The sequence below is a fragment of the Synchytrium microbalum genome, assembly GCF_006535985.1.
Source record: "Synchytrium microbalum strain JEL517 chromosome Unknown SmJEL517_scf0001, whole genome shotgun sequence".
In the NCBI taxonomy this organism is placed as follows: domain Eukaryota; kingdom Fungi; phylum Chytridiomycota; class Chytridiomycetes; order Synchytriales; family Synchytriaceae; genus Synchytrium; species Synchytrium microbalum.
The window spans coordinates 1-115,047 of NW_022158350.1; the positions used below are offsets into that span (position 1 = coordinate 1).

Sequence of the window (115,047 nt, forward strand, 5' to 3'; positions counted from 1 at the left end):
GATCAGCACGGCTATGCAAATGTTTAAAGATTGCCGAAATCAAGACATCACAGCTGAACAACTCTGGAGCCTTTTTTCATCTCGCCTCTTCACGCGCATGTTATCAGCAAAACACCTCATCATCAACTCTGTAGCACACTGGCAAGGACTGTTTCGGCTGACGGACGGATCTTTGCAGTGGTCCATCGACCTAACAAGCATCACATAGTCGCGCTTTATCACGTCGAAGGACGTGTATTACTACGTTTAAATGCAACATCATAGCTGTAATTCGTATACTTTAAATCTGTCCCACGGTTTCTCCTGATGGAGTTATCCAGCGGTTATAATAAAACTGTTAAAAAAAAAAAGTAAACAACCTAGAAAAGTTTAAAGTGAATTTAGAGTGTATTATGTGTACCGGTCGCCGTATCGAAATCCAGTGAATTATATGTGGAAAACTATGAGCATTGGTGGTACTCATCCATGGACCAGCTCGCCAGGATGAGGGTACTTTAAACCACTGATTGACAGTTTCCACTTTTGTTGAGCGACAATTTTTGACGGGAAGCGACGAAATACTAGGCGAGGCAAAAATGCGTCCACCAGAGTTTGAGTATGGTGGTGGCATCTCGCCAGATTCAGAAGAGGATTCCATGTCCGAATTACTGCAAAATGTCATCAATGAACGGAATTCACTTCGAGCTCAGAACGATCAACTGTGGAAAATCATTGAAAAGCAGAGACTCATGATTCAACAATTACAGCAGCAGCAGCAAAATGAGTCGGGAGAGCCGAAATCTTCGTTCGAGTTGAAGGATTCTGGTTTGTTTTTGAAAACAATTTCTGTAATTTTGTGAACTTTAACAAAAGGATATAACAATTGCTTTTTGGTAGGAGCATTACGGACAATACGTGAACGTAAATCAAATTCAGATACAAGGGAATCCCAACGTGCTGCTTCGGAACGTGGGCCAGTGCCACCTATAGCATCCAGTCAGGCCCGAAAGTCATCGATTGACAATGTTGCAAATAGTCTGTCAGTGCGGCCGGGCTCAACACGACGAACGAGGGCATCATCTGTGTCGTCGTCGCAGGAAAGACCTGTAGTGCTGCCACCGTTAACGGGATCCACCAGCAATGTCAGAAAGAGGTCGTCGTCTGATTTAGGTACAACATCACGACCCACGTCTGCACCAGGTGTTGGAAGGTTACGGGGCAGCAGTAATGAACTCGATGAGTTAGAATCTAGGGGCCCTTCACGACCTGCCACGAGCCGAAACTCACGAATAGCACCGCTATTACCGCAACCACAACCACCATCCAAACGACGTAGCTCTATAGAGTCGCCAAGACATAAAGACAGGCCGCAGAGCTCAGAAGGTCTGAAACTGTCGACGTCCGAAGTGTCTCAGCATCGAAGGGTGCTTTCGTCGGATAGTAGAGGAGACAAGATGGTACGAACACAGTCTGCTAGCTCTACTGACACTGACAGCCCCGAAACGCCGATGGACGTTGCGAGACATAATCGGGACTCTTCGCGGGAAGAACAACTATCAACTGCCAGAGAATCTGCATATAATAGTATTGGCAGAGAATCCACGCAGAGCAGAACATCCGCGAAGCGACCGCACAAGAGATCCACGTCTGAAGATCAAGGACGTAGACGGTCAAAACGAGAAGATTCAGAAAGTGATGTGCCCGACGTGCCTGAAAAGGAACCATATATGACTCCATCTGGATCACGAACCTTCCCCAAAACCATCGAACGAGAACCCATACCGCCAATCCAACCATCATCGCAACCATCCACCCGTAAGCAAAACAAACGCCAAACATCAAACTCTTCAACCCATTCCCAGGAAGAGCAAATAACACTAGTCGCCAAACAACAGGCTTCAGATCCAGTTCTTACAGAATCACCAACAAAACCTGAACGATTGTCAGGAGATGCGAAAGCCAAAGAGCTGGGTTCTATGGATGTTTTCGCCCGTGTTGGTGTATTAGAAGCGTTGGGTGGATTTGAAGTTGCGGTAGTAGGATTTAATCTGGCGGCTGCTGTGGATGGGTCTGATACCTCGTTTGTTATATCTGTGATTAAATTGAGTGCTAAACCGGGTAGTAAACCTGGCGGAGAGCTGTGGAGGATAACAAAGAGTTTGGCAGAGTTGGTTGATTTTGACATTACGGTGCGTCACCTATCATTTTTCGCAATTGGAAATTGGCCATGTTTTAGAGCTAAACAAATTCATTGTACTAGTTACGAAATTTGGATGGAGCACCCAACTTTAGCAAGCTGAATGAAAAATTGATTTCGTCAAGTCTGTTATCGCCACTAAAGATAGATGAACGAAAGGTTTGAAAACGATTATGGAATTTCATTTCGGAAATCTATTAGCTGAAAGGTTGCCTTTTTTGCTAGATGGCTGTCGAGTTGTATTTAAAGACAGTTATCGCAAGTTTCACTAGTGCTTTATGCGTGTTAGAGTTCTTCTCTTCTGACGTTGAAGATAGACGAAAGAGGCGAGACAGCATGGTAGGAGCCGTTTGCTTATAGCAGCATCAACCAGTCATTTTTCTCAATCCTCTAATACTTTACAGGGCCCCGCAGTGCACAAGGCTGGTTACTTGTTCAAGAAGGGCAAAAACTTTGGCGCTTGGAAGACACGATACTTTGTCTTGATGGACAATACCCTCCACTACTCTGAATCAAAAGACTCTCCAAAAGCAGTATCAATACGCCTCGACAAGTGCACTGCGATTTCCACACAGAGTGGATCATCAAGTAAACTCAACAATACTTCTGAATCCGATTATCGACATGCCTTCACCCTGATCGAGTTTAAGGACGGTGCATCAATAGGATCTATAAACTCAGAAGATCGGGTCAACACCAAAACGGTTCTTTGTGCTGAGAGTGACGAAGAAAGAGACGACTGGGTGTCGCTGATTTCAAGACAGATAAGTCTATTAAGAGCTGCCGAATCAGCTACCGAAAAGAGTTCAGAAAAGAGTAGCTCGAATTCAGAATTGAAACGGCCCAAGACTATAAGTCGCAAATCTGGCGAAACTTTGGGCAAAAAAGCTGCAGCAACCTTCTCCAAAGCCCGATTCCGCAGAATGAAGGGTGTTGATGCTGAGGAAATGGCCGCCAGCGAATCAGACGAAGAAATAAATAGCGCACCTGCATTACCACAACGGCCACAAACTGCTAAACAGGCTTCAGCAGCATCCATGGATTCCGTGAATTCAGGGTCTGAGCAACAGCCGTTGAAACCTGCTGCTTCATCAAGTCTTGGTCGTGGAAGTCTCGGTCGTAAACTGGGAGTGAGCACGTCAACGGGCACTTTGTCAAAGCTTCACGCCGTTGAAACGAATAATAATAGTGAAGATGGTCTTAATGGCAGGAAACTAGACGATGACAGCCCGAAACGAAAACAAGGCACCTTGGGCTCTAGCTCTAAACTCATAGCCTCATTCTTGAATCTCAAGAGACGGCCTTCGATAGCCGGGATATTTGGAACCAGTTCATCGCACAACAATTCTCAGGAATCGTTGGCATCCAATACCTCTTCATCCGCAAAATCGAAAGCCTGCTTTAATGTTTCGCTGGAAGAAGCATTGGAAGCTGCTCATCGTGTCGACAAGGCTGCTGAATTACCTGCTGTGGTATTCCGAACCATCGAGTATCTGAATGCTAAAGGTGGATTGACTGAAGAGGGCATTTATCGATTGTCGGGAAGCTCGGCAGTTATACAGGGTCTCAAGGAACGGTTCGATACGGAGGGTGATGTGGACTTGTTAGGAAATGGTGAATTCCATGATGTGCATGCTATTTCGGGATTGCTCAAGCTTTGGTTGAGAGAGTTGACGACACCCATCTTGACAAAGGAGTTGCAGCCAGAGTTCTTACGGGTCATTGGTAAGTATAGCAACTTCAACTTGATTGCGCACATCTTTGCTGAAATTCTTCTGTCACTTGTAGAGCTAGCAGACAAGGAAGAGAGACTCAACGAGCTATACAACTTGGTCCGAATGCTGCCCCGAGGCAATCGCAAACTTTTACGAGCCCTGATAAAACATTTGGTCCAAGTGGTTGAAAACGCATCGTCAAACAAGATGAATCCACGCAACATTGGAATTGTCTTTGCACCTACACTAGGTGTCCCAGCACCAGTGTTCACCAACATGATGACTGATTTCAATTCAATTTTCGGTGAACGAAGTGATTCTATTGATGCCACTCCCTCACGAAAACACCCATCCGCATCCGCCAGAGCTGAACCACTCGATCGAGCTATGGGAGTAACACGTGTTGGCCAGTCGATTGATAGTATGGCTGGCACGAATTCTATCGTTACGGGAACTACGGGTTCAACTGATGCAATCGACAATCCTGAAGATGGAGGTGCAAGACGAAGAACGACAAACACCAAACGCAGTCGAAGAGAAAGGACGATTGTATTGAATGATGAGTCTGCTCAAGCTATTACTGAGTCGATAGACCAAATGGCTCGTGACGCGCATCAAATGCCTCAGAATCCTGCTATTAACGTTAGTAGTCACGAGAATACTCCACCGGCTGAACGGAGACGTACTGTGGATCCTGGAAATCGAAAGAGTAGTAATAGGCATTCTACCATTCTCTATAATGGGTGAGTACATCATAAATACGGGTTGACAGCTGCTTTTTTTGGTGGAGTGATCTAGACTCTAAGCAATTATCTACGCACTCTTAGTGACGCCGATCCAACAACCCTCCTAACACAATTCGCAGCCAACGATCTTCCAACTGATGGAGTCCTTCATGGAAGCCAACTTCACCAAGAGCCTGCATCAAACGATGCTCCAACCAACACTACCAACCTTTCCAATGAAAGATGCGGAAACAATAGTCTGGATCGCTCACCGCGTTCATCGCAACGTGCTTTTACCTCTGATACCGATGTGCTAGTTGAAGGCCGTGAAGACGAAGAACAACAACATACTGACTCTCGAAACCAGGAAAAGGAGAATGAAGAGACATCGCCTGCTGCTAATGGAAATGATGATGCAGAAATGGGGTCGAGATCTAGTTTCGATTATTAGTTTTCTATATTAAATTATAATGAGTTACGTGTGCAGTAGTAACAAGTAGCTGTTAGATTCCAATACATTTGGAATAGTGTGCTAAATTAATATTGTGGTTTGAGATACGTCGCTCCTGAACAATCCACTGGGATTTGCCCAGGGCCTTTTTCGGCAGCTTACAGGGTCGATCTCTATCATATCACGAGAACACGCAACAAATTAAAGTACTGGAACGTGTGCACACTAGAATCAGCTTCGTTGTTGGCTCGTAAACGTGCATGATGTAATAAGGTGCTCAAAAATCGTGGCTCAAGCCATGACTGTAGTGTTTTTGTGTTTGGACTGTGACGTGGGCTGTACAAACAAGGGGCTGTTCTTAAACCTAGACTGTAAGGTCGAATTTTCGTCTCTGATACAACATGTCTTGATGAGCATGCTATAAAAGCACCGACCGGTACAAGGAATTCTCTGCACAAAACTTCACGGGAAGTGAATGAACACAAGCAAGCTGCGCAACTATTATCTCAGGTCTCCCATGGCAAAGAGTACTGGGTGAAAGAAAATCTATTCCATATCGTATGTCATCCATGCTTTCAAGCTGGTATTTGCTGTTGGTTTGCTGATATGGATGTATGTGCATTACCTGCATCTGCAACGAGAGGAGAAGCACGAGGAACTTTTGGAGGATTTGAGAAGTAGAAGAGGAGTCTTGCATGATAGCTCCAAAAGATGCGTTTTTGTGGATTTGGGAGCGGGTAGAGCAGATACGTTACGTGTGTTTTTGAGAGAAAGGGATGCAAAGTTTAGTTATGACTATCCTATACCGTAAGTGGTGTTTCATTTCGCTGGCAAATTTCATGTCATGTCTCACATTTTCAAAAAATTTACCGAATGTTTGACAGGTATTGGGCACATTACACGACATGTGAAATTTACTTGTTTGAAGCGAATCCGAGATTCACGGCAGACTTGCGTCGGGCTGAATCTCTGTACAGGTCGAGAGGTTTTAACGTGACGGTGTTTCCAGAACATGCTTGTACGGATTATGATGGTATCGCGACACTGTATCTGGATGAGAAAAACAAGGATGTAAGATTGGGCATTCACCATTCTCAAATCGTTCAGGCCCTGGTAATCGGCTTATATCACCTTCTCAACCACTCAGAACGATTACTGGGTAAGCACCTAAGCATCGCCACCAAGAACGACTGGTAGTGGAGCTCACACAGCTCACATCATGCCACAACAAGGCTACATCACTATACTCGCAAGGCCGCCCTATTAACGTCACGGCTATTGACATTGCTTCATGGCTAGCTGCTTCTTTCAAACCAGAGGATTACGTCCTTGTGAAAATGGACATTGAGAAGGCAGAGTTTTTCGTGTTGCCCAGGATGGTAGAGGTGCATGCAGACACAGTGGTGGACACGCTGATGGTTGAACTGCATCGTGAGCTCTAGAGTGTAACGGAACGTTGAGGAATCTACATCATGACTCTAATACCCTGCTTGCTTTGCATTTAGCTTATGACTTTGCAGACGAACAGATAGCTAAAGGATGGAAGGCTATCGAAGAGCTTAGCAAAACTATATTAATTCCGTACTATGGTATGAGCGACTACGTTGCATAATATTTCGACAAATGACCAAACTCAATGAACGGCGTTCCATTATTATCCATAGATTCATTTGCATGAGACGACAATGGCGCGTCCAAGGACATCTTAATGAATTGAGTATTAAATAATAATGTAGTTTGGTCCTATGTAGTAGTGCTTGGCAGGTTGACGATGACTCTACCATCACATATTGTTGAATCTATTGAAGGCGTCGACGCGGGATGTTCTGTCTGAAATTTTACGTCGTTTTTTTTGAATATCAGTCCAGATCTGGTCATGGTCGACGTACAAGACCAGACATCAAACACATCTGCTTGGATTCATTGCAACAAGTCGCCCAAAGTTGCAAACACTCGTCTTTCAAGGTGGAATCGTCATGACGCCTGCACTGTAGCAGCTTGGATGTCCAACGTGCCGCCATCTCGGTATAATTAGCCAGCAAAGTAAAATCTTCTACGCATCGCCTCTAGCCAGTATCTAAAATCCGTAGGTATCATGACAGACGACGAAGATGTCGTACTTGTAATCTTAACAGCTGTCTTACCCCCTCACTACGACACATATCCATATACTGGCACGGTCTAAGAACCTTCTGGAAAGAAGACTACTTTACGGACGTGGCTGCAAATCTGTTGAGCCAAAATGTGAAATCTGTTACGATTTATGCCCTCCTTCTGAGACGACTTGTGCGGTTGTTCGAGAGATGAAAGAAGCAACTCCAGATCTAGACATGCAGTCCGTGATTTGGTTTGGGGGGCCTGGTGTGGATAATGCAGAGGAGGCACTTTCGTTCCATGATTCTGAGGATGATGACAATGACGTGGAGCTATTCTTGCCGCGGGAATGAATGCCATGGCGCATAGTGTAGTAGGCCGTATTGCTTAGGAGGTTTGTCTGGTGAAACTGGTGAGAAACAGGACCAAAGCAGCTCGTGTATCAACGTAGAGGTGGGTGATGTTGTATAAGCCTGTAGTCTATAGCTCCCTGTATTTCCGTTATATAGATTGCTTGATAACAGATAAAAGTTGCGAACTCGAGCATTTGAGTGCGAAACTCTCAGGAGCCCAACAAAAAAAGCCATCGGTTAAAGACGTCAAATCAAAACACTTGATCACATAGATACATCGAAATCTACTTTAATTTTCTATGACCAACGTCCAATATGTACAAAAGCAGAGGCAAAAAACAATCTGTATAGCATTTTTGCTTGTATCCTCGTGGAAGGGGTATAACTAAATCCACTCTTTCCTCCGTCACTTAACACTTCACACGCTCCAAGTCAGCCCACTCAACACCACAGTCGTAACAGAAACCTGCGGCACATTAGCAATCAGCACGACCGAATTAGCTCCATATCCAAAATTGTTGGAATCTAATGCCACACTAGCATGATTCTCCGAATCACTCGTCCTGTACACTGCCATCGTTACATTCGATGTTCGAGATGTGCTGTTTATACCAAGCGCGTATGCGGAAATGTCGAGAGCATACGAGTTTTGGTTAAAGTCTTGGTTTTTGAGGACGATGACCATTTGGTGAGCTGCTGTGTTTCTGGCGACTAGGAATGACGGTGGGTCTGACTGGTCGAGTGCTGGTGGAAATTGTGGTGGTTTGAGTTAGTCTAGTCTCATTTGAGCACTGTACGGGTGTTTTTTTGGGGCCAAAGAGTCAAGGCGGCCAATATCAATAGTCCAAACATACCAATAATATCCATTCCAGGCCTCAGCCATTTCGAGAACTGCATGAATGTATAATATTGTTTCCTAATAATCAACACGAGATGTCAAAACATTGCAAAACAAAAAAAAAACGAAGCAACGTCTTGAATAATACCCCAAGAAGAAGTTTCCTGGATCGCCATTCGCAGATGAAAGCAATCCCCACGTCCCACCATCAACAGCCTGCCAATACAACCATCCAGTAGCTCCTGTGTACACAATATCACTTATGATGTTTCTAGCAAGCCCAATTCCTCCCAGAGTTCTCACAGTATAGTCTTGATTGTCGTACCTGTTCAATAAATATGGTTGTTAATACGTCGGTGCATGCACACTGCAGTACAAGACTTTTCGGTTATAGGGTTTTTTGTTCTGCTTTTGCTTAAACTTGAATAAAAACACAAATATAAATCCAACAACATACATATCCTGGCCAGCAGTCCCCAGCTCCGTCATCCAAATAATCGTCTTTCCCATCGCATTCGCAGCAGCCTTGAAGTTTTGTCTTGCCGAAGCCTAAATCAACCGATCAACAGCAAAAGCTTATCAGCAAAGACTAAATGGGAACGGTAGTATCCTCTCACACATACCCCTGGATCCTAAACATGAAAAAAATGTCAACCATTGGCAATACACTTGACATCAACTCAAGAATCTCTCTTACATAGTACCCATGGACTCCAACCTTCGATATCCCACCAGAATTAGACCCAATACTCGACAGCACTGATGCTCCAACCGCATAATCAACCTCATCAGTACCAGCAACCAATGTGTTCAGATTAGCTGCTTTAAGGGTGCTGGCTAGCACTGATGCGAACGCTGCTGCTTCGGATGGTTCGAAATGGCATCCCTATCAGCCAAACGACGTTGTGAATTGTGAGATTACAGAATTTCATAATGAAGGACACTTTTTAGGGTGTTTTGCCCCCCACCTCCTGTGCAGTAGACCCGGGTTGCCACCAATACGCATTCGGCTCCGAGAACGGCGAGACGGAAAACACGTTAATGTTGTAATTGTCTCTGTAATAAACCACAACTTGGGTCAAGTAATTTGCAAATGCTTGGTAGTTTGACGAATCCAGATTGCTTCCACCTAACCAAATCGAAAACCCATGAGTTTAAGAGGATGGAATATGACGTAAAGTATGTAAATCGTGTGTTTTCATTACCTCCCCAGTTGCCACACGTGTTCCCATTCTTTGTCAACCACTGCGGAGGCGAACTCGAAAACATTTCCACAGTCTGCACCCCTCTAGCCATCGCACCCAAAAAAGTCCTCTTTTGCGCATAGTCCTGCTCCATATTCAACGCCGCTGAAGCCGATGTCTGCACGGCAGGCATGTCTCTCATATATGCGAAATTGCACGACCCGGCTGTTACGGTTCCGCCGATATTGTAGCGCACGATGGTGAGTCCTAGCCCCTTGTTGATGTCAAATAGCAGGTCGAGGACGTGGTCGAATGTGGTCGTGTTCCAGTAGTTTGTGCCGAGGTTTCGTGCCCACCTTCAAAACAAAACCTTCAACACAGAGAACTACTACATAGGGAGTGCAGGCACGTACCACGCAAGCGCAACCCCAAACCCATAAAACGCCTTCCCGTCCACGAGATTGTAATTCTTTAGTGTGTGTGTCGGCTTGTATGTTGACGCATTGAATGCGACGGGACTGAATGGTGTTGGTGATGCAGCGCTGCCAGAGCCAGATGATGTTGAGTTTGAAGAGGATGATGAGGATTTCATTGCTTGTGTTATGCCAAAATAGGCACCGATGCCAGCTGCGATTAGCAGGACGAGAACTATGTGATGTGTGAGTAAGTGCAACGGAAGGGGGATAGGGAAGGAATTGTGGATGGTTGAAATGATTGTCATAGGTACCTCCAAGGACAATACACCATCGGTAACTCGTTCGTTTGGGTTGACGATAGTGGACAGGTTCATGTTGTGATATTGATGGTCGGCCATAGGAATCTAAGAGAGAAACGTAGGTAGTATAAGATAGCAAACTGCATAGCGATTCAAGTATGTAGCCTTACGTTGAAACTTGTTTGCTCCTTCCATTGTCAGTACTCGACACCAGTTCTGACTTTTAAAGAGCGAAGGCTTGGTTTGGATTTGGAACACAAACCACCACATATGCCAAAACGGTGCAGGAAAGAAAAGGGCATAGATCGCACTCAAACCCGACTTGAAACGTGCATTTTACGTGTTTTGCATTGGCGGAAGAGGGTTATTTCTATATAAACGTGTGTTTCTTTTTATGTACGTACAAATAAAATGTGTGTGGTATAGTCAACTACTTTTTGCTGCCTAAGGTCCCTATATAATAAATAATAATAATGATAATCACACCCGATCCACCACACATCTCCTCTTCCCTTTCTTAAAACACATCAATCCCAAGCGTGGTCTCAATTATATCATATAGAATCGTCCCAACGACTAGCGCAACAGCAACAACCAGACTCGATCGTGAAATCCACTTCGACCAGCCTCGAAAAGCAGTCGGCAACGCCGAAAAGACTTCAGGAACACTCTCATCTTCAACTGGCCGAATTGCTGCTTCGTCCTCATCTTCATCCATAATCATCATACCATCATTAAACGTTTCTCCAGTTCCGTCTGTACCATGCACACCACTACCATTGATCATAATTTCACTGTTATAACTACTACGACGGCCTAGAGATATTCTAGGCATCGACAAATACGGGTAAGACAAGACCCCCTTTTCGAATTCGAATGCCTCCATCTCGATAGATGGACGGCGTTCTACGGGACTATACGTTCCTAATACGGTAGCAGCATGCGGACTACCTCTCAGCGATCCAGCATGTATAGACCCTACAGAACCAGATCTTGGCCGCGGCGGCGGCGTCAACCCACCTCCTCCTCCATCAATATAATCACCATCAGAAGCCGATTGTCGTGATGATAAACTCAGAAACCCAGATCGTGGTGACATTTTAGATGTCTTGTATGACATTCCGTCATTGTCTAGGTGTTTGGCTTCGGACAGGTCGACTTCGTCGCCTGTTTCTCTCGTTAGGACTAGTCGTGGCGGTAGGGCTGATGACAGCCAAAATGAGGACGGAGATTTCGTAGAGTCCTCCTGTGTTGGTGTTGATAGTGTTATGGCTGGTATTAGTGCTGGTGAGTCTGATGGCAGAGGCTCTATTGTAGCAGGACTATTCCTTATAAAATGATGGTGTTGATGTTGAGTTTCATCTTCTAATGCAGGTACATTGTGCATATAGGGCAATGCAACAAAGTCAGATCCTAGAGTAGTTGAGTAAATTAGGCATTGTTTGTCAGCATAGAAGCAAACGGTCGTTTTTTTCTCCTGAAGTCTTCCAAAGCACTGTCGTATTGACTTACTTTGAATATAGGCCTTGGTGTAAGGTAAGCAAATATAAATTAACAATGGTGCCCAAAAATTTGCGACCGAAGTAAAGATTAAGCTAGTCCAATTAAGGAAGCTGTTCAAATACGATCCAGTCTGGAATGGAATAACGAATACAAACGGCACAATGACCGCCATCCCTAAAGCTCCCCAAGGGCCAAATAGGCCACTGTTGCGAGAGATTGAATTGAAAGTTAGTCTGAGACCAAAAAACCCAGTGCAAGGGAGATTTATTCTGCAATCACCTTTGTCGTAGATTGTACCGTATGACGATACAGTAAATCGGAATACTAGTAACTAGCACAACAATCGGGAATATGAATGTAGTGACTCTCATCAAGACCGAGCTAGTCGGATCACCAGAAATCGTGCTGAGAATATTAGAGTTGTGTTCCATCTTCACAGACATTCCTCCAATGATGCCCAATGAAATGTATATAAAGGTTGAAATCCCGACAGAAGTGTAAATCTAGAATCGAAAAACATGATATGAATAATGGTTGCTGGTTTTAGTCTACTTTCCAAACACATACCGTTTTAGGAACACTAACATCTTTATGCTTTTCACCAATCCATGAAGGCAGTGTAGTAAGATATGCAAAGTTGACGACGAGTGTCGAAGCGACGCCAGAGTAATTGTCACCAAAAAGAGGGACAAGTGACGGATTCAGTCCCTTCATAGAGAAGGAAACAATCCATGTAAGCACGATGAACTTGAGGGTTACCATAGATACTAAGGAGACAAATGCTGTCAGGCTTAATTTAACAAAGTATGAATGGGCCAAAAAACGACTGCATCAGCGAACATACATAGTTGGACTATAATGTTATCAGCCAGCCTCAGCATTGCGAGTGGAATAATCATTCCAATCAGTATTAGATATCCTGACGTGAAGAGCATATAGGTATTCTCAAAGGGAGAATTCGATTGACTGACGGTATTTACACACACCCAGCCAGGCCCTGGACTACTCAGCGCTAACCCACAAGTCTGACCTGCTAATGATACTAGAAACTGATCCAGAGTCTACGTGTGAATGATTATTAGTACAAGATACTAAACTTTAGTACTTACTTTATTTTTTTTTTGCACCCTGAACAAACGTACTTGGGAAGATATGATGATGGAAGCAATATTCAAGCTCTGCATAGATAGATACAGGACGACCTGCATGACGGCTTCCCACCTTCTTCCAAAGAAATGGCGTACGAGGGTCGATAATTCCACATCTCTTTCGAGTCTCTCGTTTCTTGGAAAGTTTGCGATAGCTTCGGCTAAGAATAGCGATGTGAGACTGGTCATTAAACCTATTAGCAGGAAGGCGAGTGTCGGTCTAATGTGTGAAAGATGGGTAAGTCCTAAGGCTCCAAAAACAACACACTAACACATGATGAATATCGATCAAGATTTCTATACAGCACCAACGTACAAAACAAGACCAGCTTGCTGAAAGAGCGTTGTGACGAGTACGAGGCCTGGACCCGTGATGCTCGAGACTAGGAGGGAGACCGAACCGACAAACCCGATTTTGTTTCCGACTTTCAAGTCGGGTAGTTTAAATCTAGGTCTGTCTAGAGGGGAAGACAGTAGCGGGATTCGATTTCTGGTAGTTGATCCCGGATCCTTTGATGGGAAGTAGTCATCAGTACGAGAGGTCATTCTGTCGAGATCCCAATGATGATATGAGCTGTCAGTAGCAAGTTGATGATATGAGGCTTGATCTAGTTTGGAATGTGATGAGTTAGTATGATAAAGTAGATCCCGCTGTGCGTTTATAGGTGGGTTATATGTATAATTGTGTGGTAGCCTCACTATCATTCGTTGCGACAAAACGCTCACAACCTCCATCAATAATCAGTCGGTCATGACGCTGCAACTTACCAACTCCCGAGCCAGTCTGGTAGCAGCGATACGCAAGTTCCTACCGCCACTTTCGGTTCCTCTCTACAAGGGTCAATCTGGCAAGTTGTTTGTTGTCTGAGTCTGAAAAATGTTCAAAGTTTGAAAGAGAGAGTGGAAGGCACACCATCAAACATGAATCTATTTCATTTTACTAAATCCCATTCTTCACATATATTTTAGGAAGAATCGCGGTTGTTGGTGGAAGTGAAGAGTAAGCTGCAACATTGGATGTCGAAATCACGCTGTGAGAAGTCGCTATATTCAACACCCTTGTTGACATAGTTATACTGGTGCTCCTTACTTTGCTGGATACTCGGCTTTAAGAGTGGTCAGTCCATCGCCAGATTCGAGTGCTTGACGTGAAGCTCATAGCCACATAGCCACTTCGAGTCTGATTTTGATCCATGTTACTATAGGGAGCTGACTTGTGTCATATCTTTTGTGAAAGAAATGCTGGGACCGTCATCAAAGTAAGCTAGGGAACTTATCTTGCCATAAAGATCTCATTTCTTATCGCTTTTGGCGCACCTTGGACTGGAAGAATACTGACAATGTGTGCTACCTCATCCTCTGTAGACATACTCACCAGAACTCATTGTGCATCCATATCTACTTACAACCGAGTAAGTTCTCTCACAATTGCTAAACTTCGACTACATCACGAATTACATATTCGTATTCCCTGTTTTTCTCCTTAGTCACATAACATCCGACTACGAAACGATTATATCCAAAATCGTATCTCGAGTCACATCTGTCTTCCCAAGACTTCACGTCGTGCTAGTCGGTCCCGGCTTATCACGAGATGATGCCATGATGCAATGCGCAACAAGAGTCATTAAGGCTGCGAAAGATTTGAACATGCCACTCGTCATTGATGCTGTAAGCTTGTCATTCGTCGCAAATGTGATGCTCTCGCAACTTTGTCAAGTTGTTGCAGCTGTTTCAATAGTGGTTTTTTGCGCTTTGCTTTGTTTTGATTCTTGTTACTTACACCTTCCAAAATCTAATCTTTGATAGGATGGTCTGTTTCTTATACAAAATGATCCAAGCATCATTTCTGGATACCCTTATGCTGTATTGACTCCTAATGCTAATGAGTTTGCAAGGCTGTGTGAAGTCATGGTATGAACTACCGTTTTTGTCTTCTTGCTGCTCTTTTTAGTCGACATCCACTCAGATCCTTCTCGTTTGTCTCAAAACCTGATTCTTGTTTCTCGTTTCCAGAAAGTCAACAATGTGGAACCAGACCAGCAAGTGATGAAATTGAGTCAAGCATTAGGAAACGTGACGATAGTTCAGAAGGGGGAAGTGGATAGGATATCGAATGGTGTTGATGGTAATTTCAAGTCAAGCAGTATTATTCTTCAATCCTCTTTTTTGCCTGCCAAAAAAACCAACAGTTTTCCCTCAATCAAAAAGTCCTGACATGCGACGCCGAAGGAGCTCCAAGACGTTGTGGTGGACAAGGAGACTTGCTATCAGGAGCAATCGCAGCCTTCTTAGGATTCGGGAAGGCGTATGCTTCAAATGCGTGGAGGTTTGTAATATTGAAGAGCTTTTTTTGTCGCCGGCAAAGTCACGTATTCTCACACTACCATCCTTCTCGAATAGACACTCAAACGAATTGAACGGAGACACGTTTCTATCACGAAGCTTACCACTCCTGGCTGCTTACGGAGCTTGTTTGTTAGTGAGAGCGTGTGCGAAGGAAGCATACAAGAAACGAGGGAGAGCTATGATGGCTAGTAAGTAACGGTTTCGTAGAGGTCATAGCTACGGTGGTAGTGGAATTGTTTAACATGGGGCTTAGTTCCTCTTTGTGATGTGTACTTTGACTATTTTCTTGGCATTCATTTGAATATAATTTCGTCCAAACTTACATTTAATTCGTATAGGTGACATGATTGAAGAAGTTGGACGACAGTTTGCACATGAATTTGATTCACCAATTGATTCGCCACTGAAATTATAGCAGCATTTGGAATAAACATTTTTAACAATACATATTTTGCATATAGTGAACAAGTTGATGAAGAGTGAAGACATCATTCAATACACTAAGTCACCATTTTTTTGTTTTTGGTCGAAAAAGGATTTCCTGTATAGAAGGAATCGCTGTCAATGGAGGAAACGAAGCAAGTTTAATATTGGGTGCGCCAAAAAACAACAACATGTAATGATTTTATGATTCTAATCGCAAATTGGCCCCGTCGACATAGTCATATTGTGTCTATGTACTCTGCTACGTACTTGGCATTCAAAGTGGTTGGTATTGCTCATGGGTAAATTAAATGCGTTACTGTAGTGTTGGTGGTGGTCGGTAATTGGATTCATCTTATTGCTTTGGTCCATCTTTTTTGCTTCAGTGTTTTGCCTCGTTTTCCGTTTGGTCGATGACACAATTGAAGATACCGGACGACAATTTATATACAAACTCAGTTCATCGCTCTCATTCACCACAAATCTCAAACAGTTGACCATTGAAACATAAACCGTACGACTGAAAGGTTTTTTCCAAGTCATTATATTTCTTTAATCACCTCCAATACAAAAGGAATGCGAAAATCCACCTTTTTTTATATCGCCCCCTCTCTAAAATAACAACCAACTTGGTACACACAAAAATAGCAAAAAAACGAGGAAATAGAGAGAAGAGAAACAAAAATACTTTTGGGAGCAAAAGAGGGTGGGGAATACAGGGTCCATTTTGTTTGGGGGGTTTTTGTTTGTGTTTTTATGTGCGAGATCTATCTATATCCAATCATAATCAGTTTCCAGAAGGTTGCGGTTGTCCTCGACTGTTTAATCCAGCTTCTTCGAGTGTGACTATTTCTTCTGCTGCTGCGTATGCCTATTGAAAGAAAGTGGTTCAGTCCATTGCATTTATCGTGTGCAACTGACTTTTATTTTTGTTTGAGCAACAAGTCAACTTACACTCTCTTCAGTCAAGGGTGCACGGAAAGCCTCCAAGCTCTCAAGGGACCTCTGTTGGAACCCTCCAGACACTGGCAATCGAGTGTTTCCCATAAGGTACAAATCAATCTCCCTAGCAGCTTGTCGTCCCTCATTAATACCCCACACAATCAATGACTGACCACGTCTACAATCACCAGCAGCAAACACTCCTGGCACGGAAGTAGCATATTGGTTTTTGGGAGTATCGATATTGGAGTTGGGTAATTGCTTGACTCCAAGCTGTTTCAAGACTTCGTTTTCAGGACCTAGGAAACCCATAGATAGTAACACGAGATCTGCTGGATAGAATTTCTCTGATCCGACGACTTCCTTCATTGACCATTGTCCCTTGTCGTTGCGAGTCCATTCCACTTTGATGGTGTTGATACCCTTGACGGCTCCTGCTCCGTTTGATACGAATTCTTTAGATAGAATTTCATATGTTCGTGGATCGTTACCCATGATGGCTTCGACTTCAGAGTGACCATAGTCTACTTTGAATACTCGAGGGAACTGTGGCCATGGGTTGTCGGATGCTCGTTTTACTGGTGGTTGAGGAAGCAACTCAAAGTTCACAATGCTCTTGGCACCTGTTGCAGTAATGAGTAAACAGTTAGTTACCATACTGCCAAATAACTTGGATTTCTCTGATGTAAATTACCATGACGAAGCGAAGTACCAATACAATCAGTACCAGTATCCCCACCACCAATAACAATAACGTTCTTGTCCTTAGCAGACAAGTACGTATTGTCACGTAACTCGGAATCAAGCAATGACTTAGTATTCTTTTGCAAAAACTCCATTGCGAAATGGATACCATCCAAATTACGGTTGGGGATTGGCAAATCACGAGGCCAGGTAGCACCAGTAGAAATCAACACTACATCATTATCTTTACGTAATTGTGCAGCATCTACATTCTTTCCAACATGGGCATTGGATACGAATTCAACTCCTTCAGCAGCCATGAAATCTATACGGCGTTGTACCACTCGTTTATCAAGCTTCATGTTTGGGATTCCATACATTAGGAGACCACCGTGTCGATCATTTCGATCATACACTGTGACAGAGTGTCCGGCCTTGTTGAGTTGATCAGCTGCAGAGAGACCAGCTGGTCCAGATCCGACAATGGCAATACGTTTACCAGTGCGGGTCGTGGGTGGTGTTGGTACCATCCAGCCTTCATCAAAGGCTCGATCGATAATGGCACATTCTATAGATTTGATGGATACAGCTGGCTCAGTGATACCCAAGACACAAGCACCTTCACATGGGGCTGGACAAACTCGTCCAGTGAATTCAGGGAAGTTGTTGGTCATCAATAAACGGTCAAGAGCTTCATGCCATTGATCCTTGAAGACCAATTCATTCCATTTGGGAATGATGTTACCTAAAATCGAGACAAAAACCAACTTCAGACGAAATATTCTGAAGGAACCACCGTTCCACCAAACACTCTCCACAGCACATATTTCTCCACACTCCCAACTAAATAAACTACATACCAATTGGACACCCAGTATCACTCTGACAAAACGGAACACCACAATCCATACAACGAGCAGCCTGAACCTTCAAATCAGCAACTTCCATACGAGCGTTGACTTCCTTCCAGTCCTTTGCCCGTTTACGTGGGTTGCGGTATGGATCCGTGCTGCGTTTATACAACATAAATCCATGGACCTTGTCAAGCACTTGCTGTCTCTTGACGACAGCAGATTCATCTACAATCGAGTCTTCGAGATCAACAAGACCAGGCTCCTTCTTAGCATGTGGTGGAGTAGCCGGTGGAGTAGGTTCTACTGGTTTGACGACGGCAGCTGCAGCAGCAGCTTTACGTTGTGTGGCCAAGATTGCTTTATAGTCTTGTGGGAAGACTTTGACGAATCGGGGCAAGACGGTGGACCAGTTCTTTAATACCCGATCAGCGATTTCGGAACCTGTGTATGCTCGATGAGCAGCAATGACATTCTTTAGGTATTCAATGTCATCGGATTCAGTGACGGGGTCCAAGTCGACCATTTCAGTATTACATTTCGCCTTGAACTCGTTCTTCAAGTCCAAGACGTAGGCGATACCTCCAGACATACCAGCAGCAAAGTTGCGTCCAGTACTACCGAGAACTATTACTCGACCTGCTGTCATGTACTCACAACCGTGATCACCTACACCTTCAACTACGGCGAGAGCACCAGAGTTACGGACACAGAATCGTTCAGCTGCAATACCACGGAAGAAGGCTTCACCAGATGTTGCTCCATACAAGCACACATTACCGACAATGATGTTTTCTTCGGATTTGAAGGTTGATACTTTTGGTGGGTATACTAGTAATCGACCACCAGAAAGACCTTTACCAGCGTAATCGTTGGCATCGCCTTCTAATTCTATAGTGATACCTTTAGCCATGAATGCACCAAGAGATTGACCTGCTGATCCAGTCATGCTAATGTGAATGGTATCATCTGGCAATCCTTCTTCACCAAATCGCTTAGATACTTCATAGGATAAGGTGGTACCGACTGTTCGATCAGTGTTTATAATCTTGGTGAAGAGTTTGACGGGTTGACGGTTGTTGAGAGCTGGAGCAGCATCGCGTATAAGCTTGTTATCGATACGGATGTCAAGTTTATGGTCTTGTTTGTGGACGTTGTAGGTGGCTGCGCCAGGACGTAAGGCATATCCAGGAGTCAACACTGGAGTCAAGTCCAAGTTACGAGTCTTGGGGTTCTTCAAGGACTAGATAGCGAGAAGCATAACAAGCGTTTTAGACACAGTCTTTTAATAGCTACTTACGAACCACATACCTCGTTCAAAGTCAATAGATCAGTTCGACCAACCATTTCGTTAATGGTAGCAAACCCAAGCTTGGCCATGATGCCTCTCAATTCTTCAGCAACATAGTAGAAAAAGTTGACTGCATGTTCAGGAGTACCTTCAAACTTCTTTCGGAGTTCAGTGTCTTGGGTGGCAATACCGAATGGACAAGTGTTCAAGTGACACTAAAAATGGTTCAGATTAGTAAGACTTGCAGCAACGAAAACGTGTCCAAAAGTAAGGCAAAAAATCCAATAAACAAGAAGATGTATACCAACCTTTCTCATCATGGTACATCCCAACGCAATAAGTGGAGCAGTAGCGAAACCCCACTCTTCAGCACCAAGAAGACAAGCAATAGCAACATCCCTTCCAGTCTTGATTTGTCCATCAGTCTGTAAAATAATACGTCCTCTCAAATCATTCAAGACAAGAGTCTGATGGGTTTCAGCAAGACCCAATTCCCATGGCAAACCAGCATATTTAATACCAGTCCATCGGGAAGCACCCGTTCCTCCATCGTGACCTGAAATCAAGATGTGGTCGGCTTTACCCTTGGCGACACCTGATGCGACTATACCGACACCAACTTCAGAGACAAGCTTTACGGATACTCGTGCGACGGGGTTTGCACATTTCAAGTCGTAAATGAGTTGTTTCAAGTCTTCGATGGAATAGATATCGTGATGAGGAGGTGGAGAGATGAGACCTACACCTGGAGTTGATTTACGTGTACGGGCAATGCCTTCTGATACCTTGTGACCAGGCAATTCACCACCTATTTAGTTTGAGATTAAAGAAATTAAATCTTGTTGGATCTGAGTAGGTGCGAAAAAAACGGCGGAAATCTGTGAACATACCTTCACCAGGCTTAGCACCTTGAGCCATCTTAATTTGCAATTCATCAGAATCAGACAAATAGTATGATGTAACACCAAATCGAGCAGAGGCAACTTGCTTAATAGCAGATCGCTTCGAGTCTCCATTCGAGTCAGTGAATGACCGTTCAGGGTCTTCACCACCTTCACCAGTGTTTGATTTACCACCTAATCGATTCATAGCAATAGCCAATGTCTGATGTGATTCCATAGAGATGGAACCATACGACATTGCACCAGTACAGAATCTCTTTACTATATTGGTCCATGGTTCGACTTCATCGATAGGGATTGGTGTAGCTGCGTCAAATCGGAATTCGAGCAGGCCTCGGAGAGTACAGTTTTTAATTTGTTGGTATGCTTCACGAGAGTACGCCTCATATGCAGAGTCGTTCTTCCTGCGGACGGCATCTTGCAAGTTGGATATAGATAATGGATCGTTTATGTGTTCTTCGCCACCATCTCTCCAGTGATAATCACCAGATTCTGGTAGAGTGTGGAGAGCTACAGTGTCTCGAGTTGGGTATCCTAGATCGTGGAAGGCGAACGTATCCACGGCAAGAATGTCAAAGCCGACACCCTTGATACGAGAAGCAGTACCGACAAAACATCTGTTGATGACTGGCATGTCCAAACCCAGAGCCTCGAAGATTTGAGCACCCTTGTAGGACTGCAGCGTGGAGATACCCATCTTGGACATTACTTTACGAATTCCATCATTGGAAGCTTTTATAAAGTTGTAAATGAGCTAAGAAGTAGAAATCTGTGAGCTTTCATGGCTTCCCACAAACCCAAGCTTTTTGCGTCAGTTTTACCTTCTCATCGGACAACTCGTTCTTGAGTACACCTTCACGCTTCAACTTGAGCATAGCTTCCAAAGCCAAGTATGGACAGACTATGATAATAATTTGGCGATTAAAATAGATTCTTAGTCTTTGCTTGGTATATGCTCTCTTCTTTGGTATATGCTTGGTCTTGCATTACTGCAGACAAAATTTCAAATAAATCAAGACGAATTACTCACTTGCATCAGCACCATATCCAAGCAAAACACAGAAATGATGAACTTCACGAGCTTCACCAGTTTCTACCAAGAGCGCAATCTTGGTACGAGTCTTGTTACGGATCAAGTGATGGTGCACACCTCCCATAGCAACACCAGCCGACAATGGAACTCGATCAGCAGCAATATTCGCATCAGACAATATAGCAACCTTGAATCCGTTTTCAATAGCAGCTGATACTTCATTACATACTCGAGTCAATGCTCGTAGGTATCCAATGGGTCCTTCTGATTTGGGGAAGGTGATATCAATGACTGCTACAGACCATGATGGTTTATAGGCTTGCAAGTCTTTGATGACTGCCATTTGCTCGATGGATAATATTGGGGTTGGCAAGTACAGTCGGTGAGCTTGGGACTCGGATACTTCCATCATGTTACCTTCTGGACCTACATAACATCCTAGAGACATTACAATTTCTTCACGGATGGGATCGATAGGTGGATTGGTAACTTGAGCAAAGAGTTGACGGAAGTACTCGTATACTAATCTGGGTTGACGAGATAGACAAGCGAGTGGAGCATCGTGACCCATAGATCCAAGAGCTTCTTTACCATCTGTAATCATGGGAATCACTAGCAAGTTGAGTTGTTCGATGGTAAAACCAAATGCCAACATTCGTGGATCTTCGGATATAGAGTGGGCGTCAAGTTCGAGCTTCCTAACACGACCTGTACTATTTGCCCATTGGACTGCATTATCAAGAGTGACCATTTGTTCTTTAATCCATTTCTGGAAGGGGAATCGAGTGGCAGTATTCATTTTCAGTTCACGGTCATCCACTACTCGACCTTCTAGGGTATCTACTAACAACATTTTACCAGGTTGTAGACGACCCTTGGTGACTACGGATTCTGGTGGGACGTATATAGTTCCGACTTCAGAGGCACAGATCATCAAGTCATCATCTGTTATATAGTAACGGCATGGACGCAGACCGTTACGATCCAGAGAAGCACCTACGTATCTACCATCAGAGAAACAGAAGAGAGCCGGACCATCCCAAGGTTCCATCAAGCAAGCGGCCCATTCATAAAAGGCACGCTTTTCTGGTTCCATGGAAGTCTGAGTTTGCCAAGCTTCAGGGATGAGCAACATGACTGCTTCAGGGAGCGACAATACACCATTTACTACTAGTAGTTCCAAGACGTTATCAAAAGCAGAAGAGTCTGATCCACCTTCTTCAACAATGGGGAACATTGTGTGAAGAGCGTCACCAAACTTTTCACTCTTCAGACCACCTTCACGAGCTCTCATCCAGTTCTTGTTGCCTCGAACTGTATTAATTTCACCATTATGGGCCAACCATCTCATGGGTTGAGCACGGTCCCAGGATGGGAAGGTATTTGTTGAGAATCGTGAGTGGACTAGAGCAAAGTGGGAGGTATATTCAGGATTTTCCAAGTCCAAAAAGTACTTGTACACCTATTCGAGAGAATGTATTCAGCATGGATGTGATGTCCATTTGATGGATGTGTGAGATTTTTGGTGACTGATTTTTTTTCTCCAACACGAAGATAAATCGGATCCATCCAACAACGACCATCCATGCTAAAATAAGAGGACATAACACAACAAATGTACTAACCTGTACGGGAGACAATAGACCCTTGTATACAATATGATTTGAAGTGAGGGAACATATATAAAACCAATTCTTTAGCGTAAGACTGTTTGTGGTTTGCTTCCTAAGGAGGTACAAGTCCCGTTCAAATTCCTTTTCGTCAAACTTTGATGGATCAGTAACAGTGATGAATGGTTGTACGATGGCAGGTTCTCTAGACAACGATGCCGACCCTAGTACCGAGTTATCACGGGGGACGGTACGCCAGCACAATACATTGAGACCTAGACTACGACATACACCCTCAAACGTCGCCTGCGACGATTGCAGGACTTCATCATCAGGTTTGAAGAAGATGTTTCCGACAGCATATTGACCCTTGGGAGGGAGCTGTATGCCAAACAAGCGCTTGCATTCAGCGACAAAGAAGGAGTGTGGCATTCCAGTCATGACACCTGCACCGTCACCATCTCTGGCATCGGCACCGACGGCACCTCTATGTGTCAACGAGCATAGGATTCCCGAAGCGTCTTTTACAATTGCATGTGATTCCTTGCCCTTTATATGGGCAATGAAGCCGACACCACAAGCATCTTTTTCGTATTCTGGGTTGTATAAGCCTTGGGCTTGAGGGATGACGTCCGCATAGGATACGTATTCGCTATGGTTTTCAAACTCGTCCTCTATGGGTTGTGCTGCCGAAACAAGGTCAGCACCAGGAGCCATTCAATGCAACAAGGAGGCTCTGTCGTTGTTGGCTAGAGTGATATGCGGGATGGGGCGTCAGTCGGGGTCTATTTGTTTATGGATGATTCAAATCTAGTAGTTGGACAAGTAGGTCAGTTCTGTGTCCCAAAGATTTGAAACACTGTAGATAAGACAGCTCAATGGCAGTGCCCAAGAAGCAATAACAGATAGTGTCGTCGTATAGCCAGGACTAGTTCATCTAGGCTTCTCTTTTGCCGATTCCCCAGCTGCGAAGGTGCTCTTCGTACTTTTTTTTTTTCCAAACAGCAAAAAGAGCAAGAAAGCTGCATGTTTCATAGCAATGGCAGCAGCCTGAGCATCAAAAGTCAAGACGTAACAATGTAAAACTTACCACCGATTGATTACCCTCCTTATCGTCAAGTGTCGGCCGAGCTGGGTTTCAAGTGACGCTTGAAATTTTGTGAAAAGTGTCCGTAATCGAAGCCGACATGTGAAATCAAGAACATTGAATCGACGAGCGACGAAACGTGAGCTGCCAACTAATACGGGATATTACGCGATGAGCTACGTGAATACACCGTCCAAACCTGCCAATCCCCAAAAACTCGTTTCTGCGATTCGCTGTCGTCATGCACCCAGTTTTCACATCGTCGCGGCTGATCTGGCTAGATGCACCGCGCCGTTGCATTCTGGATCCACAGAATCACGTATATTCGGTCCAAGCGTATATGCTATCGATGTGAAAACTTGCGTCGGCAAAACGGGTATTCGCTGACCAGCGTATCAGCGTACAGTGGTCATCATAAATCATCACTCATAGCACATGGAATCGCCTACATTCGCTCCAAACATAGATCGTATAGGTAGAAATCTTCATACTTGCCAGTCACTGCGATGGTTGACCAGATTGCCTTGTTCGCTGGTTTAATCAGTAAGGAGATTGTTATCAGGGACATACAATGCAGCCCAATTTACATTAAAGCCTCATTCGACATAGTTTGCTGGTAAAGCGCAGTCAAGTTTGCGATGAGCTTCGTTGACTAAGAATGTCAAACGAGGACGAAGCCCCCAACAGGAAAAGAAAACCAAAAGAGCATGGACCTGCTTGTCATAACTGTCGAGTGTACGTACTTGCACCTTTTTTGGTTGTTTGTTCGCTGGTTTTGAAATCATCTAGAGCTTGATCTTACATTTGACGTCTTGTGCGTTAACTTGTGATTTGTGGAAGGATTTAATGCCGCATTTTCAATCATTTTGAATTTATTTGCTTGATGGCTCACTGATTCATCCATCGTGTACGCTAGCTTACCTGTAATTCAACCCACTAGTCGCAAGAAGGGATGCAACCGTCAACAACCTTGTGAATGGTGCCTAAAGTCTGAAATTGCGTGTTTGTATTCAGACAAACCGGCAGATACTAGATCAGCTGCCATCAAACCTGTTGCTGGAGGACGAGGTTCACGTAAGAAACTCTCGTCGCAGTCCCGTATCTTGCGATCTGCTTGCAACCAAGACTTGCTTCCCTTCTAGATTTGAAGAACCTACTCAAAAAGCTCAAAGAAAAGGGCCAGCAGCTGAAAGCCATTCAATACGAATGCCGTCTACCGACTTCCAACCAGGATATACCACCTACAACACTCAAAACCATCGCCAACCTCGCAACATCCATTATCTCCTCATCACCGAGCGATTTCCCAGACGACATCATAGACCGGAAAGAGCTACTTCATCAGATTCTTTCGCCTACCAATAATTTCCTACCTCGACACTTTTTAGCTCCACAACGATTTCAGACAGTGTGTCCTACCTCGTTATGGGATGCTGTCTGTGCTTTAGGATCAATTACTAGCAAGCAATCTGTGCTGGAGGGTATAAGTCGACTAGAAGTTGCGAGAGCTCGGCCATGGTTGAAGAGGTTTCGAAAACACATTTGGTCGAATATTGAAGACGTGTCTTGGGAAAAATCTGTTCCGCTGATTCAAGCTTTGAGTATCATGGCTTCGCTTGCATTTGGTATGTTATCGTATGATTTAGCTGTGAGCATTCACCTATCATTGACTGATAAATCCTATTTTTTCTCTTCTGCCATAGCTATGACGAACGGAAAAGCTATGAATGCAACCAGCCCATCGTCAAAATACCTCTGTGCGTGTAAAACAATCAAATCCCCATGTTCCTGCATCTGGAAGTACAAATTGAGTAAGAAGTGTTTGCCGACCCCTCCAAACAATCACGCATAACCTTCTTATACGTTTTCCTTACACTCCCAATAGTTCGACATGCCTTACGAATGCATCGTATGGCCTGCCGCTTAGCCACTCTCACACAGTTACATGTGGATCCTACCGACATACCAAAATCTCTCAAACAGAAATGTTTCCCAACATGTGACATCTCATCGTTGACGGAATTGGATATTGAAGAACGGCGAGCTCTTTACTGGTCTTTATACCGGATTGATAGGTATGTTTGTATCAATCAAGTGGTTGCTCATTGGTGATTGTACTTATCTGTCCTCGTCGTCGGCTTCGCAGTTTTTTTGTCTCAATGGGGCAATCATCATCGCTTCCTTACGAGAAGTGCGTGAAATTGCCATCATCGTCATGGACAGTTCTGAATTATGCTGTTCAAGCAGTCAACATGGATGCACATACCGGTATTATTACATTGTTGCAACTGCATCATGAGAATATAGTCAAGTACCATTGTCTTGGTCATTTTGAGTCATGTAAGTTTGTTGGGCCCTTGATTATGTTAATTGTGCTGCATTGAAGACCATTCCTTGCTTGTAAAAGTCTTCAAAATCTGTGGTGTTTTGTCCCGTCACACACACAATATTGACGGTCTTTTTGGATGTTGTAGTCCCGCTGATGAGTCAAGGAGGACCGCTGGAACCCATTAGAGACAAAAATGATACAACATCTGCTTTGTCCAAAGATTGTAAGTTCACGCACTTAACAGAAAAGTTTGAAGTACAATTCGGCAATTTGGCTCGTTTGCAAGTCAGATTTACATTGGTATACTTCTTTCCTTTCTAGATGAAGACAATATGTCACGCATTCGAGGTTTACTCCTCAAGTGGCATAAAGCATTACCAGATGAAATAAATGTAAGGGACGAATCATTTGCACAGGAAACAGTTAAAAGCTATAGAAAAACGAGCTTCCATTCACTCCCATTAATGCCCTGTTAGATGGATGTATGCTTTCAAAAGGATGATATGGAGCTCGTCAACATGCATATCTTGTACCATTCGTAAGTTGCAACTCATCTATTGGTTTATTTGATAATCGTTTTTTTGCTCAACCTACCTTTCCAATAAACACTAGACTTGTCCTCCTTTCCCTCCGCCCAGCACTCTGCACCACAGTAAACTCTACGTGGACATCAAGAGAACTATCCGCATTCAGCATCGCATACAACTCGGCAATCTCCTTATCCCGACTTGCTAAACTCCTAGTTAAACAACCAATACTCGATATCCCTGTCCCGTTCCTCAGGCACTCGTTTCTATATGCCTCGTGTGTGTTGTGGATGATTGAGAGTAGGTCACAAACAGGTTTAGAAGAGCCTGATGCAGCAGATGAGGATGATGAGTACGTGCAATCATATAAGAAATCTAGTAGCGAGATTAGGAGTAAGGCTTCGAATGGTTTGTATGATGCGCTGAAGGCTCGTGCTGTTGTTGATGTTATCGCTTGGAATGTGCTTGTTGTGTACGAATCGATTCAAGCTACAAAGACAGAGGCCTGAACGTAAGACGCATAGACGCATATATTACTATCACACCGGGGGGGTTTTTTTTTTAGCTTTTGGCATTTGTATAAACTTGTACAAACCCCTGCAACACATCTCCTGTATATGCTAAAGTACTCGCAATATGGTTTTATTGGGCAATATACATATATTCCTTTTGAGCTGTAATGCTCGTTCCTTCTTTGATTTCGTTTCTTCTTTTTTTACTTAGAAATCAAAAACGGTGTATCGTAAAAAAGCATTTTAAATCCTCTCCTCTGCCTCTCCTTCCCCCCCAAACCACTTTTTTGAAGTGTAACGAGTGCATCTCTTCTAGTCCATCATTCCATCATCGGCAAGTTGACTTGGTTTCAACATGCCAGGAATCTTGAGATTCCTATTCCTTTCTGCTTCCTTCTTGGCTTCTACTTCTGCTTCACGTTCGTCCAGGAAGAGATGATCGCTGTCTGTTCCTGCAAACTCCTACAAAATGGGACAGAGAGGTATGAGCACCAAAAACATTAGTAATGACATCCGCAACGGATACAAGTTCAACAAAGACAAACCTTGAGTTGAATCAAAAAGTCTCGTACATGACTCTTGAAGGCAATAAAGTCTTTGTCAAATGTAAACAATCCATTCACAAATGCTTTGAGTTGAAGTCTATCATTGGGAGCAATGATTAGTCAACAACAAAAAAGACTGCTGCCCAAGTAACAAATAAACTCACGGTTGAAGATGAGAGAATGCGCGTTGTAACAAATTGGCAACAAACTCTCTCAAGAATGTTCGATTATCCATATTTGGGTCTGGGAATTGGTTGCGGTCAAATAAGGGCGCTCGGATGGAACCAGCATCAACCAATGCAAACATTTGCATCAAGATGGATGTTTGTAATTTGAAGCCTGCATTGGAAAATTCAAAATTAATTGACATCAACTGGTTATGGAACACGGTTATTCTTCACACTGCACAATGAACTTACCAGACTTGTGGAATGTGTTGGTCAAGACAAAGAATACATCTTGCAAGATACTGAGATAAAATGTTTGGAAGAAGGCATCGGCTATAACCGGATCAGCCTTGAGTGAGAAGTTGTTTATAAGTTGGAGCATAATGCCTAGACCCATATCAGAGATATCTCTCATGGTATGCTTGAAGGCCCAAACAATACTGTCGAGGAAGAGTTTGAATTGGTTTGATGGCAGCTTGATGAGAGCTTCAAAGCAGTGCGTGTTGATGGAATCCAACAAGGTGAAGAAGCCAACACGATGTTCGGGATACTCTTCAAAGTCCTTGTTTATCATGTTGAGCGTGCATTCAAACACAGCTTCCAGAATCAACAAGATGGCGTCATCCATGTGTCGCTAAAGTTGGAAAATAAGATGTCAGAAGCGGGGAAAAAACCCTTGCTGTCATCATAGGTGAAAGCTTGCCTGAAGCCTGGCAACAACACTAGCCAACACCAACAACACTTCAGCATCACGAGCATCTGGGACATTTCTAGTATAATCGCCCAATACAGTTTCCAACAAGCCTGGAATGAGGTTGACAGCAACAGCCTTGGTGTCATCAGCTTTGTTGACATAGGTTTCAATCAATTTTAAGATCTCCTTCTTTATGGTTCGTAGACCTCTAACTCGTGGTGTCTTGGTAGCGATTAGTCCTAAAATTGAAAAGTGACTGTAAATATTAGGTGCAAAAAAATCGAGTACTTTCTTCCGTTCAGATCTCAAAGGACTAACAGCAACGAATATCGCAACCCACCTTGTGTAGCAACACTTTGTGATATCAGCTGAGACACAATCTTGTACAAGTTGAGCATTTCATTATATATCCTGGCAATCTGAATGATGAAGGGCGAGCCTACAGAGAGACAAGCAGATACATTCGTCTTCAGAATGTTGCCCAAGATTTTTATGTTTTCAGGATTGTTCAAAGCGTCAATGTTTTGGTTGGCAAGGCTCAACACATTGTCCCACTATCGCAGGGTTAATTATGTGTAAGCAAACAAAAAAGATCGAAATGGAAAGCAGAAGCTTGCTACATACCGCTGCATTGGGTAACTCCATGAACTTGATAATCAATCGTTCTTGGATTTGCTTGTTTGGTTGTGCTGAAATCAAATATCCAACAGCTTCATAGAATGTGTGGACCTGATACAAGAAACACGGGTAAGAAACTGAACCAAAAAACCATGCAGGGAGACCTTTACCTGCTGAGGTGAAAGATCTGACGTGATTTGATCAATAGTAGCGAGAATCTCTTCAATATATGGCTGTGGTTCGTTAGGTTGTTGCATGACAAAGTGTCGTTTACACTTTTGAGAGATCTTGATGAAGGTATCGCAAGCCATATCTTGAACACCTAATCACGAGCAAACAAAAACAGAAAGACTCAGCCAAAAATCTACCATGCTAGTTCAACCACAACATACCCTCGTGTAATTCATGCATGAATTCAAAGTTCTTGTTGACAACAGTCTTCAAGAACTTCCAATGTGCCTTCAAAAACCTTGGGTATTGACCAACAATGTACATAATGTTGGAAGCGACCACAGCCTTGTTGTCTTTGCCACGTTTCATTTCACATAAACCGAGCAAATCTTTGATGACGGTGACAAGGAAACGTTTCTCGGTCTCTTCAGACATGGCTCCGGAAATAGATCCAATAGCCCAACATAATTTGTTGAGATTGTCCCATGACCATTCAGTGCCATCCATCTAGAATGCAGGTTTGAGTGACGGCAGCAAAGCAAAACAAGGAACTAGTTCACCGCGTACCTGTTTACTCAGCTTCTCTGACATGATTTGCTCAGTATCATCAACATCCAAATGGGTCAAGTATACCAACACCTCTCTCATACTCTTGTATAAAGTGACTGTATCACTCTCTTTGACGACTTCTCTGACGATTTCTCCTTCATCGTTTTCAACAACCAAAACCTGTAACGCAAAACACCCAACCTTTAATTAGCAACTATGCAAGGATGACGCCAAATCAAACGATTCATACCTCTTCAGGCTTGACCATTCTCTCAATCATAACGACACGAAGCCTCGATAAGACTTCTGTGTAGATACCCTTGCGAGTTGAGAGTCCTGGTGCACCAGTCATTCCTGCCAATGCACCAGGATTGCCAAAAGGCATTTGGGCACCGAAATCTGTCATTCCTGCTCCATTGGGTAATGCTTGGACTTCTTCATACAGTTCGGATACCAATTTCGTCCAGTATTCTAAACAAATCTTGAAGATTTCTCGATCTCGTACCAGGGAAATCATCAATAGATAGGCATGGCCAGTGAGTAGTGCTTCGCGATTGCCTGTTTGTTCCACAATCTAAGGGTCGAGATCAAAACATTAACAAGCGTAAAAAAAGGCAACGATAGTACAAATCGATGTCGCACCCGAAGATGAACACTGAGGAAATTGCATAAGAATAGAGCCAGATTTTGTATAAATTGTTGATCATCGTCTGAGCTGTTTTCATAGACTCGCACCAGATCTGGTGGGAAGAGAAAGACAAACGTTATTAGAAGACGCTTACAAATTGAGGTGACAACAAGCCCCACATACCAGTACTGAGAGGAATCATCTTTACGATAGCATCCATAACCATATTGTATAAAATGACAAACTTGGGATTGTACTCTGGCCCAACTTGCAATCCACCAATTTCAGTCAAACATTTCAAGGTTACGTTTCTAAACACTGGTACCTCGAGGAACTAGGAAAAGATTTGAGATCATCATTAGCGGACGCATCCAACTTCTTTTGCTCAGTATCATGACACATACTCGGTTTCGTAGAATATCAATAAGGTTGGTCTCAAATATATAACCCAAAGGTATCCAGTTCAAGAAACGTAACAAGGTTTCCAATGTAGCTCGAATCAAACTTGGCTTTTGAGCCTTTTCTAATATCTCATGACACAATTGAAAGACTTCAGAGAACTCTCCACACATTTGTTGTTTGAGATCCTTTGTCTTTTTCTGTGTCATTTGTTCAGCTGAAAAGTCAAAGATCTCTTCACTATCAATACAATTGAATGTTGAGCATTTTTGCCTGATTGTGCCACGTCAGATAAGTTTCAATAGCACGCACCTCAACAGCTTGAGAATGGCCATATTGTTCTCGCATAATGATAGGTTTGTTTTGCTAGAGTTTATGATTTCGGGTATGAATGTAGGCCAGTTGTGTGGCCATTCGTGTTTTAGTATCTAGATATATGTAACCATTTTATAGTTGGAAACTCATTCTCATCAAGATCCATGGGATTATCATATGTGTGTTCATCAAAAGAAAGGACTTGCCTGAACCAATACAATATTGAGCTTTCCGAGATATGTCCTTTCCTTTTCAATCGACACTTCATCTGATGATGTCTTGATGATGACTGATACGATATAGTTCTTTATGCCTGTAATATGGGATGATTCGTTTGATTCGGATCGCAAATCAACAAAAAAATATGGATACAGTGGCAAACCTTGTTGCTGTTCTACAGGTAGTGCTTTCCACATGGTCTTGATCAGTGTTTCCAATATTTGTAATGCGATATACTATATGATGGCGAATAAGATACATGCCTCGTCGGTTCCAGGTTCTGCAAAACCAACGTGCACAGCAAACCACGAATAACAACCTCACCTTTGTTTGAGTGTAGGAGGATCTTTCCAGGATGCCATCTACCCGTTTCCAAGCATCAGGATGTTCTTGGAATTCAGCAATGATCTTTTGAGCTCGTAGTTGCTAATCGAAAAGGCAGTCAAGATTAACATAAAATCCAAACCCACTCATTTTCAACAACAAAATGTTGGGATTGTAAAAAACCCAAGCAATGCCAAGCAGAAGACGATAATGACGAGTGACAGCATTTCCAGATTTAAAATCATTCAAATAGAGTCATCGCTGTAGTAGTATCAAGACTACTTACATCAGGTCCTGTCTTTGTATAGAATGTTTGAACAACCTTGTCCAGTAAAGGCACATCTAATTCAGCGTTGAAGTCCAGTACCGATTCGAATGGGGCGTTCATCATGTGAGCCTATTCTTTGTCTTGATTTATGTTTACCTTCGTCGACTCTCTCAGGAGATTTGTCACTGTCATGGTAACTGGTGCGAAGGACTACAAAAAACCAAGCAGCTTTGGACAGAACGCGTCGACTAGGTTCATTTCACTCATTCGCTCATTCGAACGCGTACTTACGGTACTTATGTGCTTATTGCATCGTCCATATATAGCTATATTGAATACGTGAACTTGCAAATTACTTAAATAAATGGATAATTAGTCAGTTGCTGGTTCATTGGAGCAAAGGGATTCGTCGGATCGCGTTTCCACTCCTCCTCAACAAGGTGTACCGGTCGTGGTGCTGGGAAGGGAATATCAGGTATTGTAGGTCTGAGAGGCATAGCTCGACCACCACGAGCAATATTCTGCATTGGATAGCCATTGCCAACAACCACACCCGCAGGTACATTCGGTGAACAAACAGCAGTTTGGTTGATATCCTCTTGGATCTCTTCGTAAACATCAACAACCATCTTGGCTCCTTTGCCAAGAGACGATTTGCGACGGACTGATGTACGTCTTGGTGCTGCGGCAGCAGCTCCACCTTTGAATGCGTTCATGTAAGCACTAAACCATTGACGTTGTCCTGCTTCTGCTCTCTTGGCTCGGAAGTAGAAACGGGTGAAACCAAATGCGCAGGCTCCCAAGATTCCTGCTCCGAGTGTAGTGTAGCCGACAATGGTGAGGGGGACTATCCATGCTGGTGCTGGTGTCGCTGGCGTCACGGAGCTCTAATACAGTTTGAGATTTGAACGTTCAAGCCCAGACATGTAGGTGACAACGAAAAAAGGAGCGCTATGGTGATAGCAGTCGGCTTACGATGAAGAAACAGCCAGTACTATTCAGCGTATAGAGAGGGTTGTCGCAAGACAGACAATCAGTGACTTTCGGACCAGTGCACGAAGCACAACCAGGGAAACACGCTATAAACACTGGTTGTTAGCTTTTCGATCAATAATCCAGTGAAGAATCAAGCTTCCACCTACCATTACACGTCTTGTTTGTCGTCTTATACTGTCCATCAGGACACGAATCCACACAGGCTCCATTGGGTCCAACCACTTGCCACGGTGCAGTACAAGAAGTGCATTGTTCGTAACTGGGTCCAGTACATGTGGCACAATCAGGGAAGCATTCTAGTTGCGAGGCAAAAAACGGTCAGGGACTATCGAAGTATTGCTTCAACTACTGCGAACGGATACAATCGACCCAACTACATATGGAACTTACTGCGACAAGTAGGCCTAACCTCCGAACTCACTAAATAAGTTCCAGTGGAATCCAAATAGTATCCAGCTGGACATGGCGTAGGAGCACAAAACCCATTCAAAATAGCATAACCGGTCGCACAATATGTACAATGTCCTGCTCCTTGTCCATTGCAAGTTTGACAATTTGAATCACCGCAAAGCTCTACATGAAGAGAACACAAGCAACAGAAGCATGTTGCCAATGACAAGTTGAATGGGTTTTTTGCTTTTATAAAAACGTCATCACGTATGAGAGCACTTACGGCACGACATACAAGTCCCGTTCTGGTAAGTACAACCATTGGCACACTGCTCTCTACATGTGTTTGGAGGTAACCCAGAAATATTCTGTCGTGTAAATGAATCCATGCAAGTGAAGCAACTGGTTGCAGCACGTTGGGACGCTGAATCAGGTGGATATACGTAGCCCCGTGGCAATCCACACGTTGCACATCCAGACATACATGCTGTCAAAAAGGGAAGTTGTTAGAATCGTCGTGGACGTATGAAACGTATGCGTCAAGAAAAAGATGTTTGAAACTCATCTATCGCGCAAGCAAGCACACTTACAATCACAAGCTGCCTTGGCCATGTTTACCCAATAGTTGTCATACTGGAGAGTGTCTGCGGTATGACACGACATGTACTCGTCCAGAAAATCATCCCCGCATTCGTTGACAACAGGATACACGTTCGGGATGTCACAACTACTGCACATTAATGTGTCCACACAAGAACATCCATTAGGGCAATCTGTAGAGAACGAAAGAAAAGACGAGTCAGTCAAGTTGCATTTCTCACAAACCAGTACAAGTGCCAGAGCTTGAGGCCTACGTTGACAGGTTGATCCATTCCAATAATTTGCAAATCCAGAACATGTTCGATCAGGTATACATTTGCGATGATCCGTTGGATCAATGTGTAAACCGGGTGAGCACAACGTGCAAGTAGCATCAGGATCAGTACACTGAGCACATCCGGTAAAGCATCCTGAATGGTTGAAAGTAGTGTTTATGTGAGTGATGATTGAGTGTGTGCAAAAGAAACCCAACAAGTTGACAAGATGTACAAGAATGTACTCACGAACACAATCATTCAGTCCCACATTTGGATTATAAGTCTGATAGAATCCTGGCTGACATTTAGAGCATCTGGGTGTAGCATTCACATCGTATCCAGCAGCACATTTACAACTTCCCGTATTGGGATCACAGGACCCATACTGGTGTGAGCAATTGCACGGCGTGCAATCCGGACCCCAGAATCCTTGAACTGGACATTGGGTACAGTATGGGAAATCCAGGAAACCACCTTTACATTTGCACGTTCCGTCTCCATACATTCCATTGTTGCAGCCTGCACCACTTGGGCAATTGCAGACACCTTTTTAAAAACGTTCAAGTTTGGGAATGGTGAAATGAACATTCATTTACGCAGCATGAGACGAAGGCTTTTTACCTGTACAATTAGCACCATAAAATCCTGCATCACAACGATCACAGCTTGGACCAGTCCATCCATCATCACATTGGCAATTTAGATTATCATTACACAACCCATGAGCAGAACACACTGGACTCGTACACCCATCTCTCTCAACTCGAACCTTGCGTGCAGATATTGACAATGCAGCACTATATCCCCGTAGCACGACACCAAGGGAAGTAGACGATGGATACACGACAGCAAAGTAGTTTTGAGCAATATTGGCTGAGTAGATCATTGCCGGTTGTGGTAGCAATGTCACGGAGATATTAAATCCAATGGTGGTTGATTGATTCTGGGATGTAAAGAGTGTTGCGATATCTGCTCGACATGTTGATGAGAGGCATAGGAGCACCAAGATCCAGGGTATAAGACCGTTCATCGTGGTATTCGATTTCATTGTCGAATGGCCTGCGTTCTTGATCTGTGAGAAGGCAGCTTGCGTCCTTCTCCCTTCTGGAACATTTTTTTGCAACCTTAATTTTTTCATCATTTTTTTTATCTCCAAGACGAACACAAGTGTGTTGCATAATCGGAGAATTTTGATGACGATTCCCAATACAAGAAAAGACTATCTTCCCATGATCCCAGACCTCACCCGATCAAAAAACAAAAAATCGAGAACAGCAACACCACAGCCCAACACACAACCATATTTTGCAAAGCTTGAATTCATTGGACATAAAATGTTACAAGGGTGGTTATTTGGCAGGTACATCAATTTCCTAGATATCAAAAACATAATGAGCGAATTTGTCGGCCAAAAACCAGATTCATTTCCAACAATTGACTTACGCCTGATTGAACTTTTTCACTGACATCTTGAGGACTCTGTCCGTCTACTGTGCATCCAACAGAGAAGCATGTTCCTAGAATTTCTCTAACAGTGCCCCTCATTTCCTTGGCCATGGACTTGTTCCTCATCTTCCTGGCAATTTCCAAAACTTCAGAAAAGGCCAAGTTGCCGCTGTGTTTGACTGGACAAAAAAACACATCAGGGACTTGTAAAGTCATATACTGATAATACTGACAACATACTGTTCTTTTCCTTCTTCTTATCTCTTGGAGGTTCCTTCAACGCCTTGATGATCAAGGAACTGGCACTGGGTACCACTTCAATAGCGGCTTGACGGTTTTGGATGATGAGTTTTACGGTGATTCGGAGACCTTTGTAGTCCATGGTGGCCTTGGCGATATCTTCACCGACTTTCTTTGGTGACTATTAAATACGAAAGGAGTGTCAGTCTTCTGGTTTATTACAGAGAACAGAGCTGATAAGAGGTACATACCAGACCCAATGGACCAATCTTTGGTGCAAGTGCTGAACCACCAGCAATTTCACCTCCTGTTGTTCTCAACACCACTATAATACCGATTTGCGTGTTAGACTTTCGTCTTGTCTGACAAAGCTAGGCTCATTCGAGCAGCTGACAGCTAGTGTAGCTGATAACAGCCTCTAACCAACTATATCGATGTTTACCTGTCTTGATTTCATTAGGGTCGACTTTTGGAGGCATGTTGTAAAATGTTCAACAAAAATATACTATTCGGCAGAGGTAAAAGGGAGTTAGGTCCTGAATACAAGTGACTATCAAGCTGTTTCACTATCTCGGTTCTCTCTCTTGCTCCTCTTCTTTGTTGTTTGAGCTTTCGGTATCAAGGTTTCAAGTACAATCGTCAAGAGTTTCGACAATTTGCTCGTATTGAGGTTCCAATCGGTGGCGAGCCCGATGCAATGGATATCATGCATGTATCCACTTTCCAAGTCATAATCTACTTACCAATTTTTTAAAAGACTACTACGGATTCGACGGATGTCTGATGAGGAGGTTGAACTTGTCGGATTTGGTAAGGCTTACGTGATACATATCAAGGAACAGGGTGAGAATCCACGATTCCTGGCCAGTTGGAGGAGAATATGACTGCAGATTTCGCTCATATTCGACCTGCTCGCTCGATTTATCCAGTTGGATTTACGTGAATTGAGCGACCGCATAGCACTTTTTCTAGCAGAGGTCCTAAACACGCACGTATAGTGACACGGTTGTAGTTTTAAAGAAATAAAAAACACGCAGGCTCTCAATTCAGAAGTTTTCATGGCGCCAAACTGCCATATTGCCCAAACATCTGTATCCCAATACACAAATGTGAGCTAAAAGTGAACCCATGCAAGTCATAATATCCATCATACATCTCACATTCAGTCAAATTCGTTCATCACAATTTATACAAGGCTAGTGGTTTCGTCTTTTGAACAGTTCCGCGTCGAACAATATCAGCAGCTCGTGCTTTAACAGCAGTCTCCGTCTCCTCCTTTACAGTCTTTCCATCATCCTCGACAAAGAAATATGCAGACGCAAGATTCGTCCCACTAGCTACGTCCTTGACAAACTGAGCTTCGAGCTCAATCGCTGTAGTGGAAGCATCAAGGAATGGATATGCCTGAAAAACATGAAACATGTCCTTGAATACGTAAAGTTGGACAGTTTCACCACTCCTTCTCCTCCTAATTGCCATGATAGTGTCCTCTAGTTGGAAGCGATCCACAGTGCCTAAATGGCAAGCAGTCAATTCACGTTTGATCACCATATTTATAACAAACACTCAAACCTGTTATGATAAACTGTGGTGGCAGTTTTCGTTTGGATGAGTGAGGTACATCCAGAATAGGGGAAACGTATATCTGAGCCCATTCACCGCCACAATAGGCATCACTCATGTTTGTTTCTGAGCCAATATCGTTGCTCTGGATAACATCAGCGCTTTCAGGGAGTTCATTGATGTTCATGGCAGGACTAAAGTGGCTCAAGTCAACCCATGGCGTTAAAGGGGCTAATCCACCACTAAAAGCAATAAGTTGGTGAGTCTCTCAGATACTCACAGCCTTGTACTTGGTTGGGATAATGGAATCTTACGGCATGTCTTCACCCATATCGCGTAAATACATGGCCAGGGCATAACTGAGTCCTCCTCCTAAGACAGTTGGATTGTCAGACGCGTACTAAGAACTCACGAAAACAGCTTACAAGCAATACATACCGGCGCTATCACCAGAAACCACAATACGAGAAGCTGGCACTCCAGATGCCAATAAATACTTGAAACTAGCATACGCATCAGCGAGAGCAGCTGGCTAAAGAATTTCAAAAACAGATATTAATTAAAGCCTTCAACCCGTGTCTCAACAAGTTTCTCACATAAGGATGTTCTGGAGCGAGTCGATAGCTCACGCTCAACACTCTGATTCCATATTTGGCCAGCCTCATTGTTATTACGCGGTGCGATTCTTTGCTGCCTTGAGTATAGCCTCCGCCTATATGCGGTTCAAAGTTAGGGTGATGTACGAGCAACTGCACACATCAGCGCATACCATGAAGGTACAGAATATGGGGCAGGGACGAATCAAAATTCGATCCATTAACAGCCACAAATTCAGCTGGCACAATTCCAGAAACATTGGCCTCTAGCGATGGAGCATGGATTCTATAGGAAAACACAAATGTTGAGTGTTTACGGTTTTGTTTCAGAAACAAAGATTGATGCGTTCACAACTTAAACAAATACTGATTACCTTGGAATTTGAACTTCTCTTAGATCAATACCGTCCATCTTGTACGGTACAGTCTCGGCCAACTTTCGAGATTCCAAGACGGAAGCATTTGGTTTCATGGCTTGTTTCTGTTTGGTCATAACATGTCTCAGCTTAGGACCCCAAGATTGAGGGAACTGATCTTTGGCCATCTTGCTTTGAGCTCGAATGATGTCGTCCTTGTAAGTAGTGATTTGAAGTCAATGTTGCACAAGCAATGTTTTGCTGGTTGATTTATTGGACTGAAAAGAAGAAAGCACATCTAAAGTGGTTGATTTGAGATTCACGATGCTGAGATTGTTGCCCGAATATGGAGGACACAATGCTTCCAGATATGGACGAGCCAAATACAAATTAAACAATTGGGCAGCTTGGAATTGCTTCCTTTGAGCGATCGGTATATGCTGAAAAGCACTTTTCTGGTACAGGAAAGGCGAAAATAAGGACCGAGAATCTGACCATCCTTCTTTAAGCCCATTCATGTCGTGTTGACTGAGAACGACACAATCGCGTCGACGACTTCGAATTGCTTACGTTATGAAAATGTGATGGCTTTGCCTATTTTTTTTATTAAACTATTGCCTATGAAAACACTTTGTCATGGACAGATAAGACCATCAACAGCCTAGGAAGGATAGTAATGGCCTATTATGGAGATACCAGACAGCCTCCTCTGTATCCTGTCGTGGACGAGTACACGCCCTTATTATCTGAACCACCATCCTACGATTTAGATTTGGAAATAAGTGTTTCCCAGGAAATATGGGTTGTTTTGGTATGGATGGGTTCTATCAATGTTACAAAAAAATTGATCTGTAACTAATTAATCTTATCAAAACTTAGAAAACGTTCATCCCAGTGTCCCTAACGTATGCGCTTCAGAATTCGCTGCAAACAGCTGTAAGTTTCGTACCGCATTCGTGTGGTAGCATCGATTTAAACATTTCTTTAATCTAGTGTGTCGTGATTGTTGGACGTCTTGGAGCAGTGAGTGTCATCACAGATTGTACCTTGAGGGCTTGTCTGATTCATTTTGGATGGTCTCGTAGGATGATCTCGCAGCAGCAGCTTTTGCATTCATGTTTGCTATGGTCACTGGCTGGGTTGTAGCTATGGGTGGTAGCACTGCTTTAGGTGTGTTGCTTCTATGTGCTGCACATTGGCCGATTTGTTACCAACACGTTTTCGGCAGATACACTGGGATCCCAAGCATTTACTGGCGCATCAGATAAAACAGAAGTCGGAGTACTACTTCAAAGATGCCTCCTAATTTTAACAGTGCTTTTCGTGCCTGTCGTTGCACTGTGGTATTTCGCGGAACCATTGTTTCTACTGGTACGTAAACATGCTCCCTCTAGCGAATCTCTCATATTTATGCTCACTTTACAATATCAGCTCGGCCAAGAACCACAATTAAGTGCTCGTGCAGCTCTCTTCCTGCGGTATCTCCTATTTGGAGCACCAGCATACCTTTACTTTGAAAGCATCAAAAAGTACTTGCAGGCCCAAGGAATCATGCACGCTGGAACCTACGTCATGATGGTCGCATCGCCATTCAACATAATCCTAAACTATTTGCTCGTCTGGCATCCCAGCTGCGCGTTGGGATTCATCGGCGCTCCAATAGCGACATCAATAACGTACTGGCTGATGCTGTTTCTGCTGATACTGTATGTGGTATTTGTAGATGGGAGTGAAGCGTGGGGAGGATTTAGTCGTAAAGCATTCACGAATTGGGCAAGTTTCTTGGCGCTTGCGGTGCCTGGCGTGCTCATGGTGGGGACGGAGTGGTGGGCGTTTGAGCTAGTGGCCATGGCGGCAGGGTTGCTAGGGCCTGAGGCACTTGCAGCTCAATCGATCATTATGACTGCAGATCAGGTGTTAAATACGATACCATTTGGACTAAGGTAGATTTCGTTCCTTTGTGGTCTTGTCGAAACCACCCGATATTTACACTTTAGTTGCATGTAGCGTATCGAGCTCCAACCGTGTAGGAAATCTTCTGGGCTCACGACTACCGAGAAGATCAAAACTAGCTGCGAATGTCTCTGCAGGTGTCGCTTGCACGATCGGCGCTGGTATCATGGGAGATATGCTAGCTTCAAAAGACGTATTTGGATATCTGTTTACGGACGATGCTTCCGTCGTTATCGTAAGGACTGGTCTTTTTTTTCCCCCACGAATTAACCTCACTATTTTTCTCAAACTGCTTTCTAGCTTGTAGCGAAAGTAATGCCCTGGGTAGCAGCCTTCCAAGTGGCAGACGGACTTGCGAATTCATGTGGAGGCTCGCTCCGCGGAATGGGAAGACAGCATATTGGAGCTATTGTTAACGTTAGCGCCTACTATCTAATTGCTCTACCATGTGGACTCTGGCTTGCATTCAGAGCTAACTACGGATTAGAAGGTCTCTGGATGGGCCAGTTTTTAGCACTATCTCTAGTTGGCCTCATAGAACTTTGGATTGTGACAGGGACCAATTGGGCTGAGGAAGTCGAAAATTGTGAGAAACGATTGAAAGAGGAGGAGGAAGAAGCTACATCGTCACTTTTTGGTAATCCTTCTGCTGTTTTATAATATAGTATTTGTCTCTCGTGGGGAAAGAAAATTTGCAAATGGGGTTTGCGTCTATGGGCAGTGTCATTAAAGTCTAGTGCTTTAAGGCGGGGCATCGCTAGTTTCATACAAAAAATGGTTCGATTTGGTTTGATTACAATATTAATAATAAAGTCTATATTTACAAGCGATTATAAAGCCTTGTCCTCAAATATTTCACCACTCTGGCTTTTTACATCGTTCCAAAATATGCACATGGTAAAAAATATCAGGTGCATTTACAGGCACATTCTGACTAGTCGGCACCTGTTTAATCTCCGTCACCTCAAAAACGCCTGGCAGCAACCCCCTCAATAGCTCTCGTCGTGTATCGCTATAAGAAATTACAATCCAAACCCCCTTCCCACTCAAAACATAATCACACCCGTCCGCATACTTCCTAGCCTGTGATTCGTTATCATCATCGCCCGTAGTAATGGCATCCAAAAGACTCTACTTGTACAAAAAGATCAATGGAGATCAAGCTCAAAACTGCGAAACTGTCAAACCTTGTCCAGCACAACATCAAAACTATCAGCCTCAAACGCCTTCGACAGACAACATGCGTCCGCAAGCACGTATTCTAGCTTGCTGTCAGTCGTCTTGGCCTTCATGGCATTGACAACGACTGGACTGTAATCGAATGCGACGACTTTGGAAACCTCCTTGACTAGATCTGCTGCGACTGTCGAGTTGCCGTTGCCTGCGACTAGCACTCGGCTACCTGTCGATATGTAATCGATCAGGTAGGGGCGAAACAATTCCCATCCTCCAAACCAACTAGACGCGAAATTGGTTGATGTCGTTAATGTTCGTGACCTGAGACGCCAAAGCTACAAAATACACGTACTCGTAAACTCCATCATCACACTCATATCTCTTCTCCCAGTACTCGACTTCATGAAACGCCGATGGCGGCATCCCCTTCACAAATCCTCCAAACAGGAGATAATGAAAGATGGCAACAGTAAGCCTCCCAAGAATAACAAAGCTAAACGCTCTACCTTCCTCTGAATTCTTTGAAACGGTCAATGTACTATTCGAGACTGCTCCTCCACTAGCCGGTGTGCTCTACGATTCACGCCCGTATTCCAGCTATGAAGCTCTGATTGATCAGGCAGAGGCATGCATCAAGGGCATGTCGAAATCAGACCGAATAGAGGTTATCAATGCGTAAGTCTACTCGGATATCTCCTTGATTTCGTCTTATCACTTAATTCTGACCCACATTAGACATCCACGCATCGGAGCTGCAAAAACAAGCTTATCAGCTCTCTCATACGCCGAACAGGGATATACATCTGCACCTCAACCTTCCACAGCATCAGTAAACACAATGTCTGAAGATGAGGCTGTGAACGCTGTGCTGGCCGAACTCAACACCACATATGAGCAACAGTTTGGATTCAAGTTTGTGGTGTTTGTTGCCGGGAGACCTAGGAAGGAGATTATTCCTGTTATTGAGGCTAGACTTAATAATCAGGCTGATCAGGAGATTGAGACCGGGTTGAGTGAGATGATGGCTATTGCGAGGGATCGGTTGAAGAAGCTTGCTCAAGAATAATGAAATAGTGCGGAGTAGCATGCAGTTGTAATTATAGATTAAAAGTAGACACGTTTATGCATTGCATCTGTTGCTGGTGCGATTGTTTGTGCGAAATGAGTTTACAACAAGCGTCCAACCCTCACTATTACTACTACTATTACTGCTGCTGCGACGATGCCTCACCATCCTCCCTCCTACCAAGCACATCAACCAACTCAGCAGGCCGTGCCTCCAACGTCTTAACCAACATCACCCCCTGGGTCTCCTGCACATTCTGCAAAGTCTGCACCAACTTGCCACCAGGCCCCATCAGCACCCCAACAAGCTGTTCCCTCAACTCCTTGATACTTGGCAGCGTAGCAACATAATCCAGCTCCGCTTTACTATACACATCACAATCAATCTTAGCACCCACAACAAACACTTTGGGCTTGACTTTATCCACGACCTGATTCACGCTCTGTAATACCTTGCTTACGGACTCGGGGATATTGTCAGCGAATACGATAGCGGTGTGCCCGACAGGCATCTCAGATAACCTAACTCCGTTTTTATGTGATATGGTATACATGCTCTCTGGATGTGGATCAACGATACTAGGCACCCAACTCATGGTGCCCCGCTGTCCAAATTTCTTGGCAGCGGCTCTAAATACACCTAGACGGATTTTGAGAATGTTCATGCCCCGTTTCCTGAATTCACGCGTTAGTGTCTGGTATTCGGATGCACTGAGTGCGTTTAGTTGGATTACGAATACGATGCGTTTGGGGAGGATGGATGTGTATAGGGCGTATAGGAATTGGCGTTTGATGTCGATTGGGTTGCCTTGTTGCGAGAGTTTTGGTTTGGCTAGTGTTGCTGCTATCAGATGTGGGGGCAGGCGTGGACCGCCAATGTTTAGTTCAGGCATTGGTTGGGATTGTGTGGCATCTATAAATGATAGCGAAGTGTTAAATAGAGTCCTTGAAGCTTGCTGGTGGTTGCCAAAACCGTCTGCCAAAATTCGATTTTTTGTTTCTAGGCAAGCTCTTACATGTTCTCACTGAAGGTGATGCAGAGACTGATGCAGCTGCTGCCATTGTACGGCGTGCGATGATGCACGTCCTTCTCAGCATTGTTTGTCTTGTAAGTACGGGTCAAGAACTCTGTTTTCGTGGATGTGCGAAAAAAGAGCATCATCATCTCGAACACGTCAGAGAAACGTTTCAACGCACCAAACACGCATCATTAAGTCAAATACTGAAATTTATACACATATTGACACATGTTTTACCAAAAAGAAAAATTATCAACACGACGCTGCGACCCTATACACATAGTTTGCTTAAAAGTAGTTGGATTTGATCCCATTCACGGTACGACCCCCTAGAGCTTCGTCACGTGTAGATGTAGGCATACCATTCGGTACTGCACCTGGACGATTATGTGCATCAATATTGTTGTTTTCTCGCAACCCCGACTTCAGAGCTGCAGCACCCGCCCAACGCCCCGAAGTCCCACCAGCTACACCTCCAACAGTATTCGTATTTCCACCTCCACTATCTGTAGCTCGACTTAGACGGCTAGCTGCCAACATGGGACTTGGTTGAGTAGCAAGCCCACCACCACCGACCAAACCGGATACAGCATTACCACCACCACCGGTATTTACACCAGCATTCACGCTTGTAGGAATATTAGCCGATCGGGGTGGAGAGCGTGGATTCAATCGTGTTGCACCACCATTCGTGGCTGATGAAGGCATTGTTTGATATGGAGCATATTTGAGTTGAGTTACCCCTCCAGGAGGTGATGATCGGGAGTCTGGCTCTGTTCCTGGTTGATAACGTGCCCGATATGATGTTGGTGATACTCGTTGGTGCTAATAGTGATGCAAAAAAGCGGTTAGCTATGAAAAGTCGAAGTTGGCAAACGACATTACGGTTACCTTTTGAAAGTCAGAAGTATACTTTTCAAAGTCAATCGCACCAAAACCACCGGTAACACCTAATGGTCGACTCAAAGATTCTTCATTCAGTTGCTTGTGAAGCCATTCAATCACTAGTGGTGATGCGAGAACTTTGAGTAGAGCATCAAGCAAAAAAGCCGGACGGTCAGCTGCCTCATACCATGATTGTTGTCTTCAATGATGTGCTTGCCCTCTTCCAACTTTCGCGTCAACTCTTCATTACGAACTTGAAGCGACTCAGTTTCTTCCGTCTTTTTCTGAACAGCTTCCTTCAAACTTGCAATATCTTTGGTATGCTGCTCTATCGTAACTCCACGTTCATCAAGAAGCTTTTCTTGCTGAAGAGTCACTACATTCTTTAATTTGACCTTGGATTTAGATGCCTTGAGCTCAGATTGCAATCGGCGAATGATTTCATTGCCCTGCAAGAAAGCAAGGTTATTGCAAAAATTATACGTATGAGTTGTTTTGTTTTGCATATCAATCATCGTCCATACCTTGTTGATTTCCTCGGTGGCCTTCTTCAGACCATCTTCCAAACGACCATTCTGTGCCTTGTACATTTCTAGAGCATCTTCCAACTTGCCCTATTCGACAGTCGGTTAAAAAATTCAGGAGGACCAGAACTAGGTTTGAACAAACCTTTTGCTCTCCAACAACTTGTAACGCTTCATCTTGCCTTCGCCCTCCTTCTTCCTTTTCCCGCTCTCGTTTCTCAACTTCTTTTATCTGTTCTCGAAGTTGATTTATTTCTCGTTCTGAATCTGCTTTGTGCTTTTCCAACAGACGATTCATGGCATTGGCACGATCAGCTTCTTGTTTGGCAGTAGCCAAATCTCTGCTCAGTTGATCTGTTTGTCGTGATGAATTAGACAATCGTTCTTCAAGCGTCTGAGTATGTGACAGGAGATGGGAGTGGGTTGTGGTCAAGGCGGTATGTTTTTGGGTCAGAGTTTTCAGCTGTTGGTAGAATAGATATGTCAGTATTCCGTTTCGAATACGTATGTGATACAAAAAAACAGAATCTTCAGCAGGGAAATAACCTGATCTTCGTATTTGATCTCAGAGTCACGCTTCTCTTTCTCCAAGAGCCTCCTTTCCGAATCTCGTTCACGTAAAGCTCGCTCCTTTTCTTTGGCCAGCTCTTCAGCGTGCAATATCTGCAACTGTGAGGAGGACGTTGACGAGGAAATCTTCAACTTGTCGAGCTCAGCAGTGAGTGATCCTATGGCAGTTTCTTGTTCTCGTAAGCGAGAAGACAGTGTGGTGGTAGTATTCGACAGCTGAGATCGTAAGGATGCCGTCTCACTCTATGGTTGAATAGTGTCAGACGAGAAAAAAAGAATCTTAACTTGCCAACACACCGGGGATCCCCGTTTACAAATACGCGCCTTGTATTCCTTGACTAGATTTGCTAGATATGTTTTGACAGCGGCATCGTTACCAGGAATAAAGTGAAGAGACAAGTGTGTGATTGCCTTGAAGGTGTTCGTTTCTATTACGCTGAATATAGCATGTTTGGAAGCCGAGTCTGATACTAATTGAGCCAGAAACCTGATGTCATGCAGAATACCAGTGTGCGGTTAGCACAGTATGTTCATTCGGTCAGAATGTGAAATCAAAGGTCCACACAATGTTGTTGAAGACATGTCTAGCAAAAAAATGGGCTATTCCCACTTCAACAGTACTAACTTTGGGTGTTCATCGTTCTTGCAAGCAATGCATTCCTCCAACAATTCAATAAACTTTACAGGAAAATGAGCGAAATCGACCAGCAAGTTCTGCTCGGACTTGAGAGTATGGAAATCATCCTCTCCAATATCCAGTTGATATAAGAAGAAGGAGTCCGATTCATCAGTCAACTGTATTTCCAAAACCTACGCATCATGTGTGTGGTTGGGAGTTGGTTGAAATTATTGTTTTGTTTGATGTTAGTGAATGACGGGAATAACGACACAATAAACACCAACACTAACCGCATACCTTTATTCTGCCAGACTGCTTTACGGCGAGCGCGACCTGAACAGTGATTCCCGTGTGTTTCTTCTCCTGAAAGTGCGGATCTACTGCGTTGACTGGGAGACTTGTTCCTGTCGTGATTCTGCCATTTGACGGCGATGACGAAGAGAAAGCAGGTGAGGCTGCCTTTATAGTCACGGGGACTCGTTTCGAAAAGAGAGATTCGACTCCCGAATCGCCCATTCCTTATGGTGTTTTGATGATGTTTGGAAGGAAGAAAAACAAGACAAGGATTCTCTGATTCCCGCGATAGATCTACTACAAATCAAGTATGAAAACGCGTCGAATATATCCTTTAATCCACTACACGCATAGATCAACCTCAAACTCGTCAGATGCATGGCGAACGAGCAGTACTGTTGGTTGAACAGTTTGGTTAAACTTGATATAAACTATATAAACAGGACGGTCTTCATGTCATCATAAGCTCATCAGAAAGAGGGACGTGCAATTTGGTAGAATTCGACGTGCTTAGTGCTCAGAACTGAGAATGATTGAACATCGTCATTTTACGTGATCTCGCAGAGTTTTCAAACGGAACTACGCTTCTATAACGTTCTACTGTAATACGTAACGTGCATTAAAGCTGCTTCACTGACGAATCCGTCTTGTCCTATGTCTGCTCTTTGGCGTCCACACTGCACAATCGCGATTTCATGTCAATCAGGTATAGCGATGGATAGACAGGGAGGATCAGGCAACGTTAGCCCAGCTAGGAGTGGAAGTCCATATGGGTCTCCTATTAGAAGTACCAACCAGTCCATGGAGTTTAGAATTAGAAGAGGAGGAGATGCAACTTCTCCCTTTGATGCTGATGCGGAACCTTGGGGCCCAAAGGATATTGGTCGAAACGCTATTTCTGTAAGCTTGTAATCTATCTTGCTAGCCTCGAATTGTTGCAGAACAGCGAGATCATTATTATTTTCAATCTCATCAAATCACACATTTCCAACGCTTGCACTATCTATAGGGTGTCATGAACGACAAGCAGCCACCGAAAAGCATGGAGAATTTCGCTCCAGTTCCTCCTACTATAATACGTAAAGTACGCAACACAGAGTTTGATCCATACACCAAATACCTATCAGAAGTATTCGACAAGTATCAATACCATCGTGCCATTGGGCTACAGTCTGCAATGGAAGGAACGCCAACTCTAGGTACTTCTCCTCTTGATGAAGCCGAGTATCTGGACTTGCTGGACGCTGCATCCCAACTTAGTCTATTGCCAGACACAGGAGGAAAGAGAGGACGTGCTGCATTGACTGCATCGCAAAGAACACGGATGCTGTCAGTCAATGCACCACCACTGGATATAGTACCCAAAGTATTCTTTGAGTTGGACTTCAATCTACAGGCACCACATACGTTTGACGCTGTCACTGGTGGTGATGACAAGGTCACGTCGGAAAATCCAGCTGAAACTCATGTTGCGTCGTCAGCTCTACAGGAAAAGTTTTCATATTTGCTAGATACTGTTGAAGTGCACCTACTCAAAGAAATTGCACGTAAATCATCGTCATTCTTCGCGGCCTTGTCAAATCTCCAGGCTCTGCACTCGGAAACCTTGTCGTGTGTCGAGCAGATTGCTCAATTACGTGGTAAATTACATAGTGTGAAGCAAACAGGTGCCCGGCGGGGTATAGAAGTAACGAGACTAAAACGACGAAGAGCCAATATGGCAGTCTTGTATGCCTCTGTCCGTATAGTCAGAGACGTACAGCAAATGCAGCCCACAATACAAGCTCTATTGGCTCAAAGTGACTTTATGACCGCTCTGAATCTCGTCGAGTCAACATCTTTGGCTCTACGAGGTAGCTCAGACTCTGGAGTCCATCTTCAAACAGATGCCAACAGCCCTGTAGTAGCCGTCTCTCCATCATCATCAGCCCCCGAAACTATAGCACCAGGCATCATATTGATCAAATCATCTGCAATACCTTGTACCGTAGACTTGAGAGGTGTCAAGGGACTAGCTCAGCTAGCACACCACTTATCAGAAGTGTCACGCAACATTGGAATCATGATGGAATCGGAATTTGTACGTATACTCCTTGACAAGACCACATTCGAAATTGTCAAATCGCCTACCGGTGGCAATGGAGGTCCAGCCGTGCAATATATTAGCAATATTCTGGAGCAAAAGTTTTTGCCTGGAATCAATCCTCCTGCAACTATAGAGATTACTGACGTCATGCTGGAGAAAGAGGGTAGATTACGTGATAGATTAGATCGACTTGTGTTGGGGCTGTTGAGAATGGATCGACTTGGATCGGCCTTTTCTGTATATAGGGACAATCTCCTCTTAGAAATTAAGGCCTTGGCCAAGAAGGTAATAGCTTTGTCATTCTCTAGTGTGTTTTTTTCCTCTCAATTTATTGCTCATCTGTTAGCATCACCCTCCCATTGGTGCTTTGGATCCAAGTATACCTGAATCAGCGATAAAGCGAGAACAACAACAGTAAGCAATAAGTTTCCTTAGGGTGTCATTGGTTGACTTTTTTGCTAATTATATTTTTTAGAGCCTTGGCTAAACAACTCAAGGGCATGACATTTGATGCCTTCTTGGACGTTATGCTCAACGTGTACATAGCGCTTCTTACATCGCTGGAGCGTGTAGCAATCTCAAACGCTCTCATATGTCGCATCATAAAACGAGCTCAGGATACAGGTGTACAGATTGGTGCCGACAGTCATCAATCATTGCAGCTCCCACCTCTTCCTGGATCTGACGAATCCGCCACATCTGCATCCTCACATCCATCACATGCTGCGCTACTGAGAAAACGTATAGAAGATGATGACGACGAGTTTGGATCTAGCGCTGATGTGTTGTCACCTGCATCACTAGACGCAGTCTCAAAACTTTCGACCGTAGCTGTAATAGACAAGCCTGTTACAGTCTCATCAGATACCAAAGGCTCGGATAAAACTGCTACGACATATGGACAGATGCTTAATGAATCAGCGGAAATTCTGTATTCGGGATCTGATTTGGCTCAAGTTCGTTGTGCAAAACTGCTGTCGGTACGAGCAGAGCAGAATGCACAATTGAATCCTAAAGATTTTTATCGATTATTTGGAGCCACGTGGGAGTTTGTGGCTGGTTGTGAAGCTTTGTGTGGTAGATTGTGTTTGGGATTGAAAGGGAATATGCTTTCGCAGGTAATAACGTGAAAGGCATCCTGCGCTTTTTGGCCTCGGACACTCACATACTATACATCGTAGGCCAAGGCATATCTCAACCACTTCCACGAAGAGCGAACCAAACAAATCACCTTACTAGTCGAAAATGAACAATGGACACAAGCCGACGTGCCCATCGACTTCCAACGCATCACAGATCAAATCATTGCTGCTCGATCTTTTGGTTCACCACCACCAGAACGCCCTATACGTGGAGGAGGTCAACAACCAAACACAATATCTAGCCTAACATCACTCCCACTGAAACGTAGCTCTACTGATGATAACAACAACATGCGTGGATCTACTTCCATCGCGTCATTACATAATGCACTTGATGACGATGATGAACGCGGTAGTAGTGCTTCACCCGCTAAAGGATCCAAAAGTATGAAATATGTGGTTGTGAATGGACACAAGTATTACATGGTTGGATGTATGCTCATGTTTTTGAAGCAGTTGACAGAGTATATGCAGTGTATGGAGAATGTACCTGTGTTGACTGCTGAGGTGTTGAATCGGATTATGGAGATACTCAAAGTATGCATACAAGCTGTACAACTGATTTTTTCTCCGGCCTTTTTTCACCCACAAATTCTGTTCTCGCAGTTGGTAAACAATCGTCTGTGTCAAGTCATATTGGGAGCTGGGGCTATGAGATCTGCCGGTTTAAAAAACATTACTGCTAGACATATTGGTAAGGCTATGGAAAAGAGAATACACTGCACTCCTGCGTGTCTTTACCTTTTCTTTCTTTTTCCTTAGCATTGGCAGCACAATCGCTTGGAGTCATTGTCGTCCTGATACCGTACTTGCGAGTTGGTATTCAGCAGTATTTGCCTACCAAGCAAGCTGTTTTGTTGAATGATATGGATCGACTGGTCAAAGATTACCGTGACCACCAATCTGAACTGTATGCCAAGTTGGTTAGTATTATGATGGAGAGGCTTACCGTTCATTCGAAGAATTTACAGGTGTGTCTTTGTGTGATCTTCACAGTGTTGGTGTGTGATGGATCTGGTTCAAATATTCTTTTTGTTGTTTAGGGAGTTAATTGGGACAGCCCAGATCCAAAAGACTTTTTGGAAGAAGATGGAGGCGTCTCAACGCATATGGTGACTCTGGTTAAGGAGACTATGACTCTGCATAAAGTCTTGGCCAAATATCTTGATCCGGAGACTTTGAAGGTTGGTTTCCTATGCTGTTCAGCTAGTGGTCTCTTTTTCATCTTGATTTTTCTTAGAGTGTGATGGGCGATGTTTTCAAAGCATATATCAAAAAGCTGGAAGAAGATCTAAAAAAGTTGGATTTGTTTACAAGTGCTGGCAAGAATAGGTATGTATGCTTACGTGATTTGATGTTCTTCACTGTAAATGTATTGTTGACTGTGAGGCTTTTTTGGCAGATTGCTGATTGATGTCCAGTACTTTATCTTCAAGCTATCATCACTTGATGGTGCTGATGGTCCTGGCAACCATTTGGAAGTTGTAGTCAACAACACCAAAATCAAGGACAGACGACAAGTCCAACCGCGTCCAGTGTCAATGTCGATGGAATCTCCGGTAACTCCTTCTGGACCAGCTACTTCTACAAATGCTACTACCATTCATCCAGCTCTTCCAGCTGCTGCTCCAATTCCACCACCTCAACCAGCTGTCTCGACTTCCTCAACAGGTGCTACTCCATCGGTTGCAGCAGCTACTGGATTATCATTCAAAGGATTCCAAGGCTGGAAGGCTGCAGTACCTGTATCTTCAGCGCTACCTGTTATAACGTCCGATACTGGATCGGTTAAAAGTCCAACGAATAGTAATAATGCTTCTCCGTCGACATCATCGCCGAATGCCCCTGGACCGCAAAGCAATGTTCCTATAGTGCCATCGCCACAACCATTAGGAGCATCCAGCACAACCAATAGTAGCAGCAGCCTTAACTTGACAGGTCCATCTATTACTACACCGACACCATCTACAAATCTACCACCACCACTAACACAAATATCGAATCCACAACAACAGCAACCTAGCATAGATAAGCCTGTAGCTAGTACGACGAGTACGGCGGGATCTGCAGCCGCCTCTGCTGCAGCATCATGGACTGTAAAATCCTCACACTTTAGAACAGCATTTGGTGGTATGTTTACAGCACGAGCAGTCACTCCAACTCCCGGACAACAAAAGAGTAGCGAGTCTCTAGCGCCACCACACCCACCAACTAAATCGGTTTCTGATGTAACGCCATCAACAATACCTGCTGTAAATAGTTCAGATGGTAGATCAAGTCTAGATGGTAGATCAAGTGTAGCCAGTGTTGAAGCCACACGATCGGTGTCTGTGGGTCTCCCGACGTCAAAGTCAAGTGAATCTGTTGGTGTTGTGCCTGCTACTGCTGCTATTGTAAATTTGCTGCAGGTCGTGGCTCCCGAAGTAGTGATACCTCAACCCGTTGTAGAAGGACAAAACAGTGTGGTGTCGCCTACTGCTGAAGGTAAACCTGATGTGCCGAGTAAGGAGGCGGTGGTTTCTGGATCTGGTGAAGCTGAAAATGTGGCGAGGAAGGAGGAGGTGTCTTCTGTAGCTGTCGAATCAGAAAACGTGTCTGGTAAGGAGGTGATGCCTGCTGTGCCTGTTCAAGCAGGCAATGTAGAGTCAACCAGCGGCATGCCATCTGATGAGAAGGTACCGGTGGTTATTGATTCTACTGAATCTGCTGCTGTCAAAGAACATGCGCCTGAGATTGTGGCCGAGCTGAATATACCAGTGGTTGAGAATCAGCCTTCCGCCAATGATATGGTTGCTGAAAATAGTAATAGTGGTGACAGTGAAGCTCTCGATCATAATGGCGGTAGTAGCAAACCTTTGGAAAAAGTAGTAGGATTGTCTGAAGGAACCGATGCCATCGAGAAACCCATATCTGATTCAACGACTGTATTGAACGTCGAAGAAGTGTCTGATCACGTGGAGCCTGTAGTCAGTCAAGTTGATGGAGAAAATGCAGAACAAGTCTTGACGGCCGATGGACCGAAGGCTGCTACCGGAACTAGTGTACAGGACACAACTGGCGAAGTGCAACAGCCACAGGAGAATTCAGAAACGCCAAGTGATGTAACAGCAGCAGAAAAGGGAGAAGAAGAACCATCTGAGTCTTTGTAATGATGGTTGTAGATAGTAAAAAAATTGCATAGTTTTATCCAACGTTTTGTATATCATGAATAAATAAGAAGCACATTTCATTTTTTGGATGACGGATGAGTTGGGAGCGAGAGTTTATATGTTGGTAGCTGAACTACTATGCAACTGCAAAGGAACGAAGTGGATTTAACTACAGAATCATCACCGTCACTTCCAAACACAAGAGCTGCTTCGTTCTATTCTTTCTCGTCCTCATCAGAATCATTGGAGGAGTTTCTCTCTGCATCATCTACATCATCACTTCTCTCATCATCATCCTCCTCAGAATCACTAGAATGGTCTACATCGTTATTTTCATCCTCCTCCTCATCAGACGAATCGTTGCCTTCTCCAGACAACCCCTACCAATATTTAATATCAATTTCCATAGCCGAAGCTGCTTCGGCAATTACGGCACGAGCCATCTCTAGATCAGCTGTACGCAACTTTGCGTGGCGGTTAAAACACAAGTCTACCTCGACCATAGATTCAGCAACTTCATCGACAGCATCAAGATAAAGTCAGCATCAAGCCGACCGCGAGAAAAGGCATAATGGCAATGAGGCTTCCAAAAAAGGGTCAAAATATCAGAAACGAATCGAGGAATTAACATCAAACAGCCAGTGTTGCTTGCTATACCTATCATGCGAGCAAAATATTTGAGGAAGGGAACCACTTCAGTCTTCAAGAATCGACGCTGCAATTTGTGACGTGTGTGGTTGTCGTCCGAATACAAGGAATCAATGGAAGTAGGTGCTTGAGCGAGGTAATTGATGCCATGGAATTGAGTTAGAGCCACTGCTCCTGTGATTGCGATAGACATTTGTGTGCTTGGTTCGAACTTGTTTGTTTTGTGTTTGATGCAAAACGGACCAAGTTCTGGAGACGACTTTGGTTTCAGGTATGTTTTCATTCTGGATAAAAAGTCCTGACACGTTTTGGTATTTTTATTTTCGTTTCATGCATATTTTTGTTTCCGATGTTTGACACCCGACACGTATTCAAGGAGCTCTCACAAGTAGTAGTAGCTTTGATTCCTACATGAAACCGTCAAGGGAATGGGTTGGTAGTCAAAGTATTAACTGTGGCTATTAGCACAAATTTTCAAACGTTTCTCAGCATTACTGCCGCAACAAGACTAACCTGCTTTGATCTTGCACAGATGAGGAACTGGATTTTAATATCTGTTTAGTAATGACATCCTTCTTAAGCGGATTCCTATGGCACAACTCGAACACTCATCCATTTGTCGCTGCAAACAGAACGAGGCTCTTCAACAGAGTTTCAGGAAGTATTCTCAGTTAATTTTTTTACATTTCGCAAGCCTAGCATCATAGTTTGACCACGAAATTGCGCGGGACGCCGCACAGGTCTAACAGGCGACTAATTATTTCAAATATAATCGTGTTTGCGAGCAGTTAATTCAATCGTTTATTACATATATCTACCAGACCTTGTGCCTCTCCTTGTTGTTGTATTTGCAGGACTGGCTACTGCAGCTGGCGATGGTGGTGATTGTGCATTGTTTTGTGGTGTAGCAACGCTATTCGGAGGCAGGAAATTTCCAGCCCCATTTCCACTTAGCGAGCTAGTATCAAACAGAGCATTGAAGTCTTCTGGTGATGAGTTTGCTATATACTTCTGCAAGTCGTCGTCGACTCCTCCATCGAAATCAAAGTTGAAGTTGTTTTGGCTGTCGTTTGCTCCGTTACCCTGGGGAGTCACTAGAGATGGGAACATATATGATGGTTGTTGTTGAGTGGTGGCTGGCATGTTATTCATGGGATACGACGAGCTTGATGGGTAGCTCATGTTGGTGGAGTTTGTGAGTATGGGTTGATTTGGCATTCCGTTTTGGCTATTGATTAGTGCCAACAAGGTATCACGATCTAATGGAGTTCCTTTGATAGGTTGTGTTGGGCCATCCCGTAAAAGGGTATCTATGAAATCTACATTGTGATCAGGGTCGAAGCCTAGTTGATCCGTTATGGAATCCAAATGATCTTGAAGCAAGTCCAGATCAGCTTGCGTATCAGCAGTACGAGCGACGCTACTATTTACAGCTTGCTGATGATTCAACAAATATGAGGGATTGTTCGTGGATAGACCAGAGGTCATTGTGGGAGGTGTTGCGTTAGGGATTAGAGCATTATTATCTCCCAATGCAGTAGGAGACAGAGCCAGTCCTGCTCCTGGAAAAAGTGGATCCGTCAGTGAGAAGTGTGGTGTCATGAGGTCTGCCACTCGTTGTTGCACGTCTAAAAAATCAAGATGATGTGTCAGCTTCACCAAAAAATCTCTATACAAGCATGACATATCCGCTTCAGCGTATGCTCACCTTGATCGTGATCAGGAGATAATCTGATTGTGTCTTCAAATTCTCCATCACCGTCAGAGTCCGAGACAGCTAAATCGTTGGCACCTTGTTCAATCATCAGTCGTCTCCTCTTGTTTGGGCTACTGGTACCAGTGCCTTGACTAGGACCGCTGCCATTGCTCAGAACCTGCTTTTTACCATTAAAGACGGTACCCAGAAACCTAACTATTTTATCAATCGTGTCTTGTTGTTTTTGATATCGTGCTCGAATGGTTTGTGACTCGTTCCAGAGTAATTGGTTTTCCTGTTGTATTGTTTTGAGATCCGAGGATATAGTCAATTGATGCCTCTTGACGGCGGCAAGCTCCGTGACCAGATTGTTTAGATCTAGACTGCCACCAGTGCTGATTTCCTTCTCTTCTCCATCTCGCCCTTTTTTACGACTAACCAGACTTAGCAAGTCGGGTTGATTACGTTGAAAGTATTGATTGGTGAATTCCCACATTTCAGCGTCTGTGTCGGCGTGCAGGGCGCCTTGTTGGAGGTGAGGTACTTTATGGAATCCATACATGTTCAACTGGCGAACAAAACTCGAAAAGTTGTTGTGTTTGAAGAATCTGGGTAGCACATCCTTCGCGAATTCTTCATGTCGTTGTACTAGTATGTATAAAAAGCACGTTAGAGCCTCCTCTAAGTGTAGCGTCTGATAATGCCGAGTTCCCGTAGCACAGTTGACTGGGTGTAGGTCACTCATCGATTCCGGTCAACTTACCAATAAAACTTGTCCCGTCAGCACTCCAATGTATCAAATCATTAGTAGTAGAATCACTGACCATACTGAGGAATGAAGTGTCAAGAAAGGAGTTGATCCGCACAAACACATGCATCTGTCAATATGTACAGAATCTGCAGATGATGACTATTAAGACACTCACTTGTATAGCTTGTTGAGGAATGCGGGCACAGTCTTGGCAGACGATGATGGTATATGTTGCTTCAAAAGCGCTGTTTGGGTGTCTCGCTGTATCATTATTTGCTCGTCGTCGTCGTCGAGCGATTGCTGAAACTGCTCAGGTGTCATGGCCGGTGGAGTTGGGTTTCTGCTGGAACCTCGAGTTCTCTTGGTGCCTTTCCTAGACGCCATACTGTGATATCGAGTTGGACGGAAAACGGTTGATTGTGAGCAAAAAGCGAAATGACTCTTCCAACCATAGGAACAAAAGAGGTCGCTTTCAACTAATTATATGATATTAACGACATTCCATTCAATTATTCTACAAATCCTTGCGCTTGTCGGTCATTTTCGACATATTGCCCCGCGTTAGGAGCGAATTCACAGTCTCGGGCACTCTCAGAATGCGCCTACACGTGCTCTTCTTGAAATCTGGTCGTAATCTACTACAGCTTTATACCTGCTCTTCCTGTTCAGTCACGACTTCCTGCTCTTGAGACTGGATTGTAGTTCAGGGAGCGATCTTTCAAAGGCTTCCCGTGCTCGATCAGCCATTGCTACATTCAGAGGCTCATCATGCCACCAAAACTCACTACCAGTACACGGTTGATTGTTCGTGATTACGTGCTTGAGCTTCATACAGCTGAAACTCAGACTTCGTAGCCTCATAGCATCAGGAAGATAATCTACTTCATGTTGTTCCAATTCCAATACGGATGCACGATAGCCAGCCACAATAGTGTCGATTCTCAGCTCCGAAAACCCGCCCTTCTTTAGTCCACCGACAAACAGCAGTAATCCTATTGCAAACACACGAGGGCCTACTCCAGCTCCAGTCCAATCAATCAATGTAGTAGTAATGCCATCTGTGAGAGTGTTTTTGATTACTGGGTCTGGATGAATGAGGCATTTAGGCACCTGCTTCAAATCATTTGTTTGCATGACCTGTTTATGTAAGGCATCATACTTTGGCTTGATCTCAGTTGGTATTCTATCCTTGATTTCGTCCAGCCATTGTTTAGATAGCGCCAGCTCAAGGTCTGGCGTGCCGTACCCATAGTGATGAAGGCAACCACCGCCTGGCGTTCCTGGTGGTATTGACAACGTTGCGAGTTTACCTAGCAAACTACCTAGTCTATATAAGACGGGACCTGCATTTGAGGCTTCACCACTGACAAATTCTGTCAATAGTACTGTTTGATCAGTCATACGTGTTACAGGGTATTCAGGATGCACCCGCTCAGCGGGAAAGTTATTGGCAGCTAAATATTCCAGTAGAGCAGCGTCAGCTTTTACGCTTTCCAGGTTCCTTCTAGCATCCGGGAATGTTCTTGCAACCAAGTTCTTAGCAGTGGGGCTTCGATCAACCAAATAAACTCCTTCGTCAAGTGGGCTGATGTTTAAAGATAGTCCTGGGAAGAGTTGTGCTAAATGTTCGCGTAGGAGCTCCATGTCAGCCATCTACGCTAACCGCAAGTGCTTGTCAGTTGGGTTTGTGTGGATTAGTAGTACCGGAATGTCAACGCGTTCCCAGTCCTCAATGTATACGTGTATAGAATAGTGAATCTGCTTTATGAAGCAGGAAAACTGAAGAAACTGCGACACAATTCGAGTTCAACTTCAACAAACCTATACTCACCACAACAAGGTTGTTTGACTACGCAGAGGCAGCAGCGGCACCCAAGAACTAAAGGTTGAGGTTGTTTTCAGTGGCGTGGCGGACCAATGGTGTCCAAAGGTAAGCTCCGATGCACTTCTAATGAGGTACCTTCAACTGGTTTGACCTCTTAACTCAAAACACACTTTTTTCCGTTTCGCAGAAGTGTTTTTGAACGCTGGCCTCAACAATTGGGGAGTTCAGAGCATCAAATCAGATGCCGACAAAGCTTCCATCAGGAACCAAAAGGCTAGGACATGGAAGACTCGAGTCCTCCTCCCCATCTTGAGTAAGTCCATCACACATCCTCCAATATTACAACATCATCATGAACATATGGTTACAAAGACAGCATTTCATTGTGCACACATATCTGATCTCTTACTTATTCTCTCGAACGCTACCTAGTTCTTGGAGTTCTGGGCTCAGTAGGTCTGACAACAGGCATAGTCTTGTATAAACGAAGCCTTGCATCGTCGCCGGATACCATACAACCAGACTCTTCAAACACCACAATCCCTGCTTCAGCTCCCACTGCTACCATCACTCCCAATACTACCCTTCCCAATATCACCACTCCAGCCAACACAACAAACACTACTCAACCCCCGATCTATATTTCGCCATTCGTCGTACTCAACTATTCCAATGCAGTGGTTATTCCCGCAAATCTCGTCGCTGGAACAACAAACTCTGTAAATGGGGCAGATTGGTTAGGATTCGGTACATCTCTGTCCTGGTGGGCTCGCTGGATTGGTGACCACTATTACGGACTCTCCAAGTTTGATAGAGTCATGGACCAGCTATTTAATGTGACTAGTGGACTGGGCTTGACTGTTGTCAGATATAATCTCGGAGCTACCAATCCACCAGGACCCTCATCATACACAAATATAGTTGACATGCCAGCAGTGCAATCATCTGCTAATGCTCCGTTTAACTGGACTGTGGATCAAGGACAACGTAGAGTCTTGCTTGCTGCAATTCAAAAGGGAGTCCAGACAACAGAATTGTTTGCCAGCTCTCCACCTCAATGGATGACAATCAGTGGTGTTAGTTGTGGCGCGCAAGGTCAGTAAATGGATTTGAAACTCCTGATTGACATTCACTCACAGCTGTTGTTTCGTAGGTTACGGAAATAACTTGGCAACATCCCAATTTCAGTCATATGCAAATTACATTGTACAGACTCTCTTGTACTACAAAGATACCTGGAACATATCGATTTACAGTGTGGCTCCCTTCTCAGAGCCAACATCTAATTGGTGGGGTCTTCCGAATTGGTGCAATCAAGAGGTATACTTACACTATCTCCGTTTGTTTTTCACACGTCGATTTCTAACAATCCAACTTTTTCACAAGGGTTGCCATTTCGATGCCGGTCAACTCGGACCCATGATGAACACTCTTACAAACACCATAGCCAGCAACGGTTTAAATACTATAGTAGCAGGCTCAGACGAAGTCGACTATGCAGTTGCCGGATCCGTGTTGAATGGAATGTCACAAACCGACCTAAATAGCTTCCAAAGGATCAACGTCCATGGTTATTTTGACCCAACGGCCGCAGTGCGCAAGTCGTTTGCGGCTGTTGCGCAAAGTGTCAACAAGAAAGTTTGGATGTCAGAACTTGGGTAAGTATTGTAAGCTGAGTCTAGGAGGCACTTGACATTGTAAATTGAATCAAGCATGCACTTGAATCCCCAGTTTTTCGTTGAGCCTTATCCCCAACCTTTTTTTCTCCTTTAGAACGGCTGGTGAAAACATGCTCCCAGTCACATACGGAATCCGCAACATTGGCGCTATCGGACTAGCCAGAAACATCATTGGCGACATATACTTTATCGGTGTCACCGCATGGGTTTATTGGCAGGTAATGTCGCACACCCCCAACCTCACCGCATTCCAACCAATACTTTAAACCCTTCACTCTTTTTTGTGCAGGCCATCGACCAAGGCGACTGGGGCTTCATAGTAACCACATCAGGTGTCCTAGACCCAGACATTGCCTACATTGGCAAACAGTATTTCGTAATGATGCAATTCTCGAGATGGTTGCGACCTGGTATGGATCTCATACGTGTTGAGCAGGGTGATACGCCAGCCGTGCTAGTGGGTCGATCGGTGGCGAATAGACAGATCGTAATAGTTGCCATGAACCAAAATAATGCCAACACGTCGTATTCGGTTGATATCAGCGGGTATGCATATGGGTTGAATGCTACATTGAGGACGGCAGACGTGTCTATGGCTGTGTATAGGACGAGTGATTCAGAAGATCATGCGCTTGTGCCGCTGTCGGCAAGTTTTGGATATGGTAGTAACGCAGTGGTCTTGTTGGCAAACTGTCCGCCAAATACGGTTACTACGGTTATACTTTATGGGCTTACTTGGGTTGCCTAGATGTCAAAATTACATAGTTCTCAGGTTTTGGGGTATTTTTCACAACCATCCATAGTATTATACAAATAGATTTAAGTTATAATGGGAAACAGGAGCTTTCGCGAGCAGAAAAAACGACCCAAGTGAAATACGAAATCATCACCTTTAGCACGAACTCAAATTGCCTAACTTTACCACTTCAAATGTTGCATGCATACTTGTTTTTAATTTTCATTGCCGACAAACAATTCTGCCAATAATATAGCAAAATATATAATACGGATGTAACCAGTGGCAATAATAACAACTTGATTGCTGTTTCCTTTGCACTATGCTTGAGAAGACCGAGCCAAAAGCTAAAACCTGCTACTAAATACATAATACAACTTAGACGGCCAGCCAAGTTCCAACTTTACACTTTACACAAAACAGAGCAGTAACCTCAGTTTCGTTGGGCACATCTTAAAGGAGCAAAGGGTTAGACTCTTGTACGATCAAGCGTGCTTGCACAGAAAGAAACACAAGAGGATAATGGTACTTACAACGACATTGAGTGCAACGTTTCCCCCTAGCCTGAAATCGTTCAGCACAATCCGGACAATAAGTTGCTCTAACGTTTTGAGATGGTCTAAGGGTAATGCCTCCGGGGTTTCCACAGCTCTCACAAATGTTTTTGGCGAATCTTGCACTAGCTCGTTTGTTTGTACCATTCCTACCACGGTCTCCAGACGACGGAGCGTCTCCACTACCACCACTACCTTGACCGTTGCGACAACCGACATCATCATCATTATTATGATTATTGTTGTTATTAGTAACGGGAGGGATAGATCCAGGTCGTCTCACTTCTTCCTCATCGTCTCCTTGTATATCAGGCGAGAATGATACCGCTCTTGACGATCCTCCAACCGACAGGCTAGGGGACCTTGGTCGTGTGGGTAGTGGTGGTCTATCTGGTCTAGCAGTATGTGTTGGTGGGCCTGGCGACGTACTTGTTGTATAAGATGGTTTAGAAACGTTAGCTTGAGCTCGATTTACAACTATAACTGGTTGCTCATCGTCGTCGTCGCTGACTACAATGACTTCTGTGATTTCTGCGACCTTTGCTGCGGGGTTGGGTTTGGAGAATGATGTGCTAGTGCTGCTATTACTACTGGTATAAACAGGTTGCTTATCTTTGCTCGGTACGAGAGACGGTATGTACGAAGGTGTTGTCGGTTTGGATGTAGGTTTTGGTGGTGCGGGTTGTGGTTGCGGTTGTGGTTGCGGTTGCTGCTGTTGATGCTTCTTCTTCTTGTGACTATTACTACTACTACCATTACTAGTACCGTTACTTTCCCCGTTCGCCTTCCTCTTTTTACTGCTTTCATTGTCTGATAATGTTTTTGGTGGCTTGTCTCGTTCTCGTTCTATTACTCGTGACGTGACGGGCTTCTCGACAGCAGCCTGTTGGTGTTGTTGATGGCTATTAAATACAGGGTTTCGGTTGCTATGACTGCTGTTGGTTGTCATTATGGGTAGTACCACATTTATGTCTCCATCTCCTACTTGCACTTGACGGTCTCTTGTTGTTTTATTTATCATTGGAAGCTCGGAGAAGTGATCTCCATAGCCTCCTCCAGCCTGACATGCAAAATTAGGCATTCCCGTTGATGACTGCAATCTTGTTGAATCAGACTAGATGGCAAGTTTAATTTAAACACAATCCCTGGTCGAGTGCTTAAATTATTTGCAGAGATGGGCGTTGATTTCTTTCTCTTTGTTGATCCTAGCGAAAATGGAAAAAAGAGTTGTTAGTTTTGTTTTGACAATTTGTGAAATCGAGACTAGGCCCGGCCAATTTGTAAAGAAGGAGCACGCAGCGATGAGTAAACGGACAAATTGACATGCCAGCACTAGAGGGCGATGAGCTTGCTATGCGCGTCGGCGCTGAATCTGAATGTTGGAATGTTTGATGAGAAGTTTGGAATTCATGAATATTGTATGAATGATCCTAAGATCGGGTAAAGAAATGATTTCTTAATCGTTAAAGAGTCGTGAGAAGCTCCAAAAATTAGCTTGAGAGCAGAATGTCTAGTGTTAACTGGTGATATGCAATCTATCAAGTTACTTACCTGTCCAAGAACGACCGAATAGTTGTCTCGATGGATGATTGTAATTCGAAACAATCTTTCCTACGTCTTTTGTTGGCGTAAAACAAGCAAAGGACGTGCTATAGCTTGACATTTGCAGCAGCGAAATCTTCGTTCTAAGCTTCTCAGAGTTATCGAACTAGGTAATTTACGATTTGTTCAGCATTTAATTATCTCAATTTCACATGTTATTTTCCTTTGGAACTATGTAGATCTATGTGTGTGTTGGGCCTCTTACTGCATCTCCGCCTCTATCAGGCATTTGAGATCGAATAAACTGTATCGACGTCCTCGCTTCTCTAGAACGTTTCTCGCTTCGGAGGTTCAAAGGAACTCAAGTCGACTTGCAGTTTCGATGTTGGATGATCAACCACCGTGAGTCACTGTCATCCCAAACTCTCGAAGGCGCAAGATCAAACACCGTCTGACCCAACCTCCAGGACGTTTTCAAGTTGAATTTGGCATTAAATTTCGGCGCAGATTGTCTGTAAGCGGTTTCACCAAAGACCCATCCGATGCGGTAAAATACTGCCTATTATAGTGGGGGTGCAACAGATAGAGCTTGAACCTACCAAAAGTTACGCGAACTATGTTGTGTCACAGTTCCAAGTTACAGAAAACCTTGTATGTACTGAGAGAGTGTTGATGTACAGGAGCATCAAGTGCAATCCACTCGCGTAAGTGGAAGCACTTTCTTGTTGATCCACAGAGTTCCTTCCAGTTGGAGCGACGTAATATGTCAAATTCTTTTCAGCAGCAGGTGCGATGAGCAGATCTGTATTTTTGGGCGAAATTGATGCTAGTTCTAATGTGATGAGCTTTTCCTGGAGTTTCAGTATAGCAGGCCGTTCCTGAGAGGTAATGGTCTTATTCATATCTCGAATATGGGCGATCCTTAGTGGTCGAAGCTCCTCAAGCTGATTTTGATTCTTTGTGGTGCGTCCAGATCGTGTGATTGTTATGGTACTGGCATTTGGAGTGCTTTGGACAGCACATTAGGCAGAGTTGAGCCATGTTGACCTCTATAATAGCATCTTGGTAAGCTTGAGATGGCCTAGAGAGCCTGGAGGAGAAGTGCTCTTCTATGCAATTTCTGGCCTTGAAGGAGAATTGGGACTCAACGAGAAACGTTGATGCCTGCTACCCCATGAGTTGGGTGGATACGAAAAATTTTTGGATCTGGTGTTTTCGAGCTCGTGAATAATGCTTTGCTTTTCTACTGAGAAGGACCTCGTCCCCAAAAATTCCGTGGTGATTCATCACCGAAAAAACTTCGAAACTGGTTTCATACTAGTAGAGTGAGCGACACGCAATTGCACTGAACGTGTCAAAAATTACATTTCAAAATGGTCGAGTAAGTGCACAATTTGCATTGACGTGACTGCCTCTCCGCAGCATCAAAATCAGCGCCTCATTAACCTTCACACTTTTTTTCAGTCTCGACGTGCTTTGCTGTAAGTTGAACGACCAGAACTCAATGGCTGCCTAATCTGCCACTATTTGAATAATTTTTTCGGATTTCTTGGCTTCGCTCAAACTTGTATGGCATCAACTGACTCCATACTTGCACACCGTTTTAGCTTACCAAAGCTTTAAAGTGGTCAATATCAAAGACAGAAGACTGGGATTACTGGTAATATTTGAATGGAGCGCGTGCTGTACAAGGCATTATACTGAGATGTCGTCTTTCTTTGTAGTTCCTCTCATTTGAGATCGCAATCGCCGTCTATGTGTTGTGGAACATCTTTTCCAACGGTCTCTACTTGCAAAAGGTAATGGGATTGAATTGATCTGGACTACTGCCATATGTCTCTGAATGTTGTCTCTTTGTCGACACAGACAGTTCCGATTACTGGTTCAATCCGAATCAGCTTTCAAACACCTACAAATTACAAGAGTCTTGCTACACCCTCATATTGTACACCAACAAGTACCATTGCTGGATGCCTCTTTTTGAACGCCGAGCAAATTGCATACCCTTACGCCGGCCAAGAAGGAGAGATTTTCCTTACAACTCGTGTCTCAATTTCAAACACCGGAGTTCCCACAGGCGGCTGCAATTACGCAACACCTGCTACCGCAGCGTATGGATGTACACCACCTCCAGCAAACACTTTAAATCAGACAACTTACTATGTTGCCAACGTCGAGGCTTTCACTTTGATGGTGTGTTCAGTGTTCATTGTATTTGAATATATATCCCACGTCCATAACGCAGGCTAATAAGGTTCTACTAGATCGATCACTCTGTCAGAGGACAAGTTGCTAGTGGACTTCTTTTACAAGTTGGTTTCCTTAGAAGGAGACTTGCTGCCCTTCGTATTCTAACCGGACGATTTTCAACTTAGGCAACCGTTCCGACAACCGTCGGAAAGGACTCTAACCCTGCGTAAGCTTATCATCATCATGCTCTCGCATACTTCGAGCTAATGTTTTCCATCACATAGAATGCAGGGAAAACTTTTGGGTGGCTGTTCTGGTTCCTCATCTGCTCCCGTCGTCCTGGAATGGAATTCCACCACTCGCGCCTCGGCTCTTGCAGCTGGATTGCCAGGAGATGTCATAACTTTTGGACAACTCTTAACTGCGTCTGGGTGCAGTGGGGCAGCAGTCAACCTCGATGCCAATAGCTCTTCTGTTACTGCTAAAACTGGCGAATCTTTACGATCTACTGGATCCATTATCAGTGTGCCAATCGTGTACACGAACAGGTATTCAAGAGATCCAAATCTTAATATTCAAGAAGCAACCAAAATGAAATTTCTGTTTCTCATAGACAAACCACGGGTGCCTGGAACGACCTGAAGTACACCTACGTCCCTGCGTCAGTAGATGGTGAAGGTAAATTCCGCATAGTTTCATTGCATTCAAGCCCATCAGTTTTTTGAAGTTGAGGAACAAGCACACGAGACACACTAAAACCTGTTCCGCAGCTACTCAACGCGACCAAGGCGAATTAATACTTGCTTTTTAAAGTTTATGTGTTTACTTGCTTTCCCATAGAATACAAGATAATTGAGAGGATTCCACAAGCCGATGGAAGCATTACTTATTGGAATCGCCACGGAGTGCAGATCATTCTCACCCAGTCGGGAGAGATTGGAGAATTCAACTTCCTCACCTTCCTTTCCAGCCTTGTTGGTGGTACGGTGGTCGTAAACGTTGTAGAAGAGCAACGTGATGGCTTTGGTCAGTTCTGCGGTTAATGTTTCCGTTGTATCTTTGTCTTTAGGTCTTGCATTGCTCCACGTCGCCACTACAATCACTGATAGTAAGTTGAGTTGTTTCACAGTAAGAAGACCATGGTTCATTTGTTGATTCACGCCCATTCAAACAGTTGTCATGGTTCGCTGCTTGCCTCACGCCGCATTGTACAAGGAATCCAAGTATGAAGAGACAGAGGACTTCAGTGACATTAGACAGGTACTCTACTGCGCTTTTGCTGTGTTGTCACTATACTTGTTGCCTAAACTGCACGTCATCATGCAGGAACTCAAAGAAATCAAGCAACGTCGCAAATTCAACTCTCACCAAGCCGAAGAACAAGTCAATCCTCTGACCCCTACCACTCCTGCTGCAAATGGAAAGGTCCAGCCAAGTGCTCCCATGGAAGTTCAATCTTCTGCACCCTTGAACGGTACAAGTTACGCACCTCCAACCTACGATCCGGCCACCAATGTCTATGGAAACCCACCACAACAACTACAGCAACACTACCCTGCTACGGTTGTGTATGCCTATCCTCCTCCTGGTACGCAACAAAATGTTCTATATCAGCAACCTCAAGCACCACCACCACCTGCCTCATACTATTGAAACTTTCAATTGTCGTCATATGTACGGTATTGCGTATTATGTAACGTTGTGTCTTATTAAGTGTCTAAAAGTGTCTCAAGTCGATCTAAATAAGTATGGAGTGTAACAGCTGATGCGCAATGTTTCGAAATGTCCTCAGTTTTTGTTTTTTTGGAGGGCGAATTCGAAGAAGAAAAGAAATTCAAACAGATTCCAGAGTAAATATACACGAAATCCTACTATTTTCACCTAGCCATGTCCTTCAACTTGCACTCTTGTCGATTCAAAAAATAGCAAACCTCATCATCCGAACATTCAGGCACAAATGACGACAGGCGAAGCTCCCATCAGTCCTGCAACGAGTACTGAGTTCACCGACTTTCCGGCGAACGAGTTCTCTGACGATTTCCCCGGCAAATCTGCTTCGTATGTTGATTTTTCATCAATTCTGTGTTGTTTCGCATTTTTTTCTTGGAACTGAGACCGTTATTTTCTTTCCATTCTCAAATAGAGCTGCTCCAGTGGATGAGACTCCACTATCTGAAAGGTAGAGACTTGGATTCTTTTGTGTAGGCTCTTTCGAGATTGGAGAAGTTTGATTTGGAGCATCTTTTGTGTCGATCGAAGCAACGTGTATTGAACAAGAGAGCCTCTGAGACGTCTTCATAATCCGAAGCTTCCTTATTTGAACTGTTGAAACCTTTTCTCATCCGTAGATTGAGGTTAGAGGCGAATGAACTGTACAAACAAGGACAATATGGAGGTGTGTTGACGGATGATGACAGAAACATTATATGGTTGCATCGGTTGATGATTATTTTCATGATATTTTGCAGGAGCTGCCGAACTGTATTCTAGAGCTATAGGTATGTTTGGCCTTGGTCAGAACCTTTGACTACCAAAAAACCCGTGAAGATGATACACCCCACTCATTCTTCCAACCAGAATTTGATCCAACAATTGCCATGTTGTATGCAAATCGAGCTGCCGCATTAACTCACCCTTTCTTATATCAGAATTTGACCCAACAAATGCCATGTTGTACGGAAATCGAGCGGCAGCATTAACAATGCTCAAACAATGGGACGATGCAATCAAGGACTGCAGAGAAGCCAGCACATTAGATCCAGAATTTGTCAAGGCTTACATCCGCGCCAGCAAATGTTTCCTGAATGTCGGCAACGTCAATGAAGCATCGCATCAATTAGAGCTCGCCAAGTCAGTCATTGCCAAAAATCCATTGTTGAGAGAGAATTCAGTCACCATCAACCGAGATGTAAAAGTTATAGAACAGGTTCGAGAGCTATTCGCCAATTTTGAAAAGATGAGGGCTGCCAAGGATTATAAAGGTGCTTTGGCACAACTTGAGACAGCGATTTTGGCTACTGATCCTACTATAAAGCTGTCGCCGCTAAGTGCCCAGAGTGCGTCTCAATCGTCAAGGCTCGTTGGGGCTGATTTGTCAGGGATTCCTCTAGCTTGGAGATTATTACGGGCTGATATTCTGGTAGATTGTAGAGAGCTTGAAGAAGCAGGACGCATTATTGCGTAAGTAGAGCATTGGACGGAATTCCCGCGGCGTTTTTTTGGGCGGAATGACAACGAGTGATATGGACTGACAAGCATTCCCGTTGATATTGATCATAGTGCCATAACAACAGCTGAACCTAGAAGCTCTGAAGCGATCACAATAAGAGCCCGACTATTATTTCTTTTAGACAACCATCAAAGCAGTATAATAATCCAGCTACTGCAACAAGCCCTTTCATACGATCCTGATAACAGGCATGCACGAGCACTTTTAAAGCAAGTTAAAGCTCTGGAGCAATTAAAGAAGGAAGGAAACGATGCCTTCCAACAAGGAAAATCAGAGGAAGCTGCTGCTGCATATACGAAATGGCTAGATCAGGATTCAGATTCTGGTGTTGGTAGAGCTAAAGTATTGTCTAATCGAGCCACGACACTCAGTAAACTTGGTAGACATGCTAAAGCAGTAGACGACGTGACCAAGTCACTCGAATTACTTGAATCGTACTCATTTCCTGGGTCATCTGAAGTGGAGACGTCAGCAGCAGATCTAGCCAATTCATCACATTCCTCCCTATTTTTAAAACTGTACCTACGTCGAGCCGATAGTTATTGTAAGTTAGAAAAGTACGAAGAGGCATTAAGGGACTATACTGTAGCCGATGGCATTAAACCTAATGATGGAGAAATTCTGAATGCTATAAGATCTGTACAGCACACTATGAAGGCTGCCAAACGGAAGGACTATTACAAGATCTTGGGTCTGGAACGTGGTTGCTCTGATTCAGAAATAAAGAAGGCATACCGTACCATGGCACTCAAGTATCACCCAGATAAACAAGCCAATCTGACAGACGCTGAAAAGGAGGAAGCTGATACCAAGTTTAAATTGATTTCTGAAGCCAACTCTGTACTGTCTGATCCAAAGAAGAAGGATTTGTACGATCAAGGAGTAGATATTGATGGATCTAGTGCGAGTGATGGTCAATCTGGGATGGGAGGATTTGGTGGTGGAGGCGGATTTGAGCAGGTGAGCTGTCTTCTTCTGCTTTGGATGTTGAATTGCAATAGACTCAGACACAAATCCTGACAAATCTTTGTTTGCGCTTAGGATATTCTGCGTGCATTCATGCAGCAGCAGCAAGGTGGTGGTGGTGGATTTCACAGCCAATTCGGAGGAGCTCAGTTTGGAGGAGGAGGTCAGAGTGATCCATTCGGCGGGTTTGGCGGTTTCAGTCAGGGTATGCCTCGACCTAGTTCTGGTCCTTCACGTGGTCCAAGGTCAGTTCTTTGATTAATTTGAGTAGTTAATCGCAATAGGCTGTTAACAGTTCCCGCTGTTCTTGTTAGGCCTCAGTTCCCACCACGACCAAGGTGATTTGAGAATGTAATATAAAAGGAAGAATGACGCCCTTTGTTGTAGTTCACTAAATATATTCAGCTCCGCGAAAGATCGTCGTCCCTTGTCCTTCACTTCAACACACATTTTTGGTCAATGCATGATGAATCGGACCCTGTTGTTAACAAGTAGGCGTATAGCTGCGTCGAACATGCTTAAAGCGCCACCACGAAATCATCCAGAGATTGCCAATTCGTCTGCTGGTCGTCGAGTGCATATGGTAAGCCAAACTCTTTTTGTTACATAAACCTGCAATCTATTCATCACGTTCTTCTTCTTCTTTGACGTGACTAACAACAATAAGTCTGTAGCAATACCGATTCATGGCATCATCCACTCCCTCCACACCCGCTGCCCCATCCCAAAAGCAAGCTGAAGTGCTTCATCGCAAGATGCAAAGTGCTCGATTGCTAGTGCTGAATCGACCTGAGGCATTGAATGCACTGAACCTGAATATGGTGTATACTATGAGCCCACAGTTAGAGGTGGGAAATTGAAGTGGAGTCTAGCATGTTTTTTTGGCTACTTTGGAAAAAACTGCTGGTCGGTTGATAATCACACCAAAAGACTTCCTGTTGTATTAGGCATGGGAGGTGTCAGACCTATGTAAACTGGTGATTCTCACGGCTGTTGAAGGAAAGGCATTTTGTGCTGGTGGTGATGTCAAGGGTATGTTGTTTGAGTCGCTGTCGACATCCAGCATCGATATTGATCGTTTCTGTCGCACAAGGTATCGTCTTGCAAGCACAGAAAGGAACACCGGAAGACTTGGCTCAAGCGCTCAAGTTCTTTGAAGAAGAATACAAACTCAATTATCTCATTGGGACGTTCAAAAAGCCGATAGTCGCTGTTATGAATGGAATTACAAGTACGCAACAAAAAGAACATACACAACCAACACATTATGGACTATAGTCGCTTACTTACCTCCTATCTCTCATATAGTGGGAGGTGGAGTAGGATTGTCTGTACACGCTCCATTTAGGATTGCCACAGAAAACACACTATTCGCCATGCCAGAAACTGGTATTGGTTTATTCCCTGACGTTGGTGGTAGTTTCTTCCTGCCACGTCTAGATGGTGAATTGGGTGTATACCTGGGACTGACTGGTGCTAGATTGAAGGGAGAAGAAGTCTTGTATGTTTGACGTTTAGTTGGTTGTTCTTTTTTGCTCATACTTTTCCTTCATGTGTAGTATGGCTGGTGTGGCAACTCACTTTGTCCCTGCAGTGAGACTACCGTCTTTGATGACGCGATTATCAGAACTTGAGACGAGTGATTATTCGGTAGTTAATCTTGCCATTGAAGAGTTTGCAGGTAATGTCTGTTGTTTACCAGAATTAAAGCCCATTTAGAGATTTTTCTTTATCCTAATCAAATTTCCGAAAACAGGCGACGCACCATCATTAGAGAAATGGAAGAGTTGGAGTATGGGAGGCTCCATTCGAGAAAACATTGACAGGTGCTTCCGATTTGACAGCGTCGAGCAAATTATTGAAGAATTAGAGATGGTAATTGCCACAGCTTCAAATCAACAAGCCAAAGTTAAGGAATGGGCTGAAAAGACTGTGAGCACCATCAAGACCATGTCTCCTACGAGTTGTAAGGTACTGCAGAAAAACTACGCTAAGCTTTTCGATGGATGATGTTCTCACGACTTGATTATATTTCAGGTCACGCTATCACAATTACGGCGAGGAAGAAAGCTGGACTTCGCTCAATGTTTCCAGATGGAGTACAATCTTTGCAGAGCATTTTTGGTATATGCAAACTTAGCAGAGAGAAAAAAGAGCAATCTCTTGCATAATGCCTAACTCTGTCTATAACTTAGACCACTCCGGACTTTTATGAAGGTGTGACCACAAAACTAATAACAAAAACCAACAAACCAAATTGGAGTCCATCATGGAAAGAGTTATCCAAGTTGAATGAATCATCAATAACGAAAAAATACTTCCCTACAAGAGAAACAGGAGCTGAGTACGTTCGCCAGTGACATTTTCGTCCGTTTTTTTGCTCACTCACAGATCATTTTCAACGTAACATAGGGAATTAGCACTAGCTAAACGAACTACTTTTTATGAATACCCATCAAAGACAATGTCAGGTTTACCGACAGATGATGATGTGGAACGTGTTGTAAGAGGTCGAGGTCAGCGAAGCAGGTCAATCTCCCCTCCAACGACAAAGAAGGAAGTCCTGGATTTCTTTGTTTCGTCGTGGGGACATTATGATGCTGCTCTGGAAGGTAAAACTTCTGGCAATCTACCATTAGTTGTCGATATTTCTGGTGGATTCGGTAGAGGCAAAATAGGGTTGAAGGAGAAGGTGACTGAAATCCTTGAGAGGAGAACTGACGAATCAGAGAAGAAAGCAGGCCTATTGTGGAAGGCATTTTTCTAGGAAATAGATATTTTGTTTCGAATAATCTATCAGCAAAAAAAGGCACGAAACATCCCAAGATTTTCAACTGCGACGAACATGAAGCCAAGCGTCCTGCTCACACATTGGTTGCCATCGTCCTTCAGGAAGCGTATCGAGAATGCGGGGTAAGCTCTAATGCGGCTTTCAGATTGAGCTGTCGGCTGAAACTGTTCGTTTACACGATAGGTTTCAAGTTGTTTTGTGGAGCGGTGCGAAAGAGACGCATCAAGCAGAAATTGAAGCTCTTCGCAAGCTCAATCCCGTTGGTATTGTGATAGTTGACGCTGTCACTATAGATCAAGCTGTACTTGATGCAGGTGAGCAGGCTGTATGTGCATCCACTTTCACTCGTGTCAAACAGGCTACGCAAAGGCAATCTTAAGCTAACCAAAAGCACATCAACGTCTTCTAGCACCGAATTTACGCGTGGTGTCAGTTATGGGAGCTGGCTATGATATGGTTGATGTCAAAGCTTGTAGGGCTCGAAATATGCAAGTTGGACATACGCCGAATACCAATAATGAAGCCGTGGCTGATTTAGCGCTTGGGCTCTTGCTGGCTTCGCTTAGGAAAATCCCAGAGGCTATGGAGGTCGTACGTGATGAAAATCGTGTCGTCAAAGAAGTAAGGACCATCCAACCTATTGATGATGTGGCAATGATCCTGACGATGAGCAATTTTTAGTGGTATCGGGTTATGGGCCGCTCTATGAAGGGACTTACTATTGGAATAATTGGCGCTGGATCTGTTGGGTTGGCTATCGCACAGCGTGTCAAAGGGTTTGGTGTTGCTAGAATTCTGTATTTGGGACGGAGTGAAAGAAGTGAAGCGACCGCAATTGGTGCTGAATTTGTACCGATGCTTAATGCTCTTTTAATTGCCAGTGATGTGGTGAGTTATGTGCTGCAAAAAGAACCACCAAGGGAGTATTCTAACACCATTTTAAGGTGATGGTCTCCTGCTCTCTGACAAACGATACAAGGGGAATGCTAGCTCTACCACAATTCGAAATCATGAAGAGGGATGCGTGTCTCGTGAACGTGGCTAGAGGCGAGATGTAAGTGACCTGGCCCAGAGTTTCAACCTTTTGAGGCAAGTCACTCATCTAGACACTCGCTGTCCTATCTTAGAATAAATCAGGATGATTTGATAATAGCTCTGAAGCGAAAGCTCATTGCTTCAGTATCGCTAGACGTCACCACACCGGAACCATTACCCACAACCTCTGAACTTCACCAATTCAAGAACGTCATCATCACTCCGCATATAGGAGATGCGACTCCTCAAGTGCGAAACGCTATGGCGGAGCTGGCAATTACGAATTTGTTGAGGCCGTTGTGTGGTCAACCAATGGTTGCTCCAGTCAAGTCAAATCTGTGACAACCCATGGTGCGATGTAGAAACTGAAGCGAATAACAAAGTTTGGTAGTTTTTTGGTCGTTTGATCGACCTGAGACTGGTGGGAACGGTACACTGTGAGGATTACGTGTCGACACTAAGGCAGTACAGAGGCCTCAGTACGACGAGCTTGGAAGGATGTCTTTCGTAGGACGTACAGGTTCGAAACACGTATACAATACATATTGTTTCAATGAAGATGATCACTGAAGTCCCAGTTCTTGTTATTGTGATTCGTCGCTGAATCTTGAACAGTTTCAAGAGCCAATTCCACAACAAGAGAGGAAGGAGGAGAGGACTACAGCACACGACAACACGCATCCACCATCTAGCACCCATCGAATACTCTACCATCTTTTTCTCTTCCTTCTTGTAGTCAAATGATCCCTCCCGCCCTCCTCGCCGTCGAGTGCTCCGAGAACTCGACTTTCAACGAGTAAGCTACTAATGAAGAGTGTATAGCAGCCTGGATAGATCACTAATCTCATGCCCCACTATAGGTCCTCCTTACTGCGCAAGCTCCAACCTACAACCTCCATCGACATCAACAACGCCACTTCAACAACCTCATCCGGCATGATTGAATTGAGGATTTAGTGATTATGGCTGACCAATATGCCTAGAAAGAGTGCCTTGGAAATATCAAGGTACTACCTCATATTCAGTGAGTTTCGCCATCGGTGGGGGTGCTCCGACATCAACCCAAATCGACAATCCGATCAGCACTCAACAACAACATCCTCAACGACAGTCTCATCCACAACGCCGCATCAACAACCTCATCGACAATCTCATCAACATCGCCACATCAACGACCTCCAGCTCGGACACCCCCCAACCACCTCATTCAACCACCTCATTCAACATGATCCTAAACCGAGACTTCATTAAATACCTCATCAGGCACCTTTGAATGGAGGATTCAGGAACTGTGCTCACTCACCTCACAATACTGGGCACAGCGCTTTGCAGTATGAAGGTGCTTTCTCACATTCACAGATTTTCGCCAACGGTGATGGTATCATCATATCCGTGAACTCTGGGTCTTGTAACTCTAGCTCCTCCAAATACGTCACCCGGCATCTTTGAATTATGGGGCTCCAGTTCCGAGCGTGTGATGACCTCATACGAAGATGCTGGAGAGTAACTGCCTTGGTTATCAAGGGCACTTCCTCATATTTACTGACTTCTGCCATCGGAGAGGGTGGTTGGCCCTCAACAGCACCGGAATCTCCTCCAAATATGTCATTAGTGAGAGCTCCTCGACATCAACGTAATCGACACACTTCCAACAATGCTCTGACACCCAAACCCGCAACAAATCAGCAAACGCACGATAATTCCAAAATCTTGAGCTTACTTTCGAGCTCTCGTACCCTCCGGATGTATGAATGAGGGTAATGTGGCCATTGCCGGTTCCAAGCCCGGAATGAAAAACACAGAGGACCCCGTTGCCCGTTGTGTTCGTGAGATGGACTTGAGCAAGATCTCCAGTCGAAATCCGAACACTCAGCACTTTACAACAGTTCACATCAATTTCAGCAACTAGATTTTACTACTTCCAACTTGAGTCATTGAATATCAATATTTCAATAGAGAATCCATTGTGTTGGCTGATGAGTGTGCTACGAAATGAGATGTTAAGTCGCGATATACCAATGAGGCGTTTTAATAGGAGTGGCATGTGGATACATCTAGGCACTAGGTGCTTCCTTCCTTCGCGACATATAACAGAACTGCCATTGTCTCGTGGAACTTGAAAGTTACCACGAAAGTGTAGCTAGTTCTCGGTGCATACCCCACTTCGTAGGTGAGTAGTTCCAAACCAGGACTGATAGCGCATGCCAGTATGCTATACTGTCCATCGTATCTCTGCTTTGTTGCACCTCTGCAACACTGACATTGTCAAAAACTACAGATGGGCTTGGAGCGTATGATTAAAGGAGTGCTGATTGACTTGTCCGGGTGAGTCCGTATGCTTTATTGAAAAATGTCGCGTTCCTTAAGATTCCTAACTGACAATTCTTCCTTCTTATGCCAGAACATTACATGTGGAAACTACTCCAACATTGGGTGCAGTGAATGCTTTGGCCAACTTACGAGCTCATGGATTCAAGGTATGATAATCGTACTATTTATGTTTTCTTATCGCTTTCAGATCTCAAATTTGCGTCCTTGGGTTGACATCATAAATAATGATGTCGTTCAGAAACCTCCTACGGTTTACCTTCATCAAGCCTGACTTCCTTTCCAAATGATTCCATTAGATACGATTTGTAACCAACACTACAAAAGAGTCACGAAACAAACTCTTGTCACGTCTGACAACAATGGGATTTGACGTGTCCGGAAAGGAAATCTTCACGTCAATGACCAGTGCAAGGAATCTCGTCACCTCAATGTCTTTAAGGCCATACTTGCTTATCGAAGATGCTGCCATGGAAGACTGGGAGGGAGTTGATACGTCAAATCCGAATGCAGTGGTTGTGGGTCTGGCTCCAAGTAAATTCAACTATAGTTGCCTTACGGATGCTATGAACGTCTTGCTGAATAACAAGAATGAGGCGAAACTGATTGGTATTCACAAGGGAAGGTACTTTGCCACTCAGACGAGTTTGGCTCTTGGTCCTGGGCCGTTTGTTCAGGCTTTAGAGTAAGGCTGTTTGCAATCTACTGTATACGAGAATCGCAATCTGATTGGAACCTTTCTTGTAGGTATGCTACTGATATGCCATCTATTGTCGTCGGCAAGCCTAGTATGGCATTCTTCCAGACGGTTTTGGATGACATGGGAATCAAGGCAGAAGAAGCAGCCATGATTGGTGATGATGCCAGAGATGATGTTATTGGTGCTTTGAAAGCGAGAATCAAGAGTGGATTCCTTGTCAAAACTGGAAAATATCGGCCAGGAGATGAAACAAAACATGAGATGGCACCAACGTATACTGTCGACACTTTTGCCGACGCAGTTAATATATTGTGCAATAGCAACTAGATATCTAATATCCTTGTAAAAACAAAATGACCTTTTTCAAACTTTCCGCTAATATATAGATTATTTAGTCCTCTTCTTCAAAACCCGGCCCTTCTATCGTTGCTCAGACTCGGATGAGGTTTCAGAAATAAAGATTTCAGACACTTTTCCTACACACTTCAGTCTCCCTTCCCTAAACAAGACAATCCATCCAGGCTTGACCCACTCGGGCTCGTGCGAAAACCTAAACCTAACTACTCCCTTCTTTCCAGTCTTGAGTGCTACCTTGGGCTGATCTATCCTTAAAGCAGTATCGGCAAGTCTAGTAGGAGATGAGGATGAGGATTCACCGTTCGGCATCACGATACGGACGATACGAGTGAGTTGCCTAATGGTTCCACAATACATTGTTCCCTGCATTCCAACATTTAATCCAACAGGTGCATTCAAGACAGAGATTTCAGCCTCGAATTCCCATACAGCTTTAGGAATTGCATTATCCATAGGTTCGCTGAGGATAACCTGCCCTTTACGTAATCGAAATCCAGTCGGTGGCTGCGTACAATCAATTTCACGAGCATTCGTCCCTCCTTCCTGCTGCTCAGAAGCATCTACTGAAGCAGTGAATGACACGGCCAACGTAGCAACCTGCGAAGCCTTGACTTCCTGTACTGCAATCCGTTGACGGTGAATCGAGTTTACTTTGCAAGGTATAAATCGTCCACGATCAGGCCCTATATAGTATACTTTATGTGCTTCGATTCTCGAGACGGAGATACGACCTGTTCGTAATATACCAGCTGCGACACACCCAACTTGAGGTACGGAATATAATTCTTCTACTTGGAATTCGGGATCCTGTTGTAGCAGTGCGTCATAGTCTCGGACTGGTTTTGGTAGTAGGTTGAGGAATTGAGTCAATAGCTGCATATTCTCTCCCGTTACGCTAGATGTTAGGAAGATTGGGATTACTTGAGAGGATACAAAGTTGGAGACCGCTACGACCTAGCAATTTTGAAAAGTTATCGTCAATATGCAATATGAACACAAGCTTTATCCAGGAAATTCAAGGCAAAAAAATGATGCTACAACATGCTCACAAGGTCATCCTCATTCTGAACGACTACAGGAACTCGTCTGATGCCTGGGGCCTTAAGCACAGACAAGAGCGATTCGACCGTTTTCGTTAACTGTGATGGCGTTGCAAGATCAATCTTAGTGAGCACTACGAATACAGGCACTGCCAAAACTACAGCCGTTCCCAGATGTTCACGAGAGACTTCACTCAACCGACCATCAGAAGCAGCTACTATAAGACACGCATAATCGGGTGCATGTCCCGTCAACCCAGAAATCGTCGTGCGCTGATACTTGGGATGTCCACACAAGTCCAGAAACGTCAAGATTTTTGACGAATTCTCACAAATATCCTCCCACGAGTTTATATTATTTGTAGCGTAATTGATGAGTTCACCACTCGGGCTAAATCCAATGATTTGGCGGGCGACTGAAGAGGTTCTACCAGACTGGATCTCGTGTAGATGTCGTAAGAGATTCAGTCGTGCTTTACCACGGCCGTTATCCAGCTCTCCGTTTGAGAATACGCCCAATAGAGTGGATTTACCAGTATCGAACGCTCCCAATACGGCGATTCGTACTTCGAGAAAGTGCTGGTCGTCAGTCAATCGTTTGCGAACTAGCACTTCAGCGACTTTACGGACGTGTCCTGTATCGCCAACGACATCCCGTTGTCTGATTACAAAGACTTCGGCAGCTAGTCGGTCGCCCATTGTTCTTAACGTGTTTAGGGAGGCTGATAGTTCTGTTTCGGAGAGGCCGACAAGCTTGCCCGAGTCAGCAACACCAATCTCGTACCTATGATTTGGGACATATATGAGTTGATTTTTGTAATCATAAAGCTTCAAGGTGCTGTTTCCTCATACATTGCTTCGCCTGAACCTTCAGCGAGTCTAAATGTGAGAACACGCGATGAGTAAAGTGAGCGAAGGAGAATAGGCAATAAGTGAGCGAGTGAGCAAGGTCTGAAACGAGCTCGAAATCAATGAGATGAGATGAGAGAGCCAAACTCTTGACCGAACGTTGAAATCAAGTGACTCATGGAGCAAACAGTAGATTACCTCCACTTCATCTGCGTGATTAGATGCTCCAGCCTCTCAGGCGGCGGATCAATCAACTTGAGCTATGGGATTAATGGTTTCAGTATGCGAGAACAACAAAGTGTTCCAATGTTGCCATGTCTCGTACCTTATACTCAATATTGGACCCCGACTCAACCTCCTGCGGCAAGGACGTTTCATGACCTCTTCTATCAAGGAAGCTCTCTCTATAATCCATTCCTTTTGGCGAGGTTCTGTTTACTGATTGTTTCGTTAACGTTTTGTTTTAAATGTTCAAATGTATCGGCGATGGGACGAGTATGGGCAATTCAAGTGATGCATTCATATCCAAAAGTCCATTGTGAAGAGTGCTAATCCTTTGCTACCCTTATCTACGGCTACTCATCTCTAAAATTATGCGAAGTCCACCGAAACTTGACAACATGGCTCTGAAACTGGACGAATTTTATGTGAAGCAGCACTGGATCACTAGAAGAATTGATGGTATGCTCAGAAACGTTACAAAGCTGCGAGATTTAACCGAGTGTCCAGCTCATTGTGACGTAAAAGCTGAGATTATTTAGAGACAGATTAAATGATTTACAATACACGCGTTATCACGTCAAATATCAAGCGTCGTCCAAATCAATCACAATTTGAAGTTCCTCTTTCCTTCGTTTAAGTTCTTCCAGCTTTGGCGAACCTTCGAAACAAAGTGAGTTAGGAAGCTAACGACGAATACCACACCAATGCTGATCTCACCTGGCTCTAATCGATCCAACACTTCACGATACGTTTTCAGGTAATTATAAGCCATATAAGAGCAGCTGATGATTAGTTTAGGTCCCTGAACATCAAACATCTGAAGGACATTCCAATTCCTCAAATTCTTGCGTCCTCTAGAGCAAAGAAAAGCAGTGTTGAGCGCGTAGCACAACTCACAAACAGCTCTCAATCTCTTGCATCTCTTGACCAACCTCTTATCCTCGTGCAGTACTCCTGTCGGCGATAGATACCGCTTCAGCCAAGTTTTACCCTTGTAAAAATCATCATCGATCATGACTTCAACATTATCAAAGGTGAAGATTTCATATGACAGGAATGGCGAATCATCGGTAAAGCGAAATTGAACGTGCATCCTAAAGACACCATTAACTGTTTCAATCTTTAGCAGGACCATGGCCCACGAATTGCCAGCTCCTCGCTTTATTGCTTCTTTTCCCCATCCAACAGCCTATTCCGACATAAAGGTGTTACTTTGTGAGATTGAGCAGACACGGCACATTTACACAAACTCACTTTAGAGAAATCGTCCATTGATATCCCACTCGTGAGTCCAAAATCTATCGGGTTTGTAAGCCAAACTCCACAAAATGCCCTTGGGTCTCTCGAGGTCTTGAGGTTGGCCTCAATAAGAGCTGGGGTATATGATGGTGGAGGCGTTTCTACTCTAGATTCAATATACTGTGGTGGTGGAGTCGGTGACTTGATGTCGCTCTTCTCATTCATGACCTTGGCTAAAGCATGTTTCAGCCTTGTAAATGCCTGCTCAAAAGTAGCCTCGTTCCTCATATCAATGTATATGAGTGACGAGAGTCTCATCCATATGCTAGTTGTGATATTCCGTCAGAGAAGTCTCCCGGAAAGCCAACAGGAACAGTAAAGCTCACGCTGAAGTTCTCCATGCCGGTCTAGATCCATCCGAGGGGTCTTTATCACCAACAACAACCTGGAAAGACAATGTTGAGAACGATTATTCATCCTGCCATAGAGAAATGTGTGTCGTCACTTACACAAACGATTGGCAACCCAAGATCCCATGCAAAGTTGAACTCTGAGTTACAATTCCGCGATTGTACATAACTGTTGCTCACAAAAGGGACAAAGACTGACGTCCTTGTTGAGAGTTCCATACTAATTTCAGTGTACAGGTCACCTAATAAAAGGTAGAAATCGTAAGATGAACTGCTTTATTGAATGTGCAACGAACCAAACAACTATGCCACCAAACCTGAAAGTTGATCCACGTCAAGCCAGCACGGAAACCCATTCTTGGTCAGACTCCTAGCGATATTTCTTGGATCAACTCTGCAAGTATGATCCGTAAACGTTAGATGCTTTAGGTACCAACGAAAGCAATAAGTTTCTGTACTTTGTGTTTGTTGGTCGATGTTCAGCAAGTAGCTGTTCTGGAGAATCGTTCCAGCAGTAGCTTATAAACACTGATTTGTTGCCTCCAGTCATAGCTATGTCACGTCAGATGTTGGGTTAAGCTCCAAGCTTCCGTGATTTTGCAACAAAAACTGCACGATGAACGTTCTTGCAGGCAACGAAACTGGTAGATCGACGTCGAACTTAACGCGATTGTCCGCGAGAATCCAGACATATTAGTATCTTTGCAGTCAAAACCCCCCACAAAGCTTAAAGTCCAAACTTGTACGTGTTGTGAATACTTTATATATGTAATTTACTAAACCATCTCAAACTAAATTAAAATCTACATTCATTTGCTTACAGCTGATATTAAACTACCCTAGTTTTATAGCAACAGTCCTCCAATAAGTGCGAGTCGCGTATAATCTTCCTTTAGAGCATCATACATGTCATGATGACGACGATGGCCACAGAGCTATGAGAGCGTCACCAGTAAGTTGAACGTGCACGGCTCTACTTCTTGTTCGGCGCGACCTGTTGCTAACACATTGTCGTAGCGGTAGTGTGGTAGCGTGTGATATCCGTGAGTCAGAGCGATGCACCATAGATGGTTCTGGAGATGATGATGGGCTTGATCCTGATCCTTGATCATCCATCTTGAGAGCGTCTATGCAGACGTCGATTTGTTGCCACATGTTTGAACTCATTGTTGTTCTAACTAGATGATAATGAATCGAGAATCAGTAATTGCAGGTTTCAAGCGTGAAATGTGTTGCATAAACGAACGACAAGTGCAAGGTTTCCAGTGCATGGTTTGCGACTTACAGTTTGTTTAGAGCTGTGATGGTTTTGAATGAGAATGTCGTTGGAACGACGGTGTAAGAGGATGGATCAGCTTCCTTTGTCTGTTTGATAAGAAAATGTATTAGATTCATGCAAGATGTTTACTAGGGAAAAAGATCAGAACTAACCTGCAAAGTTGTCAAAAGTGTCTCGTTGTTGTATTGATGTGTAGCTTGCAATCTCGTCGTAGCTTGACCAAAGTTTTGAATTGTAGATCCTTCGAAGTATGCAATATCCCTCGGTTGCCTTGAGTTGTTGGTTGTTAACGAGGGGACGCAGCATCATTACGAAAATCCGTTTTTCTCGTCTGTTCCTCATCGTCAACAGTTCTTGAGCAGTTGGGAAATCAAATCCATGGATTTGGTTGCCTCGAGAATCCATCAGTGCTTGGACATATTTTAATGGGTGCCCTATTGCAAACAAATTGGTCGAAAAGGTGCACAGACAAATGGACCAGGAGATTTTCGTTTGGGTCTTATTCACGCCATTTATGGCGGCAGTTGGTTCTGGTTATGGCAACAGATCAGCATCATGCCAACTATACCATGCTGCATTTATGCAAAGTGGCGCTGATGCGTCCTCAGGACATGAGGATGAGATCTTCCTTTTTCCGACGATTTGTCTTGAGGGATGTAGAAACTAGAAAATAAGGTTGTTGTAATAGATTGCGATGCAAATTGCAGTTCACGCCTTTGTAGTCTCGCCTTTCTTTCAACGTCTGATTCAAACGCGTACAGGTTTAGATCACATCGTCCACCATCGCGTGACGTCTTGTCTACAGATCTCATGTATCAAAAAAACCATAGAACGAGTCCACTCTCACACACAGCCAAGTTTAAGCACAGTACCATCTGTTTGCAAACAAGTCTATTAATGGTCAAGTCTATAATTGAAAAAAGTCCCTCTAAATTCTAAGCGGATTATATCCTTGCGTGAGACCCCATATACACTATATAAGCGCCCCCAAGTAGCAACTAAATACATATTTTTGGCGTGTTGATGCAATTGTTGATTTCCTTTTTAAATCCGGGAATGAGGTAATGGTTGCCAAAGCAGCTCAGAGATCCGTTCACCTCCTAATCGTACGTCCACTGCTCGTGTTCTGGAGCGTACAGCTCTACTACGTTTGTCGTTCCATTCGTTCGACTGGTTTATATTCATAGGTAGTCCATTCACCACTAGATTCGTGATGTGAGCTGATGGTGTTGGGCAGTTGGCAGCAGAGTTGAGAGTGTAGCGATCCATTTCGGTAGTTGATATAATTATATAATATATAGAGGCCAGAGAAGAGGTGGTGTGGTATGCCAAGAAATTTTTTTCAGTGGGTTGAATGCCGACGCCTTTTTTCACCTGATTCGTAAAGACGGTTTGTTGCGACGAGGTAAGAACTAGATTGAATTGATTTTTCATTGTTAATGTTTGGAATGTGATATTGTTTTATGCCATGATGAACTGCATAATAGAACATGTCGAGATCTACTTTTCGTTCAACATACCTTTGTTGACGAGTTCTTGTTGCAGGCGAGTCGTTATAGTCTTGAACGTACTTAGTATTCACTAACTGAATGATCCTTGAGCGGTATTAGAGGTGATTTACGATATCCTGGTGCGCTGCCTAAGTCCTGGTTGGTTTCTCAGATTGACAAGTGCTGCGTGGTGAAAATCCATCATTTCGTTCACCATTGCTATAGAGATCAGATTTGATCGTCAAATTTTGGTACTGCTGCTACCAAGATCTAACCAGCTCTTATCCCTTTGGCACTGACAGTGAATATCCTTTGGCACGTACATGGGCTCGGATTCCCAATGCGTTGGGTTTTCTTTTAATTTGGCTGAGAGTCAAATCCAGTAAGCCGGTCGCCGGGTAAGCAATCGATTTCCAGAAAGGGATCTTCAGTCGCATAAAAGACATAGTTCCTCAACCGACAGAACACGAAGAGCAGCGCAGAGTTTACCGCCCGATGGCATAGAGTATTTTACAACATGCCCCGTGCTCCCCTTCATTCACTTGGCCTCAGAGTGTTGACAGGAAGACTCTGCGTTTATGCTCCCTTTTTTATAATTTGTTCGAAATTCGACAATCTACAAGCCCGAAAATCTCAACCGCATTTACCACGATCGCAACAAATCCATCTTGGATCCGTATCTCTGGGGTGCGGCACGAAAGCGTCGTGTTGGATTTGTTCGATCAATAATGCAGACCGTCTAGCATTAAAAGTCGTGCTTGGCACATAGAACCGGCAGCTCAGTAACTTGAGCAAAGTCGTTTCTACAAAATGAAGCTCTATTCAACTCGGAATAGTGCTAAATGCTGACTATATATAAACGAAGCTGTCTATGCCATGTTTTTTGGCTTCACGTCGCCATCCAATATAGTTCGAATAAATACAGAGTCTGGTGGTGTACTAGAAGGATTTGATGTATCAGCCTTAGTGATAAATTCAAAAGTTTGCGGCCCATTTTTTGGCACACTAGCAGCACCAACAAACCAGCACTTACTCCTTTTCTCCTTCCTCAAAGGTATAGCTGGACGCAATAGCAAGCAATGTACCCGCACCGTTGAATGCGATAGAGGCGATAGATGTTGGATACTTTGTGAACTGTTTTAGTCTCTTCTTGTTGAATCCATCCCATGTTGACACAAATCCATCAGCACCACCACTTGCAAAGGTTCCATACCTATATTGGATTGGTGTGTTAAATTCAAAGGTGCGTTAAAGCAAAGGGCATCAAATGCCAAAAAGTGCGCTCTAAGCTTTTGGATATTCATGGCAGCACTCAAAACGAAACACAACCACCACCACACGCACTTACACAGGATGATAAGCTAACGCATTCACTGGATACACATTATCCACACCCTCCGACATTTGTCGATGACACTTGAATGCATACTTCTTTGCCTGCACTGCCTCAGACGGATCAAAGAACTCAACAGCAACTCTTCCCTCAATAGATCCCGAAGCATACCCTTCTCCATTCGGCATACACTTGACCACCCGAGTCATGAACTTTAGTGATGATTCCCGTTGTTGTAGCGTTTCCGACATGTTTCGAATATCGTATATATGTATAAGGCGTTGGGCCATGCTGATGACGACCTTGGTGTCTGCTGTTGACATTGCGAATACTTTGGCTGGGAGATCTGTTTGTGATAGGTGCGAGGGTGTTCTTGGGTCCCATGTTTTTACGCTCTTGTCCCAACTTCCGGTAATTACCATGTCTGTGGAAGGTGTGAAGCGTCAGATTGATATCATCATAGATGGCAGATGCATGATCATATGTGTTTTAGGACAAACCTACTCGTCTTTTGGTTGTAGTCTACTATTCGAATAGCTTCATCGTGGCTTCCTAGTATTGTTTCTTTTTGTGCTTGTAAATCATACCTACATTGAAAAGCATGTCAATATCATCACATAGACATGCACCTTGACATCTCTATTCCTTGCTGATCCTACATTTTCAAATCCTTGTCCAATCCACCACTATATAAATGTGTATCATCTCCAAAGCAAGTGCTCAGTACAGCTTGTCGATGTTCATATCTGCATTTTAAATTATTGTTTTCGACATCATATACACGGACGTTCTAGGAGCATCATTGATGTTAGCTTCAATAACAATCCAAAAAAAATCCAAGAAACTTGCCTTATCCCAACTGGAAACGGCTAATAATTTCGGGTCCTTGGGAGCGAATGCCACGCATGATATGCCATCCTGTGGAGGCGATGACAACTCGTAATCAGCAGTCGCGGTGGTATGAAGCATTGTGTTAGACTTTCTTGCTGTTTTGAGCGAATGGAGTTTCGCGAAGACAATAACAACAGACGCGTCGCAAACAGCAAATTATGATCTTGGATCTTGGTGAAGTTGTTTATATATTCATCTTTTGATCGGAAAATGCTTCATAAGTCACGGAATTCTAAAAAAAGTTGCTAGTTGGGCTCAAATGGGATTTGACACATTATTTTTGCTTTATGGGTGTTTTTTTTACTTCTCTCTCTCTCTCTCTCTGCCTGTCTGGTCTCCTATATCCGGCCTCTTTTTTTATGCCTTCCGTTTCAGGTTGGTAGCTAACCATTCCAATCCCTCATAAAGACCATCACCAGATGTGGCACAAGTAGCTTGAATGTACCAGTTGCGTTGTCGCAATGAGTGGAGACCAAGTTTGTCTGTGATTTCAGCAGCATTCATAGCATTGGGCAGATCTTGTTTGTTGGCGAATACCAATAGGAGAGCATCACGTAATTCATCTTCATTCAACATTCGTTGCAATTCATCACGAGCTTCACCAACACGGTCTCGATCGTTCGAGTCAACCACGAAAATGATGCCTAGAGAGTGTATTTGGTATTAGTGGCTCTGTCTCAAGTTGGTATGGGCAAAGGAACAGGACCACTGAGGCCCCGAGCTTTCAAACGTTGCTGGGTTTACCTTGAGTGTTTTGGAAGTCTATAATATGGAAATAATGGACGATCAGTAAATGACTGTTTCGATCCGTCGAGGTGTTTATGCTTACAATGTCTCCAGAGTGGTCGAATCTTGTCTTGTCCTCCGACATCCCAAACAGTAAAGCTGATGTTCTTGTACTCTACCGTTTCCACGTTGAATCCTATCAAATAACATTATATCTATAGATTAGAAACCGTCTCTTTCAAGTTGTTCATGTGACATGGTCCAGTCATCTACTCTAATCATTGTGTTGAGTTTGGCGGCCGATACCACGTCTGTGACCTCCACCGAATAAGAGAGGCACAATGAGCCATCACGATAGGTGAGCATGCGAGACAATTGATTCCGATATGGATTACACCTCCTTCGGTAGTGGCTCGCCCCTTTCAAAAATATCAAAATGCAAAAATTACCAATTGTTGGGATGGTTGTCACTATTTCACCCAATTTGAGCTTGTAGAGTATGGTCGTTTTACCGGCGGCGTCAAGGCCCACCATCAGAATACGCATCTCCTTCTTTCCCCATAGCCCCGCCAATAACTTTGAGATGGACAAACCCATGGTGGTTGTATATTATTTTTGATAGTCCTTTGTTGGTGTTTTTCGTAACTAGATTCACTAGACAATGAAGGGAATAAGTGTCCACTAATTTAAAGAATCGAGTGCGCTCGCTGCTAGTACTTGAATTTCTCTTACCTCCTCTACTAAACACACTAACGAGTCGTTTAAGAAAAATGAAGGAAACACGATTGCTAGAGGTGCGAGCGACATGGAAAGCCAATCACCTGCAAATGAGATTTAACAACGTTCGCACATTCGCACACCCAATTTACGCGTATTCTGTCTACATAAATTGCTTGGTATCCAAGTACGCCTCTCACCATACAACTGACACGCGAATCTTGAACGTCAGTAATGTTGACGAAACACGTATGTCCGATTAAGAGATAATAAATATGTTACTAGTCGTAAGCAAGATTATCGATCTAGTATCCCCGAGTGTGATATCCTCAAATGTGGTGCAGCCTTCGTAAGCCTCTTGATCCCACTCATTGTCACAGACGTCCACATCAAATCCACATCGTTCAAGCTAGAATTCGTAGCCAAACCAATCAATATGTTGATTGCCGCGTCCGTTATACCCTCACACATGGCGCATTGCAGAGATTGTAAGCATTCAGAGTCCAATAACTCGACTATAGCGATATCCGTTAGCTGAGTGTCACATCCAACGTTCAAAACTTCAAGGTATTTAAGACGGGATGCTATATATTGTATTGCTTGGTTGGTTATTTGATCACACCACTGCAGGTTTAGGACTCGAAGGTTGGGGCAGTGCGTTGTGAGCATGTCGATGCCGATGTCGGTTAGTTCAGAGCAGTATGAGACGGATATAGATGAGAGGGCTAGACATGATTTAGATAGGGAGCCTATGCCGTCGTCCGTTATCTTGATACAAGAGTTTAGTGACAGTGAGCGTAGCGTTGGGCAGTTTGATGCCAGTATTCGTAGTGATTCGTTGGTGATGTTGGTGCTAAATTTATGCGTGAGCACATAATCGATACCGAGAATGAAGGCAACATCGAATAGAAAAACTCGGTGCCCGACATTGTGAAGCGATTCACAGCCCACGTTGGCAATTCAAACATCTCACACGTACCATTGATCAAGTACAAGATGCAGTAATCCAACTTCTCGTGACAGCCCGTCGATTTTAACGGCTCGGAAATGTGTAATAGTCAGACTCCTCAATTGTTCATCATCAATAATATTCCTAAACGGCTCCAAGTTTACGACACTCCACAGGCTGCTATCACTGGATATATAGTGCAATCTTTTACAGGCGCCTGCCATCCTAGACCGAGAAACTGAATCCAAATCATGGGATGCAAGAATTTGCAGTATTATTTCGTCGGGGAGAGAGAGGATGGTATGCTTCCTGGGTAGCGGAGGAGTTGTAACGTCGTTTGACATGCAGTTTCCTCGTTGACGACTTGTAAGCGTTGAAGGTGAAGGCTTGTCGGAATGCTGAATGGTTGTTTTTAAAGCACAACCCTTGCGAATCACCTGCCAGTCGCGAGTTTGGTGATTAGGAGAAGCGTATTACGCTTCTAGATGGCATCTTGAACTACAGGAGCGCGTATTCAAGCCTTTAAAACAGATGAAATTCAGATCCTGGCCATAGATTTAACGGTTTGCGGCAACAAGGCAGCAAAGCTTTTTTGTTCCCCAAACAGTCGCGATGCATCCGAGACACAGAGGTCTGTAAACGGTACAGGATATATACATGATGCAATGAATACAATATTATGATGCTAGGATCTATTGCCCATTATTCATCAGCGTCAAGAATGCCTCTTGTGGCAAACTATGATGTTGCGTTTACTGTTAGACGCAACTTCAGACGATATTAAGAACATCAAGGGTCAACTTGTCTTGCTGTACATACCTGATTCCACCAGCAACAGTCTTAAGACGTTTCTTACCGATCCTCTGTTTCTCTAGAAGTTTCATTTTCCTGGTGACATCGCCTCCATACTAGACCAAAAAAAACGAACCACTTGTAAATGATTTGCACGATCAGAATACACTCATCCACAAAACTTACACATTTGGATAAGACATCCTTTCGTACAGCGGCAATGCTACAAATGAAGGCTCATCAGTTGATAAAGAAAAAAACACCTCCCTTGAACCGCGACCATAAATCACCTTTCTCGAGCAATGACTCGTCCCGACACAGAAGCTTGAATGATAACTTCAAATAGCTCCCTGACAAAAATACCGTGAGCACTATTAGGAGAATCAAAAGCAGGACAGCAACTACAAAGTACTCACTTGCTCATGACAGCTTTCAACTTTTTAACCCACTCCCTCGCAATCCGTGTGCTCTCCGATCGATGAACAATAAATCCAAGAGCATCAACAGGTTTGCCATTGAGTAAGAGGTCCACCTGACGGGCAGAGGAAGGCAACAAAAGGGTGAGGTCGTTGTGCAACGAGCATTACAATCCCGTAAGTGCTCTATTTGTTCCCCGAATGCTTTGTCCACACACCTTCACCAAATCAGAAGCCTGCCAGCCACATTCCTCATAATCGAAACTTGCATATCCAGATGATCTGCTCTTCAACTGATCATAGAAACCAGTCAGGACCTCACTCATTGGAAGTCGATACTTCATCATCACCCTAAACAGATAAGTATGCGGGTTAGACACGGAACACTGCTTGCATATACAAACGGGCACTCACCTCGTCTCATCGATATAAGTGTACTCTAGTTGCTCGCCACGATGTGCCTGGGAGATTGATCGAATTAAAACTGGCCAAAATAAACCTGACATCGTTAATCACAAGATGAAGAGCTTACCCCACACAACTCCATCAGCTTCCCCATATACTCTTGAGGAAACACAAGCGTGCCTATAACCATTGGTTCATGAAACTCCTTGGCATTGTGAATGACATTAGGCTCTGGCCACTGAGCCGGATTATGAATTACAACTTCAGATCCATTCTCAAAATGAATCTTGTATGGTACTGTGGGTGCTGTATTGATGACAGCTGCATCATACTCTTCTTCAAGACGCTGTCTAAATACATCCATGTGCAAGGTTCCAAGGAAGCCTAAGCGGAAACCTTGTCCTAGAGCGACTGATGTCTCCTTTTCGACACCCACACTAGCATCATTCAGAGTTAGTCTCTCCAACGCATCCTGCAACTTGTTGTAATCGTTTGCATCAACAGGAAACAGCCCAGCATAAACCATAGATCTAGCTGGTCTGAATCCAGGAAATGCAGCTACTTTGTCTACACCGGTGCTAGCTGCATATAACGTATCACCGACACGAGCGTCTCTGGCCGACTTTATTCCCATAATTAGATACCCGACTTGCCCAGCATGTAAAGATGCCGTGGGCGTCTGTTCAGGAAACATGATACCTAAATCAGACACTTCATACGTCGTATCCTGTGCCAAAGACCGTATACGTTGTCCCCTCTTAACCACTCCTTCTGATATGGCTACCAGACATATAACTCCTACATATGTATCATACCACGTATCAAACAAGAGTCCTCGGAATGGCTGATTCGGGAGTGCAGGCGGCGGTGGAACGGCTGTTATAACTAGCTTTAGTAAATCTTCCACACCTCGACCTGTTTTAGCAGATACGTGCGATAATGACGTAGTATCGATCTCAAATGCTTGTGCCAGTTGGCTGGTGCATCTCTCAGCATCAGCCGTAGCTAAATCGACCTTGTTCAAGACGGGCAGTATGTGTAGATTGGATGCAAAGGCCATAAAATAGTTTGCAACAGTTTGAGCTTGCACACCCTTACAGAGAACAAAGGTGTGAGATGTGGATGAAAAGATGGCAACGACATCCAGTTGATGGCCATCCATTGAGGTCAACCCGCTTACCTGCGTAGCATCAACTAGTAACAGTGTGCCTTGACGAAGATATGGTATTAGGTGGATGACAATGAACGGGATAAATTGGATAAATTGGCAACAGCGTACCTTGACACGCAGCTAACGACCTTGAGACTTCATAGCTAAAGTCAACATGACCTGGCGTATCACTAGTTTTGAATATTGAGCGCTGTGTTGTGTCGTAAGATACCAAAGTTTCTCAATCTTACATTAGATTCAAAAGATACTTCTTTCCATTAAAATTATAAAACATGGACGCCGTCTGAGCTTTAATAGTGATACCACGATCTCTCTCAACTTTGAGCTTGTCTAGGACTTGCTTGTTCTTTCCCTTTGACGTATCAATCGTTCCAGTAAGTTCTAGCATACGATCCGCGAGTGTTGATTTGCCATGATCTACATGAGTGCGAACTGTGAGCGACCTTACGAGTTGGGAAGGAGTTGATTTTTGCGAAGAAGAAACACAAACCAATGTGAGCAATGATACTGAAGTTCCGTATCAGATCGGGAGGGTAACGTGACATGTCCAGCATGCGATCATCATCGTTTGCATTGGTCTAAGTTCGAGCGGGAAGAGATGTCAGATTGAACGTGTTGATGTTTTGAGCTTGTCGTCAATTCTTACCGAATAATGTCGAATGACTTGGACTTTAGGTGGTCTGACACGTCCAGAAGTGCGAGTTAAGCCCTTAACAGCAAGGTTCTTAATGCACCGTGAGCAGACAAACATGACTTGAAAACCTGCGACTGTTGCAAGCTCTCCGGTTTGATGCCAACGACAAGAAATAAATAAACGGAATACTGATGATCCCGTTTCTCTGGTTAGGCTCCAGAATCGAAACGATTGTGGTTCGTATACATACGTGTTTGAACTCAGACAAGCTCAACGCAAAAGAAGCTTACATTGCCTTTATGAAGAGCAAGCGACGCGTCTGATGTACTTAGATCACTATATCACGAGTTAAAAAAGCACATACGTCTCTTTCCTCACGTGTCAATACAACAAAATTTCTTTCTTTGCTCGTCACCAAATGTTCAATCTTTTCACATCAAAAACCAACATTTCAGCAAGAACCAACCATCTTTCTCTGCAAAATGGCTATGATAGAACCTGATTTTGGACTGGGAGGCAATTTGCCACCTCTCGACAGTCCCAAAATATCTATTGTGAGCACTTTTTCTCATGAACTTGTTAACAAAAAAACACTCTTCGATCGTACAATAACGACGATCTTTGCTTGTAGCTCACACAAGACCACGATGGATCTATAGCTACATTTGTCATAATGCAAGAAGAGCATACTCTTGGAAATGCTTTGAGGCACATCATTCTGAAAAAGTGAGCTTCCTGTAAAGACTTTTGTGTGATGTCACAAAGCGTTCTGACACACGTTGGTTTTCTGGTAGTCCTGCAGTCGAGTTTTGTGCATACACTCTTCCACATCCTTCTGAGGCCAAGATTCACGTCAGAATACAAACGGACGGTGAGCAGTGCAAAAACAGCCTGCTCCTCTTTAATGGTCTTCATATCTCTGACCATCTTTTTTGCTTGTAGGTTCCTGTACGGCAATGCAAGCTCTAGATAAAGGCTTACAAGACTTGATTGCGGTCACAACCCACGTCAAAACCGTGTTTGAACAACGAAGTGAAGAAAAGTACGAAGGCTACTAAACTACTTGGGTTTTACTATATGATTGTACATTCTTATCGGCTGCATCTGTGTATACAAAAACAAGCTAAAATATTAACTCTCATTGACACAACTACTCTTATTCTACTCCCAATCACTCGTTTTTCAGCAAATTGTCAACAGCTTTTAGTGAAAACTGCCACAGTTCTTTAGCCACTTCATCGTTGCGGGCCCATCGCTGGACTCGGGCCTTGCGTAAGATGGGAACAAAGTATTCGCCACGGATATTGTCGGTCTCGATAAGTGGTGATGTGGCAGCAAATAGTTGGTTCATGGCTCCAACTTGCGTAGATACTGATGTGAATTTCATGAAGCTGGTTGTGATGATGTTGTACAGTGAGTCGCTGTTTGACCTAGTTTTATCCCAGATTGTGCTGTTTACGACCTACAGCGAAATAATCTTCAAACGTCAGTGCCGTACCTTGCCATGATTATTCGCTCTGCTATAACGACCATACGATACAAAAGTGACTTACACCAGGATGAACGCAATTCACATAAAGATTAGCACGTGGTCCGAGCTGCCTCACCAGCTCTCTCGTAAACAATTGATTGGCCAATTTACTTAATTGATAAGCATACTGCGAGTTATAATACTCCTTTCGCCCCATCATGGTCCAGTCTGGCCTTCCAAAAGTAAACGACCCCATTTCAGAAGAGACGTTGACCAGACGACTCCCTTTAGTTTGAAGCAAGTTATCCAATAAAAGGCGAGACAGATGGAAGTGAGACAGATGGTTGATGATTAGCGTTTCGTCGATTCCCTTCTGAGGACGATTGGGGTTACCGCCTACTCCAGCATTACATATCAGGCCATACAGTTTGATATTTTTGCTTAAGAACCATTGTGCAAACATGTCGGCCTACAGACGAGAAATGAATTCAGAGTCATAGATCGGCACCAGACAAATCAAAGGACTTACAGAACGTAGCGAAGAATTCTCCATGACTCCATATTCAACTTTCCTACTACCTGACGCGTCACAGATTCTAGCAACTGCTTCCTTGCCACGAGTATCGTTGCGTGAAGTGATTATCACATGCGCTCCGAGTTTGCAGAGCTCAGTTGCGGTCTCGAGTCCAAGACCAGCGGTACCTAAGAATTAATAGGGGTTGGCAAGCTTGTGTTTTCAGACGATGCTTCGTCAAAAGCGATCTTTCGTCACAGAAGATCGTTACAGTGAGGGTTTCAAAAAATGTTCTTTGGATTCTCTTCAAGAAACAACTCTGATTGACAGAGCTTGAGGTCTGGAGAATTTGATCGTTTGATGTCCTACCTCCCTACGAGCCAGACTGGTTAGAACGAGGCAAGTAGGGGAAATCGTGATTCGCTAACCGTAATAATGAATGTTTTGCCTTCCAGGTTAATTCCTTGCATCGGCGTCCACAAGCCAAACGTGTACAAAAACAAATCAAACGTTCCAAGCAAGCCAGAGACCATAAAGCGAAGCAAATCGGGCACCGAGAACACCAAATCAATTAAGATTTCAAGGATTGTGGGAGGCATTGTGTTGACGTTGTCTCTCTTAGTCCAGAACGGTTACAATTGGGCAAAGTATTACTGAGTTTGGAGCTGGCATAGGGAAAGAGTGCATTAGCGATCGCTGCTCGTTCTTTGTTTAAAAGTGGTATTTTATTGTATATAGAGCGTTATAAAGGATATGAAATGGTTCAAGTGGTGCCTCTTCCTCCACAATGACTCTGAAACAGACATGAGGGCCTCAGCTATATACTACCGACTTTATAACTGAGACATGAAGGTCTCAACATGACGTTCTTGCCGCTTAGAGTACTCGTTCAAGTCGATATTGATTTCCCATTCAAGATCAGGTTTCTCATTTGGATCCTTTGTCTTGAAAATCGAATTTATCCTATTCCTAGATCCCGGTTTGACCTTCACGTCCTTGCTCTCAGAGTGCTCTTCGTCTCCTGGAAGAAGCTCTACTAGTAGTCTGCCACTTTCTGATCTTCCTCGCTCTTCGCCTATACAAAGCACCATGTGAGGTCGAAAAATTTATGTTCAGAGGCAGCGAGACCCTACCAGCCATTCTAACAATGCCTTGCCGTTCGCCGCCAGAGAGAACAAGATTGTTCAAGTCATCGTATGATAGTCGTGACAGTTCTGAAAGATTTACGAATTGAGGTGATATAATGTTGAGTTCATACCTCCTGAATCTGGCTAGTGCTTCGTTTGGAGTTAGCCAGGCCATTTCAAGCGTCTCTTTCCCGTCCGCAGCATAACGGGCACCTTCCGGCGCTGTAAAATGGTGTCAGAAGTAGCACTTGATGGTTGGACTTGCCAGGTCATACCTCGTGAAGACGGCATAACAGCAATGAAAAAGTGGGTGTTGAATCTCTTTGGCGCGCCTAGAAATCGAAGTTAGTTACAAAGGTTGAGACGCTAGATATATCAATAGGAAGGTGATACCTTTGGGAGTTACCCAGCATGCGAAATGGACAATCCGAGTTATGTCTGGTGCTGACGATGTCATTTCACACAACTCTAAAAAGTTCTTGGCAGATCTATGAACTTTACTCCTCCACTTTTCGGCCTCCTCCAGAGACAGTTTGAGTGGCGGATCGAATAATTGAACTCCACTCTCCTCAAATGTTTCGCGAACAGCAGCAATCCGAAATGCCAGTGGGATCTAAATCAGTTAACGGGTTAGAGCATTGCCCTGACACAATGACGAAGGCAACTTACCTTTGACGTCTTTTTGTGTTGTTCAATCATACTCTTTGGCAAGATATCGAGCCAACGAGGGTCTTGATCGAAATGGTCAACTCTACCTCCAGGAAATACGTGAAGGGAACCAAACTGGCCACGATTGTTCCTCTTCAACATCAGAATCTAGCCAGATTTAAGGTCAAACTTCAGGCTTGACGACAATACACAGCAACACAGCCGGCCGAAATACGTACTTTATAATCACTGCCTTTGCCAGTGCCCTGTCTGGTTTTAGCGGCGATTATAACTCTATAAACATGAGAAATGGAAGCTGGATTTAGTGTTTTGCCTCAAATGTTGCTAGATTCTCTAGCATTGTACGTACGATGCAGCCGGGCGAATCGGCACGGTTGCATTGGCAGCATCGTTGAATGCCATGCTGATGATTCCAACCAGATTAGAGGGTTTATACAACTTGATTTGTTGTTTGTCCACGATTATTCCAATTTGGACGCAGTGGAGTTGCAAGATGGAAACCGAGAAGAGAGCAAGACGAATAGCCAAAGTCAAAGTAGCTTGTCGCTCTGGTAGATCTTGTTGTTATTGTTTTCACAGAGTCTTACAGCTTTTGTTTTGTTTTCGTGCAGAGTTAACAACAACGAATGTATTAGAGCTCGGTATCTTTGAATGGAATCGTCAGCATCTGGATCGAGTAGATCTTAACATTGATCCATCACGAGATACTGTCAAACGTATTGACTATGAGACAACATCGAAATCAGAATTCATCAACTTGTATGAGTCAACTTCCACACCCATAGTCATTACTGGCGCTACGAAGTGGACAGCTTCAAAGACTTGGAATGTCAATACTCTGAGAGAACGTCACTCTGACGAAAAGTTCAAGGTTGGCGAGGTGTGCTTTTCTGCCACGTTTTTGCTAGCAGCGATTCTGATTAAGACTTTTTGGATGAGCAAGCCTGAAGACCTCGAGACAAGAAGGAGGCCTGCTGCTGTTAGAGAAGTGGAAAGTGAAATTCAATTATTATCGACCTGACGATCTGTATCGACTAGGACGACGAAGGTGAAAGCGTAACTATAAGCATGAAGCACTATCTTGACTATGCTATGAGTGATGAAGCCAGAAAGGACGACTCGCCTCTATACATCTTTGATTCAGCATTCGGAATTCGTCGCAAACGCTCAGGAAACAAGAGAAAGAGGATGAACGACGATAATAGTGCCGACGAAAACGAAAATGAAAAAGGAGTAGTTGATCGTGTGCCTGATAAAGACTTTAGGATATCTCCTGACGTCGCAACGCCTGGCAATGATGCTCAACGTAATGAATCAGATTCCAGTAATGAAGTAGAAGCCAGTAAGGCTCAACAACAACCAGGATCTATATCGCCAGCTGTCATGTTGAATGAATACGAGATTCCAAAGTATTTTGAAGACGACTTGTTCAGCTTGACTGGACGTCGAAGACCTCCACATAGATGGATTGTAATAGGACCTGCTCGTTCTGGGACTGGTGTTCATGTTGACCCATTGGGTACTTCCGCTTGGAATTCTCTCCTTGTAGGCCACAAAAGGTATGATAAGCGGCTAGAATGCGGTTGCTGCCTGAATTCGTTGCCTCACAATTGTTAACGCCACTTCGTCGTTGTTAGATGGGCCTTGTTTCCACCAAACACAGAGAAACGCTTTGTCTCTCCTCGAGGCTTACCTGATCATGAAGCTTCCACATGGTTCAGCATCGTCTTCTCGTCTCTCACGTCCCGTGATAATCTTGATGAACAAGGACGAACTCTGGCAGAAAGGCTTGGTATGATTGAAATCTTGCAAGCAGAAGGTGAAACTGTCTTCGTCCCTGGTGGATGGCATCATTGTGTTATGAATCTGGACTTTGCGATTGCAGTGGTAAGCGAAACTGATATTGCTTCTGGTTACTAGAGCACTAATTATGATTTTGTTTATTTCAAAGACTCAAAACTTTGTCACTCCAACCGGCTTTGACGCAGTGTGGTTAAAGACTCGGTGGTCTCGACCACGACTTGCACAACGATTATTGAAAAGACTGTCCCTGTTGGCAAATCCCCAAATCGACAGATCCAAGTTGTCGTTTGTCGTGGCGCGCCCATTGGACAGCAAGCCAGCAAGTTTCTATGTAGATTTAGTCAAGCAGGCTGAAGCTCTTGAAACCACACCAAATCCATGCCCATCGTCTTCATCATCGTCATCTTCTAGTAGCAGTAGCAGTTCGGAAGATCAGGCGGATGGCAACGAGGAACTGAAGTCTGATGACTCAGATCCAGAAACAGGTGCTTGCGGGTGTCGCAAATGTAAAAGGAAACGAATGTAAAAATGTCTGATGACTCAGATTCTGAAAAAGGTGCTTGTGGATGTCGCAAATGTGAAAGGAAACGAATGTAAAAAATAAACCAAAACAATAATATTCCGGTTCAACATATAAATTTATAACGACCTGCACTCCTGTTTTGTTCCTATTGTCGGTGGTTTGATAGCTGAACGTTTTGAAACTTCCAAAATTTGTTTTATTGCCAAGTTTTGCATGGCAGAAGAAGCTCAAGAGGACGAACGAATTGCTCTACAAGTAAGTGGTTGAGATCGTCAGATCGACCTAAAGTTAGTGGGGAATGGAGTGCCAAAGGCGTTGACAAGACCTGGCAAAAACTGGCGCATGGAGAAAACTGCAATACAGAGACAAATGGCAATTCCATAACGGCAAGCGGAAGGTCGTCGATTGAATTTTCATCCTATGCTACTGCTTCGCTCGACTACCGGTCTGGAACTCTCCATGAAGCAAACATTTGAAATTGGATTTGACATAAAGTCGAGCTTGAAACAACATTTGAGATTGGAACAGGGCAGCTCTTAAAGCAACGATTTGAATCGAACTAGAGCGATCTGGACCTTGAACGATAGAACAAATGCCACTTTGTCAGTCTAACACAGTCTTCATCCCAAAACAGGCTATATTTGAAGATCTTCTCGTCTGGGACCGAACTGATTCTGGCGTGTATGGGACACTATCAGTCCCTCCATCTCTGGACTCGCCGATTTCTCTGTCTATGCCCAACGTAGACGGCGAAACTGACCCCAATCGTTTATTTGAACTCGCCCATTTGCCACCTATCTTAATTAGATTCCGTTTGACCAGTAAATATCCCTCTAGTTCTCCACCATCGTTTGCCGTTGACGCACCGTATTTAAGCAGACTGCAGCGGCAGAAACTACATAGATATCTTTTAAATGCTTGGGAGGAGATCCACGATGTCTGTTTATTCGAGTGGGCTGACTTTTGCCAAACGAGAGCTCTAGATTACCTCAATCTCTTGTCTCCTCCGAACAGTAACTCAACGAATAGACTGCTGCTAATAGGACACGACGAAACCGTAAAACCAGAAACACGGTTAGATCTATGTAATCTTCTCTTGGCATACGACAGGAATAAAGCAGCAGCAGAATTCGAAGCTCTAGATTTCGATTGTGGAATCTGTTTCTCTCCACATCGTGGATCAGAATCCATGAGATTCAATCCGTGTAAACACGTATTTTGTAGACCATGTCTCTACTCGTATTTCGAGCTCTTGATTCGGGAAGGGGATGTGGACCAAGTCGGATGTCCTGACGCGAAATGTAAAAGAGAGGCAGCATTACAACGGAATCGGCAAGGGACGTCAGAAGGACGATCTCTAGATGTGCTTACGACTATACCTGTGCCACAAGCCGATATGTTATCCATAGTAGGCAAAGAGCTGTTTGAACGGTATCTAGAGTTTCTCAAAAAGAAATTGCTTGATGGTAGGAGTGACGTGGCGTATTGCCCGCGACCTGACTGTCAAGCTCCCACCATCATTACAAATAAAGACGATAAGCTTGTGGTATGCACGGCTTGTGGATTTGCTTACTGCCACGTCTGTAGTTCGGTGTGGCATGGATATGCATCGTACTGTAAAAGTAATTTCAAATTGGAGGAGTTGGTGAATCAGTATAATCAGGCCTCAGAAGCGGGTAACTTAACTTGTACTTGAATTAGGCTTCAACATTGCCTTTGTTCTGACGTTGATCTTTCTTTTTTCTCGTCAACAGACAAACGAAGATTGGAATTCAAGTATGGTAAAAAGACATTGGAACGAGCGGTTAAAGAATGGGATGAAGAGCATGAAAGTCTGTTGTACTTGAAGGAAAACACTCAAAGATGCCCTACATGCAATGGTATGTTACTAGCGGCCCTCTTTTGTTTGTTGTTCGTGTTCTTGATTTTTGAGAACATTTGTCGACAAGAAGATGGTTCAAGATTATATCTTAACCTTTGAAACCTTTTTCTTCTAGCTGCTGTAGAACGCTCTGAGGGTTGTTGTCATATGACGTGCAAGTTTTGCAACTCGCACTTCTGCTACCTTTGCGGGCAATTTTTGCTCGCTACCAATCCTTATGGGTAAGTTGTGGTGGAGGTATTGGAGTGAGCTCGCTCGCTAGTTTAAATGAGACTCTGGCTGATGGTGAACGTTATATTTGTTTAGGCACTTCAATGACCGAAAATCCAAATGCTTTGGAAAGCTGTTTGAAGGGGAGGGGGCAGACGCGCTAGAGGAGTGGGAAGTCGAGGAGGGAGAAGGGCGCTGGTAACATTGTGGCGTCAGCATTTAACTATGGACCAAGATATATATACGCTTTGGACAAAAGTACTCATTCCTTTTGAAGATGTAATATAGTAATTAGACTAGATATGCTGACACAATGATAATATTCATGTTAAGCTTCTTATGTTAAAGCTTATGGTGTTGGTCTCCTGCAGCATCAGCTTCAAATTCATTTTTCCTCCAGAACTTGATGCCCTCCTGATGCCATCGATCATCACCAACCTCAATACCACCGGGGGTAAATACAACAACTGCTCCACCATCGCCTTTATATTGAGGCCAACCATGGAATCCAGCCGGACTTCCAGTCGTAGCAAACGATATCCAAGCTTTCGAAGCCAGAGCTCCCAACCTCAACTCGTTAGGTGTCATCAAATACCTCTTTTGATTAAACGTAAACAAGAGTTCAGCACCATGATGTACTCGTGCATTCCATTCTTTCGTCATCTCAGGAGCGACGTCCCATCTATACATATACACTGGCACCTTTTGGGAGATTAACTCATTAGCTGTGGCATATGCTCCAGCAACGAACTCCACGTCGGTCATCAGTTCAGATCCGGCCTTGTATGGGATAGCTTCATTGAAGGGGTACTGTTTGAGTATACGTTGACTCAAAGACCCAGGCCATACGTGTTTGACAAATGCTTCATAGTCTTCCCGTTTCGAGAATTGCTGCCCTCTAAACGATCCTTCGTCGGTAACGTAGCCTAATATGGCACCATCTAGTTTCATACAGCGACCATTCCTAATAGCCTTCAATGGATGTTCCCTCACTACGACTCCGTCGATTACAGGTCGAGTTCTCATAGGCCCGTTGTAAAAGATCTCGGTGAAAGCCTTCATTATATCGGATGCTGGTACAGCTCGTAGCGCATCTACTTTAGCAGACCCAGACAAGTGCTTTGGTAGACTACATTTTGCACAGACTTGATCAAATACGTCCTGTGAGAATGGAGCCATGTCCCATGGTGCGAGAGCTGAGCCTGATTGCAGTATAGAGTATCGGAATAAACTGTCGTTTGGGAAGCAGGATATTAAATATGTTTGGAGCACTAGCGAAAAGACTTGGAATAAGAACAGAATACTTAATAGCAACGGTTGTGTTTTGCGATTTTAGAGACTCACTGCCACCGGCACTTTCTCCAAAGCTAGTAACTCTATCTGGATCACCTCCGAAGTATGCAATGTTCTCCTTGACCCACAAAAACGCTGCTCTCATATCCAACAGTCCTGGATTCGCATGTCCACCAAACCCTTCAGCGACAGTTTCTGGTGAATTGTCGCGCAATTCTTCCGATGCCATCCAGCCGAAATAGCCCATCCGGTAATTGAAGGTCACGATTATGACTGGAGCTGTTTGTACGAGCTCGCCTCCATCGAATAATGATTGTGAGCCTGATCCGATTCGTAGCCCACCACCTTCCGTTGGAAGAATTGTTGGTTTTAAAGGTAGGAATAATGGGTGCAAGACAATGAGATACACACCGTGTATGTAAACCATCACTGGTAGTTTCTCTTGACCTCCCAATGCAGCTTTTGGTGCCCAAACATTCAGATAGCTATCAAGACACAACATGAAGATGAATGAGACTAAATTTGTACTTGTAAGATAAAATATGGATAGAAGAAACTGAGTTTGCATGCTTCTTGGCATTATTTGTTTTGGTAAATGTGTATCACTCCATTGCCAACCAAAAGCTGAGTTTGCCTAGGAAACTTACAGGCAGTCTTCAGACATGACTTCATCAGCTCTCGGATTAGTAAACACGGGAGCCCGCTCAGGATTCTGAATAACCTGAGGTGCAACACTACCATATTTTGTTGCGTCTCGAATACCATTCCATGATTTGGGCTTACGCGGTGCTCTAAACCTCAATTCGTTTACAGGAGGTTGAGCAAATGGTATTCCGAGGAATGCTACATGGTTTGGATATAATGTTCCACGTAAGGTTCCGTATGCAGTTTCACAAATCGTGGTTGACATTTTTGGACCAAATGATGTGTTGCACCTAGCTCCCAAGTGGTGTTAGTAGGAATTCTAGAGCGAGAATACACGTTAGAGTTCACGTATTCAAAGTGGCAAATCCTTTCTTAAATGTCTTTTGTCATCGTGAGCTCTCTCAAAATCCCAAATCTCTGACAAGGTGCCCACAAATGAAGCTCTCCTAGCAGTGGCTCTTTCAATTCTGAGCGCATATCTGGCATCAGAGACTCACTTTTACCGGTGGTTTTATGTCACGGATTTAGGCCTTCTGACTGAATCGACTTGCTGCAAAAGTCGCACTTGATCAGTGACGCAGATACACATATGCACGTTTTCAATAAACTATAGTAGAGTTTACATTTACAAAAGCAAAACTAAAATGGAAGCTACTTCAGATCTACAGCACTTCCAGTTGAGTGGATGATCCCAGATTCATCCGGAACTGGCACTTCGCCATCACTCTCGACGAGTTTGCCAGCCTTTCCACGCCACTTGAATGGAAGGCCTTTAGCTCGAGCTTCCTTCCTTTGCTTTGAGTATTCCCTATTTGATGGTGGCCTATGAGCTTTGTCACGGGATAGAAATGTTCATGTTGTTGCTTGCCAGTAGTCCGTGTCAAAGCCGAAGAGAACGTCCCAGAACGATAGAAGAGTTTGGTAATTGCCTCGGTAGTTCAAATGATGGAAATCGTGCCTGTGAGTGGTGCAAGGACAAGTCTATGAGTTTTAAGTTTCAGTGGCAAACGAAACGATAGAGTCTATTACCAGTTAACGTAGCCAAAGACTTTGTTCAGCAAGTCCCACGGGCAATCATAGCCCGAGTGGTTGTGAATACCCTGTTCTCAATTGTAAGGTCAACAAGACGTATGAAAACTGGAGTGTTTGAACACCACTTACAATCCAAGTTAAAAAGGACATGAAGACGACATTGCCGAAAAACGAAGAGCCAGCGACCATGTTGCCGAGGTATACTGGGAAAGTTGTCTCCAGGAAGGCGTCAACGAGGCCAAAGTGACCAGCCACCATTATTGACGGTCGAGTGTATTGGTGATGGTATTTGTGGAAGTTCTGAATAGAGAATGTTTTCAGCACGTATACAGGCTCGAAAAAAGTTCTTTCAGTACCTTGTAGAGCCATGGAATCTTGTGTTCTGCAACGTGAGCTGCCCAAATAAACGTATCCCAAACTAGCCAACAAATCAATAAGACTCGAATGAAGGTCTAATCAGAGATAGTGCTCCTACCTAGTACGGCTACTAGGAATCTCTTGACAACGTCTAGACCGTTGGTATCCCGCTTGTGAATGTCCATTCCTCTCCACTTTTGCATGTTCCAGTATAATATAAGATTGGGAACTCTATCATAAGCAGATAACGAGTCTTAATCGGAGACTGAATGAAGCTGAATGCCGAGCATCAAGGCACTTACGTGAAAATCGCAAAACCGTACCAACTCTTTGCACCATATTGCCTCTGCCAAAGCGCTTGCAGCTCTTCGTCTGTGGATTTCTGATCCTGAATTCTGTACTTGTCTAGCCAACCGTGCCTACATATCGGTATTGAGTGTTTAGGTATGATTATTGTGTGTCAGTGTCATGGGTATGCATGGAAAGTAATTTCAGCAAAACGATCATGATGGAGAGACTTTTAAGTCAATATACCTGTTTGCCAGTATAAAGTAGCACGTCATTGCTTTTCTCATCATAATCCACGGTAGATACATGACAGCGACAAAGGTACCAAAATCACCCAAATGTTTGGATAGTTTATCGCTAAAGTCGTAGAACGAGCGAACAATCAACGTCTGGTCGAAAGACTGCTTCGAAAGGGCTGCCATGGCTGGTTATTTATCTGCCTGGCTCGAGAGGTGCGTCGCTAAACGATTGCTGGAATGATGTTTCACGAAGATTGCGTGCCGCAATATTTGTTCAAACGGCGTCTCGAACTTTTTTGGAACAGTACAAGAAATGTCGCGACGTGAGAAATCAATCTCTACGAGCTTTATGTCTTCTTTTGATGCTTTTTTGCTCAGTTTGTTTGTGAAGTGCTATTCTTCAAAACCCTCGTTTATAACAATCTCGTGATTTCACAAGTGTATTTACTTTCGACTTTATGACCATTTACGATTCAAAACTGATGATAACACAGAGTGTCACTTCAAGTGTGTTGGAAGGTCATGTTTTGCAGGATACCTGATCAAATACTTGTTGCGAGGATGTTTTCCTCGTCCCAGAGAAAATCTACCCATGTATCGAAATTCCAAGATGAGCCTATCTGCAAATGCTGCGACGACAGCTCTGACGAGCAACCACCTTTGATATTGAACGTGACAACTGTGACTGCAGCTGTCATTCTACTTTTACCTCCATCCAAAAGAGAGTATGTGCTTCATCTCATTAACAGTCCACTCCTCGCGTCTGCATGAATTCCCAGTTCTGAATTCTCTCATACGAGGTTGTAACAGCCAGCACAATGGTCGCGGACCATGACGGGCTCAGGTAGTTTTGTATTCACTTGGCCTCCCGAAGCGGTTTTCGAGCAGCGTATTTCAAGGCCCAAATAGATACTCAATTCAGTAAGAGCTCGTATCAATCAACCTGAATTTGCCTGTCTAGCAAAGGGTGGTTTACTCATACTTGAGTCCAACTTCAGAGATGACTTCATCAGATCGTGAATTAGCCAACTCTGGCGATATGGACTTTGAGTAGATGGAATTGCAACATTTCCATATTGTGTTGCGCCACGACCAGGCACAATTCCATGATTTTGATTTACGAGGTGGTGGAAATCAGAGCCTCTCTACTAGAGGTTGAGCATCAAGAACTGCGACATGATTTGAATACAGTGTTACACATAACGTTTAAAGTCTCACAATCGTGTTGGCCATTAGGTCCTAGCAGCCATGACTCTCAATGTGCTCCTCCAAACGCCAAAATACCGCGAGGTCAAGATTCCTAGCCCATAAATACACGTGAGAATTCATACATTCAGATATTGCAAATATTTTCTGTCGCCTTCAACATCTCCTCTAACTCGTCGACTCCAAACTCCCAAAAAGAACTACATCAAACAATTAAAAAAGGACGTTACTACAATGAAGCTTCGTCCATCGGTCGCTCTGCAGTTTCTTGGCGTATGTATAGTCGCTGCAAAGACTCACTATAGGCCTGTGGTTTTATATCACGGATTGGGAGATACATCAGAGTCAAAAGGGATGACCCAGTTGAAGGAAACTCTCGAGACGGAGCTTCCAGGCGTCTATGTGAAATCAATTCGAATTGGGAATACTGAATCAGAAGATCGAGACTACACTTTTATTGACAATGTGAATCGTCAGGTAAAGTCATTCGAACATCAGATCTACAAAATACACGTAATTTACATTCAAAGCAATGTCTATAGATTGATGAGGTTTGTGAAGCTCTGGCTGATGACGACAAACTCTTTGATGGTTTCAATGCTATTGGATTTAGCCAAGGTGGTTTGTTTTTGCGCGGATACATTGAGAGATGCAACGATCCTCCAGGTACCTAACTTGCAGTTCGACTCTGATGTTTTACTGTCTCTCTTTAAATTTGTATCCTTCCAATCCCATTAGTACACAATTTGATTACCTTTGGTACTCCTCACAGTGGAATAGCTGAGATTCCAAACTGTCCCTCAGACAAGACAGATATTACGTGTCAAGTTGCACGAGGTCTTATTGGACGTGGTGCTTATCTCTCTTTCGTGCAAGAACGAGTAGTTCAAGCTCAATACTACAAGGTGAGTTTTAAGTGAACGTCGTCACCATTGCATTGAAACGATCTCACACTCTGGTTTCTTTCTTTCCTTGCGACATCTTAGAATCCTAAAGAACTTGAATTTTATTTGAAGGCTTCCATATTCCTCGCTGATATCAACAACGAGCGTGATGTGAAAGAGCCGTCATATGCCGTCAATATGGAATCACTAAACAAGCTTGTAATGGTGCAATTCCTAAATGATACTACGGTAGTGCCCAAAGAAACGGCTTGGTTTGGCTTCTACTTGGACGGTGAAGAAGGTATTACAGCTGGACTTCGAGACTTGCCAATCTATAAAGAAGACTGGATTGGTTTGAAGAAACTTGACAAGGCAAAGAAGCTTGAATTTCTGGATACTGAGGGAGGTCATATGCAATTCACCATTGAATTCTTTATTGAAAAGATTGTTCCGTAAGTGGCTTAACTGGTTATGAGTGCAACTTGATTTTTGGCAACACGTCAGCTACATTTGAATTAATTTTTCGATTGCAATTGGATCCTTGCCAGACACGACCGCTCAAATTCGGTTTAATTTCTAGGTACTTGTCAGAACCCATTCTTGTCGCTGCTCACCATAATTCAGAAGATCTCCTTGTAGATCAAAACTAAAAATATGTACACAAATACCAAATATATCACCATATTAGCTTCATCCGCTTGATGACGCCTTTTGTGTTGCGCTTCTGTCGTGGCCGAAGCAACTAGAAACGCAACGTGTTTTTCTTTCGGCAGAGGAGCGTAACTTGATCAACCGTTCAACACCCGAAACTTAAAAACCTTCTTCTTCAGCAGAAAGAAGACCTACTACAAGAACTCGAAATATTCAAACAAGTACTATAACAATGGCTCCTAGTGGATACGTCGCTGTCGCTACCAGCGAAAAGATCGATACGGAAAAAGGAGAGCTTCTTGAACCAACAAATCCAATCTACATTCTCGCTGCAGAACCAGAAAAGAGGTCATGCCGAAAAGGACGTGTATTGATCCGTATTGTCGCATTAGTTTTCGGATTCTTCTTCGCTGCTCATGCTTTGGTAAGGGTCATTCATCAAAGCACGTTTCTCGAATTTCTTCGAATCGTGATTTACTAACATGCAACCATTTTTCGCGCCGTAATGTAGAAGGCCATGCACCATCGATGCGCTTCAACCTTCTTTGGGTTTGAAGACAATGTCAACGCTTGGGAACTTGCTTCTGAATCCTTTGAAGGTGAGCCAGCTGACGTTATTAACGAGCATATTCTATAGTTGAATGCCCTTCTGATCTTCTTTGCCTTGTTTCGTCGCAGTCGACCCAGCTACAGTCAATGCCATCGACGTTAGTGTCACTGGTGCCGTTCTTGCAAAGATCAAGACTGAGCTATCTGAAGACAAGAACATCGCCGTGTCCTTCAAAGCTCTCTCAAAGAACCCAGCTACCGAAGCCAATATCACCGTTACTCACGAGGTCGATGCTGAAGGAACTCTTCGCATTGTAGTTGAGGCAAGTCTTGACTATGCATCTATGCAGACTGTCGTTCGCTGCTTCATGCCAGTGGCCGCGAACGAATCTGTGCAAAACACTGTGTACTGTTGCTAATTTCCAATATGCCGTATCCTATATAGTCTGGCGCAGCTGACAATGACACCTCCATCGAAGCCGATGACGATGTAGTTGTTGATCTCACCATGTATTTGCCACAATCAAAGACCAAGGCCGGAACCAATTTGAAAATCGTAGCTCCAAAGGCTGGCGTTTCAGGCGGTGACTTGACAAACCTCGCGCTGGGTACCGTTGATGTGAACGTCAACTCTGGTGCAGTCACCTTCAAAGTAAGACTCAGTCTGATTTGAAACCATGCGATCATTTTTGACGCCGTTTTGGCTATCAGGGTGCCAAGGCACAAGTATTCATCTTAGGAGTCCAAAACGGTGGAATCAACGGAGCATTCTATGATTACTTATCTTTTTCTGCTGAAGCCGAGAACGGAGCTATCAACATTGATCAATTACGAAGCAACCAGAACGGGCCTACCAATGTCCACTTGGCTGTAAAGACTGGTGGTATCTCCGTCAACAAGGTCGAGTTTGCACAAAATTACGTGAATGTCGTCGATGTCTCTGCTCAAAATGGAGGAGTCAAGCTCTTTGTCGTAAGTGTAGGCCGTTGGGCAGATTGCAGTTTTGTATTCAAAGTCTTACTCAGTGGTTTTCGACAGCGTGACTCTTTCCATGGCGACTTCGAAGTCAAGACAGAGGTCGGTGCCCTCAAGGTCTCGGCTGATACATCAGGTTCGAAAGAAATGTATTCCTATTGGCACGTTCCGAGCCTTGTCCTAACCTCCTCCTTTCAACAAGGTCTCGAAATCACCGATAACATTCGAACACCCACTGGAGGTGTCATTGAAGGCACATTCCGCAAGAGCGGATCAGTGGAAGACGGAACCATCAACGTCTCTGTCGGTGTAGGAGCTGCTGATGTCAAATTTACTAGTAACGGCTTTTGAAAAAAAGGATTGATCAGCGTATACTCCAATGAATGTTGAGAGTTACAAATAAAAAAGAGTATTATGTTTGCACACAATGTTGCTGTAAAAACAAGTAAAACAAAATGCATTGTCATACCCCCTACTTTTATTTTGGAATGAAGAATATTATGTTATATCCATGCTAAACTTGTATGTCGTTAAGTTTGTTAAATCTGGATAGCTGATGAGCACTACTGCTAGTACATAGTAGGCGCCCGCATTGGATTGCTGCTAGTGAAGTCGTGCTGTGCGTGGCGGAATCCCATGCGCTATTGTAGGAGTGAAGCTTAAATCTATTCTTCGTGTCAATAAATCATGAAATTACAATATAAACTCACCAGACACGTCACGAATCTGACAATTACATTTCTGTTTCTCGCGGAAAATGAATTCAAGTCGGCGCTGACCCAACTCCATCCACCGTCAACAACAGGAGACGACGAGACAGGAAAGAGGGGTGAAGGTCGATATGTGGGATGTCAACTCGCAACATGACTGACACACAAACAAATGAGGCGTCTCTGCTAATGCGACCGGTGAGTATGAGGAGGCGATATGTGATGCCTTTCTGCCTCACCGTTTGCGACCTACAGGAGCGACACGTTCTCCTGGAAAGTTTCCAAATGTAGTGACTTTGGAACTTTTCGAACGATAGTTCTCGGTGGATATCCTCGTTGAAGGTGAGTAGCTCCAATCCTGGCTTGAAAACGTATGCTAGTAAGCTACAGTTCAAATGCTTTGTTCCAGCTGTAAGACTCGAGAGACTTCACAGTCATCGTTTCCAAACGAACACGAAAACAAAAAATGTGCAAAAGGATTCTATGAATGCTTTGGAAACGAAAATTGCATATATTGCGTGTAGTTTCGAGTTCCAAGCTGACTACATTTTGTCTCGCTTCCTATTTGGTCATTGCGTCATTGAGGGGTGAACAGCAAGGCCAACTCTGAATGCAAAACTATGCGGGAACGACGTAGTAGCACCTCTTATGATTCGTTATCGTGTAAGGAAGCTTTGCAATTGGCTTCCGACGTTCGTTTCACCCGCGTATATATGAGTGGGTGGCATTGCTTTGTCGTTGGTGCGATCTGATTGGTCGTATCGTGGCATACAAAACAATATATATAAGCCTCCAAACTTTCAAGTTGTGTCAGGAACAAAACACAACTACAATTCTGAAAGATATCAAACAAATTAGCTCTTATCATACTCGAGAGGTAACTACTAAACTCATTGATCCTCAAACTTGCAAAATCCCCAAAAACGTGATTTCTCAACTGATATCTTTTCCAAGTAGAACCATGTGCAGAGGACACCGCCACCATCACCAGTTTCATCGTCATTCGCTTGATTCTAGAGCAATGCTATTCAATAATGGCATGAATGAGAAACAACAGCCTGATGTCTTTGTCGCCATGTAAGAGTTGGAGATGTTGTAGATTTTGCCCAACATTTCTTTGCTTGCAAGTCGAATCATTCATACCAATAATTCAGCTCACTTTCAATCATTCATTCTAAAACAGGAGGATGCAAGCCAATGAATTCGCAAATGCTAGTCCCCAACAACAAGCAGCCGTTGGTACCGCCATGTGGAATACATTTGAAATGGGTCGCCAACGATGGGGAACTGTAAAGCATCAACTCAAATCAGAGTTCAAACTGGCCAAGAACTATGGAAAGAACTTGAAGAAGCAATGGGAGGCTGGTGATGCCTCTGCTCGGGCAGCTATTGAAGCTGATTTCCGTCAACGGTAAGCGCATCTTGTACCTTTTCGAATGAGTCCAATGCTGATGCCTTTTCAATTCCTCCTCTAGACTCGCATCGGGTTCCTTTGCCACTGCTCCATGGAACGCGGCCGGCGCGTCCAAAACCGATATCCCAGCCAACACTGCTACACCGACCATTCTCTACTCTGCCAATGATCGCTTCTGGGATGTAGCCCATGGCTTCAGGAATGAATTCCACAACATAAAGAAAGATGTCAGATACCGTCGATGGACTTGGTTTACTGCTTCACCGGAAGAGCAGGATGCCATGATCCAGGATGTACGAAACAAGTTTGCTAGTGGGTACTATGCGACCAGTAACAGTTGGGGGTGTGGTCGTGGGTATTCTGCTGCTGCTCCAGCTGCTATGCCAGTGGCTTCAGAGAAAGTAAACAGCGTCTTCGCTCCACCCATGTCTGCAGTGCCTCCACCACCATATAGATCGTAAAAGCTGATTTAGTTTCATGTTTGAATGCCAAAAGCCTTATTTGTAGTGGTATGTTAAATAAACAAAAAAATAAATAGAAATGGAGTCGTTTATGCAGAGTCCTTGGCAGTCGCTGGATCCTGAACCGACTCTTCCACAGCTACACTGCGTCTTTCACTTGATAATTGCTTTGCTAGATCTGTCAAAGTAGAATCTAGTCTCTCAGCAAACACATCTATTTCGTCCTTTGCAACACCTATCGCAGCGGCAGCAGTCAGGTAGGCGCATGGATACTCATTGACGTGAGATCCATAGCCTATGAATGATATCTTACTAACTGTCTTTTCTGCTCCTCGTGGCACCACTCTAAACAAAAAAAGGACCAGATGAGGTCTTCTGATGGTGAAACAACTTCATTTCGATAATTAACCTTGCCCCAGATACGAATCGTGAAAAGAGCATAGATCCCAGGAATGTGATGGGCTTTGTAGTCATCTTCTCAAAAGGTTCCAGTGATATACCTATATGTTACGCAAATATGAGAACGATCTTTTTTGCCGTAGTAAGATTTAACTTTACCTATTGAGATATCATTCTTCGGTGTATCCAATATTCTAGTCCCATGCTTTTCTGCCACTCTAATAAGAGTTGTTCTCAAATAATCATACATTTCTCTTCTCGACTTCAAAAGCTCTCTAAATCCAATAGCACCCATTGACAATAATGTTATAAACAAGTCCACGATAGGAGCGCTAGATATTTCAAATCATGAATTAGCAATGGTGTCAATTGAATTTCAATTGATTAACATAGATATTACCTGCTAGCCCGACCAGGATACATTTTCCCAACTGCTTCAATCACCCGCTTTTCCGGACTGGCAACTACAGCTCCACCAACAGGAACCATGAAGTTCTTATCCGTAGACTGTATGTATGCGTCGACACGACCTTGAGCACATGCTTCAGATATCAAGTGCATCATACGTTGTGATTGGACTCCGTAAGCGTTGTTGATTATATGAGGGATGGAGTTTGTTTTGCAGATTTTGGCGACTGAATGTAGCGCGTCTGGTACACGAGGTGCAAAACAGCTTGTAGTTGTCATTATGCAGACGATGGAGTCGGCACCCAATTCTTTGATTTTGGATTCGATGGCGGATATGTCTGTCCGTACTTCGTCACCGACAATCAGGTTTTCGATAACTACTGGCGTCAAACCTAGACAAGGAGTCAATGTTAACAGTACCCTTGGATGGCGATGACCGATCTGTAAAGTTCAGAAGCAGTAAGAACAGCAGCCACAATCCATCAAAATTTCAGTCCATCCGAGAGTATCATACCAGCAGTAGCAATGGCCTTGAAACAAGAGCGTTGATCTATCCTTGGCCACAAGACGTATTTTGCGGTGTCAGGTCGTGACGACTTGATGGTTTGCATCACGAGAGCTAACGTCATACCAGTGGCTAAAGGCAATACAAGAGCTGCTGCAGCAGCTTTCTTGGTCTATTTCTCAGGAAAAGCAGTCGAGGGTCAACAATAGCACCTGTCAGTAATTCGTAGATCTTCTACATACCGCACCACCAATACGCAGCGCATCAAGAGCCATAGCATTTGTAAGTTTTTGCATCAAAGATGATCCCGGTGCCTTTGGTTGTACTTCATTTATATCACCACTGCGTCCAATTCCATGCGAAAGATGGTAGTGGCGTTTGGCAACAATGGAAGAGTACAAGCGACCCTCTCGTTCTCCCAATCCCACGTTAGAATCATACGTGTTCGAATCCATAGAGCTGAATTGCATCATTAACGTTTCAATCATTGAATCTGACCATCCCTTTTCTGGAATTTTTCGTTGCGATAATAAATCCGTGAGGAGACCTTCAGACCTAGACTGAGCCTGTTTGGCTATAGAAATGTAAGCAGCTGAAGCAGATCCAAGTAGAGATGCAGCTAGCTCTGCATTGGTTGCATTCATCTTTGTTGCTGCTTTTTGTTGGGACTTTGCAAACATTACGGAACAAGGGTAGCATCGCAGTTGGGGGAGATCTCACCGTTTTTTATTGAAAAGTTCTCATTTTTTAGTATTGGAATTTATAGAGGCATGAGAGATGGAGAGAGACCTCGAACGGCAGTCGCGCCTCCTCGAACTTCATCAAGATCAGAGGAAAAGCAACGCTATGGGCCAGTCCCGTTGGAAGTTTTAGCTGCTTCTCTGGTCAAGGAATATCTATCAGCAAGAGGGTATAGATCTACGGTTGATGCATTTTTGATTGACTCTGCCCAGGTATATTGCTAAGAAATGCCGTTGGCTGGACCAAATGTTAAGCTAAGCTCTGCGCAAACATTTTAGAGAGACTTTTTGGTCACGTCTAAGAGTGAAATGGCGAGATCAGTTGGTATACTCAAAGCTGCGAAAAAAAACAAGGCTCTTGGTGAGTATGGATGTTCCAGTTTTAATTAGACCTTCTTTTTTGCTTATCCAATACGAGTAGGAAACCCTTTGAAATCCTTACTGGAGGTACTAGTCGACACTCACGTAAATCCACAAGCACCACCAGTAGCAGCAGATGATACGACAACAGCATCGCCAGCAACAGTGACAGAAAATGCGATTCAACAGATGAAAGATCCTCATTTCAAAGGAGACTTTAGTACAATAGCTGCTGCAATTGCAAGTCCTCAGCCGTATGCTCAAAACGGTGATTGGGCACCACTAGGAGCATTTACAAAGTCAAACCCTCGATCAACAGGAGACGTTTTGCGGCCTGCAACTGCCATCGAGAAGCCTGAGTATGCATCACCATTTCAACCACAGCAGCAGACGTCACAGAGACCTGGTACTTCTCGACCGACAACCGCAAGAGTTGTTTTAAAGACCTCGCCATCAAGGCCTCAAACTGCCGCTCCATCAAGACCTCAAACTGCCGCTGCATCGAGACTTGAAACTGCTGCTCCATCAAGACCACAGACTGCAGCTTCATACAATACTGAGCATTCAGACCCATTCCAACCAAGTACTCGACCCATGTCGGCTCATCGTTGGAACGAACCTCCTTTCGTCATGTCTGATACGTCATCGGCTGATGATAATTGCAGCATCAGGGTAAACAACCTCGTTGCTGGCAACCATATAGCTGGATTATCGATTCATGAACTTCGAAATTCTCACCCCGCTGCAATCAGTAAGCAGTCTAGTCTCATTGAACCTATGGTAGTGGATTTCGAGGATAACAACATCACAGATCATGACATGTTGGATCCGTCGGCTGCTCAAAAAATGCCTGTACCTGTACCAATTAATCATCTGAGTTGGCAGCATGTGAACTTTACAATGACGAATCGAGGTATTCGGATATCGATCTCTGAAGTTCAGCGGCTGAGGGCTGTTGTCTGGCCCGGAGACGGCACGAGACCTATTATTGGAGATGAGTGGAAGGGTAAAGGATTTTCATTCTGGGACTCGGATAAGGAAGTTTCGTATGGACTCGTGCAACTAAAAGGAGGTCCTTGTGGATTGTTGGCAGCTGTTCAGGCCTTTGTTATCAAGCATATGTTGTTTGGTGAGACTTCATCTGCTAGGTAAGACTCTGATTCAAACATACCCGCACCACTTCTTTTGTTCTCAATATTGGGAATTTCCTAGGAATGGACGTCTGCGCCCAACTACAGCTCAATGTCGCACTGCTTTGGTCTCAGCTCTGACAGAACTAATATGGCAGGCAACGAATGGACAGAAAGACGAGAGGAAGGCTATCGTTGCTCTGTGAGTGGTTTGTGAAACAAAGAAATACTAAGCGTCATGGCTAATACGCCCTATTTCCACAGAATGTCGTCTGACTACAGTGCTGAACAAAAACGAATGTCCTGCTACCCAGATGGAGTTACAGAAAAGCTAGACTTGTATGACTTTTGCACTGAAGTCACTCTGTGGGAGTTCATAGACAACAATCTTATTGCAGTAAGTACTCAACAGTATCGTTCAACAAACTTGTATGCATTTTGACGAATGAGTTTGCCATAGTTTACTGGTAATGGACCCCAAAAACATGGACTTATGCTCCTCTTGTACTCGGTTGTTTTGACAAGAGGAATCGACACTGTGGCAGCTGATATGGATGAGCCCGATTCCAGAATGATTGGAAAATATGGCTATTGTACTCAGGTGAGATTTCTCCAAACATCGCAAAACAAGCAACAAAGATACTCATTACTTGATATGTAGGAGCTCGTCAACCTATTACTGTTAGGTGAAGCAATTTCAAACGTGTTTGACGGCGACATCAAACTCGACTCAAAAGTCCTACGTGGAATCCAACGCCCATCACAAATTGGATACCTCTCTCTCTTTGAACATTACGATTCCATGAAGGTTGGATCTCATTTCAAAAACCCATCACTGCCAATCTTTATCATTTGCTCTGAATCGCATTATACCGTCTTATTCGCTACTGAACGTAATACGTTGGAGAAGGCTAGTCGCAAGTTCCCTATTGATGTTTTCTACTATGATCAGCTGGCTGGAATGTCTGAGGAGACTCGATTGACGCTTTCGTTTAGTACTTCATTAAGCAAGAAGAGGTATTCGGAGTTGACGCCACCGTTAGAACTCGTTATAAGGACCAAATGGTCTAATTGTGTTGTTGAGTGGAATGGTTCTGAAGCATTGTTGTGAGAACACTTAATCGGTTGATGAATAGATCTAGTAACCAGTTTGAATTGTGACTGGAAGGTTGTTTGACGTGTAATTCTTTGTAAAATGTTGGATTGGATGCTCGAAACGTTCGGCTTGTCAGTTTGGCACTGTGGCCCTCAGCGAAAATAGTGTAGTAATCGTGTTGGGCTGGCGATCTGAAGCGTTTGACGCGTTTTTTCGCACAGTTGGAATACTTGAATATATCTCAGAATCTCTCCATTAAGCTGCCCATTAGGTTTCAAAACGTTTCACGTTGTAACTTGATTGTAATGTGCGTCTCAAGTATTTGCTGAAATTCAAAACGCCGAAAATCACAGTGGATAGTAAGCAGGGAGTAGAACGGACGTTTTGGCAGGGTCTGAGTACCAAAGTAATATTTATAAATCATAATTTTAGGAGGATCTACAGCCATGCCGTCGAGATCACACCCTAAACGAAATTCCGTGGTTGCGACAACAAGACACATTTCACGCCCAAAACAACCATTACTGCTACCTGTCTCGTCTTTATCTGAAATACGAGGTGTAAATAACAACAGATCCCTGTATGCTGCAGGTCCATACTACGCAGCTGCTCCTGGTACATCTGCAGCGAGAAATATCATTGAAGTCGAGG

At 43.9% G+C, this 115,047-nt stretch overlaps 32 protein-coding genes across 32 annotated transcripts; 16 read left to right on the forward strand and 16 right to left on the reverse strand.

The window, feature by feature from the left end:
* Window positions 1-575: 575 nt before the first annotated feature.
* Window positions 576-5,067, forward strand: SmJEL517_g00001 (uncharacterized protein; the record flags this gene model as incomplete). Its single annotated transcript, XM_031165931.1, has 7 exons — window positions 576-804; window positions 877-2,168; window positions 2,240-2,335; window positions 2,402-2,515; window positions 2,581-3,901; window positions 3,965-4,634; window positions 4,719-5,067. 7 exons carry the CDS (start codon window positions 576-578, stop codon window positions 5,065-5,067), a joined length of 4,071 nt encoding a protein of 1,356 aa, XP_031027727.1.
* Window positions 5,068-5,677: 610 nt separating this feature from the next.
* Window positions 5,678-6,745, forward strand: SmJEL517_g00002 (uncharacterized protein; the record flags this gene model as incomplete). Its single annotated transcript, XM_031165932.1, has 6 exons — window positions 5,678-5,874; window positions 5,952-6,138; window positions 6,215-6,226; window positions 6,279-6,498; window positions 6,573-6,656; window positions 6,732-6,745. The coding sequence occupies 6 exons, from the start codon at window positions 5,678-5,680 to the stop codon at window positions 6,743-6,745; spliced, it is 714 nt and encodes a 237-aa protein (XP_031027726.1).
* Window positions 6,746-7,932: 1,187 nt separating this feature from the next.
* SmJEL517_g00003 (uncharacterized protein) lies at window positions 7,933-10,446 on the reverse strand (the record flags this gene model as incomplete). The annotated part of the gene is made up of 11 exons (XM_031165933.1): window positions 7,933-8,258; window positions 8,369-8,430; window positions 8,501-8,677; window positions 8,810-8,901; window positions 8,976-8,984; window positions 9,050-9,238; window positions 9,321-9,481; window positions 9,558-9,892; window positions 9,950-10,184; window positions 10,264-10,356; window positions 10,422-10,446. 11 exons carry the CDS (start codon window positions 10,444-10,446, stop codon window positions 7,933-7,935), a joined length of 1,704 nt encoding a protein of 567 aa, XP_031027725.1.
* Window positions 10,447-10,768: 322 nt separating this feature from the next.
* SmJEL517_g00004 (uncharacterized protein) lies at window positions 10,769-13,448 on the reverse strand (the record flags this gene model as incomplete). Its single annotated transcript, XM_031165934.1, has 7 exons — window positions 10,769-11,664; window positions 11,764-11,957; window positions 12,034-12,257; window positions 12,322-12,521; window positions 12,599-12,815; window positions 12,897-13,122; window positions 13,219-13,448. 7 exons carry the CDS (start codon window positions 13,446-13,448, stop codon window positions 10,769-10,771), a joined length of 2,187 nt encoding a protein of 728 aa, XP_031027724.1.
* A 205-nt stretch (window positions 13,449-13,653) lies between these two features.
* SmJEL517_g00005 (uncharacterized protein) lies at window positions 13,654-15,666 on the forward strand (the record flags this gene model as incomplete). Its single annotated transcript, XM_031165935.1, has 11 exons — window positions 13,654-13,741; window positions 13,872-13,902; window positions 13,974-14,019; window positions 14,108-14,161; window positions 14,268-14,314; window positions 14,390-14,573; window positions 14,712-14,816; window positions 14,919-15,030; window positions 15,114-15,231; window positions 15,306-15,439; window positions 15,590-15,666. The coding sequence occupies 11 exons, from the start codon at window positions 13,654-13,656 to the stop codon at window positions 15,664-15,666; spliced, it is 996 nt and encodes a 331-aa protein (XP_031027723.1).
* Window positions 15,667-16,461: 795 nt separating this feature from the next.
* GLT1 (glutamate synthase (NADH)) lies at window positions 16,462-23,704 on the reverse strand (the record flags this gene model as incomplete). The annotated part of the gene is made up of 10 exons (XM_031165936.1): window positions 16,462-16,545; window positions 16,629-17,239; window positions 17,311-18,045; window positions 18,161-19,394; window positions 19,463-19,657; window positions 19,751-20,250; window positions 20,333-21,098; window positions 21,166-21,245; window positions 21,375-22,839; window positions 23,003-23,704. The coding sequence occupies 10 exons, from the start codon at window positions 23,702-23,704 to the stop codon at window positions 16,462-16,464; spliced, it is 6,372 nt and encodes a 2,123-aa protein (XP_031027722.1).
* Window positions 23,705-27,754: 4,050 nt separating this feature from the next.
* Window positions 27,755-32,459, reverse strand: SmJEL517_g00007 (uncharacterized protein; the record flags this gene model as incomplete). The annotated part of the gene is made up of 19 exons (XM_031165937.1): window positions 27,755-27,904; window positions 27,988-28,084; window positions 28,152-28,326; window positions 28,407-28,788; window positions 28,876-29,087; window positions 29,189-29,402; window positions 29,473-29,577; window positions 29,637-29,788; window positions 29,859-30,144; window positions 30,205-30,366; window positions 30,437-30,760; window positions 30,829-30,926; window positions 30,998-31,148; window positions 31,219-31,453; window positions 31,526-31,641; window positions 31,747-31,841; window positions 31,911-31,983; window positions 32,072-32,173; window positions 32,358-32,459. 19 exons carry the CDS (start codon window positions 32,457-32,459, stop codon window positions 27,755-27,757), a joined length of 3,231 nt encoding a protein of 1,076 aa, XP_031027721.1.
* Window positions 32,460-32,695: 236 nt separating this feature from the next.
* Window positions 32,696-35,612, reverse strand: SmJEL517_g00008 (uncharacterized protein; the record flags this gene model as incomplete). Its single annotated transcript, XM_031165938.1, has 8 exons — window positions 32,696-33,226; window positions 33,482-33,631; window positions 34,009-34,061; window positions 34,129-34,212; window positions 34,316-34,498; window positions 34,580-34,735; window positions 34,829-35,128; window positions 35,204-35,612. 8 exons carry the CDS (start codon window positions 35,610-35,612, stop codon window positions 32,696-32,698), a joined length of 1,866 nt encoding a protein of 621 aa, XP_031027720.1.
* Window positions 35,613-35,931: 319 nt separating this feature from the next.
* Window positions 35,932-36,747, reverse strand: SmJEL517_g00009 (uncharacterized protein; the record flags this gene model as incomplete). The annotated part of the gene is made up of 5 exons (XM_031165939.1): window positions 35,932-35,955; window positions 36,026-36,207; window positions 36,269-36,449; window positions 36,520-36,593; window positions 36,711-36,747. The coding sequence occupies 5 exons, from the start codon at window positions 36,745-36,747 to the stop codon at window positions 35,932-35,934; spliced, it is 498 nt and encodes a 165-aa protein (XP_031027719.1).
* Window positions 36,748-37,447: 700 nt separating this feature from the next.
* Window positions 37,448-38,971, reverse strand: SmJEL517_g00010 (uncharacterized protein; the record flags this gene model as incomplete). The annotated part of the gene is made up of 7 exons (XM_031165940.1): window positions 37,448-37,782; window positions 37,841-38,073; window positions 38,146-38,203; window positions 38,270-38,363; window positions 38,428-38,543; window positions 38,601-38,713; window positions 38,802-38,971. The coding sequence occupies 7 exons, from the start codon at window positions 38,969-38,971 to the stop codon at window positions 37,448-37,450; spliced, it is 1,119 nt and encodes a 372-aa protein (XP_031027944.1).
* Window positions 38,972-39,459: 488 nt separating this feature from the next.
* On the forward strand, window positions 39,460-41,396 carry SmJEL517_g00011 (uncharacterized protein; the record flags this gene model as incomplete). Its single annotated transcript, XM_031165941.1, has 8 exons — window positions 39,460-39,594; window positions 39,663-39,719; window positions 39,777-39,806; window positions 39,869-39,953; window positions 40,012-40,154; window positions 40,215-40,726; window positions 40,791-40,971; window positions 41,037-41,396. 8 exons carry the CDS (start codon window positions 39,460-39,462, stop codon window positions 41,394-41,396), a joined length of 1,503 nt encoding a protein of 500 aa, XP_031027945.1.
* Window positions 41,397-42,372: 976 nt separating this feature from the next.
* On the forward strand, window positions 42,373-42,978 carry SMI12 (2-oxo-4-hydroxy-4-carboxy-5-ureidoimidazoline decarboxylase; the record flags this gene model as incomplete). The annotated part of the gene is made up of 2 exons (XM_031165942.1): window positions 42,373-42,587; window positions 42,648-42,978. 2 exons carry the CDS (start codon window positions 42,373-42,375, stop codon window positions 42,976-42,978), a joined length of 546 nt encoding a protein of 181 aa, XP_031027946.1.
* A 139-nt stretch (window positions 42,979-43,117) lies between these two features.
* SmJEL517_g00013 (uncharacterized protein) lies at window positions 43,118-44,039 on the reverse strand (the record flags this gene model as incomplete). The annotated part of the gene is made up of 2 exons (XM_031165943.1): window positions 43,118-43,890; window positions 43,994-44,039. 2 exons carry the CDS (start codon window positions 44,037-44,039, stop codon window positions 43,118-43,120), a joined length of 819 nt encoding a protein of 272 aa, XP_031027947.1.
* A 245-nt stretch (window positions 44,040-44,284) lies between these two features.
* SmJEL517_g00014 (uncharacterized protein) lies at window positions 44,285-47,110 on the reverse strand (the record flags this gene model as incomplete). Its single annotated transcript, XM_031165944.1, has 9 exons — window positions 44,285-44,821; window positions 44,888-45,000; window positions 45,069-45,330; window positions 45,406-45,495; window positions 45,551-45,868; window positions 45,952-46,218; window positions 46,273-46,462; window positions 46,601-46,785; window positions 46,892-47,110. 9 exons carry the CDS (start codon window positions 47,108-47,110, stop codon window positions 44,285-44,287), a joined length of 2,181 nt encoding a protein of 726 aa, XP_031027940.1.
* Window positions 47,111-47,602: 492 nt separating this feature from the next.
* On the forward strand, window positions 47,603-53,265 carry SmJEL517_g00015 (uncharacterized protein; the record flags this gene model as incomplete). Its single annotated transcript, XM_031165945.1, has 10 exons — window positions 47,603-47,788; window positions 47,898-49,259; window positions 49,321-49,388; window positions 49,450-50,092; window positions 50,156-50,653; window positions 50,723-50,810; window positions 50,879-51,087; window positions 51,160-51,300; window positions 51,357-51,448; window positions 51,519-53,265. 10 exons carry the CDS (start codon window positions 47,603-47,605, stop codon window positions 53,263-53,265), a joined length of 5,034 nt encoding a protein of 1,677 aa, XP_031027941.1.
* Window positions 53,266-54,717: 1,452 nt separating this feature from the next.
* SmJEL517_g00016 (uncharacterized protein) lies at window positions 54,718-56,744 on the reverse strand (the record flags this gene model as incomplete). The annotated part of the gene is made up of 4 exons (XM_031165946.1): window positions 54,718-55,541; window positions 55,622-56,257; window positions 56,373-56,437; window positions 56,536-56,744. The coding sequence occupies 4 exons, from the start codon at window positions 56,742-56,744 to the stop codon at window positions 54,718-54,720; spliced, it is 1,734 nt and encodes a 577-aa protein (XP_031027942.1).
* A 1,533-nt stretch (window positions 56,745-58,277) lies between these two features.
* SmJEL517_g00017 (uncharacterized protein) lies at window positions 58,278-60,612 on the forward strand (the record flags this gene model as incomplete). Its single annotated transcript, XM_031165947.1, has 7 exons — window positions 58,278-58,290; window positions 58,373-58,498; window positions 58,618-59,280; window positions 59,339-59,505; window positions 59,572-59,843; window positions 59,959-60,082; window positions 60,154-60,612. The coding sequence occupies 7 exons, from the start codon at window positions 58,278-58,280 to the stop codon at window positions 60,610-60,612; spliced, it is 1,824 nt and encodes a 607-aa protein (XP_031027943.1).
* Window positions 60,613-62,496: 1,884 nt separating this feature from the next.
* SmJEL517_g00018 (uncharacterized protein) lies at window positions 62,497-66,539 on the forward strand (the record flags this gene model as incomplete). The annotated part of the gene is made up of 12 exons (XM_031165948.1): window positions 62,497-62,572; window positions 64,304-64,356; window positions 64,421-64,495; window positions 64,563-64,889; window positions 64,961-65,008; window positions 65,072-65,112; window positions 65,171-65,434; window positions 65,500-65,564; window positions 65,727-65,912; window positions 65,956-65,994; window positions 66,061-66,146; window positions 66,213-66,539. 12 exons carry the CDS (start codon window positions 62,497-62,499, stop codon window positions 66,537-66,539), a joined length of 1,587 nt encoding a protein of 528 aa, XP_031027938.1.
* Window positions 66,540-66,843: 304 nt separating this feature from the next.
* On the forward strand, window positions 66,844-71,848 carry SmJEL517_g00019 (uncharacterized protein; the record flags this gene model as incomplete). The annotated part of the gene is made up of 18 exons (XM_031165949.1): window positions 66,844-66,944; window positions 67,030-67,065; window positions 67,235-67,281; window positions 67,355-67,384; window positions 67,535-68,066; window positions 68,166-69,075; window positions 69,157-69,326; window positions 69,396-69,419; window positions 69,577-69,664; window positions 69,756-69,929; window positions 70,029-70,113; window positions 70,175-70,312; window positions 70,390-70,582; window positions 70,641-70,762; window positions 70,838-71,052; window positions 71,119-71,205; window positions 71,277-71,425; window positions 71,494-71,848. 18 exons carry the CDS (start codon window positions 66,844-66,846, stop codon window positions 71,846-71,848), a joined length of 3,456 nt encoding a protein of 1,151 aa, XP_031027939.1.
* A 3,337-nt stretch (window positions 71,849-75,185) lies between these two features.
* On the forward strand, window positions 75,186-76,262 carry SmJEL517_g00020 (uncharacterized protein; the record flags this gene model as incomplete). The annotated part of the gene is made up of 4 exons (XM_031165950.1): window positions 75,186-75,232; window positions 75,309-75,384; window positions 75,535-75,920; window positions 75,983-76,262. The coding sequence occupies 4 exons, from the start codon at window positions 75,186-75,188 to the stop codon at window positions 76,260-76,262; spliced, it is 789 nt and encodes a 262-aa protein (XP_031027742.1).
* Window positions 76,263-76,355: 93 nt separating this feature from the next.
* On the reverse strand, window positions 76,356-78,596 carry SmJEL517_g00021 (uncharacterized protein; the record flags this gene model as incomplete). The annotated part of the gene is made up of 5 exons (XM_031165951.1): window positions 76,356-77,246; window positions 77,342-78,116; window positions 78,185-78,211; window positions 78,380-78,441; window positions 78,507-78,596. 5 exons carry the CDS (start codon window positions 78,594-78,596, stop codon window positions 76,356-76,358), a joined length of 1,845 nt encoding a protein of 614 aa, XP_031027741.1.
* A 5,094-nt stretch (window positions 78,597-83,690) lies between these two features.
* On the reverse strand, window positions 83,691-85,123 carry SmJEL517_g00022 (uncharacterized protein; the record flags this gene model as incomplete). The annotated part of the gene is made up of 6 exons (XM_031165952.1): window positions 83,691-83,760; window positions 83,855-84,034; window positions 84,170-84,578; window positions 84,659-84,741; window positions 84,814-84,944; window positions 85,022-85,123. 6 exons carry the CDS (start codon window positions 85,121-85,123, stop codon window positions 83,691-83,693), a joined length of 975 nt encoding a protein of 324 aa, XP_031027744.1.
* Window positions 85,124-85,402: 279 nt separating this feature from the next.
* Window positions 85,403-86,368, reverse strand: SmJEL517_g00023 (uncharacterized protein; the record flags this gene model as incomplete). The annotated part of the gene is made up of 4 exons (XM_031165953.1): window positions 85,403-85,689; window positions 85,790-85,807; window positions 85,875-85,967; window positions 86,221-86,368. 4 exons carry the CDS (start codon window positions 86,366-86,368, stop codon window positions 85,403-85,405), a joined length of 546 nt encoding a protein of 181 aa, XP_031027743.1.
* Window positions 86,369-88,129: 1,761 nt separating this feature from the next.
* On the reverse strand, window positions 88,130-90,972 carry SmJEL517_g00024 (uncharacterized protein; the record flags this gene model as incomplete). Its single annotated transcript, XM_031165954.1, has 13 exons — window positions 88,130-88,175; window positions 88,257-88,345; window positions 88,416-88,452; window positions 88,520-88,579; window positions 88,646-88,761; window positions 88,864-88,996; window positions 89,060-89,106; window positions 89,178-90,143; window positions 90,231-90,259; window positions 90,330-90,391; window positions 90,452-90,638; window positions 90,712-90,799; window positions 90,868-90,972. 13 exons carry the CDS (start codon window positions 90,970-90,972, stop codon window positions 88,130-88,132), a joined length of 1,965 nt encoding a protein of 654 aa, XP_031027746.1.
* Window positions 90,973-91,337: 365 nt separating this feature from the next.
* On the forward strand, window positions 91,338-91,913 carry SMI25 (DNA-directed RNA polymerase; the record flags this gene model as incomplete). Its single annotated transcript, XM_031165955.1, has 4 exons — window positions 91,338-91,409; window positions 91,487-91,581; window positions 91,650-91,726; window positions 91,798-91,913. The coding sequence occupies 4 exons, from the start codon at window positions 91,338-91,340 to the stop codon at window positions 91,911-91,913; spliced, it is 360 nt and encodes a 119-aa protein (XP_031027745.1).
* Window positions 91,914-92,026: 113 nt separating this feature from the next.
* Window positions 92,027-95,038, reverse strand: SmJEL517_g00026 (uncharacterized protein; the record flags this gene model as incomplete). The annotated part of the gene is made up of 10 exons (XM_031165956.1): window positions 92,027-92,317; window positions 92,409-92,795; window positions 92,856-93,028; window positions 93,706-93,915; window positions 93,974-94,189; window positions 94,243-94,299; window positions 94,361-94,580; window positions 94,637-94,783; window positions 94,855-94,909; window positions 94,986-95,038. The coding sequence occupies 10 exons, from the start codon at window positions 95,036-95,038 to the stop codon at window positions 92,027-92,029; spliced, it is 1,809 nt and encodes a 602-aa protein (XP_031027748.1).
* A 91-nt stretch (window positions 95,039-95,129) lies between these two features.
* SmJEL517_g00027 (uncharacterized protein) lies at window positions 95,130-96,965 on the forward strand (the record flags this gene model as incomplete). The annotated part of the gene is made up of 5 exons (XM_031165957.1): window positions 95,130-95,187; window positions 95,248-95,615; window positions 95,675-96,195; window positions 96,274-96,523; window positions 96,588-96,965. 5 exons carry the CDS (start codon window positions 95,130-95,132, stop codon window positions 96,963-96,965), a joined length of 1,575 nt encoding a protein of 524 aa, XP_031027747.1.
* Window positions 96,966-97,175: 210 nt separating this feature from the next.
* Window positions 97,176-99,256, forward strand: SmJEL517_g00028 (uncharacterized protein; the record flags this gene model as incomplete). Its single annotated transcript, XM_031165958.1, has 5 exons — window positions 97,176-97,217; window positions 97,597-98,638; window positions 98,717-98,842; window positions 98,960-99,065; window positions 99,151-99,256. The coding sequence occupies 5 exons, from the start codon at window positions 97,176-97,178 to the stop codon at window positions 99,254-99,256; spliced, it is 1,422 nt and encodes a 473-aa protein (XP_031027740.1).
* Window positions 99,257-99,396: 140 nt separating this feature from the next.
* On the reverse strand, window positions 99,397-101,257 carry SmJEL517_g00029 (uncharacterized protein; the record flags this gene model as incomplete). Its single annotated transcript, XM_031165959.1, has 3 exons — window positions 99,397-100,325; window positions 100,399-100,832; window positions 100,995-101,257. The coding sequence occupies 3 exons, from the start codon at window positions 101,255-101,257 to the stop codon at window positions 99,397-99,399; spliced, it is 1,626 nt and encodes a 541-aa protein (XP_031027739.1).
* A 3,091-nt stretch (window positions 101,258-104,348) lies between these two features.
* Window positions 104,349-105,648, forward strand: SMI30 (palmitoyl[protein] hydrolase; the record flags this gene model as incomplete). The annotated part of the gene is made up of 5 exons (XM_031165960.1): window positions 104,349-104,591; window positions 104,657-104,780; window positions 104,853-105,019; window positions 105,101-105,450; window positions 105,579-105,648. 5 exons carry the CDS (start codon window positions 104,349-104,351, stop codon window positions 105,646-105,648), a joined length of 954 nt encoding a protein of 317 aa, XP_031027971.1.
* A 233-nt stretch (window positions 105,649-105,881) lies between these two features.
* On the forward strand, window positions 105,882-107,524 carry SmJEL517_g00031 (uncharacterized protein; the record flags this gene model as incomplete). The annotated part of the gene is made up of 7 exons (XM_031165961.1): window positions 105,882-106,073; window positions 106,161-106,248; window positions 106,328-106,554; window positions 106,644-106,850; window positions 106,910-107,170; window positions 107,237-107,309; window positions 107,376-107,524. 7 exons carry the CDS (start codon window positions 105,882-105,884, stop codon window positions 107,522-107,524), a joined length of 1,197 nt encoding a protein of 398 aa, XP_031027972.1.
* Window positions 107,525-111,840: 4,316 nt separating this feature from the next.
* On the forward strand, window positions 111,841-114,411 carry SmJEL517_g00032 (uncharacterized protein; the record flags this gene model as incomplete). Its single annotated transcript, XM_031165962.1, has 7 exons — window positions 111,841-112,023; window positions 112,090-112,171; window positions 112,232-113,318; window positions 113,383-113,502; window positions 113,565-113,697; window positions 113,761-113,901; window positions 113,962-114,411. 7 exons carry the CDS (start codon window positions 111,841-111,843, stop codon window positions 114,409-114,411), a joined length of 2,196 nt encoding a protein of 731 aa, XP_031027969.1.
* Between the last annotated feature and the right edge of the window lie 636 nt (window positions 114,412-115,047).